The 144,179-nt window shown below is 39.9% G+C and overlaps 3 protein-coding genes and 1 non-coding gene across 5 annotated transcripts; 3 read left to right on the top strand and 1 right to left on the bottom strand.

Moving 5' to 3' along the window:
* Nucleotides 1-44,780: 44,780 nt before the first annotated feature.
* On the bottom strand, nucleotides 44,781-49,109 carry SERP1 (stress associated endoplasmic reticulum protein 1). The gene is made up of 3 exons (XM_061168102.1): nucleotides 48,877-49,109; nucleotides 48,525-48,600; nucleotides 44,781-47,337 (listed from the first exon to the last, which is right to left on the bottom strand). Exons 1-3 carry the CDS (start codon nucleotides 48,958-48,960, stop codon nucleotides 47,297-47,299), a joined length of 201 nt encoding a protein of 66 aa, XP_061024085.1. The 5' UTR covers nucleotides 48,961-49,109; the 3' UTR covers nucleotides 44,781-47,296.
* Nucleotides 49,110-49,542: 433 nt separating this feature from the next.
* On the top strand, nucleotides 49,543-91,264 carry EIF2A (eukaryotic translation initiation factor 2A). Of its 2 annotated transcripts, none has more exons than XR_009697091.1 (14): nucleotides 49,543-49,692; nucleotides 57,757-57,826; nucleotides 60,679-60,753; nucleotides 63,283-63,401; nucleotides 64,450-64,549; nucleotides 64,796-64,878; nucleotides 75,560-75,633; nucleotides 75,776-75,920; nucleotides 76,124-76,240; nucleotides 79,025-79,596; nucleotides 83,560-83,673; nucleotides 87,883-88,037; nucleotides 88,706-88,771; nucleotides 90,863-90,925. XR_009697091.1 is itself a non-coding variant. In XM_061168101.1 (14 exons), the coding sequence occupies exons 1-14, from the start codon at nucleotides 49,665-49,667 to the stop codon at nucleotides 90,926-90,928; spliced, it is 1,758 nt and encodes a 585-aa protein (XP_061024084.1). In that variant the 5' UTR covers nucleotides 49,543-49,664; the 3' UTR covers nucleotides 90,929-91,264. The 2 variants fall into 2 exon arrangements, 1 of the variants encoding a protein (XP_061024084.1); XM_061168101.1 differs by having other exon boundaries at nucleotides 87,883-88,011; nucleotides 90,863-91,264.
* Nucleotides 54,547-54,676, top strand: LOC133074307 (small nucleolar RNA SNORA42/SNORA80 family). Its single transcript, XR_009697152.1, has one exon. It is a non-coding gene; the product is annotated as a small nucleolar RNA SNORA42/SNORA80 family (small nucleolar RNA).
* Nucleotides 91,265-106,976: 15,712 nt separating the features above from the next.
* Nucleotides 106,977-134,593, top strand: SELENOT (selenoprotein T). Its single transcript, XM_061168103.1, has 6 exons — nucleotides 106,977-107,217; nucleotides 127,421-127,531; nucleotides 128,168-128,294; nucleotides 130,975-131,062; nucleotides 133,156-133,309; nucleotides 133,878-134,593. Exons 1-5 carry the CDS (start codon nucleotides 107,081-107,083, stop codon nucleotides 133,278-133,280), a joined length of 588 nt encoding a protein of 195 aa, XP_061024086.1. The 5' UTR covers nucleotides 106,977-107,080; the 3' UTR covers nucleotides 133,281-133,309; nucleotides 133,878-134,593.
* The last annotated feature ends 9,586 nt before the right edge of the window (nucleotides 134,594-144,179 follow it).

Consider the following 144,179-nt stretch of genomic DNA (forward strand, 5'->3'; position numbering starts at 1 on the left):
TATCCCTCACTGTGATTTTTTTAAATTTGCATTTCCCTTGTAACTGATGATGCTGAGCATCTTTTCATGTGCTTATTGGCCATGAACATATCTTCTTTTGTGAAGTGTCTGCAAATCTTTTATCCATTTTTACTAGCTTATTTGGTTTCTTATTATTTAAGTTGTAAGATCTCTTTGTGTATTCTGTATACGATCTTTCATTAGAGATAGGTATTGCAAATATTTTCTCTCAGTCTGCTTTCATTTTGAGTACAACATTTAAATTTGATGAAATATAGTTTTATCAAAATTTTCTTTTATAGTTTATGTTTTTTCAGTCTAATCTAAGAAATCTTTGCCTACTCCAAAGTCAAGATGAGTTTCTCCTTTGTCCTCTCCGAGTTTTTATGTATTTATCTTTTATATTTAAGTCTGTGATCCATTTTTAGTTAACTTGTGTATGTAGTATGGAGTAAGAGGGCTCCCCAGGTGGGGCTAGTTGTAGAGAATCCACCCACAATGCGGGAGATGTAAGAGGCATAGGTCCAGTCCCTGGGTTCGATCCCTGGGTTGGGAAGATCCCCTAGAGGAGGGCGTGGCAACCCACTCCAGTGTTCTTGCCTGGAGAATTCCGTGGACACAGAAGCCTGGCAGGCTATAGTCCATGGGGTCCCAAAGAGTCAGACACAACTGAAGCAGGTTAGCATGCACACAAGATAAGAGCTTAAATTTACCCTTTTGCATACGGATTACAATAGAAAATATTACCCTTTCCCTATTGAATCTTAGCATCTTAGTAAAAAATTGGTTGATTATAAATGTAAAACCCACAGAATGTAAATATAACCCCTAATTTTATCAATTCTGTTCCATTGATCTACATGTGTATCTTTGTATAAATACTATAGGCTCAATTTCTGTAGCTTTATAGCAAATTTTATTTTTTTTTGAAAGGCCTTCCTTGTTTTTTTATTGAAGTATAGTTGATTTACAATGTTGTGTTAATTACTGCTATACGGCAAAGTAATTCAGTTATGCATATGTATATATTTAAATATATATGTGTATTTATAAGCCCTTTTCCATTATGGTTTATCATAGGATATGAATATAGTTCTCTGTGCTATTCAATAGAACCTTGTTGTTTGCAAGTTTTAAAATAGGATAGTTTAAGTCTTCAAATTTCTTCTTCTTTTTTTAATTGTTTCGGCTATTCTCCCATCCAAGTACTAACCAGGCCAGACCCTACTTAGCTTCCAAGATCAGACGAGATAAGGTGCGTTAAGGGTGGTATGGACATAGACTGTTTTGGTTAGTCTAAGTTTTCTACATTTCCATTTAAAATTCAAGATCAGTTTATCAATTTCTACTCCCAAAAATGTCTGATGATATTTTGATAGGGATTTATTGAAACTGTAGATCAATTTGGGGAGAAATACCATCTCAATATTGAGTTTTCTAGTCCATGAACATAGAATTCCTCTCCATTTCTTTGAGTCTTTATCTTACCAATATTTTGTAATTCTCAGTGTATAGTTTTTTTTTTTTTTTAATAAAATTGCCATTAGACCCATTTATTTTTTTGATTGATTTTTGGCTGCCCTAGGTCGTCCTTGCTGCATGTGGGTTTTTTCTAGTTGTGGCAAGCAGAGGCTACTCTTCACTGCAGTACGCAGGCTTCTCCTGAGAGTGGTTTCTGAGTTTTAGACCACATGTTCCAGACCACATACTCTCTGTGCCCCAGCTTCTGTAGTTGCGGATCCCAGACACAGGCTCAGTAGTTGCAGGCTCGTGGCTCCTGGAGCACTAGCTCAGTAGCTTGGCTCATGGGCTTAGTAGCCCCATGGCATGTGGAATTTTCCCAGACCAGGGGTCAAACCCGTGTCCTCTTTACCACTGAGCCACCAGGGAAGCCCACCTTAACTTGATCACCTCTTTCTCCATGTAAGACGATGTTACATGTTTGTTATTGGCTTACCATAAAATCCATCTCTGTTATTGTAGTAAGCCAGCAAGTTTGTGGCAATTTGTATGGCGGCCACAGGAAACTAATTTCTTTCACATTTCTTTCACTTTTTTTTCCCCCTTGCTGAAGTATTTTACAGCAAGTGTTAGTCACTTAGTCCTGTCCGACTCTTTGCAACCCTACGGACAGTAGCCCACCAGATTCTTCTGTCCATGGGATTCTCCAGGCCAGAATACTGGAGTGGGTTGCCATGTGTTTCTCCAGGGGATCTTCCCGACCCAGGGATGGAACCCAGACCTCCTGCATTGAAGACGGATTCTTTACCATCTAAGCCACCAGGGAAGCCCATCTTTACAGCAAATCTCAGGTCAAATGTTATCATTTAACCTTTTCTTCTTTCTCCTCCCCTCCCCATTTCCTATAAACAGGAGTGCACCTCCAGGGGCCTCCTTAGATTCAAGTGCACATTGTTGCTAAAGCTCCCTTCCTGGTACTCTGCGCCTCAAACTGCTTCCCTGGCAGACACAGTATCTGATTGTTCCTTAATGCATTTTTAATAAGGCCCCAAATCTAAAATAACTTATGCAATCCCCTCTTAAAGACAATTTCCAAACTAATTTTAAACCCACATTTAAAATGTGTCTTCCAAGCCAGGCATAAAAACAGTGTTTCAGATAATATTTGATCTGAAAATATTTCACTATTCCCATTCACCCTTAATAAAATCATCCCCACCTTTCTGGCTTCTAATTCTAGACTAACTGCTGCTAAGCTTCTGTCTCCCGCTAGCACTGAATCAAGCTTCTGTCTCCCGCTAGCACTGAATCACCTGTGCTGCAGTTCCCCTGAATGATCAAACAAAACAGGAAGAAAATAGATAACCATCAGATAACTGTAGTTTTCCAAGAGGCCTACAATATGCAGTTTCCCAGTAGGGATCTTCACTTTTCCTCCTCAATTGCTCTGTAATGAGAATGTATTTATTTTTTCCTGGTCCCTGTCTCTCTCTCCCCAGCCGCTCTCTCTCTCTGGAAGTTTCTCCCAGGAAACTCAATCATCCAAGAGTTTCTTTCTCTGTCCTTCACCCTAGAATACTTCCCTGCCAACCATCTATCTAACAGAAGGCACCAGCTTCAGTGTATCCCCCAGTAACTAAGGACCAGGTGTTATCATCAAAATAAACATCCTTTGTGTCACAAGGGAAGTGTGCTGGACTGAGTCAAAGGACACAGTTCAAGTCCTGGCTCTGGCTCTGTATGTCTTAAGTCTTTTTTAGGGAAGTTCACATGATGTAGGGCTGAGTTTCCCACCCTGTGAGATGACCCTGTATAGACCCTTAGCAAGGAGATCAAACCAGTCCATCCTAAAGGCAGTCATTCCTGAATATTCATTGGAAGGACTGATGCTGAAGCTGAAGCTCCAATATTTTGGGCACCTGATGTGAAGAACTAACTCATTGGAAAAGACCCTGATGCTGGGAAAGATTGAGGGCAGGAGGAGAAAGGGATGACAGAGGATGGATGGTTGGATGACATCACTGACTCAATGGCCATGAGTTTGAGTAAGCTCCAGGAGTTGGTGATGGACAGGGAAGCCTGGCATGCTGCAGTCCATGGGGTTGCAAAGAGTTGGACATGACTGAATAACTGAACTGAACTGAACTGAACTGAACTGCGGCTCAAGCCTGTCTCTAGTGGGTTTCTAAGCATCTAACTGGAATTTAATATTTAAGAGCATTGTCTTGTTTTATTGTATTTGTTTTTAATGGTTTTACTTTTATGACAAATATACTAGTTTACAATGGCTACCATAACAGAGGGTCACAAGCTGGATAACTTAAAAAAAAAATTATCTTCCAGTTTTAGAGGCTTGAAGTCCAAAGCCAAGGCACTGGCAAGGCCATGCCCCCTCTAGGACTCTGGATAGAATCCTTCCTTGCCTCTTTCTATCCTCCTGTGCTGACCAACAATCCTTAACAATCCCTGATTTGTAGCTGCATCAGTCCAATCTCTGCCTTCAGCATCATGTGGCCATGTCCACATTGTCTCCCTTTTGTGCATATCTCTGTCTCTGTCTAAATTCCCCTTTTTATAAGGACACCAGTCAGACTGGGTTAGGACCCACCCTATAACCTCATTTTAATTTTATTATCTCTGTAATGACTCTATTTCCAAATAATGTCATATTTGGGGGTCATGGGAACTAGAATCTCAATATATTTTTGGGTGGAAGGGCGCAATTCAACCCAGAATAATAAAGAAAATTGGCTTTCTCTTTGTATGGTGCTATAGAGGAGTAGAATTGAAATCCCTTAGTGACTATACACGTATTATCAACTAAGAATGAACAGGCTCTTCTGTAATAAGCAGAAATTCCTTTTCTCCTTGAATTTCCATTTTAACTCCTCACACAAATTATAACCTAAAACAGTGGTTCTCAACTTCAGGTGATTTTTCCCTACATGGGACTTTTGGCAATATCTAGATCATTTTTGGTTATCATAACTTGGCAGGGGCCAAGCGGGGCAAAGCAGGGGAGTGTGCTACTGGTATCTAATTGGTAGAAGCCAGGAATGCTGTTAATTATTAAGAACACAGGCTATTTACAATAGCCAGGACATGGAAGCATCCTAAATGTCCATCAACAGATGAATGGATAAAGAAGATATGGTACATATATATGATGGAATATTAACTCATCCATAAAAAGAAACAAAATTGGGTCATTTGTAGTGATGTGGATGAAACTAGAGTCTGTCATACAGAGTGAAGTGAATCAGAAAGAGAAAAACAAATACTGTATATTAATGCATACAGATGGAATCCAGAAAAATGATACCAATGAACCTATTTGCAGGGCAGGAATAGAGACACAGATGTAGAGAATGGACTTGTGAACAAGTCACTTTACCACTCTGAGCCTCAGTTTCTTCATCGGTAAAATGGCAATAATACCTGTTTCACAGTGTGTTTCTAAGGGCTAAATGAAATAATCTATAGACAATACTTCTGTAGAGTATAAAAGTTATAAAGCCTTGATGAAAATGATGGAAGGATGTTTCCTTTCCTCCTCACCTGCTATAATGGAATTAATAAATTAATAATAAATAATTCAATAAGTTCTGTAAAGGAATATCCTCCCTTAGGCCTGAGTCCTGGGCTGAAGAATCCAGATTCAAGAGTTTTATTCTGATATTAGAAAAAATTGACCCCCAAATTAAATCTATAGTATCTTACTAGCATTTATTTACTCCCTTACTATATATTACAATTGGATCCTAAACCATAACTTTTCATCAAATACTAAAGTTGCTTCCTACCCCAGAATGCTAGGAAGTTGCAGAAGTAAGATGCCTAGTATCTAAGTCTCTGAATGCCTCATTGCACATCCTCTTTGGCTGATAATGGCTCTGCTCCATGCCGCATGTCTTATCTCACACTGCTACACACATCTGAAGTTATTATTTGATGCTTATGGTATTATTAGCCACATAATATACAAACTTTCTCCTCACAGACTAAAGGCTGAAAGAAAAAAAGTTTCCAATGAAACCCAACCTTGTAGTTCAAAAGCGTTGTGCAAATTAAAAGAACAGAATTGTTGAACAAGTCAACATGAAAGTGAATGATCGTACTCATCATTCTAGTCAAGTCATTTCTAGAAAGGTCAGCAGAGAGCTATTAAACAGTACATAATTAAGGGTTTTTAGAAGATTTAAATCAAGAATACTTGGAGACCATAAAATGTTTGTATGGCTTGTGTATTTTCTTTTGTTACAGTGTTCTCATATTAAAAATGAGATTTTTTTTAACATCGTGCCATAAAATAACATATAGCAACTGATATCTTACCACATATATGAATTTTACCCCCATAACAGTGTTGCAGCTACTAATTTGGGATGAAATAACCCCAAAATGCTGTCTTTACTTTTAGTTTGTTTTTATGTCACATTTTATAACAAAAGAAAAACATTTTCCTTAATCTCAGCATAGTCTGTTCTTTATAAAATATGATAATTTAATTTTTCATTCATTATTCTTCCTGTTGTAAAGATTTTAAAATGCCATAAATTAAATTTATATCATTTCTTGCAGTATACACTGTTTAGGAGACATTGTTTTGCTATCTCCTTTCATCCAAGCACACGTTGTCTGCCTTGAGCACTTGTGGATATTCGATCAAAATGCATTCTAATTTTAAGTATTCTGAGATCAAATAAGCTTCCCCAAAGTTAAACATTTAAGTTATACGCCAGCCTGGGTGGGAGGGGACTTTGGGGGAGAACAGATACACGTGTGTGTGTGGCTGAGTCCCTTCCTTGCTCACCTGAGACTGTCGCAGCACTGTTAATCAGCTGCACCCCAAAACACAGAATAAAAGTTTAGGGCTTGAAAAAACAAACTAGACATTTAAAATCTGCTGGTGTTCAAACGAATTGGGCTAGATAGAGAATGAAAAATATCCATGGTCTGTTGTCTGCTGAAAATTTACATCAATAATAATTGTGATGTTTAATGGTTATGTGTATGTATGTCAAAAAACATTCATGTATATCAACAAGTCAGGAAATATCCTCCAAAATGTTAGCAATGATGATCTGGGGGTTTGGTGCTGAGAATAGGAGGGGGGTATCAGAGGATTTTCACATTTTAATACATATTTTTATTGAATATATTTATAATATGCAGACATTATGTTTCTACCCTATAAAGATTTTATTTTTAATTACAATCAACTGGGAATGGAGTTTTAGCAGTAACAAAACTAAGTTGAATTTGACAGTTACTTTTTGAAAGTGGGGTCCCTATCACATCAAGACACTTAAAACTTGTCTGGTTCAACCACGAAGGAATTTGAGGACAACCCCCTCTCCCCAACATTTGCCCCAAACTCCCTGAATCCAGAGCTGCCCTCCTCCTCCAACCCAGGACTAAATGTTGTAGGCCTGAAAGGTTTATACAATTAGCACCTCTTTTTTTAATATTACAGGTTGTTTTTTTTTTTTTTTTACTGCGCTGGGAGTTAGTTGCAGCATGTGGGATCTAGTTCCCTGACCGGGGATCGAACCTGGGCCCCCTGCGTTGGGAGCTCAGAGTCTTAGCCACTGGACCCTGAGGCAAGTCCCTCAGCTCCTCATGAACAGCTAGTGTGTGCTAGAGTTGAAATGCGGTACAGAACTCCAGAGCACGCTTTTCAGAGGAGAATCACAGTCTCAGCTGACTCAACACGAAAGGTGGGTCGTTTCATTCAGTTTAGGAATGTTTAAATAATTTTAGCTTTTGGGTTTCGGTTTGAATGGCTGATTTTCCCACCTTGGACTTTGTTTCTCTGTAACACGTTTCTGTTCACTAGAGTAGTTACATTCTCTAGACTCTTTCTAATCTCCCTATCTCTTGGTAAAGTAGCTCCCAAACTTGTCTGATCACGAGAATCACTGGAGAGAGATGTTTGTTAAAAATCAGATTCCAAGGCTCCAACCCAGAGCTGCTTGCTTAGGCTCTCTGAGATACTTTTAAATTATGAGGTGAATCTTATGACCGGGAAGTTCGAAAAGCACTGCCTTAGATGAATATCTAACAGAGTCTTAAGGTTTTCTAACCAGATGAGGCCTAGAAATGGTCTAAGCCAGTGGCTCTGAACTCTAGAATTCTGCAGAATCACCTAGAACACAGGAGTGCCTGGCTCCACCCCCACTTTCCGCTACAGTAAATCTGGAGTGAGACTGCAGAATCTGCCTTTCTAATAAGTCCTCCTATGATGCAGCTGCTGGTTCAGGGTGACCTTAGCGCTGTAGTCCAGTTGCTTTCAATTTTCTTTAAGTACAAGCCACACAGCAAGAGACACATTTTACGTCAGAACCTAGCATCCATACATGTGTTCATCTGAGGAGTTACACAAAACAATACTTAATTCTTACTACAAGCAATGCACTCTGACATTTTACACTTAATTTTACTTCTTTGCGTGTGTGCTCAGTCGCTTCAGGCATGTCCTACTCTTTGCAACACTATGGACCATAGCCTGCCAGGCTCCTCTGGCAGGAGGGATCCATGGGATTCTCCAGGCGCTGCCGTGCCCTCCTCCCGGGGGTCTTTCCAACCCAAGGGTTGAATCCATGTCCCTTACATCTCCTACATTGGCAGGCAGGTTCTTTCACCACCAGCGCCAGCCGGGAAGCCCTTTTCTTCTTTAAAAGTTCCCTAAATGGACAGCACGATCCAACAACAGGTTGCAACCAGCAATTTGAAAAAACCCTGAATGTAGCCTAATCTTGAAAATGTGTAGATCGGTCATCTCCACACTTTTTTGATCATATGCCATTCAGAGAAACACTTTTGAGCATACAGTCCCAACTTTCGTATATTTATAAATTATATGCTTGTACTCTCTTGGTCCATGTAACACTTATTAGTAAAGCTTCATGTTTTTTTCTTACATTTAAGATAGAAAAAAAACGTAAATAAAACTTGTAACATTTCTTCCAGTTCCCTACCGGCTCATCTTCACCCAGACTCCAGGAGGGCATGCTCCACCTTCCAGACTCAGACACCCAGAGAGGTTCAATGAGTAGCTCAAGGTCACGCAGCTGGCTTCCAGTAAGGCAATTCTGGGGAGTTAGTTTTAAGGTTCTTAAAAAGTAAGTGTATACTCATTAAACAACAGGACAGCATTAGCTTTCTTTTTGCCCAATCTTTTTTTTTTTTTTTTTTTTTTTGCCATACCACACAGCTTACACGCTCTTACTTACCAGAGCAGGAGTTGAACCTGGACCCTTGTCAGTGAAAGTACAGAGCCCTAACCACTGGACACCAGAGAATTCCGCTTCCACTATTTTATGGGAGATTCTGTATCCATGCATGTCTACTAGATATTATACAATGTTGGGCTGCCAGAGAAATCCCCCGCCCCACATTTTAAATCCCCAGGAGGTACAGGAAGAAATATGAGCGCTGTCACATTTTCATCAAAAGGCTGCCAGCTTTCCTGTGATGTAATGTTTCAGAAGCCTCAGAATGTGGCCATTCACCGTTTTGATGAGATGGGCTTTTTTTGAACAATGCAACTGGTTTCAGTACTCCCACGACTTTCTAGTCACGGTGACAACTCTGCCAGACCATCTGCACAACGAGACCCTCAGGGAGAAGTTCTGGTGCTAATTCCACTGCGTCTAGTTCCTGGTAAATAAGGAGAAGTGAGGTGCAGACACAGGGCTATTTCCCCCTCTCTGTGGTAAGCTGTAGTGACTGAAATTGCTGGATCCCTTAAGAGGCAGGAAACAGGGTCTGTTGGTCCCCAGAGGGCAATTTTATCTCTGTTCCTGCCACAGAACATCCTCTCAAGGCATAATCAGGCAGTGTGCCTGTGACTCGCTATGGCTGTCTCTCACACACACACACAAGAGGTTTGACTGGCAACGAGGCTCAGAACAGTGACATATATGGCCGCTAGAATGATGATAACTTCCACATATTATGGCATGAGAAGCCCCAACCTAGAAAAGGAGAAAGAAAAAGCCAGACATAAAGGGAACTTGACTGCTTCTGAACAGTAAATATCTCACCCCCAAAGGCAGCACTTATAAAATTACAAAGAGGGAACTTTAAAAACACAAGTGGTAGCTTTACAGGGGGTGGGAAAATTTTTTCAAGTTGGATAGGAAAAGAAATCTTCATTTTTTTTTTTTTTTTAATGACGCATACTTTTTATTTGTTTAGTTAGGTAGTTACTTCTTTGGAGCTAGGCTGGGTCTTCGTTGCTGCGCAGGCTTCTCTCTAGTGGCGGCGCGCAGGGGCCGGGGGTTGCGGGGAGGCCGCTCTCTATTGCGGTGCGCGGGCTTCTCCTTGTCGTGGCTTCTCCGCGGCCAAGCACGGGCGCCGAGTGTCCTGGCTTCAGCAGGTGCAGCTCCCGGGCTCCGGAGCACTGGCTCAGGAGCTGCATGGAGCATCTTCCCAGGTCAAGGATCAAACCCACATCTCCTGCATTGGGAGGTGAACGCCTTACCACTGGGCCGCCAGGGAAGCCCAGAAATCTTCATGTTAACATTCAACGTGGAAGTTTGCAAAGAAAAACAGAATCTCTAGTTCAGAAAGGGGGATGCTTGGAGGTTAATCCGCCTTGGAAAGGCTTGGAAAGGCCCAGATGGCCGTGATGCACAGGACAAGAAGGAGGATCAAAACAATGCTGGCCTCAAGACAGCCAGACCTGGCCCCCTCTTCCTGCTCACCCTCTAGCCCAACACGCAACCACTGGTGTTTCACTCTGTGTAGGCCTGTCTGTGTCTGCTTTTTCTTTCTTCCTCTTTTTCGGGGAGTGAGGGGCTGCTATTTTTCTCTGGTTCATCTCACTCACCCTCTAACTGGACATAAGGTAACATGAGAATACATTCATTTTTGTTAAACTTATGTAAAATATACAGGTGTCAGGATTCCCCAGGTGGCCCAGCAGTTGGGACTCCAGGCTTGCCCTGCAGGAGGAACAGTTTTGATCCCTGGTCAGGGCTCTTAGATCTCTCATGCCCCACAGTATGGCCAAAAATAAAATATACAGGTTTCCCAAGTTTTATTTTAAAAGTCATTGGTTTGATGGACTTCCCTGGTGGTGCAGTTGATGGGAATCCTCCTATCAATGCAGGGGACACAGGTTCGATCCCTGGTCCAGAAAGATCCCACATGCCAGGGAGCAACCAAGCCTGCACACCACAACTTCTGAGGCCAAGAGCTGCAGCGACTGAGCCACATGCTGAAACTCCTGAAACCCCGCGCCTGGAGCCCGTGCTCTGCGACGGGAGAAGCCACTGCCGTGAGGAGCCTGTGCACCGCCACAGAGAGGAGCCCAAGGCTGCCACAGCTAGAGAAAGCCCCCGTGCAGCGACGCAGACCCAGTGCAACCAAGAATACACACATACAAACCATCGACTTGAATCCAGTAGGTTCTCTTGGGAAAAACTGGGTTTGTTTTGAATTTGCATGATTTGATTTATAGTTTTATTCTCTAGGAGGTCAGTGGTCACTCTCAAGGTAAAGCAATTCTCTGTGCCCTTGATTGAGGTTAAGAAATTGAGCAAGTTCAGTATAAAGCAGACTTAGGGAACGCCTTAATTAGTTTTGTGTGGTCTCCACCTGGTGGTTGTAACATAGAACACAAGCCCTTCATGGAACTGAAAGGGAAAAAAAGGACTCCTTTTAATTCCTCCCTGCAAACCCAGAATCCACAAACCATGACCTCTGACTGTGTTTCTTTAACGTCAGTCTTCCTGCTGAATTGTCAGCTTCGTGAAGGCAGAAACTGTGGTTCTGCTTGTTCACTGCTGTTTCCTCCGGGTACAGTACTGTACCTACAGTAAATAAAAAATAGATCAGGACCAAACCAATAAGTGAAAAGCACTTTATACAGTTTCATTTCCAGTGTCTTTACTTGCCTACCTATTGCTCCTGCTTTTCTATCGTTTTTCAGTCGTTCAGTCATGTTTGACTCTTTTGCGACCTCAAGGACGTAGCCCACCAGGCTCCTCTGTCCATGGGATTTTCCAGGCAAGAATACTTGAGTGGGTGGCCATTTCCTCCTCCAGGGATCTTCCTGACCCAGGGATTGAACCCGCATCTCCTGCATTGGAAGGTGGATTCTTTACCATTGAGCCACCAAGGAAGTCCTGTTTTGTTTAATATACCATAATTATACTTTCCATTTATTCTTTCTTCATATTTTAATATTGCAGAGAAATCCAAATAAGCCATGCACCCTAATGGTGTCCCATGTTCACCGTCCCCCAGGAGGCAGCTGTGACGTGGTTGTCACCGCCTGTGCATTCGCGTCCTTGGTCACGGCTGTGCATGTGATCCTCTCCTCTGCTGAGTTGTCTGCACTGTCCTACTGGATTTGTCCAGCTTTATTGCCCTTTACAATGTCTTCAAAATGTTTACTCTATGATTCAGTATTGAAACGGAAAGTCATTGCACACAAAGAAAGCCCTCGGGGCACAGGTGTGGTACTTAGGTTTGGTGTTTGTAAAGTAAGTATATGTTGCCGAAGGAACTCTATGGGTTTTTGTTTTTTTTCTGCAGAGCAGCAAACAAGTGCTTTATGAGACCTAAGAAGCAAGATAGCCAAGAGTAGATGAAGAGAAATTACATTTTGTTAAGGAGATATAAGTAAAAGATTGCCTATCACGTTGCTACTCAAGAAGTGATGTGCAACCAGTAGCATCAGCAGCATCTGGGATTTTATTAGAAGTGTAGACCGTTAACACAGAGAACAGACTTGTGGACGCAGCTGGGGAAGGAGAGGGTAGGGGGAATTGAGAGAGAAGCAACGAAAAAATATGTATGACCATACGTAAAATAGCGAATGAGAAGCTGCCATATAACACAGGACGCCCAGCCTGGCGCTCTGCGACAACCTAGAGGGTGGGAAGGCGTGGGGCGTAGGAGGAAGGCCCCAAAGGGAGGGGGCACGTGTATACTCAGGACTGATTCACTTTCCTGTATGGCAGAAGCCATCGTGACATTTTAAACAATTAATCCTCCAATTAAAAATAAAGTGGATATATCTACTGTTTAAAAAGGAAAGAAATGCAGACTATTAGCCCATCCCAGACCCACTGAATCAGAATCTACATTCTAACAAGAATCCCGGGTGAGTCATATGACAGGTCAAGTTTGAAAAGCTCTGCCTGATGTATCGAAAGCCAAGAAATGCACCTGAATGAATCTGGAGCCCTTGCTGAATCCTTCGGAAGAGATGAAAGACATGAGAGATTCGTGTGACCAGCTATCGCCTAAGAACTTCAGCTGAGACAGTGTCGTAGTTCAACTGGCAGAATTCTTTTTTGTTCTTAATGATACATAACATAATAGTTCTTTCCACAATTAGGTGCAGTTGGACTTGAAATAACAGTCATATTGGTTCAAGACCTTTCTTTTGCTCTAAATTACTACGGTCATGGATGTGGAGGCCCAAGAGGAGTGAATTTGTCACAATTTATAGTCATTCAAGCAGTACGTTCTCAAATCAATAATGTTTTTCAGTTTCAGCTCTTGGGAAAGCCCAGATTAAAGCATCAGTGGAGCAGAGACAAAGTGCCCTTCTCTGGGAAGAAGAAAAGTAATAACCCACATCTCCACAGGTGACTGAAGTGCTGGAAAAAAATACTACAATGGCTGAAAATTGGTTCAAAAGCAGGCGAGCTAAAAGAGAAATCATATACAAGAGAACTCTTCATTTTGAGAGGTAAATCTTTTCTACACTTTTCAGTTAAACATCTTTTATATTCCTCATTCTTCATCATTCGGGTCCACAGTGGGGACAGTAAGTAAAAATGAATAGAACTGGGGAGAAATGCAACAACTGGCTCAATATTAACAACACCAATTGTTTTTCTTAAGCATCTCTGAGTTTTTAGAGGTTCACCCATAAGTAAATGCAAAATGTATGCCAATATACTCATCGTAAACTGTTAAATATGTTACTTGATATTATAGAGGTTAATTTGAACCCTTGGGCTCTGAAACTATCAAGGTTCATAGCCCAGCACCAGCACTCACAGTGTGACTTGGGGAAAAGTCATTAATTTCTCAGTGACTCCTCATTTGAAAACAAGAAAAACAAAAGTTGCTTTAAACACAAAATAAGTAAAGCGCTGAGAATAGTGTCTTGTTAGGTATAATACATCGCCAATAACTGTGAGATGTGGTTCTGATATCATCATTGAGCTTTAATTCTAAAGTGTAGTCCCTAGACCACAAGCACTGGCATCAGCTGAGAATCTGTCAGAAATGCAAATTCTGAGCCCCACTCAGACCTACTCAATCCGGGGCGTGACTGGGAGTCATGCCCGCAATGGTTTGTTTCAACATGCCCTCCAGGTGATCTGACGCGGTCTGCAGTTTGCAGACACCCGCCCTTTGGAAACGGTGATCTAAAGTTAGGGCTCCTGACTCTTTAGCTATTACGAAAAGAGCCCCTGGGAGTACCAAGTTAATGTGCAATATTGTGCAGACCCACTCTGAAGGCTTCTAACACTGTACTTGAATTGGAGCAAGCCACTGATTGAAGAGCAGGTCGTGGGAGGCATCAGACTACACAAAGAAGAGAAGCCAAATGAACAGGAAAGCAAAGCCCCAGACAGGATACCCAAAGCACAGCTAGAGGAACATCTTGGATACAGGACATCTGCTGCAGTGAACAATCAGGAACGAGGAGGCAAAACAAGGCAAAGAGGAAACGGCCGGAGATGGCAGGGTGGCCAAGGCGCAAAACACCGCACTTCATCCGGGTACAGTGAGACCCTGGGAGCCACTGTGAATTCTGTTCAGTTGCTCTTTGGGGACAGGTGCCTTCAAAAACCTGGATCACTGAGACTTCCCTGGTGGTCCAGGGGTTGAGCACCTGCCTGCCAATGCAGGGAACGCAGGTTCCATCCCTGGTCCGGGAAGGTTCCACACGCCGAGGGGCATCTCAGCCTCTGAGCCACAGCTACTGAGCCTGCGCTCTAGAGCCCCATGCTCCTGGACGAGAGAGACTGCCACAGTGCGAAGCCCACGCGCCGCGACAGAGCCTGGACGCACCTCCCGCAGCTGGAGAAGGCCCACGTGCCGCGGCAGAGCGTGGACACACCTCCCCGCAGCTGGAGAAGGCCCACGCGCCGCAGCTGGAGAAGGCCCACGCGCCACAGCAGAGCCTGGGCGCACCTCCCGCAGCTGGAGAAGGCCCACGCGCGCGGCAGAGCGTGGACGCACCTCCTGCAGCTGGAGAAGGCCCACGCGCCGCGGCAGAGAGCCAGCACAGCCAGAGAGAAAGTAAATCAATGAAGGAATTTAAAAACTCTAGGTTACTGACCATCAACATATTGACAAGGTCTGTGGCTAACTACTAAGTCTGCTGTTTGTTACCTGACAGATTCCCCTCCTGGATATTTGGAGCTACTTTTCCTGGCCATCTGACCAGGGATCCTTAGGCCTTGGCTGCTGCTATTCTTTTGATGCATCTGATTTTTATTTGCTTCTCTTACTGAACTTTAGACATAACGGAGGAGTAGACTTGCCAGTGCAGGAGATGCAGTTTCCATCCCTGGGTCGGGAAGATCCCCTGGAGAAGAAAATGGCAACCCACTCTTGTATTCTTGCCTGGGAAGTGTCACGGACAGACGAGCCTGGAGGGCTGCAGTCCATGGGGTCACAAAAGTGTCACATACGATTTAGTGACTGAAAACAACAAGGAGTAGATTGGAAACTCAAAGTCATGTGTCCAAATACTGCTTTTTCATTTTTTGTAGTCTTAGAGAAAATTTTGCTTTGTAGCATGTCAGTTTCCACTAAAAGGAACTGAAAAGTTATATGCTGCAACTTCTTGCTCAGGGCTTCCCAGGTGTTACTAGTGTTGAAAAAAAAAAATCTGCCTGCCAGTGCAGGAGACACAAGAGACAAGAATTTTGATCACTGGGAAGATCCCTTGGAGTAGGACATGGCAACCTGTTCCACTATTCTTGCCTGAAAAATTCCATGGACAGAAGAGCCTGGTGGACTATGGTCCATGGGGATGCAAAGAATTGGACACAACTAAGCAACTGAGTGCACTTCTTGCTTATTCTTAAGGATTTCCCTGTTACTACACAAACTTTATTAAATTAATATTTAGGAACCACATAAAGCTGATTAAAATATGCCTAAATTCTTCAACCTAATAATCCCACTCCTCAAAATTTTATTTAACACAAATGACCAGAGCAAACTTAACAGGTTTTTTCCTTGTCAATTTTTTTCGTTCCTCACCGCCTCACCTTTAAAATCATAGAATGCTTACACATTTTACTCTATCCCTTTAATCTCTCCTACATGAAACAGCAACTACTTCAGTCAAGTGCCTGAAGGACACTGTTGTTGCCTCACAAAGACATAAAATCAGTGACAACAGAGCCAGCTGTTCCCCGTTGCTGGAGGAAGAGATGATCTTACCTGCCTTTTATCCCTACAGAAGCATGCCCCGGGATGGGCATGCATGGCTGTCCCCGGAGTGCCTTCAGTCCTCTGATAATAACTGGGCAAAATCTGCTAATCTTCCTTCCCAGAAACAAAAGTAATAAGGTACAACCCTGAAACGTAAAGGAAAATCCTGAATGATCTTCATCTTTCAAACTCCTGTAGTGGTTTTAAAAATATGCTTCAGAGGGAGTGGTTAGGAGTGTAGATGGATGGAGAATGGATTTCCTGTCCCAGGAATCGAAAGCATTTACGCCCTGTGCATCTTTCAGAAATCAATGCCCTCTGCCCCACTAACCAATCACCTACTCTCCCATCAGATCAAACAAAGAATCTGACAGACTAAGATCCTGTGCAGGACTTGGACCAACTATGCATTTATGGTCCCTTATATTTTCTCAAAGCTTAAGGAGGAAATGGGAGAAATGATACTAAAGATTCCTTTTCTTTCTTTATTCCCTGCTCACACCCTCAAATTAGGCTCCATCAACTGAGCAAAAGATAGAAGAGAAAGCGATAGGTTTTTTCCATTATGAAGATAAAGAAATTAGTAGATCAAATTGCCAACATCTGTTGAATCATCAAAAAAGTGAGAGAGTGCCAGAAAAACATTTACTTCTGTTTTATTGACTATGCCAAAGCCTTTGACTGTGTGAACCACAACAAACTGTGGAAAATTCTTCAAGAGAAGGAAATACCAGACCACCTGACCTGCCTCTTGAGAAATCTGCATGCAGGTCAAGAAGCAACAGTTAGAACTGGACATGGAAAAACAGACTGACTCCAAATAAGGAAAGTAGTACATCAAGGCTGTATATTGTCACCCTGTTTATTTAACTTATATGCAGAGTACATCATGTGAAGTGCCAGGCTGGATGAAGCACAAGCTGGAATCAAGATTGCCAGGAGAAATATCAACAGCCTCAGATATGCAAATGGCATCACCCTTATGGCAGAAAGTGAAGAAGAACTAAAGAGCCTCTTGATGAAAGTGAAAGAGGAAAGTGAAAAAGTTGGCTTAAAACTCAACATTCAGAGAACTAAGATCATGGCATCCGGTCCTATCACTTCATGGCAAGTAGATGGGGAAACAATGGAAACAGTGACAGACTTTATATTTTGGGCTCCAAAATCACTGCAGATGGTGACTACAGCCATGAAATTAAAAGACGCTTGCTCCTTGAAAGAAAAGTTATGACCAACCTAGACAGCATATTAAAAAGCAGCAACATTACTTTGCCAACAAAGGTCCATCTAGTCAAAGCTATGATTTTTCCAGTGGTCATGTATGGATGTGAGAGTTGGACTATAAAGAAAGCTGAGCATTGAAGAATTGATGCTTTTGAACTGTGGTGTTGGAGAAGACTCTTGAGAGTCCCTTGGACTGCAAGGAGATCCAATCAGTCCATCCTAAAGGAGATCATTCCTGGGTGTTCATTGGAAGGACTGATGCTGAAGCTGAAACTCCAATACTTTGGCCACCTGATGCAAAGAGCTGACTCATTGGGAAAGATTGAAGGTGGAAGGAGAAGGGGAGGACAGAGAATGATATGGTTAGATGGCATTACCAACTCAATGGCCATGAGTTTGAGTAAACTCCAGGAGTTGGTGATGGACAGGGAGGCCTGGCGTGCTGCAGTCCATGGGGTTGCAATGCATCGGACATGACTGAGCGACTGAACTGAAGTGATTAATGAGAGTAGTCCTCTTTGAAAAAATACTAAAAAATCTAAGGTTGTGGTTTTAACAAATTTTACACATGATGCTAGTGAAAGAATGGTAAAGCAGACTTCAAAGCTATGTCTACATGTGTACGGAACTCTGCAGTGGGGTTTTGCAGTAGGAGAGTGAGATAGGGTTCAACTTCAAATGCAATAAGGAAAAGTGGGAATTTGAAGCCAAGGAACAGGGTGGGGATCAGTGAATAGGAAATGACTAAGAGGGAACATCAGCAGCAAGGGGGACTCTGGCTAAACTGCACTGGCCCGGTTCTTGTGGAAGGCAAGTCAGGGTGATCAGATATCATCTGGAGGCTGGTGGAGGAAAAGCAACCTGATCAGATACTGAGGATGGAGGAGTATGGCTAAAGTAACTTGGCAGGATTCCTGCTGAAATTCAACAATGAAATGGCAAACACAGAAGCCCAAAAGTCAGGGCAGTTGATAAGTTTGAGCTGCTACAACAATATAGACTAGGAACCTTAAACAAGACCTTTATTTCCCATGGTTCTAAAACATAACAAATCCAAGATCAAGGTGCTGACAGATTTGACATCTGGTGAGGGCCCACTCACCACATCTGGTGGGGGCCACTTGTAAGAAGCTCCAGCAAGACGGTAGGTGCTGGAGTGGTGGCTGTGTGGCGGTGGAGTGACTTTGAGAGGATTACCCGCATCCGAGGGCAAAGAAGAAGCCCCAACAAGATGGCAGGAGGGGCGAAATCACATTTAGAATCAAACCCCGTCGCCACCAGAGACTTCAGAGGGCTCAAACAAACCTTGTGTGCACCAGGAACCAGAGACCGCGCAGAGACGGAGACAGAGCTGTGTGTGAGCGTCTCCTGTGGAGGTCCGGGTCAGCAGTGGGCTGCCGCAGGGCCAGGGGCTCTGCATGCAGCAGACCTGGGGGTGGCATAAGCCCTCTTGGAGGAGGTCACCATTAACCTCACTGTAGAGCAGCCAGAACTCACACAGGACTGGGGAAACAGACTTCTGGAGGGCACAAACACACTCATGTGTGCACCAGGACCCAGGAGAAAGGAGCAGTGACCCCACAAAAGACTGACCCCGACTTGCCCGTGTGTTCAGGAGTCTCCGGCAGAGGCTTGGGTTGGCAGTGGCCTGCTGCAGGGTCGGGGGCAGAGGGCAGCAGTGCATGCATGGGACCTATTGAAGGAGGTCGCCGTTATCTTCATTACCTTCACCAAAGTTTGGCCTCAGGTCAAATAACTGGGAGGGAACACAGTCCCACCCATCAACAGAAAATTGGATTAAAGATTTATTGAGCATAGCCTCATTCCAGTCCATCTTAGTTTGATGATTCCTAGAATGTCGACATTCACTCTTGCCATCTCCTGTTTGGCCACTTCCAATTTGCCTTGATTCATGCCTAACATTCCAGGTTCCTATTCAATATTGCTCTTTACAGCATTGGATCTTGCTTCTATCACCAGTCACTTCCACAACTGGGTATTGTTTTTGCTTTGGCTCCATCCCTTCATTCTTTCTGGAGTTATTTCTCCACTTATCTCCAGTAGCATATTGGGCACCTACAGCCCTGGGGAGTTCATCTTTCAGTGTCCTACCATTTTGCCTTTTCATACTGTTCACGGGGTTCTCAAGGCAAGAATACTGAAGTGGTTTGCCATTCCCTTCTCCAGTGGACCACATTCTGTCAGACCTCTCCACCATGACCCATCTGTCTTGGGTGGCCTCACACGGCATAGCTTAGTTTCATTGAGTTAGACAAGGCTGTGGTCCATGTGATTAGATTGGCTGGAATGGGTGAATTTAACTCACAGGGCCATTATATCTACTACTGTGGGCAGGAATCCCTTAGAAGAAATGGAATAGCCATCATAGTCAACAAAAGACTCCAAAATGCAGTACTTGGGTGCAATCTCAGAAACGACTAATGATCTCTGTTCATTTCCAAGGCAAACCATTCAACATCACAGTAATCCAAGCCTATGCCTCAACCAGTAACACTGAAGAAACTGAAGTTGACTGGTTCTATGAAGACCTACAAAACCTTTTAGAACTAACACCCAAAAAAGATGTCCTTTTCATTATAGGGGACTGGAATGCAAAAGTAGGAAGTCAAGAAATACCTGGAGTAACAGACACATTTGGCCTTGGAGTACGGAATGAAGCAGGGCAAAGGCTAATAGAGTTTTGCCAAGAGAATGCACTGGTCATAGCAAACACCCTCTTCCAACAACACAACATAAGACTCTACACATGGCTATCACCAGATGGTCAACACTGAAATCAGACTAATTATATTCTTTGCAGCCAAAGATGGAGAAGCTCTATATAGTCAGCAAAAACAAGACTGGGAGCTGACTGTGGCTCAGATCATGAACTCCTTATTGCCAAATTCAGACTTAAATTGAAGAAAGTAGGGAAAACCACTAGACCATTCAGGTATGACCTAAATCAAATCCCTTATGACTATACAGTGGAAGTGAGAAATAGATTTAAGGGACTAGATCTGAGAGACAGTGCCTGATGAACTATGGACAGAGGTTCATGACATTGTACAGGAGACAGGGATCAAGACCATCCACACGGAAAAGAAATGTAAAAAGGCAAAATGGTTGTCTGAGGAGGCCTTACAAATAGCTGTGAAAAGAAGAGAAGCAAAAAGCAAAGGAGAAAAGGAAAGATATTCCCATTTGAATGCAGAGTTCTAAAGAATAGCAAGGAGAGATACGAAAGCCTTCCTCAGTGATCAATGAAAAGAAATAGAGGAAAACACAGAATGGGAAAGACTAGAGATCTCTTTAAGAAAATTAGAGACACCAAGGGAACATTTCATGCAAAGATGGGTTCAATTAAGAACAGAAACAGTATGGACCTAACAGAAGCAGAAGATATTAAGAGGTGTCAAGGATACACAGAATAACTATACAAAAAAGATCTTCATGTCCCAGATAATCACGATGGTGTGATCACTCACCTAGAGCCAGACATCCTGGAATGTGAAGTCAAGTGGGCCTTAGGAAGCATCACTACAAACAAAGCTAGTGGAGGTGATGGAATTCCAGTCGAGCTATTTCAAATCCTGAAAGATGATGCTGTGAAAGTGCTGCACTTAATATGACAGGAAATTTGGACAACTCAGCAGTGGCCACAGGACTGGAAAAGGTCAGTTTTCATTCAAATCCCAAAGAAAGGCAATCCCAAAGAATGCTCAAACTACCGCACAATTGCACTCATCTCACACGCTAGTAAAGTAATGCTCAAAATTCTCCAAGCCAGGCTTCAGCAATCCGTGAACCATGAACTTCCAGATATTCAAGCTGGATTTAGAGAAGGCAGAGGAACCAGAGATCAAGTTGCCAACATCCGCTGGATCATCAAAAAAGCAAGAGAGTTCCAGAAAAATCTCTATATCTGCTTTATTGACTATGCCAAAGCCTTTGACTGTGTGGATCACAATAAACTGTGGAAAATTCTGAAAGAGATGGGAACACCAGACCACCTGACCTGCCTCTTAAGAAGCCCGTATGCAGGTCAAGAAACAACAATTAGAACTGGACATGGAGCAACAGACTGATTCCAAATAGGAAAAGGAGTACGTTAAGGGTATATATTGTCACCCTGCTTATTTAACTTATATGCAGAAAACATCATGAGACACGCTGGACTGATTCCACAAGCTGGAATCAAGATTGCCAAGAGAAATATCAATAACCTCAGACATGCATATGACACCACACTTAAGGCAGAAAGCAAAGAAGAGCTAAAGAGTCTCTTGATGAAAGCAAATGAGGAGAGTGAAAAAGCTGGCTTAAAACTCAACATTCAGAAAATGAAGATCATGGCATCTGGTCCCATCACTTCATGGCAAATAGATGGGGAAACAGTGGAAACAATGGCTGACTTTATTTTTTTGGGCTCCAGAATCACTGCAGATAGTCACAGCAACCATGAAATTAAAAGACAGTTACTCCTTGGAATAAAAGTCATGACCATCCTAGATAGCATATTAAAAAGCAGAGACATTACTTTGCCAACAAAGGTCCATCTAGTCAAGGCTATGGTTTTTCCAGTGGTCATGTATGGATGTGAGTTGGACTGTGAAGAAAGCTGAGCACCAAAGAATTGATGCTTTTGAACTTTGGTGTTGGAGAAGACTCTTGAGAGTCCCTTGGACTGCAAGGAGATCCAACCAGTCCATCCTAAAGGAGATCAGTCTTGACTATTCATTGGAAGGACTGATGCTGAAGCTGAAACTCCAGTACTTTGGCCACCTCATGCGAAGAAGTGACTCATTGGAAAAGACCCTGATGCTTAGAAAGACTGAAGGTGGAAGGAGAAGGGGAGGACAGAGGATGAGATGGCTGGATTGCCATCCATCACTGCCATGTGATGCCATCCATCACTGACTTGATGGACATGAGTTTGAGTAAACTCCGGGTGTTGGTGATGGACAGGGAAGGCTGGCATGCTGCAGTCCATGGGGTTGCAAGGAGTCAGACACAACTGAGCGACTGAACTGAACCAAACTGAGGGCCCTCTTCTTCATTCATAGAAGACTATCTTCTCACTGTGTCCTCATGGTGGTGAAAGGTGAGGGAGCTCTCTGGGGCCTCTTTTAAAGGACACTAATCCCATTTCCAAGAGTTCCACTCTCATGTCCTAATGACCTCCCAAAGACCCACACCTCCTAATACCATCATGTTGGGGATAAGAATCTCAACACAGAAATTTGGAGGAGACACAAACATCTAGTCCACAAGAGAGTTCAGAGGGGTCTCATTAAAGTTTGGTTAAAGAAAGACTCTTAATCAGTTGAAGCATATTTGGAAATAGCAAGAAATATTATTGGTGGAGTTCCATGATGGTCCAGTGGTTAAGAACCCACCTGCCAGTGCAAAGGACATGAGTTCAGTCTGTGGTCTAGGGAGATTCCACATGCCATGGGGCGACTAGGCCCGCTCACTGCAGCTCCTGAGCCCCTGCTCCCTAGAGCCCGTGCTCCCTAGAGCCCGTGCCTGCAACAAGAGAATCTCCTGCAATGAAAAGCTGGTACACTGCAACTCGAGAGTAGTCCCCACTTGCTGCAACTAGAGAAAGCCCATGTACACCAATGAAGACCCAGTGCAGCCAAAAATAAAATAAAGAAGATTATTGGGAGTCTCCAATGAAAAGCTGGCATATTTAGAGCCTACCTTTTCAGGTTACCTGATTCTAGCCATTCATTGCTTTTTTACCTATTTTACAACTCTGTCAATTATGGGTAAATGATAGAAATGCAAGGAAAGTCTTGTCTAGAGACATAAATATATTCCGTCTGATGGATGTTTAACTGACTTTTCTCCTCCCCACAGAAAAAGTCAGTTCCCCTATTCGTGTAAATTCATTTCAACATTCCTTTATTCCATTTAAGTTTGTGTTTCTTGACTTCCTATTTGAATTGGTTAGCATCTTACACGCCTCTTCATTAATAACAGATTAAATAAATCTTAAATTTATATTCTATCTAAATAAGAGTTATGATCTTAGACTTTCTTGAAAATCGTACTTTCACAATGTCAAACTTCCCAATTCCAATAAGAGTACTAGGCAAATCTAGCCTTCCATCAAAGAACTGCTAAATAAAATATAACAATATTCTCCCTAAGCAAGTGGCTAAACTCGCAGATTATAACAGAGAATTCCTAAGCGCCAATATAAAGAAGGAATGGAAAACAAAGGTAGTAAACACAGGAAATAATTCTGTGGTTATTCTAGAAGTGGACAGAGGGACTAGAGACAAACCTTTGTTTCTCGAGGATTAAGGGATGAATGTCCTAAATGAATGGAGCCCTTTGAAGGTCTATGCCCTCAGTGACACGGTGGATCAGAATGAAATGTGTCCACCAAGTCAGCAAGATGTCAAGAAGGCTTGTCTGTCCTTGCTCTAGACTTTGGTTAAAAACACATGTGGGAAACTCCCTGGTGGTCCAGTGGTTAAGACGCAGAGCATCCACTGCAAGGGGCGTGGGTTTGATCCCTGGTCAGGGAACTAAGACTCTGCATAACATGCAGCACAGTCAAAAAAAGAGAAAAGGTTTTTTTTAAAGTTTGGATTTTTATTTATTTTTGTTTGTTTGTATAGAATTTTAAAACCCTGGGCTTAATACCTCATTCAGTTTTGATGTAAGAATTTAATGATTCAAGAACTCAATGCCCAATGCCACCCCAACTGAAAAATTAATATAAAATACTGTGAGATTAATGATATCTCCCAGCTCTGTGAAACATCCAATGCTCTTCTCTGGAATAATGTTTTTACACCACAGGCCACTATTTTCACAGAAAACACACCCTCCACTAAAGATGTGAAAAGGAAAGTCACTCAGTCGTGTCCGACTCTTTGTGACCCCATGGCCTCCATGGAATTCTCTAGGCCAGAACACTGGAGTGGGTAGCTCTTTCCTTCTCCAGGGGATCTGCCCAAACCAGGGATCGAACCCAGGTCTCCCAAATTGCAGGTGAATTCTTTACCAGCTGAGCCACAAGGGAAGCCCAAGAATACTGCTGTGGGTAGCCTATCACTTCTCCAGGGGATCTTCCTGACCCAGAAATTGAACTGGGGTCTCCTGCATTGCAGGCAGATTCTTCACCAGCTAAGCTATCTGATTCAGATGGTAAAGAATCCGCCTGTAATTTAGGAGACCTGTATTCGATCCCTGGGTTGGGAAGATCCCCTGGAGAAGGAAATAGCTACCCACTCCAGTATTCAGGCCTAGAGAATTCCATGGAGTCCACGGGGTCACAAAGAGTCAGACAGGACTGAGTGACTTTCACTTTCAAGCTATCAGTGAAGCCCCCACTAAAGATGAGTTAAATCTAAAAACTTTGTTAAAGCATAAGGAAATATTCCACCATAAGTGATTCTGTGAATACAAGGACCAGAACTGGCTGTAATTAAAAAGATAAACTAGGGACTTCCCTGGTGGTCCAGTGGTTAAGAATCTGTCTTCCAATGCAGGGGACATGGGTTTGATCCCTAGTCAAGGAACTAAGATCCCACAGGCCGCAGGGCAACTGAGCCTGTGTGCGCCACAACTACGCAGCCTGTCCGAGAGTCCGAAACGACTGCCCCTCGAGCTGCCACGACTGGAGCCCTCGTATCCTGGAGCCCTGTGCCCCAACAAGAGAAGCCACTGCAAGGAGCCCTCACGCTCCAACCAGAGGAAGCCCACGCACAGCAACAAAGGCCCAGCACAGCCATGAGTAAATAAGAAACATTTAAAAAGAAAATCATTTTTAAATACATTTTATGCCCTGTGATTATCACAGATTGTATGTAAATCCCTAGTTCTGATTAGTCTGTGCACCGATCATTAGCTGTTTGTATGTTCCAGTTACTTTGATTCTCTCTCAAGATTTTGATAAAATTCCAGAGAGGCAGAAACCTGCATTTTATCTCACAATGGCATGGCTATTTTTTTCACATTTAATAGATTTGTTTTACTAATTTTGATCAGGTACATTATTTTTATAGTCTTATGGTACCAGCATAAAGAAATCAACAAAAAGCCATTTCCAAATACAGTTATGAACAGTTGGGTTTAAATTTGTAAGATTAGCAGTTGCAGAAATTGAACACTGGATGGCACCCAATCATCATCAAAAATATAACTTTAGTCGCCTTTTTTTTTTATTTAATGTGTGGAAATTTTCACACACAAAGAAATTTTCTGTTCAATATTTTGCTGAACATAAAGTTTCATCATTTTTTCCTTTGGAAATAATTTCAAAGTTATAAAGTCTTGCAAATATAAAAATAGTACTGAAACAGTCATATCATTACAGATTTCCCTGGTGTGAACATTTTACATCATTCACTTGCATCATTCTCTCTCTCTCACTCTAATAATTCTTTCTTGTTGTTCCTATTGTTAGTCACTAAGTCTTGCGATACCATGGACTGTAGCCCACCAGGCTCCTCTGTCCCTGGAATTCTCCAGGCACGAATACTGGAGTGAGTTGTCATTTCCTTCTCCAGGGGATCTTCCCAGCCCAGGGATTGAACCCATGTCTGTGCACTGCAAGAGGATTCTTTACCGCTAAGCCTCCTGGGAAGCCCTAATAATTTTTTCTATCTAACTATAATTATATTCCTAAACTATTTGCAGAAAAGTTACATACATAAGGAGTCTTTACCCTTGAATATTTTAGTGTGTATTTCCTGATAATAGGGATATTCAAAAGAGCTTCTCTTTTGATGGTATTTAGAAAAATTTTTATAGTACAAAAGATTAAGGTAAAAATTTTTCCCAAAAGCTTCACACATTGTAGATTTTGTGTGCTTTATGTGTACTGAAATTATAGTTTAGAAATAAATATAATTTTATACTAACTTCTACAAAATAAGCCCTTCTCAAGTATATCCCTAAGCTGGGAGGAAATGAAGAAACTAAACATAATGGAAAGATGGTCTCCAATTTCTGAAGAAAAAAATGACATAGGTAAAAATTATAGCAAAGAAAATGTCATGCTGCTGAGATTAATTTTATTCATAAAAAAAGCCCAGAAATTCCAAATCCCAACAATCCATTAGAAGGCAGGAATAGAAGTTAAATATAAGCAAAATAAAGTAATTTTTAAGTGACTAAAGTTAAAATACATGGTAAAGAGAAAACAATAAATATGATAGTAGAGATAAATCGTAAAATGTCACTACTAATAATAATAAGTGTAAATCAACAAAACAGGTTTTTTAAAGAACTACATAAAAACATATTCAAATTTTAGGTACATGCTATTTAAAATAGATACTTAAAACAGAATAACATAGAAAGACTGAAAAAGAGAAATAGACCCCTCATAAACAGCACCTAAAAGGAAAGTGAATATATATGTGAATATATGTATTAAATATATATGTGCGTGCATGCATACCAAGTCACCTCACTCGTGTCTGACTCTCTGCGACACCTGGGGCTGCAGGCCGCCAGGCTCCTCTGTCCACGGGGTTCCCCAGGCAAGAGTACTGGTGTGGGGTGCTGCGCCCTTCCTCCAGGGCATCTTCCCAACCCAGCAATCGAACCAGTGTCTCTCACGCCTACCTGCATTAGCAGATGTGTTCTTTAGCGTGAGTGCCACCTGGGAAGACCCATTAAATACACATATATATGTACATATATGCATATATATAAATAACACATATATATATATATCCCACATGAAATATTGTAAATTAAGCCAGAAAGCATGATTAGGGATTAGAAAAGACGTATATAGTGAAAAAATTGTTATCAAAAAGGTGTAATCTGGGCACATCCCAGTGGTCCAGCCATTAAGACTGGGTCTCCACAGCAGGAGCAGCGGGTTTGATCCCTAGTTGGGGAAGTAAAATCCCACATGCCACGCGGAGTTTTAAAAAAAAAAAAAAAAAGTATAATTTGAATACACCTAACATAGTCTCCAAGCCAGGCTGCAGCAATACGTGAACCGTGAACTTCCAGATGTTCAAGCTGGTTTTAGAAAAGGCAAAGGAACCAGAGATCAAGTTGCCAACATCCGCTGGATCATCGAAAAAGCAAGAGAGTTCCAGGAAAACATCTATTTCTGCTTTATTGACTAGGCCAAAGCCTTTGACTGTGTGGATCACAATAAACTGTGGAAAATTCTGAAAGAGATGGGAATACCAGACCATCCGACTTGTTTCTTGAGAAACCTGTATGCAGGTCAGGAAGCAACAGTTAGAACTGGACATGGAACAATAGACTGGTTCCAAATAGGAAAAGGAGTACATCAAGGCTGTATATTGTCACCCTGCTTATTTAACTTATATGCAGAGTACGTCATGAGAAATGCTGGGCTGGATGAAGCACAAGCTGGAATCAAGATTGCTGGGAGAAACATCAATAACCTGAGATATGCAGATGACACCACCCTTATGGCAGAAAGTGAAGAGGAACTAAAAAGCCTCTTGATGAAAGTGAAGGAGGAGAGTGAAAAAGTTGGCTTAAAGCTCAACATTCAGAAAACTAAGATCATGGCATCTGGTCCCATCACTTCATGGGAAATAGATGGGGAAAGAGAGGAAACAGTGTCAGACTTTATTTTGGGGGGCTCCAAAATCACTGCAGATAGTGATTGCAGCCATGAAATTAAAAGACACTTACTCCTTGGAAGGAAAGTTATGACCAACCTAGATAGCATATTAAAGAGAAGAGACATTACTTTGTCAACAAAGGTCCATCTAGTCAAGGCTGTGGTTTTTCCAGTGGTCATGTATGGATGTGAGAGTTGGACAGTGAAGAAAGCTGAGTGCTGAAGAATTGATGCTTTTGAACTGTGGTGTTGGAGAAGACTCTTGAGAGTCCCTTGGACTGCAAGGAGATCCAACCAGTCCATCCTAAAGGAGATCAGTCCTGGGTGTTCATTGGAAGGACTGATGTTGAAGCTGAAACTCCAGTACTTTGGCCACCTCATGTGAAGAGCTGACTCATTGGAAAAGAACGTAATGTTGGGAAGGATTGGGGGCAGGAGGAGGAAGGGACAACAGAGGATGATATGGTTGGATGGCATCACCAACTCGATGGACATGGGTTTGGGTGGACTCTTGGAGTTGGTGATGGACAGGGAGGCCTGGGGTGCTACGGTTCATGGGGTTGCAAAGAGTCGGACACGACTGAGCAACTGAACTGAACTGAACTGAACTGAACATAGTCTCAAAATATTTAAAGCAAAAATGTGGAGAAATATTAGAAGAAACTTACAAACCCATACATTTCTATCGAGAAGTTTACAAATTAATAAGAATCTAGATTTAAACAACATAATTAACAATCTGATCAAGGTTACAAATGCAGAACTGGCACCACAAACTAGATAATACACATCATGTAAAAATAACCACATAGGGATACTGGCTGGGAATATAAAGTAGAGATACCTCAAGGGAAAGGAATTTGAGAAGACTGCATTTATCCTTTGACCCAGAAATCTCAGTTCCGAGAGTTTAACCGCAAAAACACATGTGTGAAAGTATGAAAAGATAAGGAATTCCCTGACAGGAGGAAGTAAGATCCTGCAAGCCCCATGGTGCAGTGAAAAGTTTTTCTAAATGTGAAAAGATATATACACAAGGCAATTTATTCCAGTTTGATTTGTAACAGTGAGAGACGAAAAACAACCCACACATCCATGAATAGGTTACTGGTTGAATAAATATGTGGCTCAGATCATGAACTCCTTATTGCAAAATTCAGACTTAAATTGAAGAAAGTACGGAAAACCACTAGGCAACTCAGGTATGACCTAAATCAAATCCCTTATGAATATACAGTGGAAGTGACAAATCAAGGGATTAGATCTGATAAGTAGAGAGCCTGAAGAACTATGGTCGGAGGTTTCGAACTTTTGTACAGAAGGCAGTGATCAAAACCATCACCAAGAAGAAATGCAAAAAGGAAAAGTGGTTTTCTGAGGAGGCCTTACAAATAGCTGAGAAAAGGAGAGAAGCTAAAGGCAAAGAAAAAGGAAAGATATACCCATCTGAATGCAGAGTTCCAAAAAATAGCAAGGAGAGATAAGAAAGCCTTCTTCAGTGATCAGTGTAAAGAAATAGAGGAAAACAATAGAATGGGAATGACTAGAGATCTCTTCAAGAAAATCAGAGATACCAAGGGAACATTTCATGCAAAGATGGGCACAATTAAGAACAGAAACAGTATGGACCTAACAGAAGCAGAAGATGTTAAGAAGAGGTATCAAGGATACACAGAAAAACTATACAAAAAAGATCTTCCTGACCCAGATAACCATGATGGTGTGGTCACTCACCTAGAGCCAGACATCCTGGAATGTGAAGTCAAGTAGGCCTTAGAAAGCATCACTACAAACAAAGCTAGTGGAGGTGATGGAATTCCAGTCGAGCTATTTCAAATCCTGAAAGATGACGCTGTGAAAGTGCTGCACTCAACATGCCAGCAAATCTGGAAAGCTCAGCAGTGGCCACAGGAGTAGAAAAGGTCAGTCTTCATTCTAATCCCAAAGAAAGGCAATGCCAGAGAATGCTCAAACTACCGCACAACTGCACTCATCTCACACGCCAGCAAAGTAATGCTCAAAATTCTCCAAGCCTGGCTCCAACAGTACGTGAACTGAGAACCTCCAGATGTTCAAGCTGGACTTAGAAAAGGCAGAGGAGGCAGAGATCAAACTGCCAGCATCCATTGGATCATAGAAGAAGCAAGAGAGTTCCAGAAAAACATCTACTTCTGCTTCACTGACCACGCTAAAGCTCTTGACTGTGTGGATCACAACAAATTGTGGAAAATTCTTCAAGAGAAGAGAATACCAGACTACCTTACCTCCCTCCTGAGAAATCTGTATGCAGATCAAGAAGGAACGGTTAGAACCCGACATGGAACAACAGACTGGTTCCAAATTTGTGAAGGAGTACATCAAGGCTATATATTGTAACCTTGCTTATTTAACTTCTATGCAGAGTACATCATGCAAAATGCCAGACTGGATGAAGTACAAGCTGGAATCGAGATTTCCAGGAGAAATATCAAGAACTTCAGATATGCAGATGACACCACCCTTACGACAGAAAGTGAAGAGGAACTAAAGAACCTCATGATGAAAGTGAAAGAAGAGAGCGAAAAAGCTGGTTTAAAACACAACATTCAGAAAACTAAGATCATGGCATCTGGCCCCATGACTTTATGGCAAATAGATGGGGAAACAATGGAAACCATGGCAGTCTTTTTTTTCTTGGGCTCCAAAATCACTACGGATGGTGATTGCAGCCATGAAATTAAAAGACACTTGCTTCTTGGAAGAAAAACTATGACCATCCTAATCCGCCTATTAAAAAGCAGAGACATTACTTTGTCAACAAAGGTCTGTTTAGTCAAAGCTATGGTTTTTCCAGTGGTCACGTATGGATGTGAGAGTTGGACTATAAAGAAAACTGAGCACCGAAGAATTGATGCTTTTGAACTGTGGTGTTGGAGAAGACTCTTGAGAGTCCCTTGGACTGCGAGGAGATCCAACCAGTCCATCCTAAAGGAGATTGGTCCTGAATATTCATTGGAAGTGCTGCTGATAAAGCTGAAGCTCCATTACTTTGCCCACCTGATGCGAAAAACTGACTCATTGGAAAAGACCCTGATGCTGGGAAAGATTGAAGGCAGGAGGAGAAGGGGACAACAGAGGAGGAGATAGTTGGACGGCATCACCAATTTAATGGACATGAGTTTGAGCAAGCTCTGGGAGTTGGTGATGGACAGGATAGCCTGGCGTGCTGCAGTCCATGGGGTTGCAAAAAGTCGAATACAACTGAGTGACTGAACTGGACTGAATAAACATGGCACATCCTGATTATGCAACTATAAAAAGAAGTGAGGAATATCTGCATACTGATATGGACTGATGCCCAGCATACAAAATTTTTATTTTGTTTTGCAGGGTACATTTTAAGGGAAAAAAGCAAAAAGAATAAAAAAATATATGTGCAGTGTTACCATTTGGCTAAGAAAATGATGATATCTGCATAATATTAATATTCATATCTCTACTCTGTCTTGGAAGAACAAAACAAAAACTTTTTAAAAAAGGTTATCTATTATGTAACCCAGCAATTCCTCTTAGACATACTCCAAAGAAAACACATATGTTCATACAGAAACTTCAACATGAATATTCACGGCAGCACTATTCATAACAGTCAAAAAATTGAAACAACCCAAAACTCATTCATCAACTGATGAATGAGTAAGCAAACTGTTATATCCAAACAACAGAATATTATTCAATCATAAAAGAATAACATATTGATTAATACAACAAATAAATGAATCTTGAATACATTGTGCTAAGTCAAAGAAGACAGTCACAAAAGGCCACAGATTAAATTATGCCATCAATAAAAAAAGTCCCAAGTAGGCAAACCCAGAGAGAAAGAAAGTAAATTAGTATTTGCCAGGGTTAGGGGGAAGGTGAATGGAGAATAGGGAGTGGCATTTTTTTTTTTTTGAGAAGATAAAATATTCTTCTCAAAATTAGATAGTGATGATAGTTGTCAACTTTGTAAATATACTAAAAATGATAAATTATACATTTTAAAGGGTGAGTGTTATGGTATACTAATTATATTTAAATATTTTAAATGCTTTAACCTTATCAATAGGAAGAAGAAACAGAATAGAAAAGATAGGAAAAGAAACTGGATTTCTCTGAATATATTTACATTGTTTAATAGATCCGACTTTAGAAACATGTAAATATGCCACATATAAATAAAATCAAATTGAAAAGCAGGAATTCCCAGCAGTCCGGTGGCTAAGACTCCACCTTCCAATGCAGGGGGCACAGTTTCAATCCCATAGCAAACCAAGACCACACAAGCCTGTGGTACAGCCAAAGAAATAAATAAATTCCTGAAATTCCTCTCTGGGATTATGCCACTAATTTGTTACACTGTTAGATTCACTTGTTCCATTTGATTTTTATTTTCAGGCTTTTCTTTCTTTCTTTTTTACTAACAGCTTTACTAATATATAATTCACATACCATATAAATCATTGATTTTATTAAAGTGAAAAATTAAGTGGATTTTAGGATATTCAGAGCTGTACAACCCATCATCACAGTCACATTTCTAGCACCTCAAAAAGAAACCGAATACCCTTTAGCAATTACCATTCAATTATTCACCCACACTTCATAGCCTAAAGCAATCACTAAGTTACATTCTCTTTCTATATATTTGCCTATTATGGATATTTCATATAAATGGAATCATTTGATATGTGGTATTTTGTGACTGGCTTCATCCATGCTGTAACCTGTATAAACACTTCATTCCTTTTTATGGCTGAATAATATTCTATTAAATAGATAGACCATATTTTGTGAATCCACTCATGAACTGATGGAGATTTGGGTTGTTTTTACTTTTGACTATTGTGAATGATGCAGCTATAAACATTTGTGTGCAAGTTTTTGTGTGAACATATGTTTCCATTTCTCTAGCAGTAGAATTGCTTAAGTCCTTAACTGTTTTGAGGAGTGCCAGATTGTTCTCTGGAGCGGCTGTACCACTTCACACCCCCACCAGTGTATGAGGGGGTCCCGTTTCTCTACATCCTTGTCAGTGTTTGTTATTATTGTCTTTTTGATTCCAGCCATCCTAGTGGGAGTGAAGTGGTATCTCATTGTGGTTTTAATTTGCATTTCCCTGATGGCAAATGATTTTCATATGCTTATTGGCTGGGTGTGTATCTTCTTTAGTGAGATACTTCTGCAAACCCTGCGCTTATTTATATTTGATTTTAGTAAGAACATTTTAAAATTGAGGTATAATTGACATAAAACATTATATTAGTTTCAGGTGTGCAACATAATGATTCAATATTTGTATACATCAATATGTTGCAAGATGACCACCACAATAATTGAGACTTCCCTAACAGTCCAGTGATTAAGACTTCACCTAATGCAGGGGGGTGCAGGTTTGATTCCTGCTCTGGGAGTTAAGATCCCACATTTTGACATGGACCATTGTGGCCAAAAAAACAAAACATGAAACAGAAGCAATATGGTAACAAACTCAATAAAGACTTTAAAAATGGTCCACATAAAAAAAATCATTAAGAAAAAAAAGCAAAACGATGTACTCTTAGTAGCTTTCAAATACTCAGTACAGTATTAGTAATTACAGTCATCCTGCCGTACATTACATGCCATGACTAATTTATTTAAGTGGAAGTTTGTACCTTTTGACTCCTTTTCACCTACCCACCCCTAGCCCCTGACTCTGGTAACCATCAGTCAAAGAAAGAACGCTTATATGAGATCTCTTTTGCCCAATAAAAAAGTTATTTATTTCTTATTATTGATTTGTAAGAGATCTTGATATAATTCTAAACAGAAGTTCTTTATCGGATATATGATTTGCAAGTTTTTTCTTCCAGTTTATGGGTTGTCTTTTCAACTTTCTTGAAAATGTCTTTTGAAGCAAAAAAGCTTTAAATTTTGATGGAAGTCCAATTAATCTACTCTTTTTGTTGTTCATGCTTTTAGTGTCATACTAAGGATTCACTGCCAAATCCAAGGTCATAAAGACTTATGCTCATATTTTCTTCTTGACTTTTCTTTTCTTTGGCTCTTACATTTAGGTCTTTATCAATTTTGAGTTTATTTTTATATACGATATAAAGCAAGGGTCCAATTTTATTCTTCTGCTTGTGGATATTGTTGTCCCAGCATCATTTGTTGAAAAGACTATTTTTTTCCTACTGAACTGTCTTGGCATCCTTGTTGAAAACTCCACTGACTAAATGTATGAGTATATAAAACATATTGACTCTATCTCCCTCATGAAATACTGCCAAGGACAAAGAGAACAGCAAAGCAATTTGTTTTTCTTTTAAACACTTTTTTCTTAATTTTTTTTTTGCAAAGAAAAAATTTAAAATACTGTTTTTAGTAGTCATAAATGTTAATAAAATCATTACTGTATTTTGAAGCTACTGTACACTTAGTAGGATAAAAATAACTAAATAATTACATTAATGTTCTTGGGAGCCAAGGTTTTCAATTTAAGAAAAAAGGATATAAACACAAAATTCAAGAAATATGCAAAAGTCTATATAATCTTACATCTGAACTGGAATTGTCAATATAAAATCATGTAAATTCATTTATCTTTAAAGTACATATTGTGTATCTTTGTTCACCAAAAGTCTTAGTAGCAATGAGAACATGGGGGGCAATGAACACCCATAGAATTCAGGGTGTGATTTCTAAATACCATATCTTCATACAAAGCACCAGGGGCTCTGAGAAAATGGCCGCATGCATATTTGGGTGGCAGAAATCTCAGGTGCCTCTGGGGTAACTCGTTATGCCAGTCTCTTTTCTGTCTGCTTCACACGTGTTGGGCTGCACCCGACAAAAGGCCTGTGCTTACCCAGCTTCAAGGCTGAAGAAAAAGTCCCCAGTCAGCCGCAGAGACGTCACTGGTTTAATGGATAGCGGGGAGCTGATGCGTCTGAAGCGAGGTGCTGGAGTGACCCCCCACTGCGTGCAGTGGGCAGGGCTGCGGGCAGTCCCCCATCCTGGGGCGCAGCAGCGGGCCAATACCAGTTACAGGGGAACTGACCTCCGGTGGGCTCACCCGGGAAACCAGCAGAGGGCCATGCCGCTCTTTGATAAGCGATCGCTCAGAATTCCCTGGTGGTTCAGTGGTTAGAACTCTGATAAGCTGTCACTAGCTGGGGCCTGGGGCAAGCACTGAGGAAGACCAGTCTTGCGAGCCGGGTGTGCATGAAGCAGGCACTAGCTGGGCCGGGGATGTAGAGAGGGCAAGAGACAGCCATCTTGAGTGGCCTGGACTACGACATGCATCAGTTCATTTAATTTCATGTTATAATTGACAAAACTGAGACTTAAATAGATTGCCCAAGGTTACACAGAAACAAAGTGATGCAAACCCAGGCTTCACGGCCAGCATTTGAAAACTTGGTCAACCTTGTTAAGAATCAGAGAAATGCATTTTATTGATAAAATAACATTGAGACACTTTATTTTCTTATTAGAACTGCAAAAGTTAATGTTGAATAAAATGACATTTTAGTGAGCACTTGAGGATATAACAAATCTTACACATTGTTTAATCTTTCGAGCCTTTTTTGGCTAATGATTTCACCACTCTTAATACATTTGAAGAGGCACATACCTCACACTCAGAAGTTCCACTTCTAGACTAGGGAAATTCTACAATATTATATCTGTACAAGAAAGCAATGTATAAATATCCACATTTTTTACAGCCCCACAAGCTTTGAGAAAAAGAAAGCTGGTGACTTCCTGCCAAGTTAAATATGGAGCCTGCTTTCCTTTTTTGTTTTCAATGAGGAAGGCCCCTCACCCTATCAGAGATCTTTTCATTTTTGTGGTTCATGAAGTAGCGGAATGTTATTTGCATAGAGTATTTTTAACTTTTTGAAGTGCTTTTACCATCATTAGGTTTCATAACAGTTGCCTGTGACAGGAGAGTGTTTCCTTTTCCTTAGCCTAAGAAGCTTAAGGGATTTAAGGTCAAAGATCTAGAATTCAGTTCAGTTCAGTTGCTCAGTCGTGTCCGACTCTTTGCCACCCCCTGGACTGCAGCACACCAGCTTCCCTGTCCATCGCCAACTCATGGAGCTTGCTCAAACTCATGTCCATCGAGTCGGTGATACCATCCAACCATCTCACCCTCTGTTGTCCCCTTCTCCTGCCTTCAATCTTTCCCAGCATCAGGGTCTTCTCCAAGGAGTCAGTTCTTTGCATTAGGTGGCCAAAGTATTGGAGTTTCAGCTTGAGAATCTGTCCTTCCAATGAATATTCAGGACTGATTTCCTTTAGAACATCTACTTCTAGAACTCAGAGCCCCCTTCAGAAAGTCTCAAAATTTAATTTGCGTACAAATCACCTGGGGATCCAGTGAGAATGCAAATTGTGATTCAGTGGGCCTTGGGTGAGGCCTGAGATGCTGCATTGTTAACAGGCTTCCTGGTTATTGCTGGTCCCCAGGCCACACTCTGAGTGGTGGGAGGTTAAGCCTTTGACTCGGGCTAGGTATTAAACTTCACTGGTCTGCTTTCCCCATGTGTACTTGGTACTGCAAATGCTGACAGCCAAATAAGAGGCTGTCACCTTGAAAAAATCCTGACCTTGTTCTTAAGCAAGCAGATATGACTTAAGCAAGCAGATACGATTTTGTGTTTTCATTCTCTGTGGCCGCCTTCCTTCTTTCTATGTGCAATTAACACATGGGCCGTGCATGGATAGCCAAGACTGGAGTCAGGAGGAAATATGCTTGGGTACGTCCAGTGTTTATGATTTGGGCTTTGTCAAAAATTAGTCTGTAGCAATGCTGGTTGCATGTGCACCTTACAATCTACAGTTGTTTACCAGCAGTGCATCTAATAAAACAAACTCGCAGCGCCTTTGTGGTTCACCTGGCTCCCCAGCACCTCTGGGTGACAGGAGCCTGCAGCACGAGTGGCATTTACACAGAAGGGCTCTGGCAGCCTCCTCTGCCTCAGGCATGAGTTCTGGTTTGGTAACCACACCACATCCTATTAATAAACGCTAACAATGCGCTGTGGCCTTGCTGTAGGGAATTCCTGTGAGGAGAAGCAGCTATTCTCCCAGGGATTGGACCTGGTTTGGGGGGTGGGGGTGGGCAGAAACAGAGCCATTCTGGGTTCCCAGTCTGGGGTGCAGAAGGACGCCCCAGTGTGGCATCCTTGCCCCTTCCTGCGCCCTAGGTTGGGGCTGAAAGGGCAGCTGACAGTCCACAGGCACCTGTTCTAAACAGCAAGTGTGCTGGTTTGGCTCTTCCCTTATAACTGGACAGACTGGTACAGCGAGGTGTCAGCTTTCTTTGTGAAGCAGATTTTGGTCTTCTCAATTACAATTATTATGAACAGTTCTCAAATGTGACTGAAGGGCAAATACAGCTGCTGAAATATTTTCAAATATCAAGCCTATCTTGAGAGAAGCTATGTCTAACTAAGGTAGTCTGAATTCTAACACTGAGCCCAGCCATTAAGCAGAGGTGGCCAGGATTGGAAGTAGTTGGGACATGTGTTATTCTGGGGATAGATGATCTTACAAGACATGTTCTTACTTTAAACGTGATTCTGATATAATAGCTCTCACTGCTCTTTCACTTTATCATGCAACTGAAATGTCAAGCTCCCCCTGTGAGTGCAAAGTTTCACACCAGCCTTTGTGGTGGTGAGAGTAAATGAAAAAAGATTGAAAACGAAAGATATGAGAAATAAATAACAAAAAAGAAAGATATGGCATTTGTTCTTAAATATTTTCATACACTAGCTGAGAAATTAAGAAACAAAACTATGAATCATGGTAACATAATAAATGCTGATTGGTCCGGGTCATCAGTTCCAAAGACAGTACTTCTGATTCCAATAGGAAGGGGAAACTTCTCAGAGGAGGTGAAATTTAAACTAGATTTTGAAGGCTATGTAGTATGATAATATAGGAAAATGAAGAAAACAGTACAGGTTATCTAGAGAACAAACAGGTGGTTCCCAGAGGAGAGGAGTGGCAGGGGGAGAAGAGAGAAATAGGTGAGGGAGATTAGGAGGTACAAAATTTCACTTGCAAAATAAATGAGTCGCAGAGACAAGATGTACATTGTAGGGAATACAGTCTATAGTTAGGTAATGTCTTTGCATGGTGACAGATCATAACTAGACTTACCAGGATGATCATTTTGAAATGTATAGACATACTGAATCACCATATTGGGTGCCAGGAACTAGCACAGTGATGGTGTCAAATACGTTTCAAAAATCAACTAACTCATAGGAACAAAAGAGATCAGATTTGAGGCAGTGGTGGGGTTGGGGGAAGGGGGAATTGGATGAAGGCAATCAAAAGGTACAACTTCCAGTTATAAGATAAATACGAGGGATGACATGTGCAACATGATAAATATAATTAACACTACTGCATATTATATATGAAAGTTGTTAAGAGTAAATCCTGAGTCCTCATCCCAAGGGAAAAAAATTTCTTGTTTAATTTTGTACTGTATGAGATGATGGATGTTCAGTAAACTTATTGTGGTAATCATTTCATGATGTATGTAGGTCAAATCACTATGCTCTACATCTTCTTTGGCTGTGCCATGCAGCGTATAGGATCTTAGTTCTCCAACCAGGGATCGAATCTGGGCCGTCGGCAGTGAAAGCACAGAGCCCCAGTCGCTGGGCTGCCAGGGAACTACCCAGGCTCTAGATCTCAAACTTGTTCAGTTCTCAGTCATGTCCTCCTCTTTGCAATCTCATGGACTGCAGCCCACCGGACTTCTCTGTCCTTCACTGTCTTAGAGAGTTTGCTCAAACCCTTGTCCATTGAGTCTGTGATGCCATGCAACCATCTCATCCTCTGTCACCCCCTTCTCCTCTGTCCTCAATCTCTCCCAGCATCAGGGTCTTTCCCAATGAGTCAGCTCTTCGCATCAGTTGGCCAAAATATTGGAGCTTCAGCATCCTCCCTTCCAATGAATATTCAGGATTGATTTCCTTAAGGATTGACTGGTTTGATCTCCTTCCTGTTCGAGAGTCTTCTTCAAGCACCAAAGTTCAAATGCATCGATTCTTTGGTGCTCAGCCTTCTTTATGGTCCAATTCTCACATCCATAAATGACTACCGGAAAACCATAGCTTTGACTATATGGACCTTTGTTGGCAAAGTGATGTCTCTGCTTAATACACTATCTAGGTTTGTCATAGCTTTCCTTCCAAGGAGCAAGGATCTTTTAATTTCATGGCTGCAGTCACCATCAGCAGTGATTCTGGAGCCCAAGAAAATAAACTCTGTCACTGTTTCCACTTCTTCCCTTCTATTTGCCATGAAGTGATGGGACTAGACACCATGTTCTTACTTTTTTGAATGTTGAGTGTTGAGTTTTAAGTCAGCTTTTTCTCTTTCCTCTTTCTCACCCTCATCAAGCAAGCTCTTTAGTTCCTCTTCCTTTTCTGCCATTACAGTGGTATCATCTGCATATCTAAGGTTGCCGATATTTCTCTTAGCAATCTTGATTCTAGCTTATGATTCATCCAGCCCAGCATTTCACATGATATACTCTGCATATAAGTTAAATAAGGAAGGTGACAATATACAGCCTTGACATACTCCTTTCCCAATTTGGAACCAGTTCATTGTTCCTTGTCTGGTTCTAACTGTTGCTTCTTGGCCTGCATGCAGGTATCTCAGGATACAGGTAAGGTGGTCTGGTATTCCCATCTCTTTAAGAATTTTCCAAGATTTTTTTGTGATACACACAGTTTAAGGCTTTAGCATAGTCAATGAAACAGAAATAGATGTTTTTCTGGAATTCTCTTGCTTTCTCTATGATCCAATGAATGTTGGCCATTTGATCTCTGGTTCCTCTGTCTTTTCTAAATCCAGCGTGTACTTCTGGAAGTTCTGGGTTCATGTACTGCTGAAGCCTAACCTGAGGAATTTTGAGCATTACCTTGCCAGCATGTGAAATGAGTGCAATTTTATGGTAGACTGACCATTCTTTGCCATTGCCTTTCTTAGGGACTGGAATGAAAACTGACCTTTTCCAGTCCTGTGGTCACTGCTGAGTTTTCCAAATTTGCTGACATATTGAATGCAGCACTTTAATAGCATCATCTTTAGGATTTTAAATAGCTCACCTGGAATCCCATCACCTACACTAGCTTTGTGTGTAGTAATGTTTCCTAAGGCCCGCTTGACATCACACTCCAAGAGGTCTGGCTCTAGGTAACTGATCACACCATCATGGTAATGTGGGTCATTAAGAGCTTTTTTTGTGTGTAGTTCTTGCATGTGTTCTTGCCACCTCTTTTTAATCTATTGTTAGGTCCTTATCATTTCTGTCCTTTATTGTGCCCATTCTTGCATGAAATGTTCTCTCGATAGCTCCAATTTTTCTTGAGATATCTCTAGTGTTTCCCATCCTATTGTTTTCCTCTACTTTTTTGTATTGTTCACTTAAGACGACTTTCTTATCTCTCCTTGCTATTCTCTGGAACTCTGCATTCAGTTGGGTGTACTTCCCTTTCTCCCTTGCTTTTGCTTCTCTTTTTTTTCTCAGCTAATTGTAAAGCATCCTCAGGCAACCACCTTGCTTTCTTGCACTTCTTTTTTTGGGATGGTTTTGGTTACTCCCTTCTGTACAAAGTTCCAAACCTCCGTCCATAGTTCTTCAGGCACTCTGTCTACCAGATCTAATCCCTCACATCTATTCATCACCTCCCCTGTATACTCATAAGGGATTTGATTTAGGTCATACCTAAATGGACTAGTGGTTTTCCCACCAGGTAAATTTCCCACTGCTGCTATTGCTAAGTCACTTCAGTCGTGTCTGACTCTGTGCGACCCCATAGACGGCAGCCCACCAGACTCCCCTGTTCCTGGGATTCTCCAGGCAAGAACACTGGAGTGGGTTGCCATTTCCTTCTCCAATGCATCAAAGTGAAAAATGAAAGTGAAGTCGTTCAGTCGGGTCCTATTCTTAGCAACCCCATGGACTGCAGCCTACCAGGCTCCTCCGTCCATGGGATTTTCCAGGCAAGAGTACTGGAGTGGGGTGCCATTGCCTTCTCCAAATTTCCCACTAGGAAATTAAATTTTCAATTTAAGCCTGAATTTTGCAATAAGAAGCTCACGATCTGAACCATAGTGAGCTCCTGTTCTTGTTTTTGCTGACAGTATAGAGCTTCTTCATTTCAGCTGCAAAGAATAAAATCAGTCCGATCTCTGTATTGATCATCTGGTGATGTACATAGGTAGTCATATCCTGTGTTGTTGGAAAAGGGTGCTTGCTATGACCAGTGTCTTCTCTTGACAAAACTGTTAGCCTTTGCCCTGCTTCACTTTGTACTTCAAAGTCAAAATTGCCTGTTACTTCAGGTCTCTCTTGACTTCCTACTTTTACAGTCCAACCTCCTATGATGAAAAGGATGTATTTGATGTTAGTTCTAGAAGGTCTTATAGGTCTTCATAGAACCAGTCATCTTCAGCTTCTTCAGCATTAGTGGTTGAGGCACAGACTTGGATTACTGTGATGTTGAATGGTTTGGTCTTGGAAATGAACCAAGGTCATTCCATTGTTTACGCAAGCCTCTTCACCATAACGAGGCTGTGATCCATGAAAGTGAGTAAAGTCACTCAGTCGTGTCCGACTCTTCCTGACCCCATGGACTGTAGCCTACAAGGCTCCTCTGTCCATGGGATTTTTCCAGGCAAGAGTACTGGAGTCGGTTGCCATTTCTTAAACCAAACTAATACAATGCTGTATGCCAATTATATTTTGATAAGACTGGAAGAAAAGTTATTTAGTAAAGTGAGCAAATGCTGTTGGAAAATGGTGCTTACAGTCAACACAGGTTGCTTCAACCTTTATTTAAAAATGCAGTATCTGGAGGAAGGACAATAGAGTAAAAAAAATGTCTAGGCAGATAGTGCTTTTTTTAAAACTAATTGAGGGTTTGTTGACAACCCTGCATTGTCAGATGATAGCATTTTTCAGCAATATTTTTTAAATTAAGGTATATTCATTGTTTTTCAGACATAATACTACTTTACACAATAGACTATCAGTTCAGTTCAGTTCAGTCGCTCAGTCATGTCCGAGACTCTTTGCGACCCCGTGAATGGCAGCACGCCAGGCCTCCCTGTCCATCACCAACTCCCGCAGTCTACCCAAACCCATGCCCACTGAGTTGGTGATAGTGTAGTATAAACATAACTTTTATATGCACTGGGAAATCAAAAGTTCCTGTGACTTACTTTATTGCAATATTCTTTATTGTGGTGGTCAGGAAGTGTACCACAGTATCTCTGAGGTATGTCTATATACAGGGATTAGTTTTCTCTCAGAGTTCATCCTTCTTTCTAGAAGAAAAGAATGATTTTAATCCAATTCCCCCAGTTGAAATAAAAGTCATACTCATGTATGTAGACTTTTACATACATACTTTTACATATACATACTCATATGTAGTCTTACATATGACATGTAAGTAGAACTCATGTACATTGAAACTGGATAATATAGTGAGCCTTACATGTACATACAATCTTCACAGGACTCCAGGGAGACGACAGTACTCAAAATGATAAAAATTTTGAGCCAAAAACCAGGAGTTAAAGAATACTTTTTGTTTTTGCTTTTGTAACCTCCCTCAGGTCAGAGTGTATAGGCAATTGGCCATTGTATATCTGTATCTAACATCAATTCTGTTTATTCTTTTTCCACCCAAAGGAAAATAATTTATTGCCATGTCTGGAATGTTGAATCTGAAAAACTGTGGTACAAGAATCTTAATGAATTATACAAATAAAGGAAGGAAGCATTAAAAAAAAAAATAGCACAAGATAGCTGAAAAATGAAAGTAGACTCCTGGGGCAAGAACAGGTCTCTGAAAGGAAAGTATGCGGCACAAGGCTGAAAAGAAAGGTTGGGTCATGTTATGAACTGGCCTAAAAATCATAGTTAGAAGAGTTAGTTCATTCCAATGGCAGTAGGAAGCCATTGAAGTTTAGTTAATCATCAGATCTTACCTTTATCAAACACTCAAAGGGGTTCATGAAATTAATATACAATCTTCTAAGGTAAAAGGAGATTCCTAAAGAATGATAAATCCTTGGCATTCAGCATAACAAAGAGCCAGTGTGGTCGACCCACGTCCACTTTTCTAATCCTTGCTCTGCTACTGGTTCGTTGATGATGGGAGAGATAACTTCTCTAGGTCATAATTTCCTCAAGTGTAAATAAAGGGGGATAATCAAGATCATTTGAAGAGTTCCTTTTAGCTCCAAAATAAATTATTCTCATTCTCCTGTTTGACTTTCTCCCTAAGTAAGAAAAAAAGAAAAACCTGTTACTAACCCATTTGAGGATACTGAAATCATAGCTTTAATTATTAAAATGTGCAGATTAGTTCTATCTTCACCCCAAAGTGGAAATTTGTACACAGGAAGTCAGTCACACATGCATTATTCACTGAACCTTGTATCTGTGGAAAGCACATATCTGTCTTTTTTGACTACTGGGCTAACAAAAAATACTTTTCAACATCACAGATTAAAAATTTTAAATGAAGGGTTAGCAAAACTACTTTTAAAAAATGCACCCTTAAATATGTTATAGTGAATAACATTACTGATTTGATCTTTGTTAATTCCATGCTGTATAGGAAACACCAATAGTAAATTTGTCACAAATTCATTTTCAAAAGAAGTTGCATCCATAAAAGGACAAATTCTCTTTTTCTTTCAATTGGCAAGAGGGAAAAAAAAAAAATTTAGGGGCTTCCCAGATGACTCAGTGGTAAAGAATCTGCCTGCCCAGTGCAGGAGACACAGGTTCAATCCCTAATCTGGGAAGATCCTACAGGCCATGGAGCAACTAAGACCATGCACAACTACTGAGCCTGCGCTTTGAGGCCAGGAGCTGCAACTACTGAAGCCCGGGTGCCCTCTAGCCTGTGCTCCACAAGAGAAGCCACGGCAACGAGAAGCCCAACAGCAACTGCAGAGTAGCCTCTGCTTCCCACAGCTAGAAAAAAGCATGCATGGCAATGACGACCCAGCACACCCCCAAAAAAAAAAAAAAGAAAAAAAAAATTGAACTTTTCTAAAAGCAGAAGCAAAGAGTTCATGAAAACATGTTTCCTGTGTGGATGTATTGCAGTCAGTCCTACAGTTTCTAGATGGTTTAGTGAGCCAGGAAACCTTGGCTCTAGTTTCTATTCTACCTCAACTGGCCCCGTGAGGGCAAAGACTCCATTTATCTGGTTTTACTTTTCTTCTGAAATACCTATCACAATTACAGTTGTTTTCATTGCATTGTTTTTTCCCTTACTACTGGCTTCCCTGGTGGCTGAGATAGTCAATCTACCTGCAATGCGAGCAACCCAGGTTCAATCCCTGAGTCAGGAAGATCCCCTGGAGAAGGAAATGGCAACCCACTCCAATATTTTTGCCTGGAAAATCCCATGGACGGCTACAGTTTATGGGGTCACAACTGAGTGACTAACACACTTGACTGGAAGTGCTGGGACTCTGTACTCACAGCTCTATTTCCAGAGCTGGCACCTAAGTTACCTTTGAATAAATGAATTTTCTTATCTGTAAATTGAGGCAGTTGTGCTAAATTTCCTATGTCATTTCTATCTTTTAAGATTCTGTGATATACATGAATTTACTTTGAATTATTTAAGTTCAGACAGTTGAATTTTTCCCTTCAAGTTAATTTCTAGCCTTTTATTGCTCATTAGAACTCTTTTCAAATTCAGACATTTTTGTTCTAACTCAACTTGGAAGATATGGTACTGTTCAAACAGGAAAGGATTCTCTGAGGGAGTGTCGTAAAATTTGCTACTAACTGAACTCTTACCTCTTAAGGTTGTGGTTTGCATCTAAAATGACAAGTAAAAAACTAAAAAGGTAGGTAAAGTTACAGCAAACTTCAAGACAATTTCTAAGTGGAAAATTTAATGATGTCCTAAATTTTAGAGATGTTAAAGCATAAGAAAATTTTGTTGTGGAATCTCCCATGTGCCAAAACTCCAGGAACCTCAGTGAGAAGAGCCATGGCTTTGCAGTTGAATATATACACTTCTTTAATGTAAATCAAAGTCTATTACAATGCATCCTGTTACAATGAAAATCTTCACTTATTTTGGAAACCCGCTTAATTACTTTGAGCAACATTATATACAACCCAACAGATAAAATGAAGTCACTGACAACTCCTTGAAATGTTATAGCTAAATTACAAAAGAGTAATTGGATAATGTAGACCATCCCAATAAAGTATTTATTCTCTACATTGTACTCAACATTAGATGACATATAAAATTCAACTGGGAAAGGGAGATCAAAAAAAACTGTGCTTTTTCCTTGTACCAGACTCAAATGAGATGAGGGTAAATTCCATATGAGAAAGTATTTAACTCATTGTGCTCTTATGTATTTTTCTTAGTACCTATTCCCAGTTATAAACCTTAAAATTTGTGCCTCTGGGTACTATTTCTTCTAACTCAAGTACAACATACCAGGCGTTCCTTAAAATCATCTTCTATTAACTATAAAACATATACTCAGATTAAGAACTCTACAAAATCATTTCCTTTTAGAAAACATCAACTATTCAGGGATCTTTATTTTTAAAGGGTAAATCAAATAATCAAATAAGACATAGCTTTCATTGACCCAAACATGCATAATCCATCCTTAATATAAAATGCACCCAATTGGTAATTACATATGAAATACAAAGGGAATGCAATTTTACGTATGTAAAACGACTGCTCACTATGGCAATTTAACAATCAAATTAATAGACATTGTTAAAAAAAAATTTCAATGTTTTAAAGCCAACTACCTACAGTAAACCAAGGGAAATTCTGATATGGAGATATGGAATAGTCTGACTCAAAAGCAAAGACTAAGGCACCTGCTATGAATTTAGAACAATAAATTTCATTTTTAAAGGTACAATAAAATAGAATTAGTTAACCAAAAGGGAAACAAACACAGGGGTTGATTTCCCGGGTGAGAAAGGCAGGTTAACAATGCAGATAAAAACGTGCTGGACCAACGTCGACAGATTCCTTTGCTATTCCAGAGTAGTCAAGAACCATCCTAACCACTCCTCTCACTCACTCTCCCCATACTTAGGGCTATCAGAAGCTTTGAGGTTCATACTGTATAGACTAGGTAGTAGATTTCCCTTCTGCTCCTCTTAAAACAGTTTATTTTAAAGAGAGATCCTGAGGCAATCAACAAAGCAAACAAGCAGCTTTCTCTGCAATTCATTAATACGCAGACATCTCTCAGGCTTTTTTCATCAACCTTATGGCTAAGTATTTAAATAGCCAATACTTGAAATTTTCAACAGTACCAGTAAACCTCAAACCTGCCTTATCACTCACCCTTAGCATTAGTAAAAAGAAAGTCTGATCAATCATAACCTGTAAAATCATACAACAAAGGGAAGACTAGGGACTCATTCTTATCAGTAAATCCATTTAATTCCCCTGACATTTTAGTCTGATATATCTAGTATCCTAACAGAATTTTAACCATGTATCAAGAAAAGCATTTCCAAACTAAGTGTAACTTTTCAGTTGATGTGCCTTTTTGGTATTAAAAGTGCTATCAACATGCTAAGATGTCTAACGGCACACTGGACTCAATAGTGTGTCCTGGTGAGGCATCCATTCTTAGTAGTATTTTCCCCCTAAAATGTTGTTCACCATAATAGACCCCTTCGATATATTAAAGTAATTCTGGTGAAATCAATGGTGATATTAAAAATCCTTCCCTGACTTAACTCCACCATGGCTACTTTTAGTGAAACTGAAGTGACTAAGTTATAAAATGCTCAACCAAGTTGTTTTCTTATGGCATCCTTGGTTAGTATACTCACTCATGCACAATCCAAGGTAGTGTAATAGAAATAATCATGTTAAAATAGACATTGTGGATGTAAGCATCTCCCTTTATATCGGGCATTTAGAAGCTTTTTAAAAAATTTTAGGTGCTAAAAGATTGTGGGAAAACTAGGCTAGCCGTGTAGTTGTTCCATTTATAAGTACCTTATTACAGGACAGTTACATGACCCTTTGTGGGAGTGTGCTTTCAATTCAAGAAACTGTAATAAAGTGCCTAGCTATATAAAAACTGTAGGATTCCAAATTTTAAATTAAGCTAACTGCATTTACACATTTGGGGTAACAAAATCTAGACCCTGTCTACATAGATTTAATCTAATTTTCTATTCTTTATCTTGTTCTAATAACCACATTTAAAAAAAAAAAACCAAAAACTTACTCTTTACTGACTGAATAAGTAGGGTCCACTACTGTGGCTTAACAATCAAATTTTATTGCTTTATTCATGTGGTGCTTTTGCAAGGCACTGTGGTATGGACTAGAAAACTTGGAATGACTTGTGAAGAAACCTTGGAATGACACATGAAGGATGATATGAACAGTCATTCTGAGGCAGGATGCTTTACTGAATTGTTTTTAACCAGGATACCAAACATCAGGAATGAGTTCAAGTTAAAATTCACAGGAGAATGGAAACATCTTAAGGTCAGTCACTTCACATGCCCATCCTGATACTTTGAATAATCTGGAAAATTGCTGTAAAAAGAAAGAGCAAAAATTAAAACATGCTTTGAATAAAACAGGCCTGGCAACCAACAAGTATTAAAGTAGTTCAAGAATCCAAGAACACCCTGACAATTACTTGCAAATACTATGTAACTTCAAGTAGTATGAAGACAGGCCTACTGTGATAATACAATTACTTTTCTATGCCTTAGCTTTCCTGAATTTTATGGCTAAATGTCTACGAGTTATCAAATAAGGAGCGATTTTTAAGAAAGAAATTAAAGTACCAAAGTGAACAGGGTTTTCTAGGATACAAGTATTTTGGTTTAACCCTAAGTATCAGGTGTACTTGGCCTATAATATATGCGTATTTCCTCATTCTCAGGAAGCTGAAATTCAGTTATCTTTAGGTTACATAAACTGCTTGGCTCTTGGCCATTAATCAGGAAAGCTTCTCCAACATTCAGGAGACAGACAAAGGGAAATGGTTAAAAGAAACCTCCAGTGACTTTAAAACGTCAGGACAAGGAAAGCAGAAGCATGTTATTTCCATATTAACAGCTTGCATATTAAAATAATAAATGAAAAGAGGAAAGACATTCTGTAATTCATTCGCAGAGACAAGAGTCTACCTACCACTCGAACCGCAGTCTGCCTTGATAACTAATTCTTCCTACCATATGTCAAACATTTCTTTCATTAAACTAAAAACATTTGTCTCACACATTAAATTGCCAATCAGGTACAAATTCCTCTACAATGGATTAATTCCTTGCACTAGCTTTACTTTACAAAACATAACCATTTTTGACTTAAAGACATTAGATTTTGGAACACGTTAGATTAAGTTCGAATAATTCCATGAACGTGAAATTCATAAGCTTCTCTTTCGCAAAGGTTGCTAAACATTCTAAATTCTCATTCTGGAAGGTGTGTTTTTTGTTTTGGTCTAATGTTTTTCAACTCGATGATTACTGAGGACCTGACCTCCTTTTCTGTTCTCCTGTGAGCGCAAATCAAACGGGGAGAAGTTTCTAGAGCACCACCCTCTGTACATATGTGGGACAAGTAATTTGGTTCGGACGAAAGAAAATTATAGATCTCCCGGCAGGTGGGTTGAGAACTGCGCGGGTAGGACTCACCACTCATGGGTCACCACGTCATCCCCAAACCCGTCATCCAACACCCAACCCGACGGTCGACCCCAAAACACTTACCAGAACCACAAACAACAAAAATGAAGAGAGCCAATAACCAGGGTCCTACAGACGCCTTCTCTTCAGGAGCATTTCTCTGCAAAATGGAAAATCCGCGGTTTGCAATGTAAAAAACGCGCCCTCAGCCCGGGCTCTCTCCGCCCGCACCCCGGGCCAGGCGGCCGGGTCCCCGCACGTCACAGGTCTCTCCCGCGTTCCCGAGTCGACCAGCTCCCGCACCCATCTGTTAAGCTCCCGGCTGAGGTCCAGCTCGCGGCCTCGGGCCCGAGTCTGGGAAGAGAGCTCGACGCGGCCCTGGAGCCCGGGCCTCAGAGCCGGCTGCGGGGCGGAGAGGCGCCCGCTCTTCCCTTACCGAGGTCTTGGCGACATTGCCGCGCTGCGTGATGTTCTTGCTGTGCTTCTCGTTGGCCATACGGATCCGCTGCTTGGCGACCATCTTCGCGGCGCCACCACCTGCCCCGGCCACCCCTCGGTCTCGCTCGCTCGCTTCTTCTCGGGCCGCTGCGACCGACGCTCCGCTCCCGGTGGCCGCGCCGCCAGAGCGAGGAGGCTCTCAGGCGGGGCGCTAGCTCCGACCGCTGGGCCTGGGCGAGGCGGGCTCCGGGGTCTGAACCCTAGCGGGGCGCGGGCCGACTGACGACGCCGGACTGTCCGGCCGAGCGAGGCGGGCGCGCGGGAGGTGGAGAGCAGGCCGCCAGGATAGTCTCGCGCTGCCGCTCTGGCCGCCGCCGGGAGCGAGGAATGTAAGAGGAAGGAAACGAACACAACGCAACAAGGAGACAGTGCAGCCCGTCGCCTCAAACTGCTTCGGGATCGGCTGCCAACGTCAGCACTGGACTGGCCCCGCCCCGCGGAAGTGCAGGCTCCGCCTGCTGAGGAAGACTGAGAGGGAGGGTGAAGTCCGGCGCACCGACCCTAGCCCCGCCCCTCCACGCTCCGTAAAGCGCGGCCCCAAAGCTGCGCGTGCGCGCCTTCGAGGTCTTCTCAGCGTCTCGCTCCGACCGGAAGTGAATTGGCCCCGAGGCTCATGACCCAGGAAACACAAGTTCGCCGTCTCCACGCCGGAGGAGACGTGTTGGGGCCGGGTTCGGCCCTCGTGAACTCTGACCCAAGTGTCTGAGTTTCTCTTTCCGGGACAAGATGGCGCCGTCCACGCCACTTCTGACAGGTGAGTTCTGAACGAGCGAGCGACTGTTTCTTTAGAGCAGAGTTTTTTCTTTGACCTTGGGCACCACACGAGAAGCCTTGGAGTCAGATCCGCCTTTTTTTGTGGATTGCAGTAGAGCCGGAGGGCCTTTTGGATTTCTTGATGTAGCGTGGCAATCGGAAGTTAGGCCCTAGCATCGGGGCTCCAGCATCCCGGCCCCGGCTTTTGCCCATCCATCATTCTTTCCTAACACTTCAAGTTCTACGGGAATAGCGAAAGGGGCCTAAGAACAGAGTGCTAGTGGCATTTGTTAACCTGGGTTTGCAATACCGGTGGTACTCTAACGCTTACCAGGTCACGGGCCCTGTTGACAGTGTGAAGTCATTTAGCTCTGTAAAAGGAAAGTCTATTGATAGTAGAATAACCACGCACATTAAATATACCGAAATTTAACTGATGACAAATCCTATTCTCTTTGCTTTAATGCAGTTTGTGGGACTGAGTGGAGCTGTGCTACTGTAAGTTTTAAGTAGATGAGAGTGTGGTCTAGGGTAGTAACAATGAGCGTTATAAAGTAGCAACGTTAGAACATTATGGGATTCCAGAGGTTTTGAAGCCGAGGCAGAGTTTATAATGTTGGAGAAGATCATCTAACTTACTCTTAGATAATATCGGCTATGACTCTGGATTAGAGTAGTGGCTGGAGTCTCATATATGAGCTTCAGGTAAGGGGAGGGGAGTTGGGAGAGAAAAGAAGGCTTAAGTTACCAATAACTTTATAACATGTAGAGGGAAAAAAATCATCGAGGAAAGGGGTAACTTCCCCCTGAGACTTGAAAGGAACCTTAAAAAACTTTTGCACCTTTTGCCATTCTGCATTTGGAGATCTTTGTTGTCAGTGTTAAGCGCACCAGGCTCATTCATAGTCAGTGTGGCTACCACAGTTCTTTCATCAAACATTTGTCAAATACTGACTGATTTGTTAGATACCTTGCCAGGCAGGTACTGCCTAAAGCGTAATTACCTAACTAAGTGAATTTATTTTTCTAACTTCACAAAGGTAGCTTGTGTGTTACTTACAATTTAGGAATACTGAACTTTTAAAAATTGATTTAAATTTTTGTGAGAACACATCTCTTCTCTGTCTCCATGGCTGCTGGCAGCTGGGTTCTTATTCACTGTGCCGCCACGGAAGTCCTATATTAGTCAGTTTTTAATCAGATCACCAGAATCAAATTATTCTCACCCCTGGATATTTCCCAAAGGAAAACTAAGGTCTCCTGTAAAGGGGGTCCAGGATGCTTGGCCATAAAAGAACAATAACGCTTATGTGAAGCTCATGTTGTTTAATCAGCTTGCCTACTTGAGGCCATTGAGATAATCAAGATTGAGTCATTTTCATAAATTGATATATACTTCAGTGGGTGTAAGGATTGAAAATAGTATGATATAATCACTGTATCCCAGAGCTAGGGCCATTGTTTGTTAAAGCCTCATAGTTTTCTCATATTAACTCAGGCCTAGAGCAATGAATGGTATCTATCTAGAAAGGCTAGTAAGTTTTAAAAATATACTATATAGGCACAGTATTTAATGTAATTATTGTTTTTAAACAGTAATTCTTTGTGGAACTTTGTTGTTTATTTGTTGTTTAAATGAAAAGAACCATTTGTATTCTTGATTTTTCTTTTTTTATAGAACATGTTGATCCTTTTTTGATTAAAGGGGAAAATCATTAAAAATAAGGAATCATGTCATGTCAATACACTTAAGCTATCCCCACATTTTACTCATTGCTTTACATTTAGTCGCTTCCAATTAAAATGAATTCCTTATTAGAAAGTCATATGTAGAAAAAAATTGTTTCAGTTATTGAAAAGAGTTTGTTTTGAGTCCATATTTATTTTTGCTTTTGTTAATTTATAGTGCAGTTTATGTTCTGTCATGAACCTGATTTTGTGTTTCATCTGATAAACTTTGTATATCTGTGTATTCAAATTTGTGGAAGAAGTTGCTCAAACTGATAATACAGATAATACAGTAGCATATCTTAGTGGTTCCAAAATTTCTTACATCACTTTCTTATAGTTGTATTTCTGTGTAGAGAAATGTAAAATAAAATATTTGTTTCAAATAGTGGTTTACATGTATGAACAAAGCTATAATGACTCATCATGATTTTTATGATGAATATAATTGATACTTAGTTCCCCTATAATAGACATATCTACTGTAAAGCATCATGTATAAAGAAGTTGTCTAATTTAATGGGAACCAACTGTATCATCAGTGCATAAAGTAGCTTTAATACATACTTTCATCTTGCAGAATATGTTTTTATCTTAGTACAGAAATTCTTGGTCGATGTGATTTTTAATTTAACACCCTTTTTTTTTTTTTTTTAATTTAACACTTTTGTTCAGTATTCCCAAGCAAATCCATTCTTGTGAAATGTTGGCAGACCTTTGATTGGTTTCATTTCTTGGAATATTGTGAACAAAGTATTACTGAAAAATGATGGGCTTTTAAAAAGCCTTTTTATTTTGAAGTAAATTAAGACTTACAGGAAGTTGCAAAAAGAGTCAAGAGAGTTCCCATGTATCCCTCACCTAACTTTCCTCAATGACAATATCTTATATAACTATAGTATATTATCAGAACCAGGAAATTGACACTGGTACGGTAGTATTTACTAAACTACCGTCCTATTTGGATTTTACTCGTTTGTGCGTGCATGTATTTTGCCACATGTGCAGATTCATGTCACCACCACTGTCAGAATATAGAACTGCTCCATCACCACAAAGGACTACTCTGTCACCCTTTTCTAGTTGGAGCCTCCATCCACCTGTAACCCTTGGCAACCAGTGATCTGTCCTCTATCATACTTTGTCATTTCAAGAGTGTTGTATAAACAGGATCATAGACCACTTTGGATTTTTGTTTTTAAAGTGTTCTTTATTTAGAATGAGAGCATATGCATGTTGAAAAGGAGTTGATTAATTTGACTCAGATTTTGCTTCTCCAGAATCATATTAAAACCAGTAGTTGAAAATCACGAGAATGAGTGCTGCTTGATCAAGAAAGACATGGCACTTTTCACACTGACTTTTCTATCAGTGTTGCTTTCTGAGATTTTGGGTTAATAATCTGCATGAAAGAGTGTGGGTTAGGGGGAGTTTTGCTCCCTGTCTTAGTCCATTCTGGCTCCTGTAACACAAATATCGTAGTCTGGGTGGTACATGCATGCTCAGTTCCTAGTTGTATCCAGGTCCTTGTGATCCCATGGACTGCAGCTGCCAGGCTCTTCTGTCCATGGAGTTATCCAGGCAAGAATACTGGAGTGGTTAACATTTCCTACTCCAAGACTGGGTGGTAGCCAACAGAAATTTTTTTCTTACGGTTCTGGAGGCTGGCAAGTCCCAGATCAAGGCACCAGCAGACTTGGTGTCTGGTGAGCACCAGCTTTCTGGTTTATAGACAGCCATTCTACACCATGTCCTCACATGGCGAAAGAGACAGGGGGGCTCTGTGGGACTTCTTTCATGAAGGCACTAATCCCATTCATAAAGGCTCTGCCTTCTTGACCTAATTACCTCCCCAAAGCCACTCCAAATACCATTAAGGATTAACTTTCAGCCTGTGAATTTAGGGTCGGGGTACACAGACAGTCAGTTGATAGCAACTCTTTTGGGATCTTCTACTTATCTCAGTTTGGAATATAAGTATGACATAGGAATGTTGTAAGAGGAAGATCTTGTACCTGTGCTGGTTGCCCTGAGTACCCTCAAAGTCCCCACTGCTGTGGCAGAGGCTTCTTGGGCTCTGAGGCACAGCTGCCACTTGAGTGTAACATACAAAACCTTTGAGTTTTCATCAAGTCAACACTGGGTTGCTAATAACAGCAGAATCAACAGACACAGAGGACCGAGGTCACTAGGTACAAATGCCATGAGAACATGAGAAGTTGAGACGAGCCGGGATGGCTCTTTTCTTCTTTGCCGGTCATTTTGGGTAGAACATGGTTTGATTGCATTCATCATATGGAAAATTTTAAGAAGTATTTGTGGCTTCACTGGGTCTGTGCTGACAATGTACCATTTTGTTTTCCTAGATGAGTGTGAGAATTCTGAAAGAGTGCTTAGTGAGTTAAAATGTCACTGCAGTTTGTGAGACGGGCCTCATTAGGCTGACGGGATATTATGTAACCTAGCGATAACATGTAATCTGGTAACTGTATATGTCCTAGTTTGGGAAATCCATTTTTTATTAATCCTTCAAATATTTGTTAAAACCATAATTGTAGTGTTAAGAATGTTGTCTTTTCTTCTAAATCAGTGTATCATACATTGTATTACAGCAGGTGATTGACTTGGTGACAGGAAAGAGCACAACTTTGCCTGTGTAGTGAGAGAATTTTGACGGAATACTTGATTTTAGTCAAAGGCCAAGAACAGGACTTCTCTGGCTGTCCAGTGGTTAAGACTCTGCCTTCCAGTGCAGCAGGGTGCAGATTTTATCCATCCTTTGTCAGGGAGCTAAGAACCCACATGTCTCATGGTCAAAAAACCAAGACATAAAACAGAAGCAATATTGTAACAAGTTCAATAAAGATTTTAAAAATGGTCCATGTCCAAAAATCTTAGGGAAAAAACCAAGAAACAAATGAGAATTTCTGATGTTAAGCTTTAAACTTCATAGCTTTCAAGTCATCTAAGATAACACTTTTTGGCAGAAAGTGTTTACTAAATCCTAGGGTTTTTAGGACAGGTGTTCACCAGCGCTTCACTCACGGTGCAGCAGTGGGGCTGAGTGTGCTGGGAACCGCTCTCCTGAGTGCGGTGATGGACTCATTTCTAAGGTCCCTAGTGCAGTGCCTGGGTTTGGATTTCTGGCAGGCCCGTCCCCCTGGGTCTCATAGTGTCCCATGCCAGAGAAAACTGGCCCCGGACCGTTGCCCGGCCTCTGCCCGTCGGCTGCAGGCACTGAAGTGGGTTAAACTGGCCCCGGACCGTTGCCCGGCCTCTGCCCATGGGCTGCAGGCACTGAAGTGGGTTGCACAGTTGGAAAAAAAAAATCCCTAATGCGTAGCATGTGAAGCTGTGCAGGGACCAGATAGAGAGCCTTGTAGGCAGTCCTGTGAGGAGTTTAGGTGTTGATGTATGTAGAACACTTTGCTAGACTCCATTCTGTTCAAGGGCAGATTACCCACCACAGTTTGGCAATTCAGTTTAGTATATGAGGAAACATGGTATCCAGTTGTATACTTGTGAATGTAGACAAGAAACTTATCGTTCAGTTATGTGTTTACTCAACTTATTTCTCATCTTTCCACTAGAATGAAAGCTCCGTTGAGTACATAGATTTTTATCTTGTTTGTCACTGGTTCTTTTACTTTCATTCTAACTTTAAAATATTTACTTTGAAAAGTAGCAATTTTCAATATCTGAAAACTGAGGTAGTTAATCTATAGGCAGAAAATCAATGTTATGAGAACTGTCCCTTGGCAAGGGAAAGGAAACAGGGATGAGTTGGAGCCCCGAGTGGGGCTCCCCAAGGACCTTGGGTACCAGCTTTGCTGCTGAAGAGTGGAGATTTGGAAATAGCTGGTAGAAAAGGAAGCAGGTGCACTTCAGTAAAACCTTTTCTTCAGGTCTGTCCTGTTGCTGCTAGCACGAATTCTAGCTGATAGAATAGTAACTCATCACCAAGTTCTGTCAGTTTTCTCTCTTGAATATTGAACGCTGATTCTCCTCTTGCCATTTCCACTGCTTGGCCCTAGTCCAAGGTTTCTGTCTGGTTTTTGCCATGCTGCACAGCTTGCAGGGTCATAGTTCCCTGACCAAGGATCAAACCCGGGCCCCTAGCAGTAGAAACACAGGAGTCCTTAACCACTGGGCTACCGGGGAGTTGCCCAGGTCTCTGTTAGCTCCCCTGTGGGACTCCTGCAGACCCTCATGAGCAGTCCCTTCACACCCTCTCACTGCCTTCTGGTTCTCTCTCTACACTGTGTCAGGTGGACCTTTTCAAATTGCAAATCTAGTTTTAAAAATCTGCCTAAAACTTCTTTGAATTTTCCCGTGGTTCTTCGGCTCCAGTCCAATACTGCGTAACTCAGGCCCCAGGACCCTGTCTGGTCTGAGCCCTGTTTTCTTCTCTAGCTCTCCCTCCAGCCACACAGGCCTTCCTCCCACTCCCGCGATGCTGTCATCTCCCTGCCGTGGGGTTTCTGTTCGTTACTGCTGCCCCGTGCTTGTTAACTGCTATTTTATCTTTGACATCAGCACACGAGCCACTAGTCAAGGATGCTTCTCCTGTCCTTCAGTTTTTAGATTGAGACTCCGATTGTTCACTCTAGTAGCCTCTTCTGTCTTTCCTTTGTAGCACCAAATGCAGTTATAGATTTCCATCTATTTGACTAATTATTTGATCAGTGAGGTCAGGGACAAGAGTGATTTTCCTCCCTATTGTATCTGTAGTACTCAACAGAAGAGGTAGTTTTTTTTTTTTTCCCCTGTAAACGTTTGTTGAATGAATGGATCATTTTATTTGGTTCGGCTTTATAAGCTTCTAATTCAGCCATTTAAAACAAAGTAGAAAAGAAAAAAAGTAGAATCTATAGATGTTTTTGCTTATTTTATCTTGAACTTTGTTCCCACCTAATTTTTTAGGACATTAGTATCATTGGGGATGTCGGTGTCTCATCCTACTTATTCTCTTAGTTTAAGAAATTGTGACTATATTAACAGTGCCTTGTTGTTGTTTTTTTAAAGAACTTTGCACGAATTTATACTGTATTTTCATGTTTTTATTTTACATAAAGCACACAGTGTTCTAAAGTTTTCATTTTGCTGATTAGGGCACAGACTTCGAGGTAGTAATGTATCTAGGTTTCCACAGCCAGGTGGGAACTGAGGTCTGCCTTTGAGTTCATGTCCTCTGTTCCAGTACAACTACTTTTCACTGGTGACAGTACAGTTTTGAGCTTTTATTTATAAAACTTACTTGAAACAGTAAGCTGATACAAAGATTTAACTTAGACTCAGCTTCTAATTCTGTTTCCAACAGCCATACATTTTGAAACTGAGATTACAGAATAATGTGAAAATATTAAATTAGGATCACTTTTTTCCATTTCAGTGAAAGCATATAAGTATGAATGTTATATTTCAATGCACATGCATAGATTTCTTATAAGAGATAAAAGTGGGTTTATTGAAGTTATCTCCTTAGAGACTAAATGAGTATGCTCTGCGGAAAAAAATAGAGAAGAAGAATATTGACTGTCTTAGTCAGTTTGCATGCGTGCCCACCGAGTTGCTTCATTTGTGTCCAACTCTGTGCAGCACTAGGGACTGCAGCCCGCCAGGCTCCTCTGTCCATGGCATTCTCCAGGCCAGGATACTAGAGGGGGTTGCCATGCCCTCCTCCAGGGGATCTTCCTGATCCAGGGGTTGAACCCGCATGTCTTATGTCTCCTGCATTGGCAGGCGGGTTCTTTACCACTAGTGCCAACTGGGAAGCCCCTTAATCAGTTTAGGCTGTTAGAACAAAGTGCCACACACTAGGTAACTTGTAAACAACGGAAGATAGAGTTCTAGAGGCTGGAAGTCTGAGCCCAGGGTGCCAGCGTGGTCAGGTTCTGGTAAGAACCCTCTTCTTCTTTGTTGTCTGCCAGTGTATTGTAGCCTCACACATCCTCTGTGTTTTTCTTATGAGGGTACTAATCCCACTCATGAGGAATCCACTTTTGTGATCTGGTAACCCTCTGAAATGCTCCTCCAAGTACCATCACATTGGAGTTAGGGTTTCAACATGAGCCTTTTGTGGAGAAACAGACATTCAAGCCTTTGCATTACCTATTTATTTCCCAGCAGTTACATGATTTTATGCAGAAGAGGAAGAAAAATGTACCCATTTAATGCTGATGTTCAATAGTTCCATGAAATGTTTGGTAATTTTATTAGTATTTTGATTGGAAGCTTTTCACTTTTTTTTTTTTTGCTTTTCACTTTTTTAAACATTTGTGATGACTGAGTATTTATTAACGAAGTAATGGTAATTCTTTCCCTTTTCTTCCTTTAGTCCGAGGATCAGAAGGGCTGTACATGGTAAATGGACCACCACATTTTACAGAAAGCACAGTGTTCCCAAGGTATGGTTTTATTTTGTTGAGTGATGTTATAGAGAACAAAAAAAGAAAGAACAGATAAGCTAGTTTCTTGGGACATACCATATAATATTAACAGAAGATGGGAAGAATGCATATTCTCTATCCAAAAAAATGACCTTTAGATTTGAAAACAATAGCTTGAGTACATTTAAAAGGTCTAGACAATACTGTAACTTAGTTTATGCCTGAGGTTTAGAGGAATGAGGAAAAACTTGTGAATGTGATAGTCAGACCACTGCCTATCATATTCATTAAATTTCAGCCTAAGGGGATTTTGCTAAACCATGATAGGAGTCAACCTGGAAGAGTTCATGCCAACCTTAGGGAGAACAATTTGAGGATTAAGGAGAATAATGACCAAAAATTAAGGCATGTCAAGTATATAAATATTCCCTCCAAAGTCTTTCTCCTTCCAAATATTATTGGTCAGTATTAGACATTGATGGGATCCTGTTCATTACTTTGAAAACTGATAAAGAAAAAAGTCAAGCATTTATGTTACCTTTCCTATACAAACTTTTTCAGAGAAACCAAACTATTGGTGATGAAAACTTATCTATAGAGCAGTAGCAAACCCAGAAGGAAAGTTGGGCTTAGATAATTACCATTTCTTTATCCTAAAGAAGTCATGAATCAGTGGTTCTCAAGCTTTCGCATGCCTCAGAATCATCTGAAGAGCTTGTTAAAAACACACACAGAGGATACTGTTGCCTCTTTAGGTTTTTTGATTCAGTAGATCTGGGTCAGGCCTCAAAGAATAAGAATTTTTAAGTTCCCAGTTAATGCTGATGCTTCAAGTGTAGAGACCACACTTTGAGAACAACTGATCTAGGCAAATGATCATCGAAAGATGCTGAAACTGTTAGATGAACTGTTGATAGGGAGCTTTGTAATCAGACAGCCATCGGCTGACTCTATTGATGATTTTTTTATTAGAGCCAGGTCTCTAGAACCTTGTTACAGAAAATATGGGCCCAAGGTCAACTATATGAGCAACACCTGAGTCAGAGCAGAAATATAACATCTCAGGCCCTACTCAGTTTACTGAATCAAAATCTGTAGTTTAACCAGGTCCTCAGTGATTTGTATACACATTAATGTTTACTTTAGAAAATGAGTCTGTATTAAAGCTTTTGTGCTGCGCTTCATTGGGGTGTGCAGTCCCAAGGCAGCAGAATTGAGGGAGAAAGGGAAATGAGAAAAGGAAGTGAAAGGAAACACAAAATAGGATGCACTGAGCTTCCTCCAGTCCACAAAATCCAGCCGCGTTGCTTGGTCATGCAGAATCTCTCCAGTGAGTTTGTGTAAAACCACTGTGCCTTAGAACAGCCTATTATTAAGAGGGTGGGTACAGAATTGATTGCAGCCAGAGTCTCTTTTGATCTCTTTGGGCTGAATCTGAGTGCCAGTGCCCCTCTTCCTGCTACTGCAGTAGGTGTAATGGAAGCCATGCTGAAATGTGGCCCTCATTCCTGAAGAGTCTGAGACAACCAGTGGTGGTGAGGAGATGAGGTGGCCACATCTCTTCCTTGAATGGCTGGCGCCTGAGAGCAGGAAGGATTCGCTGGATCTGAGGAGGTGCATAATGAGTCCAGTACAATCTCAGCGTCACTAAGAGTAGAACAAGGAGACATTGCGTGTCTCTTGGTGAGTTGCAATAGGAACAGTGTAGTATTTACCTTCTATGAAGATTTTTAAAAACCTGCTTCTAATCAGGCTTTTAGATCTGGGCATTATTGTGTGATTGCAGAAACAGAGATGTCATCTTCAGATGAGTTAATGCAAAGATAGTGGCCTGTTTAGAAGGAGTGTACTGGTGAGTTCTCAGTGTGTGGTCATCTGGCAGTTCAAATATTTATTAGCTACAAAATTCTGATCTGATGTTGTGACTACATGTATGGACATTACTGAACACACACACACACATTTCTTTATGGGTCTTCATTATCTCTGGGAGTTGTACTCACAGTGGCCATCTCCATTTGAGAGATACAGTGCTTAAAGTTTTGATCATTTGATAGAAGATTGCCAAGAAGTCCAAGTTCCACAGGTTAGTTTTTGTACACAATACTGCATCCATATTTATTTAATGTGAATATCCTCTTCTGGTTGTTAATACTTTCTGTGTCTGCACAGGAGAAATTGATGGAGGATCTTTGTCTTTCAAATCCAGGGGCACTTGTTGGCTACTTGAGGATATTGTATCCACCATTGTTTTGTTACTCTGGTAGTTTGGGAAATTCTTTACAAAGCTGTGTTGAAATCCTTCAGCTGTCTCAGGATAAGAACTGACAGCTGGTAACTTCCACGTAGTTGTTTGTTTTTAGTTGCTAAATCCTGTCGGACTCTTTTGTGACTCCATGGAATAGCCCCACCAGGCTCCTCTGTCCATGGGATTTCCCAGGCAAGGATACTGGAGTGGGTTGCCATTTCCTTCTCCAGGGGATCTTCCTGACCCAGGGGTCAGACCCGGGTCTCCTGCACTGCAGACAGATTCTTTACCACTGAACCACCTGGGAACTCCTAGTTTCCACATACACCTACTTTTTTGAGTTTTCAGACAAACTAGTTATTCACCCCAAAGGGCTCCATTACTTTCTTAAGATTGATCTGTTGGTATAAAAATCGATTTCCAGCTTACTTTACAGTGGTAGTCAACGCTACATTTAAGAGAGAAAGTATTTTGGACAAACTAAAGCATGTTGGAATTATTTTCTAAAACTTATGTAAGTTCTCAGTCACTAAATTAGTAAGATTGTGTGGATTTTTGATTAGGTTTTTTTAAAGTATTAATGTTTACTAATTTAAGCTTTTTTTTTCTTGTCATTTTTCAGAGAATCTGGGAAAAATTGCAAAGCCTATACCTTTAGTAAAGATGGGACCTTGTTTGCCTGGGGCAATGGAGAAAAGTTAGTGTTTATTTACATAACTTTTTTTTTTTAATATGTCATGAATATAAAACATAGTTGTTTTATTTGAATAGCATGTATTTGGATGTCATTTATAAAGTCCATCTTTATAGTCTTGGTGCAATTAGGTATTATCTCCAGTATAACATCCACAGAACATCTCCAGAGTTGTTAGTTTCTATTTATGTGTCACACTTGTTTGAGTTCTCTGGAATTAAAAAGGAACATATGGAAAGAGGCTGTTAATTTAATGCCAAGAGTTTGTTTTAAGCAATGCTCTAAATTACTGGTTAGGATTTCTTGAGTTCTGCATTAATACTTAGAGAATAATTCTCTTTGCTCCTTTATCTTAGATACTTTATATTTTTGCTGTTAAATTACTTAACAGCTGTATTTATTGTTATTAATTTTGTTGTAGATAACAGCATGTCATTAAGTATAAGTTATTGAGAAGTATGTTTGGTATAGTCTATATTACATAAATTAATCAGATTATAAAATGGTCTTACAGAAAAATAAGTATTTAGATTTCAGTGTCATAATTTCACTCAGAAAACGAATCCTGTTCCATTTTTCGTAGTCACTGTATTTTAATTAACAGAACCAGGAAAAATGCCTGAATATTTGTTGCTTGATTTAAAGTTATTTTAGTGTTGTTGTGTTTAGCCAGATACAATAGCTTAGATTTTTAAAGGGAAAGATGATTACATGAGTTTCAAAAGTGCATTTTTAAATGTTTCTTACACCATGGTAATATATTCTCAGGTCTTTCGACTATCATGTCAAGTTGGATTAAACACATGATTTTTAAAAGTGCTAGAAAGATTGTGTTGAGTTAGTTGATTCACTTCTACAACTATAAGTAGCTGGCAGGATTCACTTTTATAATAAAAATGTTCATTAGTATTTTTTTTAAGTTACTAAGCATAATCAACAAGCTACTACTCTCAAATTATTAAGAATGTAATTATATTGGGTCTTATTCACAATGTTAACAGTCTTAGTCTCAAAAGAAAGGATGTACTTTCAACTTATTTCTTTAGGTGTAATCTGTTGGGTTGTATTGTTTTTAAATCCATATTTCCGTTTGTACTATTTGGGTAATAAGTTGATAGAAATTTACTATCTGATAGGATATACCATACATCTTTTCATTACCTATTATCTTTTTGATGTATCCTTTATTCTGATAACTTAGAGTTTATTGAGTAAGTTTATTTTCACTTTGGCAATTATCATTAATTATTTTATATGTCCTATCTCCACTTTGCTTTCTGTTGAATTCAACTCAATCCTTTTACTATGTCCCCACATGTTGTGTCCATTCATCTTTTTAAATAGATTTTTTTATACCTTGCTCTAGTATTTATTTCCTTAAGGTGCTGCAGCCACAACAATACATATTGTTCCTGGGGCAAGAGAAACAGATGTAGTGTATTGATGGTAGTCTTTGCTGAGTCCATGGTTCATTAAGTCAGAAGCTATAGCTGATTTTTCCTTCAATATATGCATATTTAAAATATACACCCTTCATTAAACTAAGAATAACTTCAAAGCTAACAACAACAAAAAAAACCTTCATGTAATTCTAAAATATGTAATTTATAGTAAATTGTAAAGAATCTACAGTTGTAAGCATGTGTATCTGTGTGTTTAAGTAGTTTTTGCTTATCCTAACCCAGTGTTCTCAAACTTGAGTTGAACAAAATAAGGAATTTCTTCAGTGAGAAGGAATATCTTTTTTTTTTTTTTTTAATCCCAAGGACTACACAAGAGCAAGTCAGGCCAAACAGGTTTCAAAGCCTTGCTCTGGCAGTTATTAGTAGTATGATCTTGGGCAAATCATCAAATCATATCACTTTTTTTTTTAACCTTCAGTTTCACCATTTGTAAAATGGAGATGTTAATGTCTATTTTATGAGATTGTTGTGAGGATTAAATTAGAAAATGTACATAAAGTGGTTAAAACAGAACATAGTACATAGAAAATGTTCCAAAAAATGGAAACTGCTTTTTTTATATACAGTTACTATCATTTTTGTCTTTATTGTATCATGATAATTCTTATAGTAGTGTCTTTTGGAGAATGCTTCTGAGATTTTAATAGACATCAAAGCTCTCCTTGATGATTTCCCCAGCTGCTGCAGTTTCCATTTACTCAAATTAAAAAATATACTTTTTGTTTTCTCTTGAATTTGTTATTCCTTTGCTTGTCTGTGGGTTCGTACTGTGTTCACTCAAAGGCCTGTTATTTCCTTTTTGGCTAAAGGTGGTATCATCTATTATGTCTTCCTGAAAATTCTATTTTAATTCCCAGCACCAGCCTTAAATAGGGGCCTTTTGGTAAAACATACACTTTTTTATGTTAGAGTATTTATTGGATATTCTCTAGAACTGACTGAAAATTGATCTTTGTGAAAAATGAACACTTCAGAGTGACCTGCATTTAAAAAGAAGTGTGACTGTTTTGTAAGTGCTGACTGTTGTGAAACAGTATTTCAATGCTGAAGTCATTTCTTTTGAAACCAGAATAAATGTTATCAGTGTCACTACCAAGGGCCTGCTGCACTCCTTCGACCTTCCAAAGGCAGTTTGCCTTGAGTTCTCGCCAAAAAACACTGTCCTGGCAACATGGCAGCCTTACACTAGTAAGTATATTCCAGTTGGAAAGGATTCTGATAGGACCAGTGCAGTTCAGTGGGGGGACGAAGAGAGGTGTGTAACCTCATAGGAAGGCAGTTAATCTTTATAATACTAAGCAGTGTTGAAGAATGTTTTTAATCAACAATGAATCTTGCATTCTCCAAATACAGTGTACTTTAAATGATTTCAAGTTAGAAGATTTGTCTTGAGATAGAGGAAAAGAAAAAGCTCAAGGGAAAATTTTATAAATTTTATAAATTATATAAATTTTATACAATTTTATAAATAATCACTGGATACAGAAGATCTCAAAAATTAAGACTAATAATGAACTTTAAAATAAAAAAATGTTTTATATAAGCATAAATGAAAGAGGAGGTATAGTAGACACATCATCTGAGAAATGTGGATGGTATGACAGGAAATGGTGTGCCATTTTCTGGCACAATTAAAGATCTAATATGCTTTATATGAGCATTTTATGTAACTGCTTTGTAGATGAGTAATAAAACATTGGGCACTAGTATAGAGCTTATTTTAAAAAATCATTTTGTAATAATGTGGATATTGTTGAATAAATATATGTTAGTAGTTCATTATTGGGTTATAAACCTTCTGAGTTTGTTCTTCCAAGAGGCATGGACTGTAATGAATCTTAGTTTTCCAAGTAAGTAAAAGAGAATTGGAGAATCAGTTGAGAGCTATGAGTGGTTTTATGTAATTTTTCTTCATGTGTGTGACTTATAGGCACAGCTTTCATAATAAGACAGTTTAATCTGTTTAGCAGCAAACCACATCAGACTGAACAACGAGAGATCTAAGTATTTTAAAACCTGTAGTAACTGACTCATTTCAGAAACACTGAACTTCTCAAACAACTGTCATAGCGTCATGGCTTTAGGAATGAATGATAAAATCTATGATTTAAGTTAGAGGGGAAAGTTGATTTAAAGCACCTCTTACCTAATCTTGTTGAAATTTTTTCTAAGAATGAAATCTTTTTACTGGTGTTAGGAGACAGTTACTGCAAAAAAAATTTTATTTTTATGTCAGCTTCTAAAGATGAAACAGCTGGGATACCCAACCTGCAACTTTATGATGTGAAAACTGGAACATGTTTGAAGTCCTTCATTCAGAAAAAGATGCAAAATTGGTAAATAAGTGCTTTAAAATTTAGTTATTTTTAAATATTTTGAATATCTTTGTTGTATATTGTTTGTTTCTCTGATATAATTTAGAATATAACTTGTCAGACCAAAGTCTAGATCTTTAAGGATTTTGCATGTGGAAATGTGATAGAGTAAGATCTTTATCTTTCTTTATGAGTATTCTCCCTTCAATGGTAAACAGTATCATAAACATTAACATGTTACAGTTATATTCTCGCTCTTCATTGTAGGTGTCCTTCCTGGTCAGAAGATGAAACGCTCTGTGCCCGAAATGTTAACAACGAAGTTCACTTTTTTGAAAACAACAACTTTAGTATGGAAAGATTTATGAAATAATTTTATTATTTACTATAAATATGTACAGTTTTTATTGCCTTATATGGCATCATACGGTTCTCCTAAATACTGTTTTTATATTAACAGTTGCTGTTGTAGGAATTCATTTGAGTAACTCAAGTCTAAATGCTAGTAAAATGTTATAACACAAAGATGCTATTTTATAATAAAATTGTACTATCTAATTACTGCTAAATTAATATATTTGAATAGCTCTTACTGAGTTTAGTTGCTATTAAAATTCTGTGATACAAATTTTTAAAATATTGTGTAGAATTTCAAACACAAAAGTAGACACCTAGTCCCAGTAATCATCACCCTGTTGCCAGTCCTTCTTCATCCAGGCATCTGTTCACCTGCCATCTCTTTTACTCTGCTTAAGCAAATCATAAACATCATATAATTTTACCTGTAAATATTTCAGTAAGGTAGTCATAATACTGTTATCACAGATTATAAAATATCTGGTCAGTTTCAAATTTCTAATAATTGCAAATGTAAGTTTTTTAAAACTCAAGATCTAGATAAGGTCTTTCATATTACAGTTGATATATATATATATATATAAGTTTCTTTAAATATAGATTTCCTCTCTATTCTTTTTTTTCCCCTTGCAGTTTATTATTTTAGAAACAAAGTTACCTGTATTATATATCTTCCCATAGTTTCAGTTTTGCTCTTGTATCCTATTCTGTAATTTACCATATTCATCTATTTCCTATAAATAACTATTTGAATCTAGAGCTGGTCAGTTTCAAGTTCTTTTTGGGAGAGATGAGGGCAAGACTACATCATCATAAGGCAGTATTTTTTTTGTTAAGAAGCGCCTGATGTCTCGTTGTCTTTTATTTTATGTAGTTAATTGGCATTAATATTCAGTGCCTTGATCCATTATTTCATGAGTGGTTAGAAATTGCTGATATTAAAGTTTCCCTCCTTCTCATCTCATTTATTAGTTTATACTACCACTATAAAGAGAATTCCCCTTTCTACTATTTGGTTATCTAGTGGTACTTTTTATATCGGAAAGGCAAGATAAATATTCTTTTCCTTTATCACTTTTAACGAAATGAATTCTTTCATTAGCAACTAGATCCCTTAGACAAGTTAGCCTCCCCCCAACCTAATGAACATATATGATTAATCCATTTTATTTTTTTTTTTATTTATTTTTTTTTTTCAGTGGGTTTTGTCATACATTGATATGAATCAGCAATAGATTTACACGTATTCCCCATCCCGATCCCCCCTCCCACCTCCCTCTCCACCCGATTCCTCTGGGTCTTCCCAGTGCACCAGGCTCGAGCACTTGTCTCATGCATCCCACCTGGGCTGGTGACCTGTTTCACCATAGATAATATACATGCTGTTCTTTCGAAACATCCCACCCTCACCTTCTCCCACAGAGTTCAAAAGTCTGTTCTGTACATCTGTGTCTCTTTTTCTGTTTTGCATATAGGGTTGTCGTTACCATCTTTCTAAATTCCATATATATGTGTTAGTATGCTGTAATGTTCTTTATCTTTCTGGCTTACTTCACTCTGTATAATGGGCTCCAGTTTCATCCATCTCATTAGAACTGGTTCAAATGAATTCTTTTTAACGGCTGAGTAATATTCCATGGTGTATATGTACCACAGCTTCCTTATCCATTCGTCTGCTGATGGGCGTCTAGGTTGCTTCCATGTCCTGGATATTATAAACAGTGCTGCGATGAACATTGGGGTGCACGTGTCTCTTTCAGATCTGGTTTCCTCAGTGTGTATGCCCAGAAGTGGGATTGCTGGGTCATATGGCAGTTCTATTTCCAGTTTTTTAAGAAATCTCCACACTGTTCTCCATAGCGGCTGTACTAGTTTGCATTCCCACCAACAGTGTAAGAGGGTTCCCTTTTCTCCACACCCTCTCCAGCATTTATTGCTTGTAGACTTTTGGATAGCAGCCATCCTGACTGGCGTGTAATGGTACCTCATTGTGGTTTTGATTTGCATTTCTCTAATAATGAGTGATGTTGAGCATCTTTTCATGTGTTTGTTAGCCATCTGTATGTCTTCTTTGGAGAAATGTCTGTTTAGTTCTTTGGCCCATTTTTTGATTGGGTCATTTATTTTTCTGGAATTGAGCTTCAAGAGTTGCTTGTATATTTTTGAGATTAATCCTTTGTCTGTTTCTTCATTTGCTATTATTTTCTCCCAATCTGAGGACTGTCTTTTCACCTTACTTATAGTTTCCTTTGTTGTGCAAAAGCTTTTAAGTTTCATTAGGTCCCATTTGTTTAGTTTTGCTTTTATTTCCAATATTCTGGGAGGTGGGTCATAGAGGATCTTGCTGTGGTTTATGTCGGAGAGTGTTTTGCCTATGTTCTCCTCTAGGAGTTTTATAGTTTCTGGTCTTACATTTAGATCTTTAATCCATTTTGAGTTTATTTTTGTGTATGGTGTTAGAAAGTGTTCTAGTTTCATTCTTTTACAAGTGGTTGACCAGCTTTCCCAGCACCACTTGTTAAAGAGGTTGTCTTTTTTCCATTGTATATCCTTGCCTCCTTTGTCAAAGATAAGGTGTCCATAGGTTCGTGGATTTATCTCTGGGCTTTCTATTCTGTTCCATTGATCTATATTTCTGTCTTTGTGCCAGTACCATACTGTCTTGATGACTGTGGCTTTGTAGTAAAGTCTGAAGTCAGGCAGGTTGATTCCTCCAGCTCCATTCTTCTTTCTCAAGATTACTTTGGCTATTCGAGGTTTTGTGTATTTCCATAAAAATTGTGAAATTATTTGTTCTAGTTCTGTGAAAAATACCGTTGGTAGCTTGATAGGGAGTGCATTGAATCTATAGATTGCTTTGGGTAGAATAGCCATTTTGACAATATTGATTCTTCCAATCCATGAGCATGGTATGTTTCTCCATCTGTTTGTGTCCTCTTTGATTTCTTTCATCAGTGTTTTATAGTTTTCTATGTATAGGTCTTTTGTTTCTTTAGGTAGATATATTCCTAAGTATTTTATTCTTTTTGTTGCAATGGTGAATGGTATTGTTTCCTTAATTTCTCTTTCTGTTTTTTCATTGTTAGTATATAGGAATGCAAGGGATTTTTGTGTGTTAATTTTATATCCTGCAACTTTACTATATTCATTGATTAGCTCTAGTAATTTTCTGGAAGAGTCTTTAGGGTTTTCTATGTAGAGGATCATGTCATCTGCAGACAGCGAGAGTTTCACTTCTTCTTTTCCTATCTGGATTCCTTTTACTTCTTTTTCTGCTCTGACTGCTGTGGCCAAAACTTCCAACACTATGTTGAATAGCAGTGGTGAGAGTGGGCATCCTTGTCTTGTTCCTGACTTCAGGGGAAATGCTTTCAATTTTTCACCATTGAGGGTGATACTTGCTGTGGGTTTGTCATATATAGCTTTTATTATGTTGAGGTATGTTCCTTCTATTCCTGCTTTCTGGAGAGTTTTAATCATGAGTCGGTGTTGAATTTTGTCAAAGGCTTTCTCTGCATCTATTGAGATAATCATATGGTTTTTATCTTTCAATTTGTTAATGTGGTGTATTACATTGATTGATTTGCAGATATTAAAGAATCCTTGCATTCCTGGGATAAAGCCCACTTGGTCATGGTGTATGATTTTTTTAATATGTTGTTGGATTCTGTTTGCTAGAATTTTGTTAAGGATTTTTGCATCTATGTTCATCAGTGATATTGACCTGTAGTTTTCTTTTTTTGTGGCATCTTTGTCTGGTTTTGGAATTAGGGTGATGGTGGCCTCATAGAATGAGTTTGGAAGTTTACCTTCCTCTGCAATTTTCTGGAAGAGTTTGAGTAAGATAGGTGTTAGCTCTTCTCTAAATTTTTGGTAGAATTCAGCTGTGAAGCCATCTGGTCCTGGGCTTTTGTTTGCTGGAAGATTTTTGATTACAGTTTCGATTTCCTTGCTTGTGATGGGTCTGTTAAGATCTTCTATTTCTTCCTGGTTCAGTTTTGGAAGGTTATACTTTTCTAAGAATTTGTCCATTTCATCCAGGTTGTCCATTTTATTGGCATAGAGCTGCTGGTAGTAGTCTCTTATGATCCTTTGTATTTCAGTGTTGTCTGTTGTGATCTCTCCATTTTCATTTCTAATTTTGTTAATTTGGTTCTTCTCTCTTTGCTTCTTAATGAGTCTTGCTAATGGTTTGTCAATTTTGTTTATTTTTTCAAAAAACCAGCTTTTAGCTTTGTTGATTTTTGCTATGGTCTCTTTAGTTTCTTTTGCATTTATTTCTGCCCTAATTTTTAAGATTTCTTTCCTTCTGCTAACCCTGGGGTTCTTCATTTCTTCCTTCTCTAATTGCTTTAGGTATAGAGTTAGGTTATTTATTTGGTTTTTTTCTTGTTTCTTGATGTGAGCCTGTAATGCTATGAACCTTCCCCTTAGCACTGCTTTTACAGTATCCCATAGGTTTTGGGTTGTTGTGTTTTCATTTTCATTCATTTCTATGCATATTTTTATTTCTTCTATGATTTGTTGGTTATTCAGAAGCGTGTTATTTAGCCTCCATATGTTTGAATTTTTAACAATTTTTTTCCTGTAATTGAAATCTAATCTTACTGCACTATGGTCAGAAAAGATGACTGGAATGATTTCAATTTTTTTGAATTTTCCAAGACCAGATTTATGGCCCAGGATGTGATCTATTCTGTAGAAGGTTCCGTGTGCACTTGAGAAAAAGGTGAAGTTGATTGTTTTGGGGTGAAATGTCCTATAGATATCAATTAGGTCTAGCTGGTCCATTGTGTCATTCAAGGTTTGTGTTTCCTTGTTAATTTCCTGTTTAGTTGATCTATCCATAGTTGTGAGTGGGGTATTAAAGTCTCCCACTATTATTGTGTTACTGTTAATTTCCTCTTTCATACTCGTTAGTGTTTGCCGTACATATTGCGGTGCTCCTATGTTGGGTGCATATAAATTTATAATTGTTATATCTTCTTCTTGCATTAATCCTTTGATCATTATGTAGTGTCCTTCTTTGTCTCTTTTCACATCCTTTATTTGAAAGTCTATTTTATCTGATATGAGTATTGCGACTCCTGCTTTCTTTTGGTCTCCGTTTGCATGAAATATTTTTTTCCAGTCCTTCACTTTTAGTCTGTATGTGTCTCTTGCTTTGAGGTGGGTCTCTTGTAGACAGCATATATAGGGGTCTTGCTTTTGTATCCATTCAGCCAATCTTTGTCTTTTGGTTGGGGCATTCAACCCATTTACATTTAAGGTAATTATTGATAGGTGTGGTCCCGTTGCCATTTACTTTGTTGTTTTGGGTTCACATTTATAAAACCTTTCTGCATTTCCTATCTAGAGAAGACCCTTTAGCATTTGTTGAAGAGCTGATTTGGTGGTGCTGAATTCTCTCAGCTTTTGCTTATCTGTAAAGCTTTTGAATTCTCCTTCATATCTGAATGAGATCCTTGCTGGGTACAGTAATCTAGGTTGTAGGTTATTCTCTTTCATCACTTTCAGTATGTCTTGCCATTCCCTTCTGGCCTGGAGAGTTTCTATTGATAGATCAGCTGTTATCCTTATGGGAATCCCTTTTTGTGTTATTTGTTGTTTCTCCCTTGCTGCTTTTAAGATTTGTTCTTTGTGTTTGATCTTTGTTAATTTGATTAATATGTGTCTTGGGGTGTTTCGCCTTGGGTTTATCCTGTTTGGGACTCTCTGGGTTTCTTGGACTTGGGTGGCTATTTCCTTCCCCATTTTAGGGAAGTTTTCAGCTGTTATCTCCTCGAGTATTTTCTCATGGCCTTTCTTTTTGTCTTCTTCTTCTGGGACTCCTATGATTCGAATGTTGGGGCGTTTCACATTGTCCCAGAGGTCCCTGAGGTTGTCCTCATTTCTTTTGATCCTTTTTTCTTTTTTCCTCTCTGTTTCATTTATTTCCACTATTTTATCTTCTACCTCACTTATCCTATCTTCTGTCTTCGTTATTCTACTCTTGGTTCCCTCCAGAGTGTTTTTGATCTCATTCATTGCATTATTCATTTTTAATTGACTCTTTTTTATTTCTTCTAGGTCTTTATTAAACATTTCTTGCATCTTTTCAATCTTTGTCTCCAGGCTATTTATCTGTAACTCCATTTTGTTTTCAAGATTTTGGATCATTTTTATTATCATTATTCTAGATTCTTTTTCAGGTAGATTCCCTATCTCCTCCTCTTTTGTTTGACTTGGTGGGCATTTTTCATGTTCCTTTACCTGTTGGGTATTTCTCTGCCTTTTCATCTTGTTTAGATTGCTGTGTCTGGACTGGGCTTTTTGTTTTCTGGAGGTCTGTGGTTCCTTTTAATTGTGGAGGTTTTTCCCCAGTGGGTGGGGTTAGACGATTGGCTTGTCAAGGTTTCCTGTTTAGGAAAGTTTGCGTCGGTGTTCTGGTGGAACTTGATTTCTTCTCTCTGGAGAGCAATGGAGTGCTCAGTAATGAGTTTTGAGATGGGTCTATGTGTTAGGTGTCATCTTGGGCAGCCTGTATGTTGACGTTTAGGGCTATGTTCCTGCGTTGCTGGAGAATTTGCGTGGTATGTCTTGCTCTAAAACTTATTGGCTCTTGGGTGGTGGTTGGTTTCAGTGTAGGTATGGAGGCTTTTGGACGGTCACTTATTACTTAAAGTTCCATGTAGTTAGGAGTTTTCTGGTGTTCTCAGGTTTTGGGCTTAAGTCTCCTGCCTCTGGATTTCAGTTTTATTCTTCCTGTAGTCTCAGGACTTCTCCGACTACACAGCACTGATAATAAAACTTCTAGGTTAATGGCGAAAAGATTCTCCCCCGTTAGGGACACCCAGAGAGGTTCACAGAGTTACATGAAGAAGAGGAGAGGGAGGAGGGAGATAGTGTTGAGCAGGAGGAGGAAAAGGGGGACTCAAGAGGAGAGAGACAGATCTACGCAGTTGTCTGTTCCCAGAGTGTTCTCCGTAGCCCAGACACCCACCAAGATTCACAGAATTGGATTGGGAAGAAAAGGGGAAAGGAGGAAATAGAGGTATTCTGAGGTAGAAAACAGAGAGTCAAGATTGGGAGAGAATAATCAACACACTCCTGAATAAAAATGGGAACTGAATATTGGATTCTTAAATGATCACAATTTATATCACATATTGAAAAGCAAAAATTAAAAATCTAGAGTAGAGATTAGACTCTTAAAAATACTATATTAAAAACAAAAACCAAAACACACACCAAAAAATTTTTTTAAAATATATATGAAGTTCAGTTTAAAAAATAGGGCTTCTCTTTTTTTTTTTGGTAAGGTTATAGTGTATTGAAAATGAAAATTAAGGAGTAGTAGAGGAGTACTAGAGGACTTTAAAAGAAATAAGAGAAAAAGAAAAATAGAAAATAGAAGAGAAAAAGGAGAAAAAAGAAAAAAAAAAAAGAATTTTCCCTAATTAAAAAATGGTAAAAATCTATGAAAATGCAAGTTAAGGAGTCATGGAGTAATAGGGAATTTTAAAGGAAAATAAAAGAGAAAAAATAAAAAAGAAAAAATAAAAAAAAAAATTTTTTTTTTATTAAGAAAAAAAAAAAAAGTAAAAATATATCTAGGAGTTTCTCTGGAGCTGTTGCGGTCAGTGTGGGTTCGGCTCAGTTTCAGATAGCTCCTCGTTCCAGCTTACGCTTCTCGATATCTACAGGCCCCTTCCGGTGTGGTCGGTGTTTTCTAGAGGGATTTTAATCTGTTGCACCGCTCTCTCCTGAAGTGGTTCCCTTTGTTTATTTGGCTTCTGTTTGCGGTCTCTTCAGAGCCTCATTTCCGTCCTGACACAGGCAGGCGGAGGTGGACTCATATTCAGGTAGCTAGTTCCTTGGCGCCGCGGGGAGGGGCTGGCGCTGCGGGGCGGGGCTGGCGCCGCGGGGAGGGGCTGGCGTTGCGGGGAGGGGCCGACGCTGCGGGGAGGGGCTGGCGCTGCGGGGAGGGGCTGACGCTGCGGGGAGGGGCTGGCGCTGCGCGGAGGGGCTGGCGCTGCGGGGAGGGGCTGGCGCTGCGGGGAGGGGCCGGCGCTGCGGGGAGGGGCCGGCGCTGCGGGGAGGGGCCGACGCTGCGGGGAGGGGCCGGCGCTGCGGGGAGGGGCTGGCGCTGCGGGGAGGGGCCGACGCTGCGGGGAGGGGCTGGCGCTGCGGGGAGGGGCTGACGCTGCGGGGAGGGGCCGGCGCTGCGGAGAGGGGCCGGCGCTGCGGGGAGGGGCTGACGCTGCAGGGAGGGGCCGGCGCTGCGGGGAGGGGCTGGCGCTGCGGGGAGGGGCCGACGCTGCGGGGAGGGGCCGGCGCTGCGGGGAGGGGCTGACGCTGCGGGGAGGGGCTGGCGCTGCGGGGAGGGGCTGACGCTGCGGGGAGGGGCCGGCGCTGCGGAGAGGGGCTGGCGCTGCGGGGAGGGGCTGACGCTGCAGGGAGGGGCCGGCGCTGCGGGGAGGGGCTGGCGCTGCGGGGAGGGGCCGACGCTGCAGGGAGGGGCTGGCGCTGCGGGGAGGGGCTGGCGCTGCGGGGAGGGGCCGACGCTGCGGGGAGGGGCTGGCGCTGCGGGGAGGGGCTGACGCTGCAGTGCGAGGGTTTCCCGGTGTCTGGAAACGTCCTCTAAAGACTCGCTTCCCGGGACGGATCTCTGTCCTTAGCTCTTTTGTCTCACTTTTTATCTTTTATATTTTGTCCTACCTCCTTTTGAAGACAATGGGCTGCTTTTCTGGGCGCCTGATGACCTCAGCTAGCGATCAGAAGTTGTTTTGTGAAGTTTGCTCTGCGTTCAGATATTCTTTTGATGAATTTATAGGAGAGAAAGTGGTCTCCCCGTCCTACTCCTCCGCCATCTTGGCTCCTCACTGATTAATCCATTTTAAAAACTCTTCTTATTAATGCTTAAATTGTCCTGTAATTGGTCTTTAATGACTTCTTTGCTGTATGGCGGGACAAGTCATTCTAGGGTTATCTTGTTTATTTCTTGCTGTATACCTGTAATCAGCCAATTCTTTAGTACACTCTGCTTTCTTTTGGTGGAAAATGGTATTTAGAGACTACAGTCTGGGTGTAGAGGATTCTCTTTGCTACTGTGTTGATTGATCATTGTTTCTACTCCTTTTTTTCTTTTTTCATATCTTTCATCTGTATTGTTTTTTGCTAACGCTGAGAATTTGGTTCTCTGGGCTACCAGGGGTGATAGTTTGAGAATAGCACATCCACATTATTCATTTGCTTTGTTCTACTCAACCACATAATGTTCTTAGCATAGCAGTACCAGCAATATAACACCAGTAACAAGATGACTGAAAAATACTTTAAAGAAGAAATTTTGCAGCTCCTTTTGTCTGCAGAGCATTCTGTTGGTGACTGAACAGTTTTCAGTACAGACAGTCCCCAACTTGAAATAGTTTGACTTACCTTTTTTGACTTTATAATAAAATAGAAGTGAAATATATTCAGTAGAAATTGTACTTTGAGTGTTGATCTTTCCCTGGGCTAGAAATATGTGGTATGATACATGATGTTGGGTAGCAGCAGTGAGCCACAGCTCCCAGTCAGCCACGTGATCACAAGGGTCGACAACTGATAAACTTACAGCTATTCTGGACTCTTACAGCCGTTAGGTTTTTCATTTTTAGTTCAGTATTCAATGGATTACATGAGATAGCCAACATTTTATTATAAAATCAGCATTGTGTTTAATGATTTTGCTCAACTATAGACTAACATTAAGTGTTCTGAGCACATTAGGGTAGTCTAACTTTAGCGATGATGTTCAGTACATCAGGTGTATTAAATGCATTTTCAGCTTACGATATTTTCAACTTACAATGGGTTTATCAGGACATAACCATGTTTTAGGTTGAGGAAGTAGAATGAGAATTAGAAAGTGTTCACATCTACCAGAGATGGTTTGCAGGCTGATTTTGATAATGTCCACACAGTCATTTAGCTGTACCCTTCAATTTCCTGCTTGTGAGACTTAACCTGCTCCGCTGGTTTGGGGTTAGCTTGCTTACTCACCTCACTCGCCACTTCACAAGCATGCTGAGAGGAGGGGGCTGCCAGTTTAACAGCCGGATGTGCTGCTTTTGAACAGCTGCTGACCTCTATATTTGAACAAAGGAAGAGTGATAGCTCTTGATCCCATTGACTGTGAGAGCAGCAGTGTTGGTAACGAGGTTTCTTACTGCCTGGCACAGAGTAATCATGCAACACATATCCAGCCATTGTTATTGTTACTATTGTTGTGATTATCATTGTTATGGATCTGTGTGTCATGTTAGTTATGGAATTTTCACATCCATATTCTACAGTAGCAAGCTAGAGTCATCTTTCCCATCAGATGGGCTCTAAGACAACGTTAGTTGAGGTTTAAGGGAAGAGAACTGATACCTATTTAATGCCTACTTTGTACCTGGCACTGTGTACTAGGAATTAAGTATGTGATTCTCTTGGCGAATGTCAACAGTTAGTAGTGACTGGGTAGGAATTCAAGCATAGGTCTATCTCGCTCTCACCTCATGCTTTTTCTACATGTAGCTCTGCCTTGCCTACATGAGACTACATTTTGTGTTTAGTTACGTTAACCTTTTATAATGTATTCAGAATTTGATACGTATCTGTTAGCTTTCGCTCATTAACCTAACACCATTTACTTTTTTTTTTTAGACACAATTGCAAATAAATTGCATTTGAAAAAAATTAATGATTTTGTGTTATCACCTGGACCCCAACCATACAAGGTAATTGCTAATGTTTTTGTTTGTTCATATGGAATGGTATGAGATTAAACCTTTTCCTAGTTTTTGGTGACTTTAAAGACATGTCCATCTTAGTTTATATGCTTCAAAAAATTAAGTATTTATTTATGTCTGTGTATCTTAGGTGGCTGTCTATGTTCCAGGAAGTAAGGGTGCACCTTCATTTGTTAGATTATATCAGTATCCCAACTTTGATGAACCTCATGCAGCTTTAGCCAATAAAAGTTTCTTTAAGGCTGATAAGGTCACAATGCTATGGAATAAAAAAGGTATGATAAATATCTTTTTATCTCCCATTTTGTTTATCAAGCATTAATTTAGACTTATATTCCTGTGTGTATATAAAAAGGAAAAATTACCAGTGCTTATTGATTGAAAATTTACATATGGTCTGTTACACTTTTTAATGTTTTTCTTATCAACATTAGGTTAATTTATGTTTTAAGCCTAATTAAAGTTTTTATGCTTCTAGCTACCGCTGTGTTGGTAATAGCTAGCACAGATGTTGACAAGACGGGCGCTTCCTACTACGGGGAGCAGACGCTGCACTACATCGCAACAAACGGAGAGAGCGCCGTGGTGCAGTTACGTGAGTGTCGGGCCGAGTCGATGATGGTCAGAAATACTGCGCCACAAAAATGTTCTCATCTAAGTCCTTTTCTTCCCCTAGTTGTGTCAGGTCCTAGCTGCGGCACAGACTCTGATGGTGGCTCCCAGGCTCAGTAGTTGGGCACGCCAGCTTAGTTGCTCCACAGCATGTGTGACCTTAGTTCCTTGACCAGGGATTGAACCCACTTTCCCTGCATTGCAAGGCAGATTCTTAACCACCGGACCACCGGGGAAGTCTACACCTAAGTTCTTGATCAAGTGATAGAACTCACATGTCTTAACAACCTTTAAGATAAAATTTATTTTCATTAAGGGATTTAACTCATCCCCAAACATACTGTATTTTGACAGAATCCAATTAGTTGATTTAGTTTTGCTGCAAGTTGAGTAGGGAACTTGCTGAGTGAGGTAATTCCGCTGTATTAGCTCTTTGGGAGCTTATTTAACTATGACAACAGGTTGATCTAGTGGGTTTAGCATCATCTTCAGAACTGAAGAGTGTTAACCACCGCATACTTTGTTTCAAGGAGTTAAGGTAACTTAATAGTTTTAAAATTCCTGCAACTCGGTAATCTTTTTTATTTTGAATTGAACATGTAAGGGTAAGGTAAACTTTCTTTTAAGAAAGTATATATTCCAATTGAAGTCAGGAACAAAACAAGGATGACTCCCCCCCACATACTTTCTACTATTATTTAACATTCTGAAAGACCTAGTCAATGTTCCTGATCAAAAGAATAAGGATACAGTTTTGAAAGGTGAAAAGCAAATCACCTCAGCTCATACAGACTGTCAAAGTATAAACAGCATCCTCTTATAAAACATAATGGAAGGAAAGATTCCATATACGGCAACAAAAAGACAAGAAATATATAGGACTTAAGGGTAGAAAACTAAAACTAATGAAGGGAAAACTAACCTTTTGTAAGAATTTTACAAAGATGTCATTTCTCTCCAAACTGATCTAAAAATTAAATTAGAATGCCAGTAGATTTTCTTTTTTTACAAGTAGATAAGCTCGTTCCAAAGTCGATATCAAAAAGTAAACATGCAAGAATGGTTTGAAAACTGTAAAAAAAAGAGTAAGGAGAAAGGGATTCAGATACTATTAAGATGTCAGGCAATTGTAATGAAGACAGTTTGGCTCTGTGTTATGGATAGGCAGTTAAATCAGTGGAAAACAACAGGCTTCAGAAATAGATCCACACTTCTGTAGCTATTGACTTATAATAAAGTCAGCATTTGAATCATGGGGGAAAATACTGCTCTTTTAATATATGGTTTGGGGACAGTTGGCTATTTGTAACAAAAAGTTTTTGCTACTACTTGTTTACCAAAATAAGTTCTGGCTGGGCCAAAAAATTATGTCTAAAACTACAGAACTAGAAGAAAATGCGGGAGAATTTTCTTCTAATCTTAAAGTAGACTAAGATTTTCTAAACACGACAGAAGTCATATGGGGAAAGTGATAAGTTTGAGTATATGAAATTATAGATTTCTACATTAGGGGAAGAAAAGAGTCCATAAATTAAGCAAAACAAACAATAAATTAGGGAAGAATATTTTTAGAAAAGGGATGAGTATGAGAAAAGATGAATTTTGATAGTATATTAAGCATAACAAAGACCAATAATAGGAAAGAAAAATAGGTATAGGACAGTAAAAAATAGTCCACAGGGCTATTTAGGACACTAAAAAAAGAAATAAGATTACGCATAAGTGTATTATAAGGTGCTTAGCTTTACAAGGCACAGTTTTTCACTTAATAGGTTGGCAAAGATAAAAATATGAAGCAGTGAGAGTGAGGGCAAAGTCTTTGCTATCAGAAATTATTGGTAGTGTAAATTGGTGCAGCTTCTTTGAAGGGCATTTCAGTGTACATTATCAATTAAATGTATGTGTCCTTTGGCCAGGCAGTTTCTGTCCTGCAGGTGTTACGTGTGTACATTTACACAAATGGGAAGTAAATAGCAGGGTTTGTAATGGGACACAGTGCAACTGAATGAGGCAAAGCTCAATGTGCTTTTATGGGAAAATTTCCTAGATAGGAGTATTAAATGAAACAAGAAAGGTTTAAAACATTTGTGTGTGTGTGTGTGCATTTATGTATTTAAGAGAGAGATGCTTAATTTCAACAAAAGTATCCTGAAATAATATGCAGGAAATATGATAGAGGATTGGTTGTCTGTGTCATTGTTGTTTAGTCTCTAAGGCGTGTCTGACTCTTTGCAACCCCACGGACTGTAGCAGGCTAGGCTTCTCTGTCAGTGGGATTTCCTAGGCAAGTATACTGGAGTGGGTTGCCGTTTCCGTCTCCAGGGGCTCTTCCTGACCCAGGGATGGAACCCACACCTCCTGAATTGGCAGGCGAGTTCTTTACCACTGAACCACCAGAGGGGCTTAGTTTTGTGGCATGTCTTTTTATATAGTCTGTGTTTTTATTGCTATATACATATATTGCCTCTGGCAAGGAAGACTATCAATAGTTTAATAATAATAATAGCTGATGCTTCTATGAGTCCACATTACCAAAATGTTTAAAAGAAATTGAGATTTATTAGGGGTTCTTAATTAAATTTATAGTTATATATTAATTTCCATAGTATGTCATGTAAAAAATCTTAATTTTGTCATACTGTGAAAGTTTTGGATTTTTCTTATTTGACTTGTTTATGAGCATTGTATGATTATAACTTGAGCTACTAAATATTACATTCCTGTATATAATTCCTTATCACTAACAGATTTTATCTTCTTGTTCTAGCGAAAAACGGCCCCATTTATGATGTGGTTTGGAACTCTAGCTCTACCGAGTTCTGTGCCGTGTACGGTTTCATGCCCGCCAAAGCGACGGTCTTCAACCTGAAGTGCGACCCCGTGTTTGATTTTGGGACTGGCCCTCGCAACGCCGCCTACTACAGCCCTCATGGACACATACTAGTCCTGGCTGGATTCGGGAATCTGAGGGGGCAAATGGAAGTGTGGGATGTTAAAAAGTACAGACTCATCTCTAAGCCGGTGGCCTCCGACTCTACGTATTTTGCCTGGTGCCCAGATGGTGAGCATATGTTAACAGCCACGTGTGCGCCACGGTTACGTGTGAACAATGGGTACAAGATTTGGCACTACACGGGCTCCGTCTTGCACAAGTATGATGTACCATCGAATGCAGAATTATGGCAGGTTTCTTGGCAGCCATTCTTAGATGGAATATTTCCAGAAAAAGCAATAACTTACCAAGTAGTTCCAAGTGATGTGCCTAGTGAAGAACCTAAAGCTGCAACAGCTTATAGACCCCCAGCTTTAAGAAATAAACCAGTCACCAATTCCAAACTGGTAAGTAGAGTTTTACTACTTTGTTAGGAAAAGGTTTTTCAATGTAGAGTTCCCTAGGTCTTTCTTTTTTTAAATGTATTTATTAATTTTTATCGGAGTGTAATTACTTTACAATGTTGCATTAGTCTCCACTGTATAGCCATTGAATCGGCTATACATATGTGTATATCCCCTCTTTAGGCTTCCTTCCCATCTAGGTCACCCAGAGCACTGGGGAGACTTCCCTGTGCCGTACATCAGGTTCTCATTGTTACCTATTTAACACACAGTGTCAGTAGTGTATATATGTCAAACCCAATCTCCCAATTCATCCCTCCCCTTCTCCCCCGCCCCTGGTATCCATACATCCATTCTTTATGGCCTAGATCTTTTTCTCATGCGTGTTCTTGTGTTACTTGGTATCTGATTAGAAGATATAAATTTCTAGGGTAGAAATTGTGGAGGACCTGCTGCTGAAGATAGTGAAAGGTTGTTAACTTGGCAAAGTAATTAATGTAAAATCTTGGGAAAGATGAGTGGGTGTGACTTCACTGGCTGTAGAGTGTGGGCTCAAATTCAAATGCCTGGCAAGCTAGGCTGGTAGTGTGACGCAATGGTGAGTGGTGGGGAAGGGTGAAAGAGAGAGAACATTCCCTCTTTAAAGGCCATAGCAACTGCACAACAGTAGCCATTTGTTTCCACAGGACATTTTTAGGCCCAGTTTGCCAAAATGTTTTGATTTTTCAAGACAAAACAAGTCTGGATACTTGTATGAAATGCCTCACTTTTTTTAAGACACTGCTGATCAAACAAAATACACTTGTCCTTGGACCATTAGATCCTTACCTCTGATGCAAAACTGTGGTTCGAGTATTGGTCAGATGCTGATCTACTATAAAATGTTTCAGAGCTCAGAAGAGAGCATTTATTAATGAGATGAGTTTCTGTGGTGATGTTGAGGAATAAAGTTACTCTAAGAATGAAGAACAAAATTACTGGTGTTCATAGAAAGATACTTCCTAGGTGGCTCAGTGGCAACGAATCTGCCTGCCAATACAGGAGACTCAGGAGACACAGGTTCGATCTCTGAGTCGGGAAGATCCCCTGGAGGAAGAAGTGGCAACCTACAGCAGTATTCTTGCCTGGGAAATGCCATGGACAGAGGAGCCTGGCAGGTTGCAGTCTGTAGGGTCACAAAGAGTTGGGCATGACTTAGCGACTGAGCTCACGCACAAGACCACGCATGAGGTGTATATTAGGACTGTTCCAAGTAAATGGAAATGTATAGTCGCTAAATGATTAGGCCCTCAGGGGAGTAGGTACTCTCTCAAAGGGTGAATGTCTCTGTGCTTCCCGTGTGCCTCTTACGTGCTGCGCTGTGCTCAGTCGCCCAGCCGGGTCCGACTCTGTTGCCCTGTGGACCGAAGTCCGCCAAGCTCCTTTGTGCCACTTAGCACCTTCTCAAAAACAAAAACAACAATTCTTCTTCCTCCTCCACAAAATGCAGCATTTTGACTTCATTGAAATATTCTGTTTAAACATTTTTGTTGCATTGTTATTTAGTAAAAATATATAAAAACATATGACAAATTAAGCCCTATTTACTATTTTTGTCTTTAGATTTTTTAAAAAGGCTATAGTAGTCTTAAAATTTGTTCTCTCTCAATTGAAATTTTTCTTACATAAGATTAAAAAAGTGACCTCAACCCATCCTGCTTTCTAAATCTGTGCAAGTTAGCACAAGAGAAAGAAATTCTGAATTATTAATAGTGTATATTTTTATTCTCTGACTCATAAAACTAATTTGGTCAGTGGAGGGAGAAAAATTAAAATAGAAAGAATATACTTTGAAAATAGTGGGAAAAAACTATGTAAGAGCTTCTTAAAACCAAACTTTTTTGACAGTTAAGATTTCCACTAAATTTTTGCTTTTGTATATAACCTGGGGATTATGTTACCCTGTCACATCATTTTAGTTGAAGGAGCTACATACCTATGAATGAGAAATTTTTGTATGTATTTAATTCCAGAGGAGAGCTAAATGACAAAGAAAATATTGTCAAGAAATTATTAGAAACAAAGTTAGCCTGGTTGATAATTTCACAAAGAAAGAAGATTACATAGAAGAAGGAGGAAAAAATGTTGTTGGATTCTTTCCCCTGAAGAAAAAAGATTACTTTTTTTATAAGTAAAAATTTCTATATTAATTAAGGAAGTATTTCGTGGCTTTCAGAGAAGCTTCACTTTTATAACATGTTCATCAAAACGATGTTAGAGTTAATGTTACTGAAGAAACAAGTTTTATTAGTAAGAATGAAATTTCTGAGTATGGATAGTTTAAAGACAGCATTCAGATTATAGCAAAGATGAGTAGACACATACTAAAGCCAGAAAAGCTTGTGATCCATAATAACCGTGTGGATTTTTTTCATCCAAGATGAAAGTCTGTCAATGGCTACATGATGCTCATAGAGTGGAAGGGACTTCATCCTTTCTTATTGCATCTTTCTTAATTGCTTTGTCTTTTTTTGAAGTTCTCATGAGTGGAAACTTTTCAACTAAAGCAAGATACTATATAGAAGAGCTCCCAATTGAAAGAATTTTGATGTATAACACAAATGTTGAATAAATATTCGTATATCTTAACTATCATTACAAGCAGTGGATATAAAAAAAGTGAAAGGCTTCCTGTGCACATTTGTCTCTTGTACAACTGTGGATTCTCATATATTCAGTTGCTTCAAGTAGGGTATGTTCACACACAGAACTTTGATGCCTTCTATAGTTAGTGAAGCTGCTAAGATAAAATCACCTTATGGCTTTTTGCTGTTACTCTATATCTTAAATGTTTGATCCCTGCCCATTTGATTATGGCACTTGTAAGTATAATACAGCTCTGAGATCTAGTACTCAAAAAACTTCTTGGAGATCTGGTCCTTTTGATGTGCTGAGTATGGATAGTTTAAGAGACAGCATTCAGCTTATAGCAAAGTTGAGAGAAATCACTAAGTAGATGAATCTCATAAGAAGTTGAGTACTGTTATTTATACTACATGTTGCCCGCAACTACTCTGGTGTTACTTTTTTTTTTCCCCCCGGCTTCATTGGAACATAATTTATCTATAAAATTGTAAGATATTTAAAGGGTACATCATAGTAATTTGATAAACATTGAAAATGTTTCCTCTCACCTGGGGATTAACACATCCATCACCTTATTTATTTATTTTTTGAGAACATTTGAATTCTACTCTTGAGGAATTTGAGCTGTACGGTTAGTTATGCAATAGTGTTATCAAGTATAGTCATCATATTTTACATTAAATCCTTCTTGATCCTACATGTAATTCACCCTCTTATTGAATGTAGTTAATGATTATATCTGATGATGAAAATGATTGTTTTCATTGTATAGTCTGACAAGTTGCTTAGTTTTTTAAAGACTTCTTCATTATGTTAGCTGGATTTATAATTATGTAATTTATTTACCCCTTCCTATTCAATTTGTTTTCTTACTGTCAGTTTTTTTTTTTCCATTTATCTTCTAATCTCTGATTTTGCAAATAAAGATCTATCAATTGACTATTTGTGCAAAGAAAATAATTGAGGCAACTGGATTTCTTTTGGCAGTAGTCAGATCCAAAAGGACCACAGAAGAAGCTATTGTTAGTATCTAATTTTATAAAAATCATGTGTCAATGGTAGTACTAAGAAAAATGCCATTGTTTAAACAAAAATAAAGTGAATTTTGCTGGCTCTTATATAATTGAAAGATACCATATATCAACTAATAGGAAGATCCTTATTAAATCCATCCTGACCATCAAAGTATACCTGCCACAAGAGTTTTGAAATATTGTCAGTGAACTTAAGATAAGTTTGATAAAATAAATTTGTCGTGTACTAGCAAAATTGTATAATTTGTTGTATATGTTTTTAAAAACATGGACTCCATTTCAAAATCATTTATTGTATTTTCCATAGCATGAAGAAGAACCACCTCAGAATATGAAACCACAACCAGGAAATGAGAAGCCATTATCAAAAACAGCCCTTAAAAATCAAAGGAAGCATGAGGCTAAGAAAGCTGCAAAGCAGGTACTTGGGATACTTATCTTTTCAAAACCAAAACAGACAAAACCAGTTAAATTAGCCCTATGCCTTAAAGTTTAAAGAATTGTAGTCCTAAAAACTTGACTGTCAGGTTATAAACTGTAGTTGTAGACCAGAAATTGCGTGATTATGAAGCCATTTTGTCACTCGGTAGATTACTACAGGAAATTGTTCAACTAGAAATCTAAATACCAGAAGTGTCCAAACAGTGGAATTGTTTTAAAATAATTTTTTATATACTTCATAGTTGGAAAACCACACCAGCATGACAATTGGCGAGTAAATGGTGACGGCTTGTGGCTTACGGTGGTGGTGAGGCCAGCAGAACTGGAAGCGCGGCTGGTAAAGCCGTGGTAATCACAGTTGTGAGGTTCAGACGACTTGGTCTTGCCTATTAATGCTTAGATTTTGACAGTTCTGGGTTACATGGGTGTTTTGGTAGGCAGTTACTATTTTAAGGTACAGAATTTCTTTCATCTTCAGTCACTCAGTCGTGTCCGACTCTGTGACCCCAGGGACTGTAGCCTCCCAGGCTCCTCTGTCCTTGGGCTTCTCCAGGCAAAAATACTGGAGTGGGTTGCCATTGCCTTCTCCAGTAGAATTTCATTGTGCAACCATATTCTGCTAAAATCTGGGCTTAAGATATTGGTGTGTTCTTTTGTAGTTGATATATTTTTATCTCCAGAAATATCTTTAAATAACCCAGGCTTTGGTGATTCCAAGTAAAATGAACTAGTCCACGTATTAGACTTGTGTAAAAGCAGGACTTCACCTCTCATCAGAGTGGGTAGGGACCTCTGCTGGTCCCGAATGTTACAGACTAGTAGCTAAGATTCCTTTTTTGTTGTTGTTGGTTTTCCAGCTAATAATTACAGGTGTAATTGACAAATAAGAATCTTAAAGTGTCCAACATGATGATGTGATACAGGTATACATTGTAATAGGATTCCTGCAGTCAGGTTAATTAACACATATATCACCTTACGTATTTACTTCCGAGGGATGGAGCATTTAAATTCTGCTTTCTTAGCAAATTTCAATCACTGTGTTCAGTATAATACAGTATTATCAACTATAATCACCATATTATACATGATATCCTCAAACCTTATTCATGCTGTAACTGAAAGTTTGTACCCTTTTACCAGCCCTTTCCCATTTCTCCCATCCCCCATTCCCTCTAGCTCCCGACAGCCACCATTTCTACTCTCCATTTACGTGATTTTGACGTCTCTCTTTTTTAGATTCCATTTATAAGTGATGCCATGCAGTATTTATCTGTTTATCTTTCTCTTTCTGGCTTTTTGCACTTAGCATAATGCCCTACAGGTTCATACACGTTGTTGCAAATGGTAGGATTTCCTTTTTATGTTTTTTTTTTAATGGCTGGATACTATTCTACTCTATATACGTTTAATGTTTATATATTACATTTTCTATATTCATTCTTTTGTTGACAGACACTTAGCTTGTTTCCATACCCTGGCTATTATAAATAATATTGCGACAAACTTGGGAGTACAGATACCTCTTTGGGATAATGATTTTGTTTCCTTTGGATATATATTCCCAGAAGAGAGATTGCTGGATCATATGGTAGCTCTGTGTTTAATTTCTTGAGGAACTGCCATCCTGTTTTTTATAATGACTGTATAAGATTCCTTCTAATTGAGATTTAAGGGTCTTCAGAAATCCTTTCAACATAGAATCCTATTTTTTATAAGCGATATTTCTTCCTCTTTATCAGAAGATATTTTTACTATGACCATTGCTGGTACTGAGCTAAGTAAAATCCCTTTGTAATAAAATATTAGTTGTTTATTTTGTGTGTTTTTCTGATACTTGAGTACATAAAATTTTGGGAAGAGGGTCATAGACTCAGTTTTCTAATTTAGAAAAGCTAATATTAAAATAGAGACTTTCTTAATGATAGCCCTGTGGCTCTTTTGAAAAAACAATGAGTGCTTTTACTGTAAAACGTAATAATTACAGAAACACTCTCCCACACCCCACTTCATACAGCCATATAATCACTGACACATGTTATTTACTAAAGATGATACTACTAACCCATCATTGTGGAGTTGCTCTTTGCATGTTTTCTCAGTGAGAGTAAAATGTTTTCTACTTTCAAGATAATTCTGTCAGTATGCAAAGAATTATTATTTTTTTTGAGACAACTGGATGAAGTTAGGAAAAGTTATGACTGTGTGGTAGAATGAAGGTAAACCATCTATGATTGGACCTCACCTTAACCAGACCTTCTTTCTTTTGCCTGACCTTGAATTAAGGAACCAAAGAGAAGGAGTCAGGTGTATATAATCTAACCAAGTACTTTTATAAATTGCTGGTGATTCTATGAACTTATCGTCTTTATAAAAAATAATTGAAACAGAGTTTAATCTTATCATACGCATAGCCTTTCCAGAGAATGACCAGAATTTAAATACAGTAACATAGACATTTTGACTTACTCTTTGTTTTTTAAAATATGGAGAAATTGTGTCATATTTCACTTAACTTTAATAGTTTTTTATATGACATTAATCTTCCTAGAAAATTAGTATTCTCAGTTGATTACAAACAACTACATTTTTATTTTTTTGGACATGCCACCCAGCTTACAGGCTCATAGTTCTCCCACCAAGGATGGAGCCCAGGCCCTCAGCTGTGAAAGTGGACTGCCAGGATAGTCCCACAAACAACTAAAGTGAAAAAATTGGGGGGGACTTCCTTGGTGATCCAGTGGCTAAGACTCTGCGTTTCCAGCGCAAAGGACCCAAGTTCGATCGCTGGTCAGGGGACTAGATCCCACATGCCACAACTAAAGGATTCCGCATGCTGCAGTAAAGAGCGGACCCAGTACTATTTGACCCAGTACGGCCCCAAAATAAATAAAAATAAATAATTTTTAAAAGTTTTTTTTATCAGATTTCAAAAGTGAATTTTGGTAGGCAAAGTATGTCTCTTCTCCTTTTATCCACTCTTCTCCTTTAATTTTTTATTATTTATGAAAAATACCAAACTACACCATATTATCAGTACTTACAGGCTCCTTAAGAGTCGAAACTAAATAATTTCTTTCTGAATACTCTTAAATGCTCGGTAATTTTTCACGTAGAAGGTTAGGAATTAGCATTTGTGGATTGTAGTGTACAAATTACAACCAACATGACTCTAAAAAAGAAAAAAAATGGTCCAATTCTGCACTGTCTAAAAACTCTCCAGCAGACATTTTTAGATTTGGAGATCTAGAAGTGATACCCAGTCCCATGTTCCCCTGGGATGCTTTGGGAGTTTGGAGTATTCCAAACTTTGTTTGGAAAAATATTCCAATACTTTGGAGTATTCCAGAACTCTAAGAGGTTCTAGAGTCTTGCAGAGTCTGTGTATTCCACTGGGAACTCTGTAAGGAAGAAGTAGAAGCCCTACTTAAAAAGTTCTCCATGGTACAGTGTTGCTGAGCTGAATTGATCTGATTGTAAATAAATCTCTATGGGATTTACCCTGTAGCATCATCTGTTATATGTACTTGAGTTTACATACTCATAGTTTTGGAGGATATCCCAAGAGTGAAATTTCACACACCTTAGTTAGATAAGCCCTCTCGTTTTTCCAAATCATCCATATAACAGCACATCTCAAAATAATCAAAAATCTAGAATGCTTATTGGCTGGAACAGTAATCTCTTTCACTGAGGTCATTTCATTTCTTTCCATTTGTCATTATAATACTAATTATATTTTACATTACTAACATAATATTTTTATTACATTTTGCTAATATTAATAAAATCCTTTTTTTTTTTTGGCTGCATCACGTGGCTTGAGGGGTCTTTAGTTATTGGACCAGGGGTTGAACCTGTGTGCCCTGCAGTAGAAGCTCAGGGTCCTAAAACCACTAGGCCACCAGGGAATTCCCCAGGATGCTGTTGTTTTTTATTTTATTATTATGTTACTTTAAATTACAGATCTAGCCTTTTGGATATCGCATTGTACTGAAATATTTCTTTAAGCTTTATTATAGCTGTTATGGGACGGTGTAACATACTTGGGGCCAGCAGTTCAGTTGCTTTCTTTATATAAAGTGTGTAAAAGATAAAATCATATTTTGTTTTCTAAAAGGCTGTGTTTGTTGAAATACTTCAATGATTTCATTTTTGAAAACTGAATTCCTGAAAATATTGCCTGCAGGAAGCAAGAAGTGACCAGAGTCCAGATATGGCACCTGCCCCTGCCCCGCAAAGCACTCCACGAAACGCTGTTTCTCAGGCGACTTCCGGGGACCCTGAGACAGACAGAAAGATCAGGAACCTGAAGAAGGTGGGGGACTTCGGCGGGAAGCACACGTGTGTATTGAAAGAACGTGTGAGAATTATATAGGGGAAATAGTGTTTAGAGGCCTAAAGACAGGCATCTGAGAAGTTTGTAGCAATCCTTGTTGCTTTCTCACCATGAAATATACTGGTCACTTAGGAATGGTACTGATTTTAGTTTTATTCACAGATGTCTAAGGGATGTTAGTCCTTTATTATTGATTTTTAGAGTAATAAGAAATAATGTACATTTGAACATTTTGATACTCACTACTTCATTAGACGCTTGTGAGACAGGTAGGACAGATATTCATCCCATTTTTAAAGATGAAGAACGAGGTACAAAAGGAAGTTTATTGACTTGTCATTATTGCAGCCACTGTGTGATGGTGGCCTTGGAGGTAAAATCAGGTTTCTAGAGTGCTTCCCAGGTTATATTACAGAGTTTCTCTTAAAGCTAAAGACATGGTCCGGGTACCATGAGGTACTGAAATAAATAGTGAAATTAGACATATATTTACATACATATACATGTACATATATATATATACATAGATGTACATATGTAGTAATATTAATATTTTGAAAAATACCAAATTTCATGTTCTTAATGTACACAATTTTATGTTTAATTTTGAAAGTTTGTGCATTCTGAAATTACTTATTCTTTCTTCCTTTTGACTCCTGTTTGGTGTTTACAGAAGCTGAAAGCAATTGAACAGCTGAAAGAACAAGCAGCAGCTGGAAAACAGCTAGAAAAAAATCAGGTCTTTTCTGCATTTTTCATTTGGGCTCATAGTTACTACCACCCTTCCCCTTTTTATTACAAGCAACTATTTAATCAGATTAAAGAGTATATAGATTTTAAAACTTCTTTTGAAATACGCAAGGATGAAAAAAAAAAAAAGAAATACGCAAGGATGGGGAAAATGTGGATCATGGTGAATGAGGGAGTCCCTATTTCCTGTGAGACACTAATGCTGTAGCTGCTGGCTTATTATGTTAGACAAACAGAAGATTCTCTTCTTTTCTGTATCACAGGTCACACTGTCCTGTTGCCCCATTTCCTTCCTCCTGTCCTCCACACTCTGAAGCCCAAGTGTAGAATGGAAGATTTATTAGACGTAGAGGATGCAGTAAGACAGCTCTGTTTTTTGTCTCCTTGATTCATCAATTCAGTCGCTCAGTCGTGTCCGACTCTTTATGACCCCATGGACTGCAGCACACCAGGCTTCCCTGTCCATCACCAACTCCTGGAGCTTGCTCAAACTCATGTCCATTGAGTCAGTGATGCCATCCAACCATCTCATCCTCGTCTCCTTCTGCTGCCTTCAGTCTTTCCCAGCATCAGGGTCTTTCACATGAGTCAGTTCTTCACATCAGATGGCCAAAGTATTGGAGCTTCAAGTTCAGCATCAGTCCTTCCAGTCAATATTCAGGACTGATTTCGTTTAGGATTGACTGGTTTGATCTCCTTGCAGTCCAAGGGACTCTCAGAGTCTTCTCCAACACCACAGTTAGAAAGTATCAATTCTTTGGTGCTCAGTTTTCTTGATAGTTCAACTCTCACATCCATACGAGACTACTGGAAAAACCATAGCTTTGACTAGGACCTTTGTTGGCAATATCTCTGCTTTTTAATATGCTAAGTTGGTCATAGCTTTGCTTCCAAGGAGCAAGCATCTTTTAATTTCATGGCTGCAGTCACCATCTGCAGTGATTTTGGAGCCCAAGAAAATAAAGTCTCTCACTGTTTCCATTATTTCCCTATCTATTTGCCATGAAGTGATGGGACCGGATGCCATGATCTTCATTTTTTGAATGTTGAGCTTTAAGCCAGCCTTTTCACTCTCCTCATTCACTTTTATCAAGAGGCTCTTTAGTATCTCTTCACTTTCTGCCATAAGGGTGGTGTCATCTGCTTATCTGAGGTTATTGTTATTTCTCCTGGTACTCCTAATTGCATTTTGTGCTTCATCCAGTCTGGCATTTCTCATGATGTTACTCTGCGTAGAAGTTAAATAAGCAGGGTGACAATATACAGCTTTCATGTACTCCTTTCCAAATTTGGAACCAGTCCGTTGTTCCACGTTGGGTTCTAACTGTTGCTTCTTGACCTGCATACAGATTTCTCAGGAGGCAGGTCAGGTGGTCTGGTATTCCCATCTTTTTCAGAATTTTCCACAGTTTGTTGTGATCTACACAGTCAAAAGCTTTAGCGTAGTCAATGAAGCAGCAGTATATGTTTTTCTGGAATTCTCCTGCTTTTTCTATGATCCAGTGGATGCGGGAAGTTTGATCTCTGGTTCCTGTGCCTTTTCTAAATCCAGCCTGAACATCTGGAAGTTCACAGTACACAAACTGTTGAAGCCTGGCTTGGAGAATTTTGAGCATTATTTTACTAGCATGTGAGATGAATGCAATTGTGCATTAGTTTGAGCATTCTTTGGCATTGCCTTTCTTTGAGATTGGAGTGAAGACTGACCTTTTCCAGTCCTGTGGCCACTGCTTTTTGGTGTTAGTTCTAGAATGTCTTATAGGTCATCATAGAAACCGTTCCAGCTTCTTGGCATTAATGGTTGGATCACAGACTTGGGTTACAGTGATATTGAATGGTTTGCTTTGGAAATGAACAGAAATCATTCTGTCATTTTTGAGATTGCACCCAAGTACTTGATTCGTATCAAACAACAAACTAGACCTTGTTTCTAATCTGTATTTTTTAAATCTGTGGTTACCAAAAAATCTGGTAAAATCTCAGGTATTTCTCTAAATTTTTTCTCTTTTGCTATGTGACTATTGAGCTAATAATTATTTCATTTCCTGTTTAATAACTTTATTGTTTTAAACTTTTCTAGTTGGAGAAAATTCAGAAAGAGAAAGCCCTTCTCCAAGAGCTAGAAGATTTGGAACTGGGTATTTAAAGATTCAGAGAAAGCAAGCTGGTTACCAGAAATCACTGCAAACGTATTTTCTGTTAAACCCATCAGTGTACATAGAAAAATCCATGTGCCCACATTTAACGTTCACTTGTAATTTTGACCATTTATCTACGATTCTACATATCTGTACAATTACTTAATAAGTCTGTTAAATTGATTTTTACATCCTGCACCCTGTATCATGTCAACATACGATATAGAAAAGAGACATATGATTTTCAGTTTAGCTAAGCTTGACAGATTGAAAGACTAATGTCATTGTTTTTTAGTAGGGGACAGTGTTTACCATATCAATTAATAAAGAGATTTTAATTTTAATCATTGTTGACTCTGTTATAAGTTCTTTGATTAGCAAGTTCTTTATTAATTTACAAAAACAAGTTTGGGAAATTTTTTCTTTGAATATATAACATAACTATCTTGATCCTAAAAGATTATACGGTCGAACATTAAAGAAAAGCCTTAAAATCAGGTTGTACTAAATATATTAAATTGTTTATATTATTGGTAGTATTTGAAGTAAAGCTTTTCTGACTAGTTTTAAAGTCTGAACTTTAAAAGTAGAAAATAATAAAACATTTTGATATTTCAGATAATAAACCTGACCATTTAATGACAAGGTAATATTTTCTAAATGTGAACTATGATTATTTAGCTGTAGTTGTCTTGATTGTTTTGGTTGTTCACTTATGTGATGAATAAAAGATGTACTGGTAACCCAAGACATTCAGCTATCAAAACTGATTTATATTTGGTTTTGGAGTCTGTTACAGCTACTTTTTTTGGTCTGATTTACATTTGGAGTTATTTTTATTGCATTTACATTGATACAGGTTTTAATTATCCAGAGCTAATATTTAAGCTAAGTAAAAGAAAAGAATCTAGGAATACTTTGAGAGAGATACACAGGTAACTGAGCTTCCTGATGTCCCAAAGCTACAAATAAGATTTGGTACAAACCTAACGAATTAAAGTTGAAGTGTTTTGGTTTGGTTTTTTTTTTTTGCAGTGAAAGCACAGAGTCTTAACCACTGGACCGCTGTCAAAGTCCCTTGAGTGGTATTTTAAACGTTTTGTGTGTAGAGTGAATGTGGACACATACACACTCGTGTACATATAATTTCTTTCAACATTAATTCATTTTTGATAATAGAAATATAAGCTTCTTTAGAGTAATATATTGTAAAAACAATGTATTTTTCTAATAAAATGTTAAGTAATTCACCTTAAGCCAGTGTAATGTTTTTTGGCCAAGCAGCCTAACAGTTTTCTTAATTTAAAATTTTTTAATAACCAATTTACACAGTTTACAGCAAATATATTAATCATTTAAAAAATGTCCATCTTAAGGGAATTCCCTGGTGTTCCAGTGATTAGGCTTGGTGTTCTCACTGCTGAGGGCCTGCGTTCAATCGTTGATTGGTGGACCAAGATCCCACACACTGTGTGGCATGACAGTGAATAAATGAGTAATCAGTAAATCTTATCAATCAATCTATGGGAATTTCCTGGTGATTCAGTGGTCAGGACTCCGCACTTGCACTGTAGGGGCCACGTATTCAATCTCTGGTCAGGGAACTAAGATCCTGCATGCCATGTGGCTCCCCCCAATTTTTTTTTAATAAAATGTTTATCTTAGAAGTATCATCATTGAACCTTTTGTTTCAGTCAGATGCTTTTTAATTGCTCCAAGGTTACTGTTTCTATTAAAATTAGATTACTTGGACTCAGTGTTTAGATTGTCTTTATTTCTGTAATCAATCTATTTAAATTTTTCCAAAGAAATGTTTTATTTTTGTGTGCCAAGTTGCTTCAGTCATGTCCGACTCTTTGCAACCCCATGGACAGTAGCTCGTTAGGCTCCTCTATCCCTGCAGTTCTCCAGGCAATATACTGGAGTAGTTGCTTTGCCCTCCTCCAGGGGATCTTCCCAACCCAGGGATCAAACCCGCATCTCTCATGTCTCCTGCATTGACAGGTGGGTTCTTTTACCACTAGCATCATGTTTATTTCTGAGCACATATCAATGTAAAAATCACTGAGATGTTCTTGGACTACATATTTTATTTTTATTTTAAATATATGGTTATTGAAAAGTGTGTAAAATGATGAAAGTGTGCTTGAAATTTTAAATACACTGTTGTGTATTCATTATAAAGGAAAAAATGTAATTCCTGGATTCTCATAAAAATCTCTTTTCATTAATCCTCTCAGAAATGTATTTGGAAGATTTCCCTGGCAATCTAGTAGTTAAAACTGCGCTTCCAATGCAGGGGGCATGGGTCCATTCCCTGGTAGGGTAACTAAGATCCCACATGCCGCACAGCATGTCTGGGGAAGAAAAAGAAAGAAACGTATTTGGCATTTACCATAAGCATCCGTGAAGAATATTATAAGCTTGAGGGGAGGTCCTTCAGTAGCACAAAGGCTCTTTGATTAGTTAGTTACACAAGCTTCCCAGAGAGGGAGGAGAAAAAGGAGCAAAACTCAACTTTCATAGCCAAAAAAAGGAATTCTCTTAGAAAGGAAATAGAGGTACAATGTCAAGACATACTTAGATATGTTGCCAAATAAAATATTAACAAAGTTTTTCAGAACAATACATTTTTTGATGGTTACATTTAAGTGTGTAAACTTACAGAAAAAGGTTTGTTAAGGGTATGCACTCAATTGATGACATTGACTACTAGAGTGGAGGGCAGTCAGAAGGAACTTTATCTGTAATGTTTAATTTTTTATACATAAAAAATATAATTTTGTACAATTTTAAAATCATAACCGAGACTAGGCTTCAAACTAGGAAATTGTCTTCCAGTTCAGTTTTATGACTTCTATGCACCAGTAATATCTAAGGTAAGGACTCGTTGTTATGGGTATTATGTGCAATTCATTTGCTCTTTGGAATATGTCACCTAATAACAGAGCATGAGAGTAAGGTAAATGTTTGCAAAAATGCTTCTCTTTTTTTTTTTTTCCTAGGAAATTTTGGCAAGTAAATATGGAAAATCTGCTGTATTCTCTTATAAACGCCTATTAAGTTTGGGATTCCATCTTTATCCTGGTCTGTTATCTAATATTTAAAAAATGAGTTTGACTCCTTCACGTACTGATTCACATATAATTATTTTTATTATTAACAGGTACCTACATGATCTTTCTGTAACATATATGACATTAAGGCTATAGAATTGAGAAATTTGCCAATATCACCAAGCTAGGATGTGGGATTTAAACCCAGCAGTCTGATGACAGTCCTTGTGCTGTAGGTCACTGTGATATTATTGCTTCTGTATCCTGGGGTAATATATCCTTATGCACTTGATTTAGTGTAATTGTAGATTGTGTAAGCAAGACTGGTGGCCTGTGCACGTTTCAGTTTTTATGGATACTGCCAAATTGCCTTCTTTAAAAGTTTAACTTCTACCAATGAAGGTTTCCCATATTCTTATCAGATCTATAAGGCGCTTGAATTTTTACCAAATCAAGAGAGGGGAAATGATACTTTTTGGTTTTGTTACTTCTTTTTACTAGTAATGGGTTATGTATTTTTCCACATTTGATGGTGATTTATATTTTTTTAGTGAATTGCTTTTCATTGGCCCATTTCCCTATTTGAGTATTTAGCTTTCTCTTACTGATTTATAAGCATATCCTATATAGTAACACGTAAAATACTCTTAAAATTTTAAGTAGGAAAAGCATGCACAGGATTTTTTTTTAAATTCAAGCAGAACAAAGGCCATACAATGAAAGGTACCTCTGTTCTAGATGCAGTGATTACCAGTTCCTTAGGTATCTTTCTAAAGATACATTGCATATTTATATTCAAGTGTAACATACACTTCCTTTAAAATAGATATATATATATATGTATATATATATATATATATCCACAAAGTTCTGTATTTTTTCCCTTAACATATTTTAGAAGTCATTTCATATCAGGACATTGGCCTTTTAAAGTTTATACATATACCTTTATAATGACCACATTCTTTGGAGGTAAGACAGTTTAACCAGCTCACACCAATGTACATTTAGGTTATAAAATGTCAGTTAAATACAGGTATACACATGCTTTAAAATAACAAAGTATAGATGCTTATTCTGGGATTAACAGGTGTCTTTTTTTCTTCTTTCTTTCTTTAAATAGGTTTGCTGTACTGGGTCTTCGTTGCTGTGCACGAAGGCTTTTTCTAGTTATGAGCAGGGGCTACTCCAGTTGCAGCGCCCAGGCTTGTTGCAGTGGCTTCTCTCGTTGCAGAGCATGCGCTCCAGGCACGCGGGCTTCAGTGGTTGCAGCACACGGGCTTGGTTGCCCCTTGGCATGTGGGATCTTCTCAGACCAGGAATCGAACCAGTGTACCCTTCATTGCAAGGCAAGTTCTTAACCACTGGACCACCAGGGATGCCCCAAGTTGAGTGTCTCAAAAAATTAAGTTAGGTCTTTGGATACTCAGTTTAACTGGTGATCAGTTTTGCAGTGTATTTCTTTGAGTTAGTGAAATACAAGAAAAGATAACTAGGAATATTAAAAAATTTTTTTTATTAAAGTGAGGTTTCAAAGCAGTTCTTGAGTTCATCCACTTCTGTAAGTATTAATACATTAATGTCCAGAGCAGGGAAATAGTATGAATTTATAAGTAGTAAAGTGACAAATTACTGTGACTGCCTTGCTGTTCCAATCTTGCCAAAGTCAAGTGGTTTTTTTTTTTTGGTTTTTGTTTTAAATTTCTGAAAGGCAGGAGGAATAATAGAATAAGCAAACTCTAAGTGCCCACCTCTCTGGGTCATCTTTGTCTCCAAAGGTAATAGAATCAAATCAGATTTAGAAGGAATAACTTTCATGCCTTTTTTTTTTTTTTAAGCTACACACATCAGTTGTTTACAGTGTAAAATGCAGGTTACAAAGGAAATACAGAGTATTTAAAAGTTTTAAGGTTGACATTGAATTGAAGTAAAAACGAAGATTCCTACCAAAAGATGTGGCCAGTGTCTTAATCCATCAGGGCTACTGTAACAAAATACCATAGGCTGGGTTGCTTATAAAAGAAATTTCTTTCTGACAAATCTGGAAGCAGGTGAGAGTCTGCTTCCTGGTTCTGTCTTCTTACTGTGTCCTCACACGGTGGAAGGTGACAGGGAGCTCTAGGGGCTTTTTATAAGGGTGCTAGACCCCTTTAGGAGGGCTCTGCCCAGAGTCCTCACTTCCAAACACCATGATGCTGGGAAATAGGTTCAGTGTGTGAATTTTGAAGGGACACAAACATTCAGTCTATATCAGTTCAGTTCAGTTCAGTTGCTCAGTTGTGTCCGACTCTTTGTGACCCCAAGGACTGCAGCACGCCAGGCCTCCTTGTCCATCACCAACCCCCAGAGTTTACTCCAACTCATGTCCATTGAGTCAGTGATGCCATCCAACCATCTCATCCTCTGTCATCCCCTTCTCCTGCTTCAATCTTTCCCAGCATCAGGGTCTTTTCAAATGAGGCAATTTTTCGCATAAGGTGACCAAAGTATTGGAGTTTTCAGCTTCAGCATTAGTCCTTCCAATGAATATTCAGGACTCATTTCTTTTAGGATGGACTGGTTGGATCTCCTTGCAGTCCAAGGAACTCTCAAGAGTCTTCTCCAACACCATAGTTCAAAAGCATCAATTCTTTGGAGTTCAGCTTTCTTTATAGTCCAACTCTCACATGCATATGTGACTACTGGAAAAACCATAGCTTTGACTAGATGGATGTTTGTTGGCAATGTCTCTGCTTTTCAGCATGCTGTCTAGGTTGGTCATAACTTTTCTTCCGAGGAATAAGCATCTTTTAATTTCATGGCTGCAGTCACCATCTGCAGTGATTTTGGAGCCCAAAAAATTAGTCTGTCACTGTTTCCATTGTTTCCCCATCTATTTGTCATGAAGTGATGGGACTGGATGCCATGATTTTGTTTTTTTAATGTTGGGTTTTAAGCCAAGTTTTTCACTGTCCTCTTTCACATTCTTTAAGAGGCTTTTTAGTTCTTCTTTGCTTTCTGCTATAAGGGCGGTATCATCTGCATATGTGAGGTTATTGATATTTCTCACCAGCAATCTTGATTCCAGCTTGTGCTTCATCCAGTCCAGCGTTTTCCATGATGTACTCTGCATATAAGTTAAATAAGCAGGGTGACAATATACAGCCTTGAAGTACTCCTTTCCCTATTTGGAACCAGTCTGTTGTTCCATGTCCACTTCTAACTGTTGCTTCCTGACTTGCATACAGATTTCTCATGAGGTGGGTAAGGTGGTCTGGTATTCCCATCTCTTTCAGAATTTTCCACAGTTTATTATAATCCATACAGTGAAAGGATTTGACATAGTCAATAAGGCAGAAGTAGATGTTTTTCTGGAACTCACTAGCTTTTTTGATATCCAATGGATGTTGGCAATTTGATCTCTGGTTCCTCTGCCTTTTCTAAATCCAGCTTGAACATCTGGAAGTTCATGGTTCACGTACTGTTGAAGCTTGGCTTGGAGAATTTTAAGCATTACTTTACTAGCGTGTGAGATGAATGCAATTGTGCAGTAGTTTGAGCATTCTTTGGCATTGCCTTTCTTTGAGATTGGAATGAAAACTGACCATTTCCAGTCCTGTGGTCACTGCTGAGTTTTCCAAATTTGCTGGCATATTGAGTGCAACACTTTCACAGCATCATGTTTTTGGATTTGAAATAGTTCAACTGGAATTCCATCACCTCCACTAGCTTTGTTCATAGTGACGCTTCCTAAGGCCCACTTGACTTCACATTCCAGGATGTCTGGCTCTAGGTGAGTGATCACACCATCGTGATTATCGGGGTCAAAGAGATATTTTTTGTATAGTTTTTCTGTGTATTCTTGCCACCTGTTCTTAATATCTTCTGCTTCTGTTAGGTCCATACCGTTTCTGTCCTTTATTGTGCCCATCTTTGCATGAATGTTCCCTTGGTATCTCTAATTTTCTTGAAGAGATCTCTAATCTTTCCCATTCTATTGTTTTCCTCTCTTTCTTTGCACTGATCACTGAGAAAGACTTTCTTATCTCTCCTTTCTATTCTTTGGAACTCTGCACTCAAATGGGTGTATCTTTCCTTTTCTCCTTTGCCTTTAGCTTCTCTTCTTTTCACAGCTGTTTGTAAGGCCTCCTCAGACAGCCATTTTGCTTTTTTGCATTTCTTTTTCTTGGGGATGGTCTTGACCTCTTCCTTCTGTACAGTGTCACAAACCTCCGTCCATAGTTCTTCAGGCATTCTGTCTATCAGATCTAATCCCTTGAATCTATTTCTCACTTTAGCACATAGGGAAGAAAAGTCATAAAACAAGGAACGTACGTTGATGCTGGTTTCCCCCAAAATGCAATTCCTGTTATGGCCACTAGAGCGTTTCAAAGATCAGAATATTGGGAAATTAAGGAATTTGATGGAGAAGGCAATGGCACCCCACTTCAGTATTCTTGCTTGGAGAATCCCAGGGACGGCGGAGCCTGGTAGGCTGCCGTCTGTGGGGTGGCACAGAGTCGGACATGACTAAAGCAACTTATCAGTAGCAAGGAATTAGAAATTGTAGAACATGCCTGGAAAATATGTTCACTCACTTAAAAGTTGCAAATATTGGGACTTCCCTGGTGGTCCAGTGGTTAAGAATCCGCCTTCCAGTGTAGGAGACATGGGTTCGATTCCTTGTTTGTGGGACTGAGATACCACATGCCACAGGGTAAATAATAAGCTTCCACCCTGCAACTAGTTGCAAATATAATTGCCTGTATTGCTGCTCTTTGTTTTTATATTGCCAGACTCCTTGAATTAACCCTTGTTAGGTCCTTGCCATCAGACTTATTCCTACCTTACCCCTGAGTTCTGTCAGGTACTGTTGGCTGCAGATGAATCATGTCTCAAGAGTTTGTTTGTAGGTCAAATGTTTACAAATGAAATTTTACATGTTTTCCCACAGAGAGGTAATAAGTGGTTATTGGTGCTGAGATTATCCCATGAAAACCTGACATGGAAGAACTGAGTATATATTCATTAAAACAAAAATACTATTTACGAATTAATTTTTTAAAATTAATGCCAATATAAGAAAACAGAGTGAGAATTCTTTTTGAAAGTTTGAATGCTAACTTTTTTTTTTTTAAGCAGACTTAAATGATGGAAAAAGAAGAAAATAATTTTAAGGAGATTTCTAAATGCTTTCAGTTATTTTTCTGCACTTTAGATACTGGTCTGTGCTCCATACACATAAACTTGTCTTCTCTTCCTCAATTAAATTAACACTATTCTCAAATTCTACCACAGTTGAGGTCACTGAGTTTTTATCAATGAAACAGAGAAGGAAAGAAAGATTTTTCCTAAGATTACGAAGCACAAACTGGATGCATGAGGGAATGAGAAAAAGACCATTTCAGAGAAAAAGGTATACATGAGATGGACAGAGAAGGAGAGAAAAGGGGAAGTAAAGCAAAGAGACCGTGGAATTGGATCGGAGCCGTCACAGCCAGGGTGCCATCTCGGGTTTGTTTGTTTGTTTGTTTGTTTTGTCTGGGGAGGGATGGGACCCTTGGAAAAGGAAATCAGTGTGTAGTCCAGAAATAGTTGCAAATTAGGCACTATGTGACTTGGGAATGCCTCCCCAATTCTCTTAGGAATTAAGTTCCCTTTAGAAGAAAATCCAGCTGCATTTTTGAAGTCTTAAAAGACCTGGCAAAACAGAGCTGTTTGCATTCACATTTTCAGGCAAAATTACTTCTGGGCCGTTTTGTTTATTTGTTTATGTTCAGTAGAAACTAAACAGGTCAAATCCTAAAATTGTGGTATCACCAGAGAGACATTTTTATTGTGCCCAGTTGGCTTTGCTTTTCTTCTTCCCAGCAGGGGTGAATGGTACCCTCTTAAGGAGTTTAGAATCCCAGGCTTGTCCCTCCTCTTCCAAGCCCGCAGTCATATCATGGAGACAATTCAGGCATACTTACTAATTGAAAAGAATACCTTTGGACAGCAAAACTCAAGCATGCGTTTGCATTTAAACACTGGCAATGAAAGACTTGAGAATTTAGTGTCTGATAATATTGACCAGAGCAGAGAAGTGATCAGCCTTAGACATAGAAGTGGGTGTGTGTGTGGGGTGGGGTGGGGGGAGGAGTGCAAAATGAAAATAGGGAGTTCTTGTTCAAAAAATAAGAATGTCGAAGAGGTGATAGCAAAGCGTCAAACCAAGTGCTCGGCGTCTTCACATCCTGGGCCCTGCACACCCGCCCAGGTGGTGCAGCCGTGATGCCAACCCTGCATAGACGCTGTGAGAAACCGAATTCCCTCTGACCTGAAAGAAGTGTCTACTTTGTTTCTGGACATCACCCTGTGCCCTGGAGAAAGGGGTGGTGGCTGACTGTAACAAGGCTGCTACAGAGGAAGGGAAGATTTTTTTTTAGATGAGTTTTGGGTTCACAGCAAAATTGAGGTGATCCCCCACCACAGTAGTACATTTGTTACAGTTGGTGAATGCCTTGACACATAATTGCTCAAAGTCCATAATTTACATTGTTTCACGCTTGGTGTTGAATATCGTATGGGTTTGGTCACAGGGGCAATGACATGTATCCACCGTTATAGAATCATACAGAATAGTTTCTCTGATGGGAAAATTCTCTGTTCTCCACCTGTTCATCTCCCCACTCTCTCCCTGGCAGCCACTGATCTTACTGTCTCCATAGTTTTGCCCTTTCCAGAATGTCATATAATTGGAATCATACTGTAGGCCACCTTTTCAGATTGGCTTCTTGCACTTAGTAATAATGCATTTAAGCTTTCTCCTTTTCCTTATGCCTGCCACGCCCACCCCACTTCCAGGTATGTCTAGGAGGCTTCAGGGGATGTCTGATGTATGGTCAGCAAATGAATTCACTCTTGTCAAGTGTTGCCTCTGCCTCCACTTGCCCCATAAGTCTTCCGATGAGTGCTACCTTTGCTGAAGACCCCACTGCCTGCTGGCACCTGAGACTGCTCCACCAGGCTTGAGGTTGCTTTCAGCATTTGTGCATCTTTAGCATATCAATCCTGAGATGCTAGAGCTTCATCATACCATACGTAGTAACCCTGGGTGAGATAGAGAATCTCTCTCCTTTTTGCATTATATTCTTTTGGGAGAGAGTTGTTAAAAACTCTCTGAGCCACCAGTGCTTCTGCGGGTCCAGTGTCGTGCTGCATTCTTAGAGTTTTAGACCTATTAACTTATTTTGAATCGAGTTGGGCTGGCTTGGGGATGCAATCTGAGTGACAGTTCTTATGCTCGAGTTGGAATCATCTTTCCCCCAGAGACCTGTGCTTTGTTGCTGCCTGGGCTCTATGTTGTTTGGCTCGTTCTCTCTTTTTTTTAATTTTTAATTTATTTATCTTTGGCTGTGCTGGGTCTTCCTTCCTGCACTGGTTTTTCTCTAGTTGCAGAGAGCGGGAGCTAATCTCTAGTTGTGCTTCGGCTTCTCATTGCAGCACCATCTCTTGTTGTGGCTCCCGAGCTCTAGAGCAGAGGCTCAGTAGTTGCGGCACATGGGCACATGTGGGGATCTTTCTGGATCAGGGATCAAACCTGTGTCTTCTGCACTGGCAGGCAGGTTCTTCCACTGAGCCACCAGGGAAGCCCTGGTGCATTCCCTTGAAATGCTTTATTTCCCAGAAGGATTCACTCCATGTCCCCTCCACCCTCACCTACAATCCACATGTGTTTACTTGCCAACCACACCCCACATGTCTGAGCCCCAGAAGTGAAAAATGAGATTTTCCATTAGTCTACTTTTGCACCTCTCATTGTTTCCACTTGAAATATGTTCTTATCCTAAAGCGATCCTCTTTTAAGAAGTCTTTCCTCAAGAACCCACAAGTCTAGTTATTCCTTGTGCCCTGTTCTTTTTAAAAATATTTATTTTATCTATTTGGCTGCATTGGGTCTTAGTTGCTGCACGTGCGATCTTCTGTTGCAGCGCTTGGACTTAGCTGCCCTGTGGCACGCGGGATCTTCGTTCTCTGACCAGGAATCGAGTCTTTGTCTCCTACATTGCAAGGATGAAGATGAGATGGTTGGATAGCATCAGTGATTTCATGGACATGAACTTGGGCAAACTCTGGGAGACTGTGAGAGACAGGAAGGCCTGGCATGCTGCAGTCCATGGGGTCACAAAGAGTAGGACATGACTTAACAACATTGCAAGGGGGATTCTCAACCATTGAACCACCAGGGAAGTCCCTTTTGCACCGTTTCTATGCTGTGTCAAAGTGGTTTGTAATGATTGTCTGCATCTTCATGTTGTATGTGACCTCCTACCTTTAGACACTTCTTTCTTCAGTCATGCTCACGGTTACTACATCAGGCTTCCTTAGTGCTTTGATAATGCTGCCACTCCTCAATAGCTCCCATTTTTTTATAGGAAAAAAATTTAAACTGCTTAGCCTGGCATTCAAGAACTTGCACAGTCTGCACCACCTACATTTCCATTCTGGTTTCCCCTTCATCTCCTAATGAAACCCTCTCCAAAGTAGTCATGTAACCACCCCTCTCCTGGCTTTTATTTACATTCTCTTTTCTCCTTCACTATTTAAAATTGTTACCATCTATGACATGCACACATTTAAACATTATTTGCTGTGTCAGTAATGAAATAAATAATGAAATGAATAAAAAATAATGAAGGTAAAGCCCCAGGCACTCAATAGATAGTAGTTCTATTATCACTACTATAGTAGTGATATTATTTGTTCTCATCTTATTCTCACTGTTACTATTTCAAGAAGTCCATAGTTACCTGGACTACAAGGACTAATGACAGTTCTTGCCCCTGCCAATCTCGGCTAAAAACAGAAGAGTCTGACGTAGTAATAACTGATTACAGTGATGCATAATGACTAGCTAGGAGGTCAGAGCTGAGTGCCTCGGGGTATAGTGCAGGAAGGGTTAAGGGTAAACTTCACTGAACAGTGAATTGGCCTTGAAGAGTAAATAGAAACTTTTTTCTTTTTCTTTGTAAAAGTTTTACACATTTCATTTTAGATTTATTCTAGGAAGTATTTGTAAAAGATAGCTTTTTAAAAACTTTGTTGCTGTTGAGTCGCTAAGTTGGGGCCCTTTTACGACCCCATGGACGGTAACCCACCAATATCTATGTGATTTCCCAGGGAAGAGTGCTGGAGTGTGTTGCTATTTCCTTCTCCAAGGGGTCTTCTTGACCCAAGATTGAATTCACATCTCCTTCATTGGCAGGTGGATCCTTACCACTGAGCCACCAGGGAAGTGTTTTTTTTTTTTTTAATTACATTTTAAAATTGTTGATGAAAGAGTGTACCCTGCCCTCCTCCTTTCTCACTAAGATGTTTGACTTGTTTTAGTCAGAGTGAGCTGAAATAACTATTCAGAAATGTTTTCAGACTTTCACTACATTCTTAAATTAGGAAACAATTTTTGATCATTGGTTTCATTCAAACTGTTGGATATAAGAAACTGTTGTTGTTCAGTCACTAAGTCGTGTCTGACTGTTTGCAACCCCTGAACTGAGGCACACCAGGCTTCCTTGTCCTTCACTATCTCCCAGAGTTTGTTCAAACTCGTGTCCATTGAGTCAGTGATGCCATCCAACCATCTCATCCTCTGTCACTCCTTCTCCTTTTGCCCTCAATCTTTCCCAGCATCAGGGTCTTTTCTTATGAGTTGGCTCTTCGCATCAGGTGGCCAAGGTATTGAAGCTTCAACTTCAGCATCAGTTTTTCCAATGAATATTCAGGAAGGATTTCCTTTAGTGTTGACTGGTTTGATCTCTTTGCAGTCCAAGAGACTCCCAAGAGTCTTCTCCAACACCACAGTTCAAAAGCTTCAATTCTTCAGCACTCAGCCTTCTTTATGGTCCAGCTCTCACATCCATACATGACTACTGGGAAACCATAGCTTGGACTATATGGACCTTTTTAGGCAAAGTGATGTCTCTGCTTTTTCATACGTTGTCTAGGTTTGTCATAGCTTTCCTTCGAAGGAGCAGGAGTCTTTTAATTTCATGACTGCAGTTACCATCCATGGTGATTTTGGAGCCCAAGAAAAGAAAATCACTGTTTCCACTTTTTCCCCATCTATTTGCCATGAAGTGATGGGACCAGATGCCATGATCTTAGTTTTCTGAATATTGTACTTTAAGCCAACTTTTTCACTCTCACCCTTATCAAGAGGTTCTTTAGGTTCCTCTTTGCTTTCTGCCATTAAAGTGGTATTGCATATCTGAGATTGTTTATTGGCAATCTTGATTCCAGCCTGTGAGTCATCCAGCCCAGCATTTTGCATGATGCACCCTGCATAGAAGTCAAATAAGCAGGGTGACAATATATAGCCTTGACATACTCCTTTCCCGATTTTGAATCAGCCTGTTGTTCCATGTCTGGTTCTAACTGTTGCTTCCTTTCCTACATACTGGCTTCTTGGGAGACAGGTAAGGTGGTCTGGTATTCCCATCTTTTTAAGAATTTTCCATAGTCTATTGTGATCTACACAGTCAAAGGCTTTAGCATAGTTAATGAAGCAGAAGTAGATTTTTTTGGAATTCCATTGCTTTTTCTACAGTCCAACAGATCTGTTGGATCTGTTTGCCAATTTGATCTGCTATCTGGCAATTTGATCTCTGGTTCCTCTGCCTTTTCTAAATCCAGCTTGGACATCTGACTCATGGGCATACACATTTATTGAGAACTAGCACTCATACCTGATGCATTTCATTAGTTACGATATCTGGGCTAAATGATCCAAAATGACTAAAATGTATTAATTCTGAGGCTTTATTTTTCAAAAATATGGCCAAATTTTCCATTGACATTCCCAATACTCTTCCCCAAATCCTCTGAAGCCCAGATACTACAGCAATTTTCCTAAAACCCTCTTACTGAGACCCTCCTTGATTTCCTGTGGTGTGTGCTGCACTGGATAACAAACGGAACTTTAAAAGTTCCTGGTGTAATCCTGACCTTAAGGTTTTCTCTGATGGAACCTAAAACAGATATCAACCAATGGCAATGGATTCCTTTTTACTTTGGTTCTGATTTTAGTCCTTTTTGTGTCCCCAATTTCTTGGTTGCAGAAAGTAGGCTTCATTTAGCCTCTTTGACATTCTCTGAGTTCCAAAGGGCAGACTCAAAAGGTTGCTATCAGGGAAGTTAGAGATGCAGAAACCAGAAAAGTGCAGTCCAGAAATGGTGCAGGGTGGTGGTCCAGTGGTTAAGACTCCACCCTGCAACGCAGAGAACTGTGATCCCACACGCCTTAGGGCAACTATACTGGAACGCCACAACTGCTGAGCCGTCCTCTGACAACCGGAGAGTCCTTGAGCTGCACTGAAAGGTCCTACACGACGCAGTGAAGATCCCAAGTGCCAACACTAAGACCCAATGCAGCCAAGAGAAAAAAAAGAAAAGAATCGTGCAGCCACAACAGTGTGGTCTTGGGAAATAGGCAGAGACTACAAGTCCCCTACTCAGGTGGAGGATGGTAATTTAAGGCTGAGCCCAAGATTCCTGGTACACCACCGTTACCTCACCACCAGCCAATCAAAAGAAAGCAACCCACCCTGAGGCCTCACCCCAAATTTTGTCTGTAAAACTATCCCCCTAACCATCGAAGATTTCAGGATTTTAGGCACAGGGCACTCATCCCCCATGTATTGGCGCATTTATAGTAAATGCCGCGTTTTCCTTCCCTGCCGCCCAATGTCAGTAGCTTGGAGTGAGCAGACCCATTTGGTTCAGTAACAATCTGAAAAATTAACAATAAAAATAAGTACTAAGACAGGATAAATTTGAACTCTGGATATTTTGGTACTAAGCAATAATTCATTTTTTACGTTGGGATGATGCTATTGTGATCAGTTCCTGCTCCTCTCCCCCCAACTCGTTATTTTTTAGATCTACACCCTTAAAAATCTATAGATGAAGTTACTTGTCTCCTACTCTCTTCCCTTTGGGAAAAGCAGTTAGAGCTGTACTACAGACAATTAAGATGGTCAAAATGCCAGTAATTGTCAACGGCTGTTAATGAGTAAGGTAATTATTCTGTTCTTCTATATGATTTGGGGAATTCCCTGGTAGCTCACTTGCTAAAGAATCTGCCTGTACTGTAGGAGGCCAGGGTTCAGTCTCTGCGTCGGGAAGATCCCCTGGAGAAGGAAATGACAACCCACTCCAGTATTCTTGCCTGGGAAATCCCACGGACAGAGGAGCCTGGCGGGCTACAGTCCGTGGGGTCGCAAGAGTGGGACACGACTTAGCGACTAAAACCACAATATGATTTAAGTTTTCCAAAGGTCTTTTTTTTTTTTTTTTAAAGATTCCTTTAGGAGAGATCAATGTTGCAAGGAAATTCAAACAAAAGGCCATAGCGCGCGGCCAGAAAGAGTGAAGCATTCTTGTTCGGAAGGCAGCAGCTGCTGCTGCTAAGTGGCCTCAGTCGTGTCCGACTCTGTGCGACCCCATAGACGGCAGCCCACCAGGCTCCCCCGTCCCTGGGATTCTCCAGGCAGGAATACTGGAGTGGGCTGCCCTTTCCTTCTCCAGCGCATGCATGCATGCTTAGGCGCTTCAGTCGAGCCCGACTCTGGGCGACCCCATGGACGGCAGCCCACCAGGCTCCCACGTGCACAGGATTCTCCAGGCAAGAGTACTGGAGTGGGCTGCCTTTTCCTTCTCCGCTCGGAAGGCAGGGGCTTTCTCTTTTAGCGCCCACACCTGAATCAAGACTGTTAAACACGTGTTCTTAAACGTCGCGGGGAGGTCAATGTCTGCATTAAACTGTACGCAGACCCTGGCTGTGTCGCGAGCTTTCGTTAGCAGGCTCCTCTGACGTCGCCCCGGCAGCAGGCCCCTCCCTGCCCCTCTCACCGGCCCGGAGCCGCCCGCGTCCACCAGCCTGGTGGGGCCGGACAGTGAGACGGGTCTGCGCTCGCTCCGTCGCACGGCCTGCGCCGCGCCTGGGAACGCATGCGCACTGCGGCTCCCCCGCTCGACCTTGGCGGATCGCGCTTGCGCGGTGGCGATCAGTTCCCAGCACCCGCTCGGCTCTGGGCTGGCCGAGGTCTCAGCGTGAGGGCGGCCGAGCTGGCTGGCTGCTTTAAGATGAGGCTTCTGCTGCTTCTGCTGGTGGCGGCGTCGGCGGTGGTCCGCAGCGATGCCTCGGCCAACTTGGGCGGCGTGCCTGGCAAGAGGCTAAAGATGCAGTACGCCACGGGGCCGCTGCTCAAGTTCCAGATTTGGTGAGTAGGTGCGCCGGCTCCCGGCCGCGCCTCTGCTCGGCTCCTCCGACTACGCGAGGCCCCGGATCCGCGGCCTAGAGGGCTGACCCTTCCCCGGCCCGGAAGAACGGCGCCAGCCGCCTTCCGCCGCCTGCCTCCTCCGGGTCTCTTCCCGGGGATGGCCTGGCCGCCCTCCTTGCCTCCAAGCGCAGCCGCTCACTTTGGTTTTTGTGTTTTTTTGGTTCCTCGAATGAATGGAATGGGGATTGGGGGCAGGGGGGTGGTCAATACTGAAAGGCGAAGGCGCGGGGACACTTGTCCGTACGGAGACCCGGTCGGCGGCGTCACGCCACGGCCATCCGGCTGCCTTGCGGAGGTGGGTTATGTATGAGTCGGCGCGGTGTCAGCGCCGGAGCTCCAGCGTTTATCGCTCGGTTCGTTTGCCTCTCGCCTTCCGCGGGTTGCGCCTGGCGGCCTCGCTGCCCGGCTAGACGAAGGTTAACTTGGGTCATTGGAGGGATCCCGCGAGGGACAGACGTCTTTTTCTCCAGGATCCGCCGAACTGACTCTTGGATGAGGGAGTAGGGATTCTGATAGCTGATAGGCTTGGATGGGGAAGCTGATTCTCCGTTTGCAATTTCCAAACTGTTTTTGAAAAGGAACACGTTGCTCTTCTGACAAACGTTCACTCCCAGACAACTGCATCTTCTCCAGTCCCCATACTCCCGGGAGTTCCTTGCCCTGGCATCTCTCTCCACCTTTCAGATCTCTTGGACCTTAAGAGAAATAGCAAAAGCAATCCCTCATCCCCCCAAACCCGGCAGTTTTTGACAATTTTCTGTAAGTTTGTTGTTACCTAGTTAAGTATTAGAAGCAGAATAGTAATGCATGCGATAAGATAGGTGGTGTTGGGGAACGTTTGAAAGGCTCCGATGAAAAACAAAAACCAAAATTGTAACATTGTAGAAATTAGAATCCTGTATCTCAAAAGATTCCCCCCCCCCCAGAAGAGGGTAGTCAGATTAATAAATCTGAAGAATCCTGTTATTTTTGAATATTGGTGTTGGCCTTAATGCATTTAAGATCAGTTTTTTCAAGCTTCATGTGTTAATATAAGTGTACTAAAATTTAGATTTTCTGCTTATCCAATTAGCTTTTTGCTCAATCTTAAAGACTCAGCAAATCTTCAAAATTAAATCAGTTTAAGTGACATTTAAAGAAAGTCAGAAAATAAGATTTTTGAAGTGAAAACTAAAACCTTGCTGCTTCTTTCTGATTGAAAAAAAGCTTCCTGTAGTGTTTACTGTGTGTCTGGCGTATATCGTTGTATATCATCTTTCATGTGATACTGTAAATGGGAATTTTGGCTTGACCGTTCTGACTCCCCCCTCCCCATCCTTTTTTTTTTTTTTTTGGAAGTGACAGTCTTCTTACTAACTTATAAATATTATTAAGGATTAAGTGTGATACTTTTGGATTTAAGTAGTTAAAAAAAGACTGCATTTTCCAAGTTATGTAATTTTTCTATTTCTTCTCTCTGGGTTTCATTTGTGCTTTTCAAAAATATTCTTTTACAGTTGCTTATATTGGTTTACTTGTCACAATAATTTAACAAATGTACCTTCCTCTTAGGTACACAGCAAAGTTTTGAAAATGTATAAATAAATGTAGGGAAAGGCATTCGGTTCTTAAAATTAAACTTCAAAAAAGTCATAAGTACTTCAGTTGAACTTCTTTTTAAAAAAGTATTTAGTTATATTTGGCTGTGTTGGGTCTTAATGGCTGCACGGGCTTTTCCTTAGTTGTGATGAGCAGTGGCTGCCGTCTGGTTGCGTGCGGGTGTCTCTTGCGGCGGCTTGTCTTGTTGCAGAGCGCGCGAGAAGGGCCGGCGCTTCAGTCGTTGCGGCTCCCGGGCTCTGGAGCGCAGGCTCGGTGGTTGTGGCGGGCTTAGTTGTTCTTTGCCCTGTGGCATCTTCCTGGGTCGGGGATGGAACCGGTGTCTCCTGATTGGGGAAGCGGATTCTTTCCCACTAGGCCTCCAGGAGCGCCCTCAGTTAAACTTCTGTTACTTAGTTTTTCTTTCCTTTTATTCTTTAAGCAGAGAAGTACAGACTTGTCCTAATAAATTCTTTTGCAGTCCTCCTAAGCATGTTACATACAAAATGCTTTCTTTGCTCTAAAAAAAAAAAAAAAAAAAAAATCTGTATAGGGCAAAAAAAAAAAAAAAAACCACCTGTTAATATGCCCTGTGCCCTTTTGTGACCCAGCAGTCCCACTTCTGGGCATACACACGAGGAAACCAGAATTGAGAGAGACACACGTACCCCAATGTTCATTTCAGCACTGTTTACAATAGCCAGGACGTGGAAGCGATCTAGATGTCCGTTGGCAGAGAATGGATAAGGAAGCTGTGGTAAACACAGTGGACTTACTCAGCTATAAAAGAAAAGAACGCATTTGAGTCAGTTCTAATGAGGTGGATGAAAGTGGAGCCTGTTATACAGAGTGAAGTCAGTCAGAAAGAGAAACACCAATAGTATATTAATGCATATATGTGGAATTTAGAAAGATGGTAATGACGACCCTGTATGCAGGACGGCAGAAGACACCCAGATGTAAAGAGCAGACTTTTGGACTCTGTGGGAGAAGGGGAGGGCGGGATGATTTGAGAGAATAGCATTGAAATATGTGTATTACCACATGTAAATTAGAGGACCGGTGCAAGTTCAGTGCATGAAGGGGGCACTCAAGCCGGTGCCCTGGGACAACCCAGAGGGACGAAGGGGTGGGGAGGCAGGGGGAGGGGAGGGAGGGGGAGGGAGGGGGAAGGATGGGGGGGGCGGCGCAGTTCAGGATGGGGGCTCATGCACTCCTGGCTGATTCATGTCGATGTGTGGCAAAAACCACCACGATATTGTAAAGTGATTATCTGCCAATTAAATAAATGAATTTAAAAAAATACGCCCTATGCCCTACCAAATACAGGTAAATTTAGCCTGTTTGTTACTTTTTCCCCCTGAGACTCATCTGTATAAAGTTAGTATTTGGTTTCTGATTTTGGTAGAATCTCTTGGGCATTTATTTGCAGGTTTGTTTGGGAAAGGAAGGAAGCTAAGACGAGGATAAATCTGTGAAAATTCTTTTAATTCCATTTAAAATCGAAGTGCTATGAAGTGCAACTTTTCGTTGGTTACCAGTGTTAACAGGGAACTCTTTTTTCCCAAACTTTAAACTTTTGCTTTTTCAAACTTTAACCCTTTTGTTTTGTGTTGGTGTGTAGCCGATTAGCAGTGTCGTGGTGGTTTCAGGTGAACAGCGAGGGACTCAGCCGTAGGTACACATGTATCCATTCTCCCCCAAGCCCCCCAGGCTGGCACGTAACATTGAGCAGAGTTCCATGGCTATACAGCAGGTCCTTGTGTTATCCATTTTAAATACAGCAGCGTGTACATGAGCTATTTTTCCCTTCCTTTCCATTTCTTTTGCCTTTTATTATTTTATATTTATTATGAGTACTCTTTCTTTAACTCAGTATATATCATCTGTTAATTGTGGCACTTTTATAATTGCTAACAGAACAAAATAATGCAGAATGGAATTGAAGGGAGCATGCAGAGTAGCTTCAACAGACTTCCTGTCCTGTTTTCATGTACTTCTTCAGTAAATCCTCATTCAGACACGCTTGTGCCAAAGGCTGAACACAACTTGGTGAACAGGGCAGAGGTGGCTCCTCTCAAAGCCTCCTGAGAAGCACAATATAACTGAATGTTTGGTTTATTACATCAGTCGATCAAGTCATTGAATTAGATGCCTTTAAGGATGTTGCATATTTGGAGGAAAATTTATACTGTTTACTTGGATGTTTAGGCATTAAGCATAAAAAAAGAAGTTTTCTGATCAGAACTTAAAATTCCTTTATCACATTTTTTTCCTGTGATTTTTGTATAAATGTATTCTGACAGGTACTGTTTGGAGTGTTTGTATGCATGCTTTTTTCCTCCCATATATGTGAATTAACATGTAATCATACAACATAGTATCAGTTGTTGCAGTTTAAAGAGATTATTATCTGCAGCTCTTCATGGTTAATACTTAGTCAACATTTGACAATTGATTTACTCAGAATAGCAGATTAAAGTTAAGATTTCAAAACGTAAGCAGAATGCATCAGAATTTTCCAATTTTTGTTAACGAACCCGCTGCTATAATTTTAGGACAACCAATTTCTAAATGGAGTTTTAAGAGATAAATGAAACAATTTCTAGAAGACATTTTAATTTAAATTCATGCCAATTTAGCCTTGCTTTCATAGTATGGAGGTAAGAAAATAAAGACCAAAGACTGATTTGGATGTTAATATCAATCAAGATTAGTAAAATGCTGAATGGAGGAAATCTGAGAAATTGTGAGTTACAGTTTTTTAGACAAATATTTGTATGTTTAACAAATAGTTGAGCCCCAAGTCTATGCTTTGTTTGGTGCTGGGAGTTCAGTTCAGTGCTCTCATAGATGTTAAAGGCAAGACTAGAAGGCAGTCATTAATCCATGACAACACATAAAATTACCGTTGTGTTAATTGCAATAGGAAAGTAATATAGTATGAGAGATACCTAGTCACAGGATCAGGGAAGGTTTCCGTGAGAAAATGAACTTTGAACAGAGATTTGAAGGTTACAGTATATTTAGGGAGCACTTTTGAGCAATGGAAATAACACGTTCGGTGGCCTTATAGTAGGAGAGAACGTAATTTCTTGAGGCCAAGGCTCCTGACCTCAAAGACCAGACAGAAGGTGGCACAGACCCTGGGGGGTCTGGAGGCCCCGGTAAGGGGAAATCAGCAGGTATCAGCCTGGGAAAGACGTTGTGTGTGTGTCAGTCGCTCGGTCGTGTCCAACACTGCGACCCCCTGGACTGTAGCCCACCAGGCTGCTCTGTCCAGGGATTCTCCAGGCAAGAGTACTGGAGTGGGTTTCCATGTCCTCCTCCAGGGGATCTTCCTGACACGGGGATCGAACCTGGGTCTCCTGCACTGCAGGCGGACGCTTTACCGTCTGAGCCGCTAGGGAAGCCCCTTACAGGGGACAGCAGATAGCTACGGGGAGACCGTTTAGGGGACTCCTGAAGTTGCCCAGGCAGGAGGCAGTGGCGCTCGGAACAGAGGGTGCTGGTAGAAGTACAGGCGCAGTCTGAGGTCTTTCTGAGAGTCAGTTAGTTCCCAGGGATGACATGTTTGAGGCCCGGAGGTGGCCTGGAATGAGAGGTGTCAGAGGTGGCTTCTCGGTTCTGGAGCGATGTCTAATGATAAATGGTTAAAGGAGAGAATAGTTTTTTACAGATGTGTGTGTGTGTAGTGGGGGGAATGAAAGGGGAGGAATCCTGAATCTTTTTTTTTTTTTTACTGAAGTGTAGGTTATGATGTTGTGTTTAAAATGTAAAGTGATATATATATTATATATATTTTCTTTTTCAGATTCTTCCCCATGATAGGTTGTTATAAGATGCTGAGTGTAGTTTCCTGTGCTCTGCGGAAGGTCCCTGTTGATCTGTTTTACATTCAGTAGTACATATGCGTTAATCCCAAACTCTTAATTGACCACCTCCCCATCCCCTTTGGTAACCATAAGTTTCTTTTCTTTGTTCAGTTTTAAAACTAAAAACAGAGCAGCCAGGGCAAAATCCTACAGAGAAATTTTCATCTCTCCCAAATAGTCAATAGTAACTGAAACTAAAAACTTAAATTGCAGGGATTATATTTCTCCAAACCTAAGATATGATAGATTGTAAGATAACAGGTATTATATTTCTCAAAACCTAAGATACACCATTATTTTATGTGGCACTCAGAAGGGGAAAAATATGGCCATTTAAAACTGTGACATACGAATGATGATGAGATAAATTTTGGTTTTTAGAGAGATGCTAAAAGGGAAGAATGTACTGCTTGGGAACAGTGAAATAAAGGAGTAATAGGAAGTTGATCCAGATAGTAGGGTAGTGGTAGAGCGCTATAGAGAGAAGTAAAACGGGAGCTGTCGCCCCTGGCACTGTGGTGTATGTTTAAAGATACATAGAATTTAGTCATCATTTTGTTTTGACCATTTTGAAAATAAACAGCAGGAGCTAACTGACTGCCGGGCATATAATAGTTGTTTCTTCTTAATAATGAATGAAGTACTTCAGTTCAGAGCATTTAGATATAAGTAAAATATGAATGGTTTTAAGGTTTTATCTCCTCTTACAGAAAATTGGAACATTGTTTCCTTACAGTTTGCTATTAAGGTAAGTGGTAGCCAAAATCAAATTTAATATATCATTTAGAAACCTCATACATTTTGAATGGTGTAGTTACTGGGAAGCTGAGCATTTACTGGACCAGCAGTTTGGAGGTCTAAAAAGGTCTGCCTTTTTATCTTCTGAATGACTTAGGGGAAATTATATATCTCTTTAGCTCTCAACTTGTTCTTCTGCACAATAAGGATGTTGGTTGTATTCCAGTTACTTCTTTTTTATTTATTCTTATTTTTAAAAATTAATTTATTTTAATTGAAGGCTAATTACTTTACAATATTGTAGTGGTTTTCGCCACATTGACATGAATCAGCCATGGGTGTACATGTGTTCCCCATCTTGAACCCCCCTCCCACCTCCCTCCCCATCCCACCCCTCTGGGTCGTCCCAGTGCACTGGCCCTGAGCATCCGTCTCATGCATCGAACCTGGACTGGCGATCTGTTTTACATATGATAATATACATGTTTCAATGCTGTTCTCTCAAATCATCCCACTCTCGCCTTCTCCCACAGAGTCCAAAAGTCTATTCTTTACATCTGTGCCTCTTTTACTGTCTCGCATACAGGGTCATCATTGCCATCTTTCTAAATTCCATATATATGCATTAATATACTGTATTGGTGTTTTTCTTTCTGCCTTACTTCACTCTGTATAATAGGCTACAGTTTCATCCACCTCATTAGAATGAACTCAAGTGCATTCTTTTTAATAGCTGAGTAATATTCCATGGTGTATATGTACATGGACATATACATTCATTCTGCCAGTGGACATCTAGGTTGCTTCCATGTCCTGGCTATTGTAAACAGTGCTGCGATGAACTTTGGGGTGCACGTGTCTCTTTCAGATCTGGTTTCCTTGGTATGTATGCCTAGCAGTGGGATTGCTGGGTTGTATGGCAGTTCTATTTCTAGTTTTTTAAGGGATCTCTACAACTGCTACTTCTAATATTCTATTAAGTACTGTTGAGAAACTTAAAGGAAAAAGGTGAAAGCATGTATGTGTGTCTCATATACATCTTTGTCACTTAAGAGCGTAGTTGGAGCCCTCTGGTTCATCTGATTGATATTTCCTGTTTTCTGGAAGCTTGTTGCTGAACCACGAAAAGATGCTGGGATTCTTTGCCTCCCGAGGAGAAGAATTCAGTCCGGGGCCAGAGACAAGGCTTGATGGCTGAGAGCTTTTGTGTAATAGAATTTTATTAAAGTATAAAGGAGATAGAGAAAGCTTCTGACATAGACATCAGAAGGGGCAGAAAGAGTACCCAGTACCCGCTTGCTAGTGTTAGCAATGGAGTTATATACTCTCCAGTGAATCCAAAGAATGTCTGGAGGTTGTAAAGACCTCACCAGACCTACTCCCATAATTTACCTTTCAAGATAACAGGATTAGCCAGAAGGTTTAATCCAGAGACTGTCCTCAGGCAGGATTCATTATTTTTATATAATCCTAAGGAATGTAGAAAGGAAAAAAAAAATTGACCTTTCTTCCTCCTTGAGAATTCCAGACCCCTCTCTCCTTGGGGACCCCTAGACTTCTTATCAACCTGCCTAGGAAATGATTCTCATTTCCAAAAAGGAAAATCATGTTTTCAAATACTTTATCTTGATTGAGATGCAGCCTGAAATTTATCAGAAATCGTGGCCACAAGATTTTAGCAAGAACTGATCATCAAGCCCTTAGTTTTTTTTTTTTTCTTTGTTTTTTGATTGAAGGACAGTTGCCTCACAGAATTTTGTTTTCTGTCAAACCTCAGCAAAGCCCTTCGTTTTTAATGCCCCCTTTTTCATACCACTTTTTTCCCTTTCTGTTCAATTTTTAGGATGATTTTTTTTTTTAAACTGTAACGTTTAAAAACCAGTTGTCTGGTAGGAGAGACAGACATGTAAACAATGTTACAGTAAAACATTGTGTTCTGAGTGTTCTAAAAGAAGTCTTAAAAACCCAGAGGGAGGAAAGATTACCTGTTCAGGAGGCTGGAAGGCTTTGCAGAGAAGGAAATGAAATCTTGAAGGGTGTGGGGAGCTCCTTCAGGAGATACAGAGGATGAGCTTTCCTAGCTAAAGGAAGGACGCATGCAAATGAAGCCTGACTCAGCAGAGAGGCAGAGCAGACAGGAAGTAGGGAGAGCTGCAGTCAGATAATCTGTTACAAACGCCAGCAGTGTATCTGCTACTGCCATTTAGTAATTTATTGTTTGTATAGTCTTTAATGTTACAATGGTAACTTCAGTAAATAAACCTTTGAAAGCTTTACTTACTGGCTTTCAGCTTGAAAAAATTAAGATTATTGACTTGATGCTGAAAGGGTGGAGCAGGCAATGGCACCCCACTGCAGTCCTCTTGCCTGGAAAATCCCGTGTATGGAGGAGCCTGGTGGGCTACAGTCCATGGGGTCGAGAAGAGTCGGACACAACTGAGTGGCTTCACTTTCACTTTTCACTTTCATGCACTGGAGAAGGAACTGGCAACCCACTCCAGTGTTCTTGCCTGGAGAATCCCAGGGACGGGGGAGCCTGGTGGGCTGCCGTCTGTGGGGTCGCACAGAGTCGGACACGACTGAAGTGACTTAGCAGCAGCAGCAGCAGATGCTGAAAGCTTAGCTTCTTTGTACACTGGTGCAGAATTGAATCTCAAAGACAGCGTTTTGGGTGAAGTAGAAAAGGATCTGCCTTCCCTGGGTCAGGAAAACCTCTCGGAGAAGGAAGTGGCAACCCTCTCCAGTATTCTTGCCTGGGAAATCCCATGGAAGAGGAGCCTGATGGGCTAGAGTCCATGGAGTTGAAAAGGAGTCAGACACAGCTTGGCAACTGAACACATCAGCAGAAAAGAATAGTCTTACCGGCTTGCCGGGCAAAGGAAGACAGAGCAGACTCCTGCTTTGTGTCCCAACCCAGGGGGATTTGCTGAGTTTCATACAGTAGTTCAGGATGGGGTTGCTGACAGGATTAGGGTGGGTGCAGGGCCCCAAGTGGTCTTGTGGAGCTTCTCTGGTCTCTTAAATCTCACCTCAGCTGGTTTCTTGGCTGCTCCTTTTCTTATAAGCAACTGTTCCATCTGCCCTTTGAAACTCAGGGAGTGTCCTGGAGGTTAGAGTCTTGGCTACGAGAAACAGAGGACAAAAAGGCTTCTGTGCCCAGGAGCCCCACAAGTTCCCTCTCGGTTTCACTCTGAAAATAACTTGTTTGTTGTAAAAATAATAAAAAGAGGAAGTATATAGAAGAAAATGAAAAACCTTGTAGCTCTTTGATAACATTTTGAAGAATCATCCTTCAAGCTGACTCTTCACATAGACACATGCTATATTTTATATTAATGAGTTCATAGTTGATAGTTGTATGGTTTATGAAATTTGCCTTCCCCTCCATCACTTACCCATTCATATCAGTAAATACTGTTCTGTATCAACAGGCATCATATTCCATAAGATAGGTATTCTTTTTGTGTTAGTCACTTAGTCACTTCCGACTCTTTGTGACCCACTGGACTGTCCCCCGCCAGGCCCCTCTGTCCGTGGGATTCTCCAGGCAAGAGTACTGGAGTGGGTTGCCATTTCCTTCTCCAGGGGATCTTCCTGACCCAGGGATGAAACCTGGATCTCCTGCATCACAGGCAGATTCTTTACCATCTGAGCTATAGGGAAGTCGGCTGCTCAGTCTTTTGTTTAAGGTTCATGTTTGCCCTGATTGTCCTTTTTTTAGAATGTGTTTATTTTTGGCTGTACCGGCGTCTTCCTTGCTGCGCACAGGCTTTCTCTGGTCTCTGTGCACAGGCTTCTGGCTGCAGGGGCTTCTCTCGCTGCAGAGCATGGGCTCTGGGGCACGTGGGCTTCAGCAGTTGTGCTGCCTGGGCTTACGGAATCTTCTCAGACCAGGAGTTGAACCTGTGTCCCCTGCATTGGCAAGTGGATTCTTAACCACTGGTCCACCAGAGAAGTCCTACGTTGGTCCTCATTTTCCATACAGTTACTTTGTTTAGGTGACTGTCAGTTATCTAGTGTACTTGTCCAATTATTTCCATAAACTAAATAAATCCGTAGAAGTAAAATATTATGATTACATTAATGGGTATCACATTTAAAATTTTGACATAGTTAAACTAGGTAATACTCTTACTAGAAGATCTTAAAGTGAGTTGGGTTTTTTAGAATTCACTAGTTTAAAAAAAAAAAAGAATTCACTAGTTTATTGCTCTGTAATTAGAGAACGTGACATTTGCTGTTATATTTTATTCCACGGACATACTGAGGACTGAGCCCTGGGAGACAGCCTCTCATCAACAAGGGACTATTACCAAGAGGTAGGGGAGGAACCAGGAGTTTTTGCAGAAAAAAAAAAAACAAAACAAATGGTTATCAGAGCATCAGAAGATTACTGTTAATGAAAGAAGAACCTCTCAAGTTAATGAATTTAGCGCTCTTCTATATATTGGAGGTTGCAAGAGTTTGGGCTTACTGAAATTTCTTTGATATGTACTTTAACTGTCTATGTCCTATATCCTATTTTTCTCCATCCTGAATCCCCTCAGGGTGCGAAGCTGGGGGCGTCTGCAGTGGCTGATGGCTTAATGGTTGCAGCATCCTTTGCTTACTGAGATAGCTGATGACATTCTTCATCCACATACTTATTGGGCTTTCTTTGTGACCAATTGTGATCAATTGTTGTAAATATTCTGTGGTCTCTCAGGGTGTTTTCTATAGGAAAAAAACCTGGTTTATCAACAAACTCCCTCTATTGATGATACTACTCAGATCTGTAATTTTTATGTATTATTCACCTGTTACTGATTCAGTTTTCCACCCATCAATTTTCTTCTTTTAGGGCCTCAAAATATATATATTTTTTTAATTCTGCTTTTTGGTTTCTTACAGTCCTCCCTTATCTCTTTTATCATTCTTTTTTTCTTCTTGCAGAATATTTTTGGATGTAGACTTTTATTTTGAATCTTTTTTTTTTTTTTTTTTTTTTGCTGTTTCTACTCTTTGAATTTGTGACAGTTTTTGCATAGTCCCTCAGGTGTTTCACTTTTTTCATTCCTGTTTCTCAAGCAAGACAAGGAAAACAGCTTCAGATATTATCAATGGATGAATTGTATCCTCTCCATTAGACTGTTACCAACTTACTCTTTTCTTCATTAGAATGTTGCCGGCATGGCAGCAGCATAGATCTTTGTCTGTTTTGCTTTGTTGCTGAATATCTAGAACCTGAAACCATGACCTGCCATCAAGTATTTATCAAAACAACGAATACAGTCCCATGCTAGTCCACTCGGGCCATGACATAACCTGTCTTCTCCCGCTCACCCCCACTTGAAAGTTTCTAAGTGGAGTGTTGAACGGCGCTTTCTCATATTGTTCCTTTCAGGTGGGCTTTTCCCTGGTCAACCTCTACTTCAATTTGGTGGCTTTCAGGCGCAGAATGTGATGCATGTGAAACGTCAGTTTTGAATGTACTCCATACTCAATAACCTATTTTACCTGGCTGCCATCTTTACTGGCGGGGCTCACCTTCCAGAATTCATCGTGCTATCGTCCGTCATCTTCCTGCTGCTCTTGTTTCTGAGATACCCCTACTACTTCTCCTGTTGGTGGTTTTCTTTCTAGGGTTCCTCTTTGTGGTTTTCTTTCTAAGGTTTCTGGTCTTTTTATTGAGTTTATTCTAATTACCTGAAGTCAGTCTACAACATGCTGCTGAAAGCGTGAGAGAGGCAGCAAAGCAGCTTGGAGACACCTCTAGTTTGGCCAGTGAATTAGCATAGAACACTATGTTGTTGTTGTTTTTTTCCTAATCATTCTGATAAGTTATAAAAATGCACTGAGGATGAACTTTATGGCATGTGAATTACACCTCAATTTAAAACAATGTATTGAAAAGAATAAAAGCGTGGAATTATGTGAAATATTTTAAGTTGAGACAAAAATTCTTGCATAATGCAGGTGAGTTGCCATTTATTGAATGCTTTCGTCAAATCACTTTTACTGAGTGGCTTCATACCTTATAAATCTGTTGATGAGAAATGCTTTCCAGATTAAAGAGAGAAAATCCCTTCCCCACAAAGAGCTGAGGAACTTATACAGTTTATTAGTTCTTTATGGACTGCTGCTGCTAAGTCGCTTCAGTCATGTCCGACTCTTTGCGACCCCATAGACGGCAGCCCACCAGGCTCCCCCGTCCCTGGGATTCTCCAAGCAAGAACCCTGGAGTGGGTTGCCATTTCCTTCTCCAATGCATGAAAGTGAAAAATGAAAGTGAAGTCGCTCAGTTGTGTCCGACTCTTATCCACCCCATGGACTGCAGCCTACCAGGCTTCTCCGTCCATGGGATTTTCCAGGCAAGAGGACTGGAGTGGGGTGCCATTGCCTTCTCCATCTTTATGGACTAGTCTGCAGCAAAAGATTTCCTGAAATGTTGTGCCAAAGATATAGGGAAACTAGAAACTAGTGACCTCAAGAAAAAGACAAAAAATAAAGAGAATAAAAACAGATCATTTACTGAATTTTAGGTTTGTGAAATCTTTGGAATAAACTCAAGAAACCTGGACTCTTAGAAGCTTTTGTTAGCTGTTGTATTTTGTAATCCCAGGTGTTTTTACCATGGTGGCCACTGCAGTGTTCCGAGAGTTAGGCAAGTGGAAGAGACATAATTTGATTTCATATTTAATATTGTTCTTAAACCTGGTAAGCTCATACCTGTTTAAAAGTTTTGCAGCTTTTAAAAATCCTGAGTGAATTCTGGTCTCCATTTTGATCTTCAGTCAGAGTGTGTATGCCCTTTTTTTTAAATTGAAATATAGTGCAGTTGATTTACAGTATTTTGGGTGTACAGCATAGTGGTTCAATTATTTTTTTAGATTTTTTTTCCGTTAGAGGTATTACAGCATAATGAATATAGTTCCCTGTACTATACAGTAAGTCTTTGTTGTTTATCTGTTTTGTATATAGTAGTGTTTATCTGTTAATTGCAAGTTGCTAATTTACCTCTCTCCTACATTTTGCCTTTGGTAATCGTAGGTTTGTTTTCTCTGTCTGTGAGTCTTATTTTTGTTTTTTGCATAAATTCATTTGCATTGTCTGACTTAACTTCACTTAGTATGATAATTACCGGGTCCGTTCATATTGCTGCAAATGGCATTGTTTTATTCTTTTTCCTGGTTGAGTAATATTCCGTTGTATATAGGTACTAAATTTTCTTTATCCATCCGTCAGTGGACATTTAGGTTGCTTTCATGTCTTTGCTATTATATTTATAATATATAATATTATTATATTATATGTAACATAATATTTAGTGCCGCTATGAACACTGTGTAAGCATTCTTGTTTGTAGTTTTTCTTAAAAAGCATTTATCAGGTTTGTCTATTCACCCCAAATATCTTGTTTCTTATATGGTTTATAGATGCCCTTGTTCAGATTTCATTGCTTAAAGCACTTAGCGTAGCAGGAGATGCACTAGACAAATGCCTATTACTAGTTTGTCTACTGAACAGAACAAGGAGAAATAAAGATTACGTCTAAAAATGCAGTTTTCAATGATCAGTGAACTATTGGATTGTTGATAGTTAGAAGACATGCTCTTTACCAAATACCTTTCTGATTTTCTGGGTTCAGCACAGGTAAACATTAGTTGGAATTCTTAGAATGCAAGTAGAGAAACCCAATTTAAACCGGTTTAAACAACGTATTTGGAAATCCGTTTAAAATTGCTAGAAGAATAGTGCAGAATCCAAAGGCAGGAGTGCACCTCTGCCTGAGGATGGGCTGACATGTGAGACTGAGCCGTCTGAGGGGGCTCCTTCACTCTGCCCCTGGCTCACACGCGTACTTTCCTCAGTAAAAAATTTAATTGTTTTCTCTTTGAAGATTGATTCATCTCCTCGCCCTAGTCCTTTTAAAAGATTACCCCTCTCTACCCACAATGCTGCCGCTGCTGCTAAGTCGCTCCAGTCGTGTCCGGCTCTGTGCGACCCCGTAGACGGCAGCCCACCGGGCTCCGCCGTCCCCGGGATCCTCCAGGCAGGAACACTGGGGTGGGCTGCCATTCCTTCTCCAGCGCGTGAAAGTGAGAAGTGAAAGTGAAGTCGCTCAGCCGTGCCCGACTCTTCGCGACCGCATGGACTGCAGCCCACCGGGCTCCTCCGTCCATGGGATTTCCCAGGCAAGAGGACTGGAGTGGGGTGCCATTGCCTTCTCCACTGCCCACAGTAGCTCTGATTAAATGTTCACCTGTCTGGAGAGAGTTACCTTTTAAACAAATATTTATTTATTTGGCCGTGCCGGGTCTTCAGTCTTTATCGCTGCATGTTCACTCCTAGTTATTGGCCTTTAGTTCCCTGAGCAGGGGTCAACTCTGGGCCCCCTGCATTGGGAGCACAGATTCTCAGCCACTGAACCACTAGGGAAACCGTGATAGTTACTTTCTAAAATCCTGGTTCTTCCTTTTTAGACAAGGCACTCAGGTCTTCCTGTGGCAGGTTTGCATTTCTAGAACATCAGGTACTGGCAGGAAGTTGAGTTTTATTGTATAAACAGGAGCCAATCCTATGTGTTGGATGATTGGAGGGGAGATTATTCTAAATAAAAGGGGGTGGGGTGGTAAGTTCAAGAGATGCAAGAAATAGAAAGAACTCACAAGGTTTTATTTCATAACAATAAATAGCTGAGATTTTGCCCTGTTTTCCCTTAGTAACGAAATAGGAGGGGTGGGGTTTGATGTAAGCAGGCATTTGACTACAGTTATGGGCAGATGTTGGTGTAGAAAAGGAAAAGTGGGATGGTTGGTACCATGAGTTAGACTGAAACATAATGGACTGAAACAATAACAGAATGTATTTGAAACAACACGGCCATTCCTAAATTTCCTTTCTATTCATCACAGAAGGATCATCTAGTTTGTATGCAGGTTCTGTCTTTTAGAAAATTGATCTTTGAGAAGTACTATGTGAAATATTTTACATTTAGCCACTGCAAACGTTGCTTCTTATTGTAAGGTATTTTTGTATTACAAGGAAGAGATTTGCAAAGTGATTATATGTTTAGTTGCTAAGTCGTGTCCGACTCTTTTGCGACCCCATGGATTGTAGCCTGCCAGGCTCCTCTCCATGGGATTTCCCAGGCAAGAATACTGGAGTGGGTTGTCATTTCCTTCTCCAGGGGATCTTCCCGACCCAGGGATTGAACCCAGGTCTCCTGTGCTTCCTGCACTGCAGGCGGACTAATATTCCCATGGTTTAACTTACTTCTTAAGGACATTGGTTCAGGGGCGGAAGGGAGAGGCAGCAGCTACAACATGTTTTTAATATGTTCACATACTTATTTTGTTGAAGGTATTCTATGAGTTACATAGTTTTACTCACTGACCCAGAAAGAGTGGAAAAGTTGAAAGAGCTGGGTGTGGTGGTAGATGTGAAGTAATTACTGACTCCTTACCATGTGTGCCTTTAATTTGACATCTCTCGTACCTCAATAAACACTAGATATGTTTTATTTTGGGAAACATCTGTCAGCAGTAATGATTACTATTTCAAAACAATTTGAACATTTGGGGGAAGTCATTATATAGGAAAAAAGTTACTTGTGTTTTCTTCACAGATCTGAAGGCAAATATAGGGAGGAGTGTTTATTTATGTATGAGTAAACTTGTCTAAGAATATGTTGTCAGTCTTGTAAATTGCTTCATTTTTCAGAAATAAATGTACAGTGTTTTGTTTTGAGATATAACAGTTTTAGGTGTACAGTGTATTGACTTGATATTTGCATATATTGCAAAATAATCACACAATAAGTCCAGTTAACATCTGTCATTATAGACATAGTTACATTGTTGGGTTTTTTTTTTCTGTGCCGAAAACTTGATTTTAAGAGCTGCTCTCCCAGCTACATTCATATATGAAATACAGTATTATTAGTTTATAGTCACCATGTTGTACATTATACATCCCCATGACTTATCCATTTTATAACTGGAAATTTGAAGCAAGTTACAGATTTAAAGTCCTTTTTAGATGTCAAGACTATGGGTTGATTCACGATTACGGTGTGGAGTTCGATACAAAGATCTGAGACTTTACTGAGGAGCTGGGACCAGGAGAACCAAGGACAGACTTAGGTTAGTGCAGAAAGCTAACAGTAGCCAGGAAACTGGGTGACTGGGAGGAGTCTAACCTGTGCGTTGCCTGTACTTAGACATTCCTCTCTAGCTGGGCCTCTTGGGGCTTCCCTTGAAGAAGGCTTGGAACTCCTAGAGCAAACATGAGGATTGTTGGGGCCCACAGGCTTAGTTCCCCCAGAGGAAGAATCTGTATCTTCATCAGAAGAACCTCAAGAGACCTCTGCTACTTTATGGGTCCTTGATTGTAGCCTTGAAGTAGCAGAGATTTGTGGACACAGGGAAAGTTAGCTCTTACACCATCTAACTGTTTCGTTGAGGTTTAATGGAAAGGGCCTAGGATCTGAAATCACAGTCTGTGTTCCAGTCTCAGCCCTGACTAAGGGGGACTATACCTGAAGTCACTTGATCTCTCTGAGATTCAGTTTTTTCCTCTTCATCTATAAAAAAGGAAATTTCAACTCAAATAAGTCTCCAGCTCACAAATACTGCATTAAAAGTTAGATGTTATCATTTTAGATCATCAACTCCATTGTAAATACTGATGCAAACTTAGGCATTGAAATCATGTGGCATTTCTTGGTTTCAAGGCAGTTAGGTGTGTAAGTTGTTGCTATTCAGTCGCTCAGTCCTGATTCTTTGTGATCAGGCTTCTCTGTCCTTCACTATTTCCTGGAGTTTACTCGAATTCATGTCCATTGAGTTGGTGATGCTCTCTAACCGTCTCATCTTCTGCTGCCCTCTACGCCTTTTGCCCTCAATCTTTCCCAGCATCAGGGTCTTTTCCAATGAGTTGGCTCTTTGCATCAGGAGGCCAAAGTATTGGAGTTTCAGCTTCAGCATCAGTCCTTCCGATGAATACTCAGGGTTGATTTCCTTTAGGATTGTCTGGTTTGATTCACCCATTGACTGGTTTGAACTACATGCACAGTATAAAAAGGTACATAAGTGCTTTACATTATTTTTTTAATATCTTGAAAAGAAAAGCAGCATTAAAATTCTCTTATATAGAAAGCAGTTGTGGCAAAAAGACCAATACTTGATGAATCTAACCATAGTAATAATAAAATGTTGGATAAAGTAAATGTTTATTAGTGAAGATAAAGTGCCTGGAGATTCTTAAGTTCCTTTGTTTAGTTAATAGAGACTTGTCTCCTTTTGCAAAAATTTCATACTTAGCTTTTGTGAGATTTTCATTCTCAGTGTAGAAGTATTACTTGTAAAGAAAGAGTGGTAAATTTGTTTTTTTTTAATGAGTTTTCTTACATTGCGATCTACTAATATTTGGACGCATTCTCCCCGTCAGATGTAAATTTGATGCTGTTACTTTGGGCTGGTGATGGTGGTGCTTGCTAATTTTTTTTTCCTGGATGACTGCATGATTGAAAAGCTGGCACCTCGGGTTTCGCCCTGCGATCAATGACTGATCCTGGTTCCTCCCACCGCGTGGTACCTTCATTGCTTTATGTTGTGTTTTTGGTGATAGACATCCTAACAGGTATGAGGTGACAACTCATTGTGGTTTTGATTTGCATTTCCCTGTTGATTAATGATGTTGAGCATTTTTTCAAGTGTTTGTGGGCCATATTTATGTCTCTTTTGTAAAAATGTCTATTCAGGTTCTTTGCCCATGTTTTCTTCTTTGTTTTGGCCACACTGCAGCTCGCCGGATCTTAGTTCCTGGACCAGGGATTGAACCCAGTCTCCCACAGGGAAAGCACTGGGTTCTAACCACTGGACTGCTAGAGAATTCCCCTGGTGCCCATTTTTGAAGTAGACTATTGATTTTTTTTGGCTATTGAATTCTATGAATTTCTTATATATTTTGGATATTAACCCCTTATTGGAAGTTATATATGCAAGTATTTTGTCCCATTCTGTAGATTGCCCTTTCATTTTGTTTGTGGGTGGTTTGTTGATGGTGCAAAAGCTTTTTAGTTTGTTGTAGCTCCACTTACTGATTTTTGCTTTTGATGTCAAGTTCAAAAAATTCACTTGTGAGGAACAATGTCAAGGAGCTAAGCCCTGTGTTTTCTTCTAGGAGTTTTAATGGTTTCAGATCTTCTGTTCAACTCCCATTTTGAGTTGATTTCTGTGTATGATGTAAGACAGTGATCTCATTTCATTCTTTGCATGTCCACTTTCCCCAACACCATTTATTAAAGAGACTATCCTTTTCCCATTGTATATTCTTGGCTCCTCTGTTATAAATTACTTGAGCATATATGTGTGGGTTTCATTTCTGGATCCTGTCTCGTTGATCTATGCCTTGACATACCTGCCATACATACTGTAGCTTAGTAACATTGAAGTAAGGAAGCATGGTGCCTCCAGCTTTATTCTTTCTAAAGATTTCTTTGGCTACTTGGGGTCTTTTCTGGTTTTATACAAATACTAGAACTGTTTGTTCTATTTCTGTGAAAAATGTCGTTGCAGTTTTGTTAGGCATTGCGTTAAATCTGTCAGTTGCTTTGGAGAAAGTATGGACATTTTAACAATGTAAATTTTTCTGATCCACGGACATGAAATGTTTTCATTTATTCGTGTCTTCAGTTTCTTTAATCAGTGTCTTACTAGTAAGTTTTCAATGTACTTTTTTCCCCCTGTATATACATTCTGGTGGCATATCTTCCTTTTCTTCCTGGAGCAACATATAGATCCACAGTTTAGTTATTCAGAGATTTTAATGGAGATGATTGGATGCTGTTGACTTAATTTCTGGAGTAATGACATGGATTACTGTCTTTGCTAAAAAGTATCTTCTCAGTCTGTTTTTATTTGTAAAGTAGAGAGTCAGGATCTAAGAAATTTTAAAGTTTCTTTTATTGTGATTGAGCAGGCATGTTTGCCCAGTTAAGGATAGAATGGGAATAAGAAACAACATGTCGTGTCTAATGCCTTAGTATTTTTTTAAGATTCCTGTGCCCAGATTTTTTTTTAATTATATTTATTTATTATTGGCTTCTCTGGGTCTTCATCTCTATGCACAATGCTTTTTCTAGTTACGGCAAGGGAGGACTACTTTTCTTTGCTGTTGATGGGCTTCTCGTTGTGGTAGCTTCTCTTGTTGCAGGGCGTGGGCCCTAGAGCGAGGCTTCCATGGTTGTGGCGCAGGGCCTTATTTGCTCTGTGGTACATGGAATCTTCCTGGACTAAGGATGACCCACGTCCCCTGCATTGGCAGGCAGATTCTTAACCACTGGACCACCAGGAAAGTGCCCTGTGTCCAGATTTTGAATGTCTCTAATTCAGATAAATGAGTTGTTTTCATTTCATTGTTTATACAATTGTTGATAAACAAAAAAAAACGGTATTTGAAAGTTGAGAATATGGTGACTTCTGTAAATAGGCATTTGCTTCTTCCAATAATAACCCACATCTATAAAGTTTAATGTTCTAATAGGAGGACTTACTTGAAGGTAAGATAACTCATTTGTGAGAAAAGTCCATTTATACACCATCAGTCATTACTAATATATATGACTGTTTTGAGAAAGATTTTTAATCTTGGTAATAATTTTTAGGTTTTATATAACTATAAAACATTGTTGTTTAGTCGGTAAGTTATATCAGACTCTTTTGCGATCCCATGGACTATATAGCCTGCCAGGCTCCTCTGTCCATGGGATTTTCCAGGCAAAAATACTGGAGTGGGTTGCCGTTTCCTTCTCCAGGGGATCTTCTTGACTCAGGGATCGAATCTGTCTCTCCTGCATTGGCAGGCAGATTTTTTTTTTCTTACCACTGAGTCACCAAGGAGGTCCCATAACTACAAAATAAGCCTAGCCATATTCTAAAGCACTTAACGAAAACACTTTTATTTTTCTGCAGTGTTTCCTGAGGCTACAGGCGGGTGTTTGAGGAGTACATGCGGGTTATCAGCCAGCGGTACCCTGACATCCGCATAGAAGGAGAGAATTACCTCCCTCAACCAATATATAGGTAAGTAAATGTTGGCTTATTAGAGAGTTTTTAAGTGAATTTTTTCTCATTTGTCAATCAACTTTTGTGAATTGGTTGAATTTTAACTTTCCTTGGTTATTATAATTTCTTAGTTGGTTATACTTCACAGAGAACAGTTTTGTAAATAGCAAGTTTATTTGAGCCAAATACCAAAGAATTTTTCTGTAAGAAGGAAAAGAGGAAAATCATTTCAGAGATGGCAACCCTTCTAAATATGTGTTTTCTTAATTTATATTGAGGCAATAAATCAAGTTAATTGGTACAAAATTGTGTTCTGTTAAAATAATAGTATCTGTAGAGACCAGTGCTATATATAATTTTAGAAATTAATTTTTGATTGATTCAAAGATCTTAAACTTTTTTGTTTTATGCTGCACAATAAAATTTAGTTATGGGCGTTTTGGATGGACAGGTACACACTGCTATATTTAAAATGGATAAACAACAAAGACTTACTGAAGAGAAGAAATTAGTTACTAGCTTTATCCTGGTATATCTAGAAGTTTTTAGATTTAGTGTTTAAAAAATGTCTATACACATGGACTTGAGTTATGAAATTTTGAAACAGATGAGAAATTGCAGCTTCTGATTAATTTATTTCTGTTCTTTTGATAGACACATAGCATCTTTCCTGTCAGTCTTCAAGCTCGTATTAATAGGCTTAATAATTGTTGGCAAGGATCCTTTTGCTTTCTTTGGCATGCAAGCTCCTAGCATCTGGCAGTGGGGCCAAGAAAATAAGGTATGTAATGTAATGGGTTTGATACCTGTAGGTTTTTAGGTTGTCAGTGAAATAGTCTAGTGGGTTTTTCTTTTTTTTAAGTACTTTTTGCCATTTACATGTGCTGTTTCAACTTAAAGCTGTTTTGTTCTTTTTCTTTTTTTCCCTCTTGGCAAAGCACTTAACTTCCTTTGGCCTTAGTCTCCATATTTATATATTGAGAATGATTAGGTCTTATGTTTTATTGTTTGAAAGATAGAGAGGTGTTACTTTAGTAGAACCTGGGCACAGAATAATTTCATACCTGATTTTGATTGTGTAACTTGGGCCAAGTCAGACAGCAGAACAATGGATACATTATGTAAGCCTTTTATACGAAGTATTGAGTATTCATAGGTTTATTCACATTAAAAATGAGATTTCCACCGATTTACTCTTATCCAACTCTCTGTTTTTATTATTTGTTCTTTGACATTTCTGTCCATGAGGTGTCTAGAGCAAATTAACTGGAAAAAAGTTAAGTATAAGTATACGTAAGGATCTTGTGCTATTTTTTTCTTTGTGGGGTCTTGGTGGAGCATACTGTTTTCTGGAGCTCTCATCTATTTTACATAAAATCATTTTTTCTGCAGGGTCTACCTTTCTTCTATGAGAAATAAGACTAAATTTTCTTTCTCTCTTGAATGATATTGCTTAGATTTCCTTCTAAGCATTACTGTCTTTTGGAGTCCTCTGTCTTATCCATTAGTTCTAATGCTGAGACAGCCTTTAGCCAGCTCATAACAAAGCTGTTCTTTTTCTTACGGAATCAGTTAATTTCCAGTAGCAGGCAAGACTTCTTAACATAAACATCCTCAGGTGCTACTTTTAATTGGGATGTGTATGTACTCTTATTAACAAAATGTTGACTTACATAGGATTAAGAGCACTTATGACAATGTTTTGTGCTATATTTGTTAATTCTGTTGATTCCACATTATCTTTAGTGCAGTTTACTTGCATAGACTTAAAACGTCGTTGATCTACTGTGGAAGAGGATACCTGAAAGCTCTAGCTTTCATGACCCTTCCCTGTGTGTTGTTCTCCTGAAAGCAGACTTTGTCCCTAAATGCTGGGATAACTTCTATGAAATCAGAGCCCACCTGGCTCAAGTGGGACTAGGGGAAAGCGTCTTCTCATCTGCTGTAGGCATTTTAATTTATTTTTCTGAAGCAGCTGGCTGTGAATTGACATCCTTACTACATCCTGCTTTCGATTGGGTGATTTTGTTAAAATTAAAACCTCTCTGTCCAGCAGGAGCTTTTAATGTCTTGGGAGGGTATGGATTTGCCTTCAGAAAGTGAATGAATAACTTAATATGCCAGTGCTTTCTAACCTACTTTTTTCTGGTTTGACTTCACATGACTGGTTTGGAACATGGACAGGTTGTATTGAATACATGGGATTGCTGATGATTGCATCACTAGTCCCTTGGGAATTCATACATTAGATCATAAAAATGCTAAAATGAATCCATCTTAAGCTGGTATTCTTTTTTTTTTTTTTCCATTTATTTTTATTAGTTGGAGGCTAATTACTTTACAATATTGTAGTGGTTTTTGCCACACATTGACATAAATCAGCCATGGATTTACATGTGTTCCCCATCCCAATTCCCCCTCCCACCTCCCTCCCCATCCCATCCCTCTGGGTCTTCCCAGTGCACCAGCCCTGAGCACTTGTCTCATGCATCCAACCTGGGCTGGTGGTCTGTTTCACACTTGACAGTATACTTGTTTCAATGCTGTTCTCTCGAAACATCCCACCCTCCCCTTCTCCCGCAGAGTCCCAAAGTCTGTTCTGTACTTCTGTGTCTCTTTTTCTGTTTTGCATATAGGGTTGTCGTTACCATCTTTCTAAATTCCATATACATGTGTTAGTATGCTGTAATGTTCTTTATCTTTCTGGCTTACTTCACTCTGTATAATGGGCTCCGGTTTCATCCATCTCATTAGAACTGATTCAAATGAATTCTTTTTAATGGCTGAGTAATATTCCATGGTGTATATGTACCACAGCTTCCTTATCCATTCGTCTGCTGATGGGCACCTAGGTTGCTTCCATGTCCTGGCTATTATAAACAGTGCTGCGATGAACACTGGGGTGCACGTGTCTCTTTCAGATCTGGTTTCCTCGGTGTGTATGCCCAGAAGTGGGATTGCTGGGTCATAGGGCAGTTCTATTTCCAGTTTTTTAAGGAATTTCCACACTGTTCTCCATAGTGGCTGTACTATCTTTTGTTTAACTTACTAAGCCTTTATGAGATTTTTAGAAATTTTATCTTTTTTTTTTTTTTTTTTCCAATTTTTTGGCCACATGTGGAATCTTAGTTCCCCAACCAGGGATCACACCCAAGCCCCCTGAAGTGGGAGTGTGGAGTCTTAACCACTGGACCACCAAGGAAGTCCCTAGAAATTTTATCTTTATATTAGGAATAACATATATAAAGTCTTCAGAATGTATAGAGCTGCAAATTAGTGTTGCAGTTTTATGTGTACATTATCTGAATATATGGAAAGGGAGTTATTGTATATAATCTTCAGGTAGATTTAAAAAGAACAGTTACCAAATAAAAATGAGACTGTATTTAAAAGATTACTTGTCATGTTGTTTTGATTTGAGACTGACTTAACCTGTTGTATTTTATTGTATTTTCCTTTAGGTCTATGCATGTATGATGGTATTCTTCTTGAGCAACATGATTGAGAACCAGTGTATGTCAACAGGTGCATTTGAGATAACTTTGAATGGTAGGTTCTGAATAGTTTGCATTTTGTAGTAAATTTTAAATGATTTATGCTGAGCATCAGGCTTTTCTGTTTTTCACAATATGCTAAATTATATCCTTGTATGGTCCTCAGCTACTCCCATGGTTTTAGAATAACGTGTGTGTGATGACCCTTGAATGTATAGTCTGGAGAGTCCTAGACCTCTCTTCTGTGTTCTGTGTGTAGCCCAGAACCCTACGCATTGGCTGCTCCCAGATGGTTGGTTACCTCTGCTTCCTGCAGTTCTGTGACACTCCGTCTGCTTCTTTCCTGGCATTTCTCTCTTATTTAATGGCGCCATTATCATTCTACCCAGGTGCTCACGTCAGAAACCTAGGATAACATCACTTACTCTCCATATCTAATGGATTACCAATTTTTCTCGATTCTACTTTTTACAGTTTTCAAAGATCAGCTTCTGTTTATCTTCATTGCTAACCACCCTAATCCAAGCCACAATTATCTTGTTACCCTTTAACATATTGTCTGAACCAGAGGTTGGCAAGTATAGTATGGCCTATGAGCTAACAATGGCTTTGACAGTTATAAAATTTATTTACTTACTTATTTTTACTAAAAATTGTTTTTAATTGACATTGATTTATAATGTCCCGTAGTTTTCAAATATACAGCACAGTGATTCCTATATATATACTTTTTTGGATTATTTTCCCTTCTGAGTTGTTAATATTGAGTACATTTTCCTGTGCTATATAGTAAATCCTTATTTTTTTATTTTATGGGAAGCAATATATATATGTTAATCCTAGCCTCCTAGTTTATCCTTCTGCCTAACCCCTTACCTCTTCGGTGGCCCTAAGTTTGTTTTCCGTGTCTGTGAGTCTTTCTGTTTTGTGAATAAGCTCCTTTGTGTCTTTTTCTTTAAGATCGCACGTATCAGTGATGCCATATGGTACTTGTCTTTCTCTGTCTGGCCTGCTTCGCTGAGTGTGATAATCTCTGGGGCCATCCACTGTTGCTAGGTGGCACTTAGGTTTTGTTGGGTGTTTTTTTGGCTGCGCAGGGTGATTTGCAGGGTCTTAGTTCCCCAACCCAGGATTGAACCCAGGCCCTTGCAGTGAAAATGCTAAGTCCTAACCACTGTACCCCTAGAGAATTCCTTTTTACATTTTTTCATGGATAAACAATCAAAAGAATATTTTGTGACGTGGACATTACATGAAATTCAAATTTTAGTGCTCATACCTAGGGTTTTGTGTTTCATCAATGAAAAATTTGTGTCAGTGCCTATATAATATCCTTGATTTTGCCTCTTGGTTTGTAAAGTCCAAAATATTTACTGTCTGGCTTTATACAGAAAAATTTGCTGACACCTGCTCCAAACAGTTACTTAAAAGATTTTTTTAAATGCACCTTTCATCTTGTTGCTTCACTGCCTCAAATTTATTAAATGGCTTTATTTTGTTCTCAATATAAAGACCAGAACATTTAACCTGGACAGAAGGCCCTGCATGATGTAGTGTAGGCGTGGGCAAACTATGGCCCTGTGTACCATATCTTCTGCTTCCTGCTTTGTAAATAAAAACACAGCTTTGTTTATTAGAACACAGCCATGCCCATTCCTTTATCTGTTGCCTGTTACTGCTATTGGACTATAATGGATCTTAAGTAGCTGGGACAGACTGTATATCTTCTTGAACTAAACATACTTGTTCTCTGACCCTTTATAGTTTTTTGATCCCTGATCTAATCCCTGCTTACCTCTTCAGCCTCCTTCGTACCATTCTTCTGTAATTTAGCTTTTATGTTTAATAATAATATCTCTCAATTTTAATAATATCTGTTTTAATAATAGTAAGTACAAGGCTCCTCCCCAGCCTCATATGTCCCTCTCGTAGCATCTTCTCGTTTTAATTTTTAGTATACAAGGGTGATTTTGTAGCTGTTGTATAGTTCTTTTTCTGCTTCCTCTACTAGAATGTAAACTCCATAAAAGCAGAAAGCTTAATTCTGTGTCCAGCTGTGTGCATACAGTACAGTACATATTTGTAGAATGGATGTCTATTATAGAATCATCTTTAATTTGGAGAGGGCGGTACTATTTATTTTTGTAGATGTACCTGTGTGGTCTAAGTTGGAATCTGGTCACCTTCCATCCATGCAACAGCTTGTTCAAATTCTTGACAATGAAATGAAGCTCAATGTGCATATGGATTCAATCCCACACCATCGATCATAGCCCCAACTATCGGCACTGAAAACTCTTTTGTAAGTAGTTTAAAAATGCAATAACTATAGGTATCAGTTAATTCTCATGAATCAGTAAGATATTACATATATATTATATTAGTATACTAGATATACATATATATCTAGTATATATGTATACTAGGTGTTGCATTTATTGTCAGTTGAGTTTCCAACTTAAGATTTAACAAATGAGTGTCTTTTTCATTAAAATTTATAAGTGTCCAAGAGAGTTTGGACCATAAAGTAAGGTTGTGCTATTAGTTTTGTGTCTAAGGCTTAATAATTGGGCCTGTAGTAGCATTTTTTTGACTACGAACTCCTGATGACTAGAATTCATATACTATACCTGTATTGTACATATAAACCCTCTCTTTACCTTCAAATAACTAGTTCTTAAAACTATGCAATTTCTTTTCACATGCTCATGATAGAAAATTTATAAGCAAATGTGCATGAACATGGAGGGATGAAAGTTAATTTTGTTTAGCAGAGGTGTTCTCAGTTATTTTCTGATCAGCAAGTTAATTTTATAAGAGTGAATTTTTAAAATAAAATGCTTTTTTTTTTTTTTCTTTGTCTCTTTCAGACATTAAGGGATTTTTGCAAGAGCAGCGTGACTGGCATTATGAAGGCCTGTACTGAAGACAGCAAGCTGTTAGTGCAGGCCAGATGCTTTCTTGGCAGGCTCGCTGTACCTCTTGGAAAACCTCAATGCAAGGCGGTTCTTCAGTGCTGGCACATTTTGGAATTCTGCACATTCGTGGAGTGCAATAATACTGTATAGCTTTTTTTCTTCCCCAGATCCAGTCAGTTAATAGTTTTAAAAAAAAGCAGACATGCTCCTTGTACTTTTTTTTTCTTGGTCATATTTTCAAAAGTAGAAAATTGAGTTATAATTTTATTTTTTTTTTCAAAGATGTCTGTTAAATCTGTTGTGATTTTATATGAATTTTCCTTTTTGGGAACTGAAGTTCCCAAATACTTTATAAGAGTTTATCAGACATCTCTAATTTGGTTGTGTCCAATTTATATAGTTTTCAAAATACCGCAGATTGTGAACAGCATATTATATGAGATTATGGGGGGGGAAATCCTATATCCAGAGTACTCTGCCAGTTGTGTATGTGTGTGTGCGCGTGTGTGATTACCAGAGAACTACTAAAAGACCAACCTCTTTTTAAATCCTGTTATGTAGTTCAAGTGTCCTGCCTTGACCAATTTAATGAGTTGATTAACTGGGCCTTTATACTTAACTCAATAAAAAACTAAACAGATATAAGTTAAATAAAAAGTTCAAGTTTATTATGCCCAGCGTACCTACTAACATTATATGTAACAGTTGTCTACCTAAATTTGTGTTCTTTGACTCACTGACAGTTTCCTAGGGGACACACTTTAGATCCACACATAAGTAATAGGTCACTCACCATTTTAAGGATAATTGAAACTTGCTTCACAACATTAATGTTAGGTACATGGAGATCACTTGTCTAATAATTTAACCTGTTTGACATCATATATCAGAATGTTATTATATTTGAGGAACAAAATTGAAGTTTTTTATTTGGTGAATTTAATGTCTTTCCAGAGTTCTAAAAAGGTAGCTTTTTTTTTTTTTTTTTTTAATTTAAATTGATAAAGACTATAAGCAGAAATAGGACCATAAAGTAGAAAAGTAGTCATATAGCAACAGTCATAACATACTTCAGCTTCCGTGTAGGAATAGAAGTGATAGGTCCAGTTTTGTTAGTGGAAGAAAAGGGATTTTTGGGAAAGCTATGAGATGTTTCAGTATTGAGTCCACTTTGCACAGTGTTATACTTCATCTGTCGGTGAATATTTGTTGAAACGCGTGTCTGGTTATCATCATGACTGTGACATCTTCGAGGTAGAACACACTGTAGTCCCTAGCTGAACGGAAGTTAGCCTGATACTTCATGACAGAAAATTGATTAAATGCCTTATCCTTCTAATTAAGGCTGCAGAACTATTAACCTAAGATCACACTGTGGCAACAGTCAATACAGTTTAAGCCGGAGGTTACTTGGAGGTTATTACTCAGATGTAATAACATTTCGCTGTCTTTGACTAGGGTTTAAAACTCTGTTAACTTGATTTGTACCAGCCCAGACCTCTTCCCTCTTACAAGTTGAACACCCTGTTGAGTGTGTGTAGGGTCTTTCTTCAGCATCAGACATTCCACTAGTGGTGGTTAGCCTTTTGACATTTAGAACTTCCAAACTTGAATCTATCTAGTCCCATGTGTCTGACAGGCCAGCCATGAAGAATTTAAGATTTAATTCTAACTTTTTCCATGTTTGCCTTGGGTGAAAGACTCGTCTTTTGGAGAGTAGCTTTAAGTGACTTGGTCACTGATAAAACTCAACTATTTTGTTGACACCCATTTCAATATTTATGTTTGGCCATATTTAAATTTAAAATTTAATAGAGTCTAGTGAAAAAATTAGTGGAATGTGTGAATATAAAGAAATGCAAAAAAAGAGAAAGCTATTTAAAATGTGGCTTTATTATATTCCTAACATTTCAAAATTTATTACATAGTTGCTTATAAATTGCTGTGGCTGTATAGTTTATAAATGTTTATGTACTGTGTTAATTAGAAGACCATAGAACGTGACACCAGTTTGGTTAATGTTATTCCGTAGTTGCTGTTGTGGAAGAGATTATATATTAGATTAATAAAAAAAATGTTGGTAAAACCTGGCTTTATACCTCAGCAAGAAAATGTACAAAAAACATAGGCTTTCGGGATATATGTGCATTATTAACTCATGGCACTCAGATTAATGATAACAGTTGATCAAACATGACTATCAAAATATAACAGGATCCTAATGATGATTCTTATTTTGAACTTTATTAGTTTGAGACTTTGATTGGTTAGCATTTTATCATTGTCATAATTTTAATTTTGATTTTTAAAAATAGCCTACAGAACCTTAAAGCATGATTTGATATTTAATACTAAGACTTAAAATCTCTTTTGAGAGAAACATGAGGAATTGTAAAGTTTGGGGGCTTACCTCTATAGCACTGTGAGAATAGACTTTTATTAAGCTGATGTGAAAGGAATCACTCCTTTCTGAAGCTGAATCTGTGCTAGAACACTTGATAACTGTATTTAGGAAATTTTACGTTGTAAAAGTTGTTATCAGGTAATGTTTTCTAATGGCTTCCTTACCCAACCAGAGCTAACACGCCCCGTTCCCCACCCAGCACCCCCAGCCCCAGCTTGGCACTCCAGTCTTAACTGCTCTTTTTGGGCCTTAACCTGCTTCCTGCACCTCACGGTCCAGCTCTCTGTACTTCAGTGTTCCTTTTGACAGCTCTGTGGCATGTTCTCTGCTGGGGTGGAGCAAAAAGGAGCAGTTTAGATTATTGTCCTTCACCCCTAACCTCCAAAACCCCAGTGAAAGTCATGCTAACATCCCCAAATCTGGAGAGAAATAAAATGAGAGTTTCTCTCTTGACTGATAACAGACCATTTAACAATCTCAGAAGAGAAAGCAAAGTTGTTATTTTCCTTAAATCCAGCTGAGCCGTTTCCTTCAAAGTCCCTGGCTCCTTTCCTCTATGTTTAAAAACCAATAGAAGCAGACCCAGATCTGAACCGAAGAAAAATAGAAAATGGTCTCAGGACCAGTGGGAAGAGTGTTAAATCACCCATCCTCTGTCAAGGCTTGTAGACTGTCTTCTGTTGCCTTTGTTAAGCAGGAACAGAATAAAAGGAAACATGATATCCAGGCAAGCGTGTAACAGCAGCGGTTTTAAACATTGAGAGAATAATTAAGGCAAATTCCTGGACCCTGTCCCTAGAGATGCTGACTGATTTGCTCTGAGAGGGGTTCCAGTAATTTGTGCTGTAGCAGCTCCCAGATAATGCGGACGCTGTCAGCCTGAGGTCCACACCGAGGAACACAGGACCAGAGGGCCCGGGGTCAGCAGGCAGAGAGCTCAGGACAGATGCAGCTTGTGGAACAGAAGAAGGTTTTCCACAGTCACTTCACATGTGTAGAATGACTTACTAAGAACAAGACAGTCAGTAAAATGAGAACCTCAAAGAAGAAACAGAATGAGATGAGATTGTTTTAAAGAAAATAAATTGGGGGTTTAATTGTCCCAATTAATCTGTTTTATCAATGCAGTGTATTTGTTATCCTTTGGGTTAATATATTAAGACTTTTGGGGGTGGGTATTTTAAAAGGAAATGTTAAATCGTTGAGTATAAAATAACTCATTTGAAATGCCAGATTTTCTCAAGGCAGAGTATTTAAATTTTTACCAGTCTGAGTAGGCAAAATGTATACCTTTAGTTTTATTGTAGTAACCACAGTAGAATTTTTAAATCACTAGGGAAACCCACTCTAAACTTAAGCCCCACAAAAGGAAAAGATTAGCTTTCATGTGATAGAAAAATCCAGTGTAAAGTTGGTCTCATTTTCTATGAGCCTCCACCGTAATTGGGGAGAAGATTTTGTGGGGGCCTGGGGAGAATGGGAGAGGAATAAGAAATGTTGATAAAGTCTCAAATCACTTCGTTGAAACTTGAGTTACATTCTTTGGATTCTATTTCTCAATTAATACCCACTCTAATAATTCTGACATGTTAAGTCTACTTTTCTTTAATTTTTGACTTTATTCCCTGCCACAACCTCCTTCCTGTTCAGGATCGTAACAGTGTAAGACAGCTTTATGGCTTTGTGGTTATCAGCTGCTGAGATCAAGTGCTTAGGTACCTGGGAATTATCTGGAATGGATGGAGCCAGTGTTTGGTCGCTTGGCTTGGCTAGTAAAGTGTTAGAACCCGGCTGGCAGGTTGCTGCCAGTATTCCCTGGGGCCACTGGCTATACTCAATTTACTTTGTGTACTAGCAACTCTTACTAGAGAAAAAAACAATTACCACTCTTGTTTATCCCTACTCTTGAGTTGCTAAGAACAGGTCTGTTTGCAGGGACGTATGCTGATGACATTTCCCCATAAATACTTTTTTAATGTATTAGAAAATGCTACTGCATTTCATCTTTTAATAGTCCAGATGATCTAGAGATGAGACACTGCTTTTAAGGTATTAAAACATATAGTGTATTTAAATGATATGTAAACCGTGAACTTCGAGATGTTCAGGCTGGTTTTAGAAAAGGCAGAGGAACCAGAGATCAAATTGCCAACATCTGCTGGATCATCGAAAAAGCAAGAGAGTTCCAGAAAAACATCTATTTCTGCTTTATAGACTATGCTAAAGCCTTTGACTGTGTGGATCACAATAAACTGTGGAAAATTCTGAAAGAGATTGGAATACCAGACCACCTGACGTGCCTCTTGAGAAACCTGTATGCAGGTCAGGAAGCAACAGTTAGAACTGGACATGGAACAACAGACTGGTTCCAAATAAGAAAAGGAGTATGTCAAGGCTGTATATTGTCACCCTGCTTATTTAACTTACATGCAAAGTACATCATGAGAAACGCTGGGATGGAAGAAGCACAAGCTGGAATCAAGATTGCTGGTGAGAAATATCAATAACCTCAGATATGCAGATGACACCACCCTTATGGCAGAAAGTGAAGAACTAAAGAGCCTCTTGATAAGAGTGAAAGAGGAGAGTGAAAAAGTTGGCTTAAAACTCTACATTCAGGAAACTAAGATCATGGCATCCAGTCCCATCACTTCATGGCAAATAGATGGGGAAACAGTGTCAGACTTTATTTTTTTGGGCTCCAGAATCACTGCAGATGGTGATTGCAGCCATGAAATTAAAAGATGCTTACTCCTTGGCAGGAAAGTTATGACCAATCTAGACAGCATATTAAAAAGCAGAGACATTACTTTGTCAACAAAGGTCCGTCTAGTCAAGGCTATGGTATTTCCAGTGGTCTTGTATGGATGTGAGAGTTGGACTGTAAGGAAGCCTGAGCGCCGAAGAATTGATGCTTTTCAATTGTGATGTTGGAGAAGACTTGAGATTCCCTTGGACTGCAAGGAGAGCCAACCAGTCTATCCTAAAGGAAATCAGTCCTGGGTGTTTATTGGAAGGACTGATGTTGAAGCTGAAACTCCAATATTTTGGCCACCTGAAGCGAAGAGCTGACTCATTGGAAAAGACCCTAATGTTGGGAAAGATTGAAGGCAGGAGGAGAAGGAGACAAAAGGAGGAGAAGGTTGGATGACATCACCAATTCAATAGACATGAGTTTGGGTAAACTCCGGGAGTTGGTGATGGACAGGGAGGCCTGGCGTGCTGTGGTTCATGGGGTTGCAAAGAGTTGGACACGACTGAGCGACTGAACTGAACTGAACTAATAGGCTGGTTATCAGTGTGATTCTGGCAATAAAATTTATAATATACATACATATGGAAATTTGATGATATGAAAGATTTTGAGATTTGCTTCAGAATTCTAGAGAAAAGACTAAGAGTTAAGTATTTTGCCCTGATGGTTTAGCTTGTGGGAATGCTAAGCTGAAAGGAAAACAAAGCCATATATGGTTGGTGAGGCTTGAGGAAGGAGGAGAAAAGTAAAGAGAGCTTCATCAGAAATTACCACTGGTGGGAAGAGAAGAGACCACTAGCAAAGCCAACGTAGACATTTAATCTCAGTTTCACTTCACAACTGTTTATTTGCTTTAGCTATGATGTGGAATTTTTTACTTCAACTAAACAAAATAAAAGGCAGGATACGCCAGAAGAGAAGGCAAATTTACATGGCAGTTTTCTTGTCCTTACATAACTGAAGTCTGGCTACAGATGGACTCAGACCTGGGAGGACCCTTCCCCCAGAAGGGATTTAGGAATCACAGTTTTCCTGACCACTTTCCGTACTTACTTTACAAGATGAGAACTGCCAAATAAGGAGGGTACCAGTCCTAGGGAAGGCAAAACTCGTCTGTGAGATGGGTTTGAAAATATTGCACCTGTCTCTGAGTTGGAGTTTGGAGTTCTTGTACTTTTAATTCAAAGAAGGTGCTCCAACCCATTACATTACAGTAGGGCCTGTCAACCTTTGTGCTGAAGCACAGGTCTGCCTGGGATTGGCTTGATGTGACTTTGCAAAACACAATTTTGCCAAAGACCTATTTCAAAATTCATGCAAGAAATGCACTCCAAATTGTTCATGTTGCTTTTGAAAAGAACTTTTTTATTGTTCTTAATAACTCCTTAAATCTTAAAATTTGCATTCTAGGGCTTGTTTTTCTGGGGGGGGGGGGGGGCGGGGTGCGCCTCTTTGTACCGATTATCTTAGGAAACATGGAGTCGTTTGCTTTAAAATATACATAATGTACACAACATAGTCACTTGCTTTAAATGTACATGAAGTTTATACGTAATCTGCACTACAGCATTATACTTAAGGTTTATTACAGTAACTGAAGAGGATGTGTTCCAGGAAATTTGCATCCAGAAGAGGCATGTGGAAGATAATGTGAGAAGCGTAGCTGTGAGTTTTAAAATGTTAAAGAGAGGTACAGTGCCAAGAAACCAATTAAATCCTGTCCAGAGTGAAGTAATGACGAACATGCTGGAAACCTCAGCCTCTGAAAATCTTGAGGAAGGCTAAAATGCTGGTTTTATAAACGCTGCCTGTGAATGAATGGCCGGATAGAGGAATGGGTTTGGTTAAGGCAGCGGTTCTCAGCTGGGCGTTTTCTCCAGGAGACGCTGGGGATGGACCTCTTTGATTGTCACTCCTGGGAGGGTGCGGTGTGTAACTCCTGGTGTATAGCTGGTAGATACAGAAATGTTATGAAATATCCTACAGCGGCCAAGACCCATTCCCACAACAAAGAATAATCTTGGGTCAAAATGTTAGTAGGGTAGCTGTTAGGAGTGTGGGAGGAGGGTGCTGGGAACAGAGAAGAAGATTGGGAGACAGAGACCGGTGGACCAGCATGTGCTTACTTAGAGAGGATACTGGAATGGATCCTGGGAGCCACAGCCTTTAGCGGGGACCCGGGGTTGGTGGTGGGGTGGAGTGGGGAGGCGGAAGTTCTCTTCTAGCTGAGACTGAAAGGATTTCCTATCAAGGAGGCCTGGTATAGTTTCAAGGGTCTCCTTTGCTTCCCTGAGTAGTTTTAACATTTAAATTTAAAATTGCTTCAACAGAGGAAGACTTTGATTCCAAAAATAAGGAGCTAAATTGAAGGTGACAGACATTTCTGTGGGCAAAGACTTGTCAAGCCAACAAAGAAATGGCTGTTAGTAAATGATTCCTGGTTTTGATTAGGGACAGAAGAGAAGGACTTTGAGGGCGTGAAGTTGGTAGTGGGCCACTGCAGAGCACAGAACGGGGTACAGAAAGGCTTCACGTGGTTTCCTGGGGAGTCCCGAATTCCTTGGAACTTGGGTGGGCTGGTGAACCATGACCAGAAGCAGCTTTGAGGTACATAAGTTTAAAAAGCCTAGTATTTGTGTAGGAATATTTTTTTCCCCTGGAGAGATTTGTAGTTATGAGTTGGGTGGTAAAAGATGATTAATATTTCAGACGAATAGAGTCCAGAAACGTCTTCTAACAATTAAAATAACCTGGGTTTAAATCCTCCAGGCTTCCACCTTCTCTTAGGCTGACTGAGAGGGTGGTGGGGAATAGCTTTGGAGTCTGTAGGAAGGACAAGCGAATCCACACTTGAAAGGCAACTGTGTTCTTTTAATATTCCAACTTGAGAATGATGCTTGTTTAGCTTCTTAAAGCATGTTTCGAGGTTTCTTCGTGCCAGGAAACGCGGAGGCTAACAGTTGTGAAGATGTATAATGCAGTTGCTGCATTCAGGGAGTTTACAGTTCCAGTTAAACACAGCACAAAATAGTAAGTCCTGGTAAAGAAAAGCCTAACAAAGGGGACTACAGAAGTAGAGGGTGGGGCATTGGCTCTAAACCCTTGAATACAGACTTTTTGGTAAATGGGGGAGGCATGTTGGGAAGACGAGAGGATCAAGGATTTTGGAGATGGGAAAGTTCAGAGGCTCAGAATCTCTGATAATTCCTGCAGGGAAGGATCATTGAGGGGGGGTGTCTGGGAGGGGGCGGGAGGAAGAGGGGTGAGTGACGTGATGGGAAATGGGCTGGAACACGAGGTTGGGGGGAAGACGGTAGAGGGCATCGAGAGCTGAGGAATCGGGATAATAGCCAAGGAGGGGCTTTGTACAGGTGAGCGGTAGGATCAGATCTGGGTTTTGAGGTGATTTGGCTCTAGCGAGGGTATGGGGGGTTGAAGCAGAGGGGAAGCGGAGGCTCTAACAAGCATATTCTGGTATCCTCATAGCATCTCTTCAGGTATCTTTGACGTCAGAGACAAACACACAGTGATTCATGCAGTTACAACTCTGTCAGTTTCTGTGGTCACAGTCCCTTTATATTCTGGAGTTTTCTTTTACTTCGGGGTTTAGATTCATGCTAAAATTTACATTCCCTTAGAATTACCCTCCTTAAATAGAAAGTCTCATGTTTACAACATAACTTTTAACCCTTTGGTATCATTTAAGTTTCTTTTTGTATCTATTTTCTGCTCTTTGGCTGAGGAGCCTGCCTTGCCCAGAGTGCATGAAATTTATTGTAGTTAAAAGTGTCTGGAGTTTTAGTGTAATTATTCTTGTGGGGTTTTTTGGCTGTACCATGCAGCTTGCTAGATCTTAGTTCCCCAATCAGGGATCAAACCCATTCCCTTTGCAGTGGAATGGTGGAATCCCAACCACTGGACTGCCAGGGAAGTAAGTCCCTCTTGTTTTTTGTTTTTGAGAATCCATCCTTGCCCTTTTGACCCAGTTCAGGACACAATAGTGACCTTAGTCTCTGGGGACAATACTCTGTGTATCCTATGAATATTCATTTCAGGAATGATACAGCTAGATATTTGTGTAGGGAATTAATTTTTCTTACTCTAAGGAAAATCATATGATGGATATTAAACTGATTACTCTCTTGGGCTGAACAAGAACTCAGTACAAGTATGAGTAGGACCTAAAAGCCTTGTCCTCCTGAAATCTGAAATCTTGATTAGCCTATACTGAGCTGCCACATATACTGATGTATAGATTCTCCTCTCCCATAGTAGTCAAGATGGCATAATACACGTGCTTTTCTCGGGAGAATAATGGGCAGTGACTAAAGGCTTCTCAATGGTCCCTCACGATGGGGTTGTACCTCTCCATCTCTTACTATCCCAGAAATTTCTGAAGATCATTTGGTTAGAAGACCAAAAAAAAAAAAAAAAACATGTTACAAGGGAATTTATGCTTTCAGCCATGATAGAGTAACAGACCTAACTAAACTTCCTGAATAGATCATCAAAAGTAGATGAAATTTGTGAAACAACTACTTTGAGAACCTGGACAACAGGCAGTAGAGGACTGTAGCGATGAACCGGCATGTTCAGGCTTTCTCCTGGGACTGTGTCTTAGCCAGCTCAGGCTGCCCTGACAAAACCCCTCAGACTGGCTGGCTTGAACAACAGGAATTTAGGTTCTCACAACTCTGGAGGCTATAAAGTAGTCAAGGTGCTCTCAGGGTTGGTTTCTGGTGAGGCCTCTCTTCCTGGCTTGTAGACGACTGTCTTCTCACTGTGTCCTCACATGCCATTTCCTCTGTGCCCACGTGGAGAGAGAGAGATCTTTGGTGTCTCTTCTTAAAAGGACACCAACCTTAGAGGATTAGAGCTGTACCATTATGACCTTATTTAACTTTATCTTCGTAAAGGCCCTGTCTCTGATAATATAGTCACATTGAGGGTTAGGGCTTCAACATAAGAATTTGGGGGAACACAGTCCATAATGGGCACTTTCTGAGCTAAAATGCAGAGAAGAGGGGAATCCCAGTAAAGGCACAGTCCTTTTGCTAGGTTGCAGTGGGAGTTCACCGAGGGGGCTAGAATTTGT

Source organism: Dama dama, chromosome 19, assembly GCF_033118175.1.
Source record: "Dama dama isolate Ldn47 chromosome 19, ASM3311817v1, whole genome shotgun sequence".
Taxonomy (NCBI): Eukaryota; Metazoa; Chordata; class Mammalia; order Artiodactyla; family Cervidae; genus Dama; species Dama dama.

Bases quoted from the DNA above. Each gene is read 5' to 3' on its own strand.
- EIF2A (XM_061168101.1), top strand. From the start codon at position 49,665: ATGGCGCCGTCCACGCCACTTCTGACAG. The intron at 49,693-57,756 runs GTGAGTTCTGAA...TTCTTCCTTTAG, and splicing joins GTCCACGCCACTTCTGACAG to TCCGAGGATCAGAAGGGCTG. The intron at 79,597-83,559 runs GTAAGTAGAGTT...TATTTTCCATAG, and splicing joins CAGTCACCAATTCCAAACTG to CATGAAGAAGAACCACCTCA.
- SERP1 (XM_061168102.1), bottom strand. From the start codon at position 48,960: ATGGTCGCCAAGCAGCGGATCCGTATGGCCAACGAGAAGCACAGCAAG. The intron at 48,601-48,876 runs GTAAGGGAAGAG...TCCATTTTGCAG, and splicing joins GCAATGTCGCCAAGACCTCG to AGAAATGCTCCTGAAGAGAA. The intron at 47,338-48,524 runs GTAAGTGTTTTG...TTCTTTTTACAG, and splicing joins TTTTGTTGTTTGTGGTTCTG to CAATTTTCCAGATTATTCAA.